Source organism: Peromyscus californicus, unplaced genomic scaffold, assembly GCF_007827085.1.
Source record: "Peromyscus californicus insignis strain IS unplaced genomic scaffold, ASM782708v3 Scaffold_5__1_contigs__length_169319896, whole genome shotgun sequence".
Lineage (NCBI taxonomy): Eukaryota > Metazoa > Chordata > Mammalia > Rodentia > Cricetidae > Peromyscus > Peromyscus californicus.
In genome coordinates this window covers 128874041-129014787 of record NW_026294573.1, presented here as the reverse complement: position 1 = coordinate 129014787, position 140747 = coordinate 128874041, and the positions used below count along the sequence as shown (strand labels likewise).

The 140747-nt window shown below is 45.0% G+C and overlaps 3 protein-coding genes across 9 annotated transcripts; all 3 read right to left on the bottom strand.

Moving 5' to 3' along the window:
- Nucleotides 1-43555: 43555 nt before the first annotated feature.
- On the bottom strand, nucleotides 43556-71249 carry Vxn (vexin). The gene is made up of 6 exons (XM_052718509.1): nucleotides 70882-71249; nucleotides 65706-65761; nucleotides 58401-58566; nucleotides 52601-52662; nucleotides 49484-49575; nucleotides 43556-46002 (listed from the first exon to the last, which is right to left on the bottom strand). Exons 1-6 carry the CDS (start codon nucleotides 70946-70948, stop codon nucleotides 45819-45821), a joined length of 627 nt encoding a protein of 208 aa, XP_052574469.1. The 5' UTR covers nucleotides 70949-71249; the 3' UTR covers nucleotides 43556-45818.
- Nucleotides 71109-123247, bottom strand: Adhfe1 (alcohol dehydrogenase iron containing 1). 7 transcript variants are annotated; one of them, XM_052718502.1, is made up of 15 exons: nucleotides 122131-123247; nucleotides 118482-118519; nucleotides 116719-116765; nucleotides 115551-115604; nucleotides 115242-115396; nucleotides 114893-115089; nucleotides 113128-113205; nucleotides 111113-111218; nucleotides 107838-107990; nucleotides 106170-106268; nucleotides 103025-103103; nucleotides 102693-102789; nucleotides 99410-99567; nucleotides 80138-80229; nucleotides 71109-78083 (listed from the first exon to the last, which is right to left on the bottom strand). In XM_052718502.1, the coding sequence occupies exons 1-14, from the start codon at nucleotides 122187-122189 to the stop codon at nucleotides 80149-80151; spliced, it is 1401 nt and encodes a 466-aa protein (XP_052574462.1). In that variant the 5' UTR covers nucleotides 122190-123247; the 3' UTR covers nucleotides 71109-78083; nucleotides 80138-80148. The 7 variants fall into 7 exon arrangements, with proteins under 7 accessions (XP_052574462.1, XP_052574461.1, XP_052574464.1 ...); XM_052718501.1 differs by having other exon boundaries at nucleotides 71109-77688; XM_052718504.1 differs by lacking the exons at nucleotides 71109-78083; nucleotides 80138-80229 and adding exons at nucleotides 90326-90897; nucleotides 119594-119693 and having other exon boundaries at nucleotides 122131-122564.
- Nucleotides 123248-123356: 109 nt separating this feature from the next.
- On the bottom strand, nucleotides 123357-125024 carry Rrs1 (ribosome biogenesis regulator 1 homolog). The gene has a single exon (XM_052718508.1). The coding sequence runs from the start codon at nucleotides 124905-124907 to the stop codon at nucleotides 123819-123821; it is 1089 nt and encodes a 362-aa protein (XP_052574468.1). The 5' UTR covers nucleotides 124908-125024; the 3' UTR covers nucleotides 123357-123818.
- Between the last annotated feature and the right edge of the window lie 15723 nt (nucleotides 125025-140747).

The following is a 140747-nucleotide window of genomic DNA, read 5'->3' as shown; positions in this document are numbered from 1 at the left end:
CTCTATCAAGATATCTCTTTCATTGCTCTCCCTCCCTGTCCCTCCCCCAACTTGACCATGCTGATCCCTCATGTTCCCCACCCCCACCCCCTCCCTTCTACTCCCCCCTCCCAGTTTACCCAGGAGATCTTAACTATGTCCCTTTCTTGGGACCCTCCATTGTATCCCTCTTAGGTTCCTCCTTTTTACCTAGCTTCTCTGGGATTGGAGATCAGTTGAACAGAGGGAGGAGGGATCATGTGAGCAAGGGGGGATCAAGATCATGATGGGGAAAACCACAGAGACAGCTGACCCGAGCTAGTGGAAGCTCACAGACTCTGGACTGACAGCTGGGGAGCCGCATGGGACCAAACTAGGCTTTCTGAGTGTGGGTGACAGCTGGGAGGCTTGATCTGTTTGTGGGGCCACTGGCAGTGGGACCAGGACTTATATGAGGTGCACGAACTGGCTTTTTAGAGCTCAGCCTCTAAGGTGGGATACTTTGCTCAGCCTTGATGCAGCGGGGAGGGGTTAGGCCCTGCCTCAACTTGGTATGCCAGACTTTGTTGACTTACCCCCTCTGAGAGTGGATGGGCTTGTGGGAAGGCAGGAAAAGGGGAGAAAGGGGGAACTGAAAAAAAATAAATAATAAATAAGTCCATGTAACTTTATTGATGTTGGAAATAGAATGTTCAAAGCAGATTTCTTGTCCCCAGCTGGACCTGCCCTTCCTTTGTCACGTTTCTAAATGGAGTTGATTTTCCTTTGTTCATCAGCTGAATAATTTCTTAGCTTCTTTCAACCCCCATATTGAAGTCTGTCATGAAGACTCTGTGCATAAGGCCACTTTTATCTCAAATGAATTTGAATTATTGCACATTGTTCTGAGCTTCATTCTATAGAAATGAAGAAACTGCCCTGCCATTAGAGTGTCTGGGAATGGCCAAGTGGCCACCAGACAGGTATTGGCAATATTGCAGTATCTTAGTGAGTTAGTTCATCACCATGATTTAGTTTTCTAGGCCTAGCAATCTGTGGGAATTAACTCACTGAAGATGAGTTTACCTCTCAGTAAAAGGCTTACATAATTTTTTAAGACTTGATATATGAAACCAGAATTCTATTCATTTGTATGGAAAATAAAGTTTCAGGGGACTAGGTATATTTTCACCTTAGATGTTAATAGAAGGAAATGATAACCACATGTAGATGTGATCAAATCTCTGGGGTTGCCTAAATAATGGTGATTCTAATTTATTTCCTAGTTGAGACTGGTTTCCACACTTCATTTTCATTCCTACTGGTGACTTAGCTCTCCCAAGAACATCTATATATATGATTTTTTTTATGTCTGTGTTTGTGATGTTACCGTCTTTTTTTCTGCTCTCTTTAGAATGCTAAAATGTCAGCCATATAGCACAGGCCTGTGAAGCGTTTCCTGAGTCCTTCGTAAAATGTTCACACTATTCTTCATATTTCTAAAGAGTAGGAGTTGCTATTTATGATTATTTCATTTCTGAGTCTATCAATGGGGCTTAGAAAATCTTGGTAAATGTTGAGTTTTAGTAATTAGATTTTATCAGGAAGTACTAGCTATACTTACATAACAGGTTTATAAATAGCTTTGATTTCTTGGTTATTTACATAAGACAAGTTTTGCCTTATAGCTAAGAAAACTTTTGAGAATCTTTTAGCTCATTTTTTTCAATACCATGTAATTTACTGCTTGATTTATTACTTAAGGAGTGATAAGCCAGCCAGGTAATCAGACCTTTAATTTCTAATATAAAACAGATGATAGTATTTGAAGAGATACTTATTCTCTGAGAATGAAAATGTATTAGGTAGTAGAGGGTAAGTTTGGGATATTCACTTTCCACTGTTTTGTTTTTGAAATGAATACAAATATGCTCAACAAGAATACTTGACATAGAAAGACAAGAAAAAGTATACTTAGAAATTTTGTGGCCAGTGTGATAGAAGACTTTGAAAACTTAGTATCTTGGTGCAAGTACTTTTAAAGCGATTGGATTTGAGGGAAACTTAGTTTCATAGTGTATATACTACGTTCTTTCTGAAATTCTTAGAACTGGTGTGCTTATTCAAGTGCCCTGTACAGAATGTGTTTGAATCACGTGGGTTCCAGGGATGGAGTTCAGGCAACTTTTATCTACTGAGCCATCTTGTCAGCTCTATTCAGTTCTAACTACTATAATTTTGTCAACCATAGCTCAAAGGTTTAAGTAGTCTGACAGTTTCTTAAGTCCTAAAACAGTTAGCACTTATGCAGCTTAACTGAGTACTCCCCATGCTTCCATGCTAGGTTCCGGGTGTACTCTGAGAAGGCAAGTGTGGCCGTCATAATGGTGTTTCATTAAGGTCATCAGTATCAGAGAAGCTGATATTCTAGAGAAGCTGATATTCTAGATGAAGGGGAAAATATGTAACAGAAATGCTTCTCTGTTGGCCAAAAAAGTTAGCTACATCCAGCAGCCAAGTTTGCTATTACATGTGAGTGGAATGTTTGGACTCAGCCCAGAGAGTGACCACCACCCCACCCCCACCCACCAAACAGAGCTAGGGTTTATGCAGACTAAAATTTGAGTTCAGTATAGCAGCTGCAGCCACATGCCGGTTACTATGCTAAACTCTTTTGTACTTAAGCTCATTTGAATCCTTACAGCACTCCTTTGAGATAAACACTCTTGTAATTCACTTCTGTGGCTGTGGAGTAGGCTTATGTTAAGAGACTTATCCAAACACAATGTTGAAGCTGAGCTTCAGTTGTCCTTAATTTAGACTGATGCTTTGTAATTCAGCATGGGGTGCAAAAGATTACATGGTATATTATTTCATTTATATAGAAGTATTAACCCAGGCAAAGCTAATGTATGCTGTTAGAAGTCGGGGTGGTGGTCACTCTGTGTGAGTGGGTGTGTGGGGTGCTACAGTGCTCTTCCTTGCTGTAGATGCTGATTTCATGGATATGCTCATAGCTGTAAAAATACAAGCTGCAGTATTAACAATAGGAAAACTATTCTCTTTGAACATTATGTTTCAGTAAGTTGTAAAAATTAATCCTGAGTTGGATAACAAGAAAATAAAAATGCTCACCACCAGAGCAAAATGTAATGAAGTATTCCCAGTACTATTCTACCTACATGCAGCAAAGCCAGCACTCGGAACTTAATGCCATTACTCGCCAGCATACGGCAGGCTCATTTCTCCTGCTAAACTAATCTTAAGCTTCTGCATGGCATAAACGACTTCTTCCTATGTAATTTCATATCATATTTTTGTGAGTAAGAGCTTATTCTGTTCCACTACTTAAACCTTTGATAGACCCCATCCCTTATAAATTCTCTGCGGTTTCTGCAGTTGCCCATCTGTTAACTTTCCCCAGCCTTTCCCCTCAACTTCAGGTTTATGCTTTCCTTGCCACCCCCACAGAAATGTCCATGCTCACCAAATCTCTGGTCACCAAATAGTCATCCACCTAGCATGTAATCCTACACGTCCACTAATCCCTTGTATGTTGTCGGCTGCATTTCTTTATAACACCACGTGTTAATATCTTGTTTCTTTGGAGCTGACATCCTCTAAGTATCACTTAACTCACTCATCTGATGAACTCTTAGTCCTTGTTCCTAAGGTCTCTGTTCACTCAGGGCTGAGCAGAAAGTAGAGTTCTCACCGCTTGATTGCAGACTTTTGCTCTTACCTAACTGATAAGAGAGAAGATATCTAATTTTCACAGTTTAACAACCTAGTTTATTTAAATCAATATGTTCAAAAGACTATAAGTTTAGCTGGGCGGTGGTGGCACACACCTTTAATCCCAGCACTCAGGAGGTAGAACCAGGCAGATCTCTGTGAGTTCGAGGCCAGCCTGGGCTACAGAGTGAGTTCCAGGACAGGCACCAAAGCTACACAGAGAAACCTTGTCTTGAAAAAAAACAAAACAAAACAAAAACCCAAAAAAGATTGTAAGTTTAATGTGGGACTACTTCACAAAATTATAAATTGAATATTTTTCTTTGCCTTTTTTTTCTTTCTTTCTAAGTGTTTGAAATCCAATATTCATTACACTTCAAACAAGGGCCAATATCCAGAATTTACAAAGAATTGCAGATATTAAATACCAAGGAACTAAAACAGCCAATCAACAAATGGGCAAGTGAACTGAGTAGACAGTTAAAAAACACACACACACAAATGGCCAATAATTATTTTAAAGAGTGTTCAGTATCCCTAACCACCAGGGAAATGCAAAGTAAAATCAGAACGGCTGCTCTGGAGAAGTCTGACAGAACTGTAGAGGATGTGGTGAGAAAGGAACCCCGACTCACTGGTGATGAGGCTTCAAATGATACAGTCTTTGTGCAAATCAGTTTGGAGGTTTATCAAAAATGTAAATACAACTACCATATGACCCATTTCACTGTTGGCCACAGACCAGAGAACACCACAGCCTGCTGTAGAGATATCTGTGCTCCGGGTTTGTTTGTTGCTGCTTTATTTACAGACGTGGAATGAAGCTAGTTGTCTATCAAAAGATGAATAATTAAAATTTTGTATACATAAAATATGGAATACTACTTAGCTCCAAATGGAAAAAAATTACAGGAAACTGCATGAACTTAGAATGTATAATATTAAGTGAGGTCACACAATTTCATAAAGAAACCTACATGTTCTAATGTGCAGAATCTAACTGTGTGTGTGTGTGTGTGTGTGTGTGTGTGTGTGTGTGTGTGTGTGTGTGTGTGTAAACAAATAGACATGCGGGTACAGTCTAACATGAAGAAAAGGCTAAATATAAGGGAACAGGGAAGGACTTAATGCAGGTAATAGACACGAGTTATAGAAGAGAGTAGAAAGTTTGTTTTTCTAGTTCTAATCCTGTTATAGATTTTGTTTTGGGTGATGGATAAGTGCATGAAATACTGAAAATGAGATTTAATCTATAGATCCACCACTTCTGTTCCAAATGCCTTTTCTAATTGTATAGAAATTCATAGAGTTGTATAGACTTTGGTTCTGGTTGCTTTTAATGTGTGATGTCCTTATTTATGTGTAAGTTTTTTTATAATGAAGTTTATAAAAATTTTTTTAAATGTCTATTTTGTTCATAAGAAATTCAGATCAGCCATATTTCATGGACTTAAAGTCCACATGTGGTGAGTGACTATTTGTATACTGGTCAATACATTCACAGTTCTGGGCAATTCTAGATTCCTATGCATTCACAGAAGAGACGACTGTAATTCAGAAGAAATACTGCCTACTTCAGGTCAAAATAGATAATTTAGTAAGTTACAATCAGTGCCTTCTCTCCCTTCCTGAATCTTTTGAGTTTAATCTAAATTCTTCTCTTTCTTGTCTGTGACCTTGTGCAAGTCACTGACTTAGGGAAATAGAGAAATATCCCATTTTCAACCCCGTCTTCTCCCAGTAGATTGTAAGGTCCCTGAGGCCAGCAGTTTGTCTTGCTCCCCAGGACTTAGCTAGCATTTAGCAGACAGCCAAGGATGGCAGCCATGAGCAGATCTGAACAGCACTGTTCGGGGAGCAGACAGACGTAAACCTGAATGCTTTGCAGGAAATAATCGGTGTTTCATAGGAGGATCTGGTTTTCCTGGGAGAAAATTATGTCTGAAGTGATTGATCTCAGACTGATTGGTCTGAGGCAAATGGGTAAATAGATTGGGGAACACCAGGTAAAGACTTGGGGGAAAAAAGTCAATTCCATATTTAAAGACCCTGAGGCAAGCCGGATATAGTGGTGCATGTCTTTAATCCCAGCACTTGGGAGACAGAGGCAGGCGGATCAACCTAGTGAGTTCCAGGACAGCCTGGACTACACAGAAAAACTGTCTCCAAAAACCAAAAAATAAAATAAAGACCCCAAGGTTAGGGGTGTGAGTGGGGGGGATTGATGGAGGAGGGGATGGTATAGAAGAGGTTCCTGAGGTAGGCCTACCCTGGTAGGCCATTCATTCCAAGGGAAGCATACTGGAGACCAAAATTAGCATACAGGTAACGCATAGGGGGTGCTTAAGCCATCCAGAAGAAACAGAATTGACAGGGAAAAGCTGGGCTGCAGTGGGTCTCTGTAAAGGCCCTGCTAACAACTCCATGGGGATCTCTGAAACTCAATGGCTCTTTTAGTTGCCCAAGTTGAGGTGAAGAGACCAGATCTTCATTGCATGTAAGCTGTCCAGGAATGAGATTTGCTCTTGGGCAAGGACATGTGTCAGAAGATGCAGTTCTTTAAAATGTCCGTGCGTTCACTAAAAAGAAGGCAGAATTGCCAGGCGGTGGTGGCGCACACCTTTAATCCCAGCACTCGGGAGGCAGAGGCAGGTGGATCTCTGTGAGTTCGAGGCCAGCCTGGACTACCAAGTGAGTTCCAGGAAAGGCGCCAAAGCTACACAGAGAAACCCTGTCTCGAAAAACCAAAACAACAACAACAACAAACCCCCAAAACCCCAAAAAACATTGGCAATGGTCTCAGAATCAAGACTGCTGAGTGCTTAGCCCTAAATGGGACGTTCATGTCACCCTCTCCAAGGTGCAGAGAACACCGTAAGGGTGAACTGACCATGAGGCTGGAGGACAGAAAGGAGTGCTATGAAGCACTGTTGGATGTGACATACTATCACTCATGAGCTCACAAGCAGCTGTGGACACCTGGACAACAGCTCAGGGACATTCTATCATGGCTGGGGAGGGATCTCGGGGACCCCCGCCTCTCTCGGAGTGCTATGGCCAGTGGCTGCTGGGGAGAGGTAGTCATATTCGTCAGTAGTGTAGCCCCTGATAAGTTGCCCTTGCTTAAATAAAGCCCACCCATGCTCATGAAAGTAACCCTGATTAAACTCGGTGGGCCACATATCAAAGAAAAGAACAAAAGGAAGGAAGACTTGAGAAGAAGGGGCCTGATTGGGGGGAGGGGAAGGGAATAAGGACAGTGTGCAGAACTGTGTTTAAAGAACATACGTGAATGAAATTGTGAATGAATGGAGAAAGTAAGTCCTCTAAGAGAACAAGGAAGAGATATGATTAAGGAAATGCAGTAACTGCCAAGAACACTAAGGCTTGTTTTTGGTTGGTGAGCATGCGTCCAGGCCCTCTACCAGGTCCCTGGGACGCCCTTGTGCTGATATAGCTCGCCTCTCCCCTTTGGCACAACCACAGGCAGAAGCAGCCCTGCCTGACCACACAGTGACACATGCCTGCCCTGCCCTTGGCATCACAGGACCAGGATGATCCGGAGCAGCAGCAGAGGAAGCAGGCAGAATGCCCGTTTGCTAAAAGGACAATACAAAGGACGGAGAAGCAAATGGTGTGGAATATTACCAAGAGGCATGGTTCATGAATGAAGCAGGGTAGTTCTCTACTGTAAACCACTCCGCTTTTTCTGAATTCTCATCACCCCTTAACTACTCGCCGATTTGTACCATCATTGCTTCCACTGTGTGTGTGCATGTGCCTCTGTGTGTGTGTGTGTGTGTGTGTGTGTGTGTGTGTGTGTGTGTGTGTGTGTGTGAAAGCTATTTTGTATGTATGTGGGGAGAGTATCTGCTCCCCTACTAGGACTCCTGTTGGAAGAACGTGATCAGGCCAGAGGCCACAGATTCAGCAGGCACAGATGTATACCTGGGTATAATCTGCCAGTGTCTACCATATCTCATTTTGATTCCTTTGGGTGTGGTCCTAGGAGTAGTAGAGCTGGGTCATAAGATAGTTCAAGTTTTAGTGATTTTTTTTAATAGATTCTTTATCTGGTTTCTGAAGTGGTTACATTAATTCACATTCCCTTCCAGCAATGTGTAAACATTCCTTCTCCCAAAATTTCACTCAGGGTATGTGATACATATTTTTGTTTCCTTGATGCTGACCGTTCAAATGGGGATAGGGAGAAATTATAATGTCACTGGAAATTGCATTTCCTTGATGACTAGAGATTTTGAACCTTTTTCCATACACTTATTAGCCACTTGTAGTTCTTCTTTTCAAAAGTGTCTGCTTGGTCTATTTGTTAATCTATTGGTTGAATTACTAGTTCTTTGGGTGTTAAATTTTTTAGGATTTTTAACAGAATCTGGGTACTAATCCTTTATTGGATGAGTAGCTGGACAGAATTTTCTCCCACTTTATAGGCTGTCTCTCCACTCTGTTCATTGCCACCTTTGTTGAACAGAAGTATTTATGTATTTGCTTTCATGTAGGTTGAACTCAAGGTTCCGTGCAGGTAAAGCGAGTGTCCTGTCACTGACTAAATACTTCAGAAACTTTAGTTTGGTACAATCTAGTGTGTCAGTTTGGGTTAAGTATCTCAAAAGTAAAATCCAAGGTTGACCATAGCATCAAAGGTAATACTAAATCAAACGGGTGTCTTTCCTACTTTCACAAATTTTAAATTTAAACTAAAAAATTTAAGATAAGGTCTCTGTCTTACGGAGTGAGTAACTGATAGACATCTATTATAAATATTATCTGTGTATATATATTCAACTATCTCATCTCCAAGAATTTAAAACATATATTATTTACTTCCCTCCTGTTTTTTTGTTTGTTTGTTTGTTTGTTTTTTGAGGCAAAGTCTCATGGAGTCTAGGCTGGATTCAAAAGACCTTGAATTTCTAATCTATCTCCCTCCACCTTCCAAGTAGTAAAATTATAGGCATGTGCCACTGAAACAAGTGCATGATGTGTTGGGGCTCAAACCCAGAGCTTTGGGCATGCTGAGTAAGCACTCTACCAGCTGAGCTGCATTTAATACTGCTGTGTTTAATACGAGAAAGAGAAAAGCACAGCGACATCATGGGAGCCACAAAGAAAGCCTCCTCCTCCTCCCTGACTCGCTTCACACCATGGAGGTGAGAAGAAAAGCCACCTCCCTCTCTCTGACTTGCTTCCTCTGTTACCCCAAGCTGTACATGGCTATTTTCCTGCCCTGTCACCCCAGAACTGTTGGGGTTAATATTTCCTATCCACCTTATAGTTCCTCCCTTCCACTCCTTCTGTGGTTGCTAAGAAAGGAAGCTAACTCTGGGCTGTGGTTGAGGTTTTATAATTGCAGAGGCATTTAGTGGACTGTGGAGCAGTGCCTGAGTGACAACTTTCATTGGTCACTGCCAAGGTTTTGTTTTCCTGTTATTTACCTTAAAAAACAAACAACAAACAAACAAACAAACAAAAACCAACTTGCAGAGTTTTCATACTTTTTTTAGAACAGTCATCAAAGGGAAGTATATTTCTGGTGAGGAACAGGAAATAGCTTATGAAGCCTTTGTGGGTTAAGCTCAGATAATGGTATCCCAGCAGGAAGAAGGAGAAAGTCTGCACAGCCCAAACTGGATTTCCCTGTAGTGACTGTAAAAAGCAGCTCAGAGTCCTGAGTCCCTCTGATGACTTCAGGCCACCAGAGAGGCCAGCCCTGGGCAGTGTGTCCCTCCAATGGGGCGTGAAACACTGTGTCTCCAGGCTTTTGTTCAATATGCAGACCAGCTTGGGCAGGAAATTCACTGGAGATGGTTCTGAATTGGAGACTACACAGTTATGAATGGCCCGTCTGCTCACAGGCCAGAGCCGTTGAATCTCGAGTCCTCTAACCTCATTTCTAGATGCTTCAATGCTCTGGGGGCCGGGGCTGGGGGGAGGCGTGTTTCAGATCTTATTAGATATTGTTTTCAGAAAGAATAATCAAGGGCAAGACCTAGATAAAGCATTGCTTTATTGAATTCCAGTTTGGGCCATTCATTACTAGTGAAGCATTGGTAAAAATGCATAATATCTTCTAGTCTAAAAAAGCCATTAAAAGGAATGAAGGTAGAGATTGTTTGCCGAAAGCTGGCAATAATATATCGGAAAGGAACTGGTCTCTCCAAGGAGCAGAACATACTACCGGCTGTTTCACCACCTGGCCTCTGGTATTGGTGAATGCTAACTGGCCTCAGCTTTCCAACACTACTTTCTGATTTGCATATGCATAACTAACTTCTGAGTCCTTTTGATGAGCAAACTGAAGACTGGAAGTTATTCCACCTGCCCAAGATCGTACTGGTCGAGGTGAATTTATTATTAACTGATGCTTAAATGTCAAGGCCATCAAGGCCATCCCTTGCATTGGTCCCTGTGAGTGCTGAGTCTCAGGGTGTGGAACGGGAACCAGTTTGCAGTCTTTGAGAGGGTCTAGCTAAGCATTTCTGGTGAGTTGCCTAAAGAAATCTCAGAAAAGGAGATTGTAAATCTTGGAGTCTCCAGATGTGTGTTTTGGTTTTCTTTGTCACTGAAAAGCAATAGTCAATCCTATTTTTGGATTCTGGAAGGGGGGCTTCCACACTGTAATGATGTCGGGCCCCACAAAACCTTCCCATGTATGAAGGAAGCTACAGAGATGGGTTTGAATTTGGGTCTTCTGATTCAGAAACCTACCTTTATAGACTTTGTCAAAGAAAAAAAGCATAAATAGGACATTTTGTTGAAAGTATGAAGGTGGAGTGTGGGAATTACAATAAAACCCCCACAAAACTCTGTATCCAGTCAGAGATAGAAAGGGAACATTTTCAAGCTGAGAGCAGTATGTTAGGATTTCTGGATCAGGGATTGCTCTGCCTTTCCTCTACTGGAATGCTAAATTACTTTGACAGTCTAGACAAGCTGAGAGATACCAATTACTTACATTTAAAGTTTTTACCATCATAAATTATAATGTTAATTTTTAAAGCTTTAAGTGATTATAAAACAAATTCCAATAAGCCTCGTGAACTTCAGATGTCTTTTAGATGTATATTATCTTGGTCAAAACAACAAGATAGACTTTATTTCCAAAGACCACTGCCTCCAGCTGTTTTCACCATGTCTCCGACGGCTATCCGCAGTGTGTTTTTTCTTTTCTTCCATAGAGTAGAGCTAACATTATCTGTCCTCCTTCCATCAAGCTCTCTTTGGGTATGAAGGAGATGTGAAATTGGAGGAGGAGTAGAAAAAGCCAGGAAACTCGTCCTTAGCCTGACACCAGCCCAAGTTGGCCAACTTGACTCCTGAGATGCCAGGCTCTCCTTTTATAAAAAGGAAACAAACAAGTTTTGGAACTAGGATGAAATGAAATAATGATACCTATAAACTATGGACTTGTGCACAGACATGAAGCATTCTTATTGGCCAAATGTATTAATTCATTAAGAAAACAAGTTATTGTAAATAGATATCCAACTCAAATTCTTTGAACAGGTGGTCTAATTAGTATTGACAAGGATGATGAAGAGGACAGAAAAACATATGTGTTTTGTTTATAACTGTTATTCAAGCACATATACTGTGCCTCAGATGTGGCAGGTGTTCATCGGATAATTGTAGAATAATGTATACATGAATCTATGCAAGATCTATCAAGATTTGGCTCTACTCCAATACTGGGTTCTGATAGTAAGGTAATTTTGATCAGTAGAGATGGTGGAATTGCATCTTAGCCAGCAAGAATGGGTAAAAACTAGAGAATGAAAAATTGAAGACACACTTAGAATGACAAGTGGCCAACTCTGCCTTGAAGAAGCAATACTATAAACATGTCCATGGGAGACAGATCTTAAAGGGTCTTTAAAATTCTGCTAAGAGGTTGAACTTTTATCCTAAAAGCACACAGGAACCTATATGGCTTTCATCATGATACAAAAATTATTTTTAAGAATAAGAGCATATGTATCAATGCAAAGAATGTGAGTGATTTGTAGCTGAAAGTTTTCCTGTGTCCCACCCAATCTGCAGACTCAAATAAACATACACAGGCTTATATTATTTTTAAACTATGGCCATGGCAGACTTCTTGCTAGCTTGCTCTTATATCTTAAATTAACCCATTTCTATAAATCTATACTTTGCCACGTGGTTTGTGGCTTACCAGTATCTTTACATCTTGCTTCTCCTGGTGTGCCTAGCAGTGTCTCCTCTGCTCTCTGTTTCTTTCTTTTTCTCCCTCTCTTTAGAATGTCCCACATAACTGTATTCTGCTTCACCATTTGCCAAACAGCTTTATTTGTCAACCAATCAGAGCAACACATATTCACAGCATACAGAACGACACCCCACAATATGATAGGATAAAAGGGTAGATTATTGAATCTACTTTTAAACAACAGCAACAACTTGTTTGAAATGTTTTACAATGCTATGGATTTCAGTTTATTGATACAATTTTTTTTTTCTGAGACAGGGTTTCTCTGTGTAGTTTTGGTGCCTGTACTGCTCTTGCTCTGTAGCCCAGGCTGGCCTCGAACTCACAGAGATCTGCCTGGCTCTGCCTCCCAAGTGCTGGGATTAAAGGTGTCTTGTATAATATTAGAGGGACCAGTCTTAATATTATACATCCCAGGGGCTCAGGAGAGAGAACTACTAACGGCGAGGACTATTTTCAGGAAATAGAATCTCAGCACACCGAGCGCTATAGTCCACTTGCTTTAATTCCTCTGGCATAACATCCTATTTACACAGCTTCAGTTCTGTTCTCATGCCTAGCTCCTTTCCTGCCTGATTTCTCTCTATATTTATCTACTGCTCCCTCTAAGTTCTATCTTAATTCTCTCGTCTTAATTCTGCCTCATCTAGGTCCTTCTCATCTCGTTCTTACCCAGCTAGTACTTCCTCATCTGACTCTTCCTCGTCTTCCATCTCGTCCACACGTTCTCTCTGGTCAAAATCCTCCTTATCCCTCTCTGCTCTCCATCTCTAAGTTCTCTACTTTCCTCCTAAGTCTTCCAGGAATCTAGCTATAAACCTAAGCAATAGCAATCCCCTGGTCGAGCAAGGTCCCCAGGCTTGAATTCTATAGGGTCATAAAGGCAGGTAAGAATTTTCCTCAGGCAGTGACCACCAGGCTTTCTTTTACAATCCAAAATGGGAGTGGCAAAAGAGGAGGTCAACTGAGTGCTAATGACCGGTTAGTATATCAAAAACGGGGTCTATGTGCTCAGTCTACATACAAAAAACGGGGTCTATGTGCTCAGTCTACATGCCGAGAAGTGGTTAGGTAAGAAGTTAGGGGTCTATTAGTAAGGTTGTATAAGAAAGGAGGGTCTTAACCCTAAATTGCACAAGAAATAAAGCTATCCACCTGACCTAGGAGACAGGTATTGTTTCGTTTGGCCTTGGATGCTTGATAGGCATTTTAGATAAATACACTGTTAGGAGTTCTTGGAAGCACACAAGAAATCATTTTTGGAACCAGCTAATATATATGTATATATACAAAAGCTAAAATATCACCAAGACTTCTAAGCCATGGCTTGACCTTTGGAGAAGTCCTGGACTTTTCCAAGTAGTAGCTTTTGTGATAGTAGCTGAATTCCATTACGTTTTCCTGCGGCTTTCAGCAAAGGTGTGTGCCACCACCGGCCAGCCTATTGATACAAACTTAAAGTTAATTTTGTTATACTGTATGTATATTTCTACTCTTGTTTAAAGTATTTTGTTTGTGTAACTCATTTGAAATTGTAGTGTATAGTTGAGAAATATAGATTAATAATTTGTCATCTATGATAATCAAACTTACAGTCATGTTAGTTAAGTTTTCTAGGTATACATAGATATATTTCAATTAGGTAATCTTCAAACACTTCAAAGACCTACAGAATATGGCATTTAAAATGTTTTAAAACTTAGACTTTCTGCATAGTGAGACACATCTGCTCCTGGCAGCACCGATTTACTTCAAAGAGAAAGATGGGCATCCAAGACATTCCATATGGAGTTTATCTTCTTCTTGGCAAAAATAGCCATTTGTACAAGAAACTGTTCTTACCTGGACTGCTTGATGAAATGTTGTATTAGCTGGACATGCAGGACCCATAGAAAGGTGACCACTGAACTTTGCAAGGTGAGATGGTCCTTCAAGTTCCTGCTTCTCAGAGGAGACTGCCAGACATTCTACAGGACACAGAGAAAAAAATGACTGAGAGACTAGGCCTATGGGCTAAAGATGGATGCCCCCAATGTTACAGAGGAACTTTGGGTGACTGTCCATGCAGGCAGCTATCTCTGTCATTTCTAGAATTTTGGAAGTTGCATACAATGCATTTCCTGTTTACTTAAGTAATATTATATCCTTCTGGGGTCTTTGATGTAGTTGAAGACTAGATAGTTATAATTATAATTTTTCTTGGTAAGGATAAAGATAAATTAGATATGAAACTTTAGACTCACAAATATAGAATAAATAGAATATTTTCTTTAATTTTGCCAATTACAAATAGACTAGATATTATAACTGTAATTCTTGCTTGATAACTGTTCTATTATATGTAATTTTACTATGTTAAAGCTAAAACCTTCCTTTTTGATTAGACAGAAAAGGGAAGGTGCTGTGGGATGTCATTTCGTATGCTGTGAATATGTGTTGCTCTGATTGGTTGATAAATAAAATGCTGATTGGCCAATATCCAGGCAGGAAGTATAGGTGGGGCAAGCAGATGAGGAAAATTCTGGGAAGAGGAAGACTGATCAGGAGTCACCAGCCAGACACAGAGGAAGCAAAATGACAAGGCAGAACTGAAAAAAGGTACTAAGGCATGTGGCTAAACATAAATGAGAATGATGGGTTAATTTAAGCATAAGAGCTAGTCAGTAATAAGCCTGAGCTTATGGCAAAGCACTTATAATTAATATAAGCCTCTGTGTGTTTACTTAGGGGAAGCAAATGGGAGAGATTTGTTCTAACCACTGGCTGGCTGGGACACAGGAAAACTTCCAACTACAGTGATTACTTCAACTGAAAAGCAGGCAAGTTGGTCCTGGCCACAGAGAGACAAGTCATAGAGGAATGCCATGCTTCAGGACCCTTGGCTCCAAAGTAACATGACTAACAGTTAAAGTTGTTTTCCATTCAATTAAGCATGAAGAGTCACTGAGTATCTCCAGTGTGTAGACCATGGATAGCTATCACAGAAGCTAATGAGAAAGCTGGAATTCAGTGTTTAAAGCTTCCCCTAAAAGAGAGACATACACATGAACATTTAATTAAAAACTCTTGGCAAAGGGATGCAGTCAAGAGTATGTAGGAGGCTGGGTGAGATGGCTGGAAAAAAAAAAAAGAAAAAGTTGGACAGATAGGAAAGGGGGGCACTGGGAGGAGTTGGGGAAATGTTGGATACGGTTTAAAAAAAAAACCCACTCCTTGCATGAAATTCTCAAAGAACTAAATTTTTAAAAGGGGAAAAGGGAGCCGGGCGGTGGTGGCGCACGCCTTTAATCCCAGCACTCGGGAGGCAGAGCCAGGCGGATCTCTGTGAGTTCGAGGCCAGCCTGGTCTCCAAAGCGAGTTCCAGGAAAGGCGCAAACCTACACAGAGAAACCCTGTCTCGAAAAACCAAAAAAAAAAAAGGGAAAAGGGGGTTTGGGTGAGGATATAATCTAATTCAAGGAAAGTTGATGGTTGATGGGTATAATTTGAAAAAATAGATCTTTTGTTTTAGTTATAAAGATATTAAAATTCATGACGAAGGCACTCAGGTCATACCCAAAGTCACACAGATAAAAAGTGACATATCAAAATATACAGTGCAAAACTTGTATCTCTTGGTATAAAGTCTGTTGTAGTTTTTTCTTTCTAAAATTTTATTAGCGTATATTGATTATGCATAATGGAGGAGATCACAGAGGAAGGGAGAGGGAAGAGCAAGGGAGGGGTATGGGGAGGGATAGCCAAAGCTAAGGGCCATTTGAGGGGTTGTATAAAAACCTAATACTGTACAGGCCTCTTGAAATACATACATATATGAAAGAAACCTAAACAGAATCAGCAAATAACAGGGGAGACAAAGTCCCAGCTGGACATCTCTTGCCACCCAATGAAGCCTCCAGTGCTGGGAACGGGTTACATCCCATCACGCTGTTGGCCAAAGGGCCCCATGGAACTCCCAAACAACCCAGGCTATTGCAAAAACTATTAATTGCTCTCCACAGACATGGTAAGGCCTGATTGCTAAAGACAACATCTGCATATCTCATTGAACGTGGAGAAGTTGAGCTTGTGCCTAACTAGAGCCTTTACCCCATTGACTATTGTTCACTGTACTGGAAGGTACCCTGCATGCTACCAGAGCAGGAAAGTAAACACCAACCCAGCTCCAAACCCTGCGATCTACTATGGTGTCCTACCTACAGGATACACGAGTATAATAGTGGCTCAAAAGCTGTGGAAGTAACCAACTATTATCTGATTGAATTTAAGGCCCACTTCATGAGATGCAATGCATGCCCAACACTGCTTGGGTGGCCAAGAATCTGAGACTAGATGAGCCACAGACTTAGGGGAAAATGAATTATTACTGTTCCGCTAAAGGACCATAGTAATAAAAAGACTCCTAATGGCATTCTGCTATACTCAGAGATCAGTCTCTTGCTCAGACATCATCCGAGAAGTTTTCTCCTGAAGTAGATTGGAACAAATAGACTCACAACTGAATAGTGTGTAGAGAGTGAGAGACCACAAAGGAAAAATTACTTTTCTCCAATGGACTCTGCCTTAGTTATGGTTACTACTGCTATGATGAAACACCATAACCAAAAGAAGTTGGGGAGGAAAATGTTTATTTGGCTTACACTTCAACATCATTTTTCATTATCCAAGGAAGTCAGGACAGGAACTCAAACTGAGCCCAAACCTGGATACAGGACCTTGTGCAGAAGCATTCAGAGGTGCTGCTAACTGGATAGCTCCCCATGCCTTGCTCAGCCTGCTTTCTTACAGAACCCAGGAACACCTGCTGGGGTAGCCCCACCCACAATAGGCTGGGCCTTCCCCCATCAATCATTAACTGAGAAAATGCCCTGCAGGCCTGCCTCTAGTCTAATCTTATGGAGGCATTTTCTCAGTTGTGGCTCCCTCCTCTCTAGTGACTGTGGCTTGTGTCAAGTTGACATAAAACTAGCCAGTACAGACTAAACCACGCTCAAGGGTAGGCCCCGTGCCCAACAGGAGATAGCTAACACAAAATGAACTCAATGGTATTTTTGGAGTTTTTTTGTTTTTGTTTTTTGTTTTTTTGTCTTATAATGATATGCTTTGTCTAGGCTTATTTATTTATTTATTTACCTTACAGATCTTTTGCTTATATATTATGGGTTCCAATTTTGTTTTTATGGATTTTTTTTCAGAGTGTGCAAATTGGGTGTGTCTCAGAGTCATTTTTGTACTTTTTCTTTGTCTCTTTTGTTTGTTTATTTTGTCCTGTTCTGGCTTGTTTGCTTTTGTATCATCATCATCATCATCATCATCACCATCATCACCATCATCACCATCATCACCATCATCATCATCATCACCATCATCACCATCATCATCATCATCGTTATTGGATTCCTGTTTTCTTTTTTGGTTTTTCAGGACAGGGTTTCTTTGTGTAGCTTTGGAGCCTGTCCAAGAACTCACCCTGTAGACCAGGCTGGCCTTGAACTCACAGAGATCCACCTGGCTCTGCCTCCCAAGTGCTGGGATTAAAGGCGTGCGCCACCACCGCCCGGCCTAGATGCCTGTTTTCTAATGAGAGAAAGAAAGAGTATGGATTTGGGTGGGTGGGGAAGTGGGAAGGGTCTGGGAGGAGTTGGAGGAGGGGAAACTGTAATCAGAATATATCGTATTAAAATCTGTTTTCAATAAAAAATAAAATAAAAATTTTATTCACATATATCAACTATGCATATTGGGATTTATTATGGCATTTTCATGCATACATATAATGCATTTTTTTTTTTTGGTTTTTGGAGACAGGGTTTCTCTGTGTAGCTTTGCGCCTGTCCTGGAACTCACTTGGTAGCCCAGGCTGGCCTCGAACTCACAGAGATCCGCCTGGCTCTGCCTCCCGAGTGCTGGGATTAAAGGCGTGCGCCACCACTGCCCGGCATATAATGCATTTTTATTGCCATTACCCTGCTATCCTCTCTTGTTCTTTTTAATTGATCCCCTTCCTCTTCCCAACTAGTCTCTCTTTCACTCCCCTCCCCCCACCTTCTGTCTTTCTGATGACCCAGTGAGTTTCATTAGGGTTCCTTACAGGGTTCTGGGTGAGGGGTTTTTCATCAGAGCATTAGCACCTTACTAGTGGCTACATTACTGGAGAAATACATCCCCTTCCCAGTGACAATTAGCTACCCATGGACACTCAGGAGGGGGATGGGCCTCCTGAACCCTCCCTTCTATCTACCATTACCTATCTATAGGTCTTAGGGAGGGCCGTAAGGGTCCTTCTTTCCCTCATAAGGGAATGCTGGTAATTCCAATCTTGTGCGGGTCTTGAGCGTTAGTTACAACTGTATAAGACCAAGAATGCAATAATCATGCCATGTCCTACTGACCATGTTTGACCTCCCTCTACTTCCTCCAGCTTTTACACTCTTTCTGCCCCACCTTCTGTGATGTTCCCGAACCTTGGAGGTGGTGATGTAGAAGCCCTGCATATGGCCGAGTCCCTCATTACGGCTGTACAGATGGCTCAGTGGCTAAAAGCACTTGCCATGCAAACCTGGTAGCCTGAGCTCAGACTTCTACAACCATGTAAAAGCCAGACATGGTGGGCTGTGTCTGTAATCCCAGCACTCCTGCAGTGAGGTGGGAACTCAACGGCCAGCTAGACTGCAACACACAGTGTGGTGTTGCAAATTGAGAGACCCTGTCTCAAACAAGATGGCAGGCAAGAACTGACACCCAAGGTTGTTTTCTGACACACATCCACTGTGCCATGTATATGTCCTTACACATGAACTTCTTATATACATATTGTATGCACAAATATATATGCAAGTAAACAAATGAGCAAATAAATATTTTTAAAAATCAATCCCTTATTCTGAGCACTTTGACCAGTTATAAGTCACTGTAGTTATTGCTACCCATCACAAAAATGAGATTCTTTGATAAAAGATGATGGTACCCATAATCTATGAGTATAAACACAAATTGTTTAGAAGGAATCTGATGGGCACATCAAGTCCATTTAGTGAAACAATAACAGCAGCTTCTGCCCTAGGGTAGGGCCTGTGACGTCCCCAGCCACAGGCTTTTGACCAGGTTTATAGCACCAGCTGTGGAGTGGGCTCCACTCTAATCAGAGAGCAGTTGTTTACCCCATTATTGGCTTGCCACTATTGTACCAGTGGACACAGTTTTCCTGGCTAGTTGGCAGAGTTGTCCTCAGGGTTTACAGCCAAGGAAGACTCTCGGTGATAATTCTCCCCTAGAAGTCCTAGGCCTCTTACACCTCTAAGATTTTCTTTACACCTCTTATCCCTAGATTTTTTATCTTTATATTTTGCGCGCGCGCGTGCGTGCGTGCGCGCGCACGCACGCACACACACACACACACACACACACACACACACACACACAAGCAGAGAGAGAGACAGACAGACAGACAGACAGAGAGCATTTGCGTGTGCTTGCCATGGGAAAAGTATGGAGGTTGAAGACAGCCTGTAGTGTCAGGGTTTCCTTCCACTTTAACTCCTGTTTTTCAGCTGGGTACCAGGCTAGCTAGCCTGTGAACTTCCAGGGGTTCTCTTGCCTCTGCCTCCCGCTTCCCCACGGGAACACTGTGAGGATAGACACTCATGTTGTGCTCCTGGCTTTTCTGTAAGTTCTGGGGATTTGGACTTAGGCTTTCATACTGCCCAGCAAGTGCTTTTACCCTCAGATCCATCTTCCCAACCTGCTTTTGAAATCATAAAATGAAATCCAAAATTTCAGGTACCACTCTTGAGCTTCTTAGATCAGAGACTTTATCCATGTAGCTTTTTGCTAGAGGGTCTTAGATAGATCTCTTATTTCTTTTTGGCTATGTTCTTGTATTGTTATATTGTTCTTGAATGGCACATCATGAGACTTGCAGAGATTAGCCTTTGTTTCCATTCTTTCCCTGGCACATTGATATGAGAAAATACACTCACTTTCTTGTCTTAGTCAGTTTCACAATATTAAATATATAGGAACACGGTAATACTATATTTCAGTTAAAATGACTGGGACTGCAGCCAGGATGGTGTTTCATTAAGGTCGCTGGTGAAAGAGAAGGAGGCTGGTGTTTTAAGGCCTGGGATTTTCCTATGGAACACAGACAGGGCCATGGTGAAGGCCAAGGGAACACAGGGCCCATTGCGTTCCCAGCAGCTGCACAATTTTCTTCTTATAATCCAGAGAAAATGGCTTTAAATGACAAGGCGGGATGTCTAAGTGAAAACCACAGGGCTATCGGAGGGGCTGTAATGTTGGTGTTAGGACAGGAGGAGCCTTGGGGCAGCAGGGCTCTGGGCCGTCAATTAAATCATCAGATGTCAGCTATCAACTTTCTCCTGCAGTGTAAGGAGAGAACCATCTCCCTGTTTATGATTACGTTCCCTCCTTTCATAAAAAATATAAGGTGGAGCATGTCCTGGAAAGAGCTATCAAAGTCGCATCACTCTCAAAAACACGGCTATTGTGTAATTCCCATTTATTTATTCCAGAAAATGATATAAGTTATTCAACAATAAAGTGCTGAGAAAAAGAGTTAGGGCATACATGTTTGGGGATGGAGTTATGGGTACTAAGCAATTCATTTCATAAAAAAACAAACCTAACAATATGTCTTACTTTAATGACATGAATAAAATTAATACAAACCCTGAGGTGTTGTGATACAACTGTAAATTTACTGAAAATTGTTGAACACTTAAAACTAATGAACTTTATGGAACATAAATTATATTTCAATCGAGTTATTAAAATAATTGTTTGGGGAGCCAGCTCAGTAGCCCAGTAGCAGAGCTTTTGCCTAACACAGAAAAGAACCTGAGTTTACGTCCGGGTTCAGATCCTCAGCAGCCCCATTCTCCTCCTCCTCCTCCTCCTCCTCCTCCTCCTCCTCCTCCTCCTCCTCCTCCTCTTGCTCTTCCTCTTAGTGTTGTTTGGTATGTCTAGCTAATGAAATTGTAACAGAGGAAAATCAAAGCAAAGATCCACAATTCACAGTCAGCCATAGTGGCTCACATCTCCAATTCCAACTCTTATTTGAGAGTTGAAGAGTCATAGAACTAAAATCAAGAGCAGCAGCAACGGTTCCGAACGTTGGCACCAATGTAACTACCCCAACCCCATTCAGCACTCAGCCCACTGACAATTCCATCTGGATGCTGAGGAGGTACCTGTTTTCATGGAAGAATGACTCAGAAGGTCCTGGTTAACGTGAGAATAATTATAACCGAAGTGAACACATAATTTATCATCTAAAATGGGTACAGATTGGAGCCCAAAATGTGGTTCTATTAATAACGATGTTGGAACAACAAACATCAACAGATAGTACACAAGTCTAATTCCAAATTGTGTCTAATAATAAAGCAGTTAGTTTGCAGCTCTTGGCTAATACGCAGGATTTGTAACCAGAAATGTAGCTTCATGGCAGGGCACTTGCTTGGCACTCATGAAGCCTCAAATTCTGGTCTTGGCACTACCAAACCCCAGACCTGTTTAACTTCCTCAGTTCCAAAACCAGAGAGCTGCCAATCCCCCCTTTCAAGCCCTCTTCATGTTACACAGGTTTATTGAACTCCACACTAAGAAACCAAGGAATAGCAATAAACACAGTGCATGGTGGGCACCTCAAGGAACTCTGGGTCTCCTTTTAGAAACAGATGCCCTTATATGGCTACAATTCCTGTGGCAGTCCTCCCCCAGATTTCTGTGGGATGTGGCCCCCAAATTAAGTCTTGAAGTCAGAAACAGTTTCAGGCAGGGGTGGGGAAGCTATTCCCAGTAAGGAGGTGATGGGCATCAGGACCCAGAACTCTGCTTTGAGAATCATGCTGGGGTGCAGCCTTGCCTCCACCAGCACATGCAAGTTTGGTTGAGTTCCCGTAGGGTACCAAGAGGAAAACTTGCAGAGGTGCCCACTGACTTGTGCAGTGTGTGATGCCCACAGTCCCTTGAGTCCACCTGGAATCCCCTCTCCTGGTCCAGGGGATGGTTCTCATACTTTCTCTTCCAATCCATATTGTAAACAAGTGCCAGTCAGAAGAACCTCCTCACTCTCCCCTACTCACCCCAAACTCCTGGGCCATGCCCACTTTTGCTCTGCTTTCTCTCCCTGACAAGGGTGGGCTTCCTGGTTCAAGCTACCTGTGAGCCATGCCACCCCTCCTGCTGATTGTAGTGTCTCTGCTCTCCAGCATCATGTCCCCTGCTCTCTCCACCTGGTCATTTCATTATACCCCAACTCTGCCCACTTCTCTGTTGCTCTTCAGAGCCAATGTCCTCTCTCCAAACTGTGTGGAGTTCCCTTCATCGTTGCCTGGTCCCAGCTCTGCCCACTTCTTCCTTTACCCGCCTGGCCTCTGGGATCCCTGTCTTCTGCTTGTTCTCCTCCTGGTCACTGTTACTTGGTTCCATCTTGTCTCTTTCTCCTATGTCTAACTTGTAAACTCCGGAGTCTCCAGGCCTTTTCCTGGGCTCTCCTCTTGTTTCTACACAAAAAAGAGAATCAGTGACGTGTGTGTTCACAAGTGAGTTATCAGTTTCCACAGGTGATATCATCTGGTCCATGGCTTTATGTGACATCTACACAAAAACTCAATAGTCTCTAGAGTTCATTCCTTAAATTTTTCCTTTTTGTTATACAGACAACACAGATTTAATTATAGAAATATATAAAAGTCATAAATTCAGATAACCAAAGCCAGAGAGATCAAACCAGAACCAAGTTCACATAATCACTGTGAGCATCTTGATGTTATACTTTTTGTAAACCACACACATATACAGGGATGTGTATAGCAATGCAGCACATATTATAACAAGTACTTTTATTTTGTAGCAATGTGCCCTTGTGCATATCGTTTGATACCAACACTCCTCTGGCATCATCTTTGATCAAGTAGACTCTTTTACAGCAATAATTGCTCCGTGATTTATGTGACCGGAACTACTTCTCCCTCACTCCCGTGTCTCACACTCATTCTTCCCACCCCTTTCTGTTTTAGGGATGGAATGCAGGACTTTCTGTTTTAGGGATGGAACGCAGGGCGTGGCAAATAAAGTAGGTGGGAACTCTATCACTAAGATGGGTCCCTAATCCAACCCAGCCCTTATCTATCTATCTATCTATCTATCTATCTATCTATCTATCTATCTATCTATCATCCATCCATCTATCTACTACCTATCTATCTATCTATCTATCTATCTATCTATCTATCTATCTATCTATCTATCTATCTATCTATGCATGCTTTTGGTTTTTGAAGCAAGTTCTCCTCTGCAGTCCACACTGGCCTGGAATTCACTATGCGGCCCAATATGGTCTCAAACTACTGGTAATCCTCTTCCCTCAGCTTCCAAATGCTTGGGTTTCAGGCAAGAACTACCACACCGAGCTCCCTCATTCTTAGTTTTTATTGTGTTTCCAAAGTTTTGCTACTACACACAAAAAGGTAGTGTTGCGTACACTTGGCAGCGCTCTGTAGACCATTGTGTGCGTTCTATGCTAGGAGATTCCTAGATTGAACCGCTGAGCCAGAGGCGCGCGCATGAGAGTGCCAATGCTAGAGAAGATCTTAGGGCCCCTAAATCGCCAGTCCCTCGCTGAAGGTCAGTGGAACAAACGACATCCCTGCTCAGGCCTGAGGCCGACCAGCTGTCTTCAGTGAGGCCAAGGAGCGGGGCGGGGCCCAAGGTCTTTGTCTGCTTGGCCGGGTGCTCCCAGGCGGCGCACGCCTGCCAGAAGGGTGTCGCGTCCGCCCAGCGCGAGGCGGCTGTGGCCCGTGTTGCACAAATGCGCAGCCCGCCCATCGCAGCGGCCGCCAGCCTTTGTGATTGCCAGACACCAGATGGGGCGGAATTAGGGATGGCACCCGCGGGTCAGATGGCAGGTGTCCCCGAGGACCCGCTGCTGCTGCTGCTACAGGCATTTTGGCGGGAAAAGAAAATTAAAAATGAATAAAGAAGTAAAAGAACTGTTTTCTCTGTGACAGGCCCTTTGGACTAACGTCTTTTTGACTTTGTGTATGCCTGCGGGGAGGAGTTGTGGCTCAGGACCGGCCTCTTCCCTTCTGAGATAAAAGCCATTTGCCTGTGCGATCTGGGCCAACGAATGCGGGGGTGGGGGTAAGGGGGATGGGTGGGTGTTTCCATCTGGCCTTTGAGGGCAGAGACCAGGGCGATGTTTGCACTCCAGCGAGCACGGCTGGTCCCACCGGCCATTGTTAAGACGCTGAATGCAAGGGTGTCAGGGATGATGGATTATGGACTCACGCTGAGTCCAGAGCTGCCCCACAAGCTTCGAGGGTGTGTACTCATGCAGACAGGCAGGACTCTGGCGAGAAGGGAGAGACACTGAGATCTGCAAATTTTTCCCAAGTACATCTGGACCAGAGTTTTGGGCCAGAACAAGACTTGGCAGGAAGGGCAGACGGGCATCTCCAATGCAGGCTTGTGGTACAGCTGGAGAGGTGGGTAGGGGCCAAGAGAACGCTGCTGTCTGTAACCATGCACTTTGATTCTAGTGAATTGGACTTACCCGGGCCTGGAGCTGACCACGGTTGAGACAGAGTGAGCAATGACCATTGGATTTGAACAGAACTGTCAGCTCTAGATCACGCCTGCCCTGGGGCAGAAGAAGCTCCTTTTCTTTCATGAACCACATCTCACTGACTTGCTCTCATCAGCTGGGTGTTCCCTCTAGAAGGTCCATTATATATGCAAAGATGATCTGGTCACGATAGCATGCCTCATCTTCCCCCTCTGCTCCCCTCCTCTTCCTCCATGCTGGTGATATGTTTGTTATTATTGGAGAGTAACAGCCAGTTCAGGTGATAGAGGTTTTGGTACTCAGTGCTAAATTGCTCCTGATGCATGAGACCTGGGAAAGAGCAGCAGTTACTATGAGAGAGGACTAGGAAACCAAGGTGGGTGCCCGGCAGTGGGTCCCTATTCTGAAGCTAGCTAAGAGACACTGCCCACCAGGGGACTTGAAAAGCCTGGTTCTGGCATATTTATCCACAGTTAGCCTGCTTGGCTCCTGCCTGCCCTACGAACTGTGATGCTGAGACACTATCCCAAATAACAAGCTCAGGTGTCTAGGTGTGTTTGGGTGGCATCACTGTTCTTCTAAAATGGTAAAATCTGGGCATGCTGGCTCCCAGCACTTGGAAGGCTCAGGTAGGAGGGTGGCTGTGAACTTGAGGCTACCCTGGGTCTCAGCATGAGACAGCCTCAAAAACAAACCCCCAAGCCCCCAAACAAAATTTACTAAAGAGTAAAATCTGTGCAGGATGAGACACAGCAATATCACAGAGGTGTGTTGGGAGTTTGGAGAACTGTTTTCTGCACACACGATCCCACATTCACTGCTACATGATATGGGCGTGAATAAGTCCTTAGTTTACTGACACTCTGTTTCTCCTCCTCCTTCTCCCTCCCCTCATCTTCATTCCCACCCTCCATTTGAGGTACTTCTGTCTCTTTGTCGGCAATCAGAAAGGGGTCGGTCATACCCAATACTGAGGGTCGGGCTAAAGATGGAGCAAGGTCGGTGAAGAGCATGGCAGCATGGATAAAGAGGTGACCGTGACGATGATGACCATGGCCTTCCCAGAAGATTGGCCACTCTCCTCTGTCTTCCCCTCCTGAAATAGGCAGCCATTTGTTTTTAATGCCTCAGAATACTGATATCCTTAGGTTATCTTTCCCACTCATGTTTACTTCTCCAACTCTTAGAGACTCAGTAGGAGCCACTCACCACAGGTAGTCAGTCATCATTCGAAAGGAGGCTGCTTTGAATGGAATGTTCTCTATGTGCAGAAAGCACACTATATCAGATTTCCAAGATTTAGTTTAAAAAAAAGTAAAACATCTTACATATATATTATATTGAAATGATCATGTTTTATATATGTTAGGGCAAATTAAAGAAATTTCCTTTTTTTTTAAAAGAATGTGGCTTCTAAATAATTAAGCTTATGTTTAATGTCCAGCACTCATCCCCTCCCCCACCCCAGAAAGCTGGCTGGGGACAGTGGCAGGGTCAGGTGAGAGGACAGTGACGGAACGCTCTTATCTGCCTTTGCCTTGCCCCTGAGAAGCCCAGTCCTTCTGGCTTCAGTGTTTTCTGGGGAGCCACAGCAAGGATCTGAGCGCAGGCGAGCTGAAACTGTTCTGAAATGGAAGTTCTGGCTCTGCCCCTTTTCTTTTTAGCACAGGCTAGCCGGGAAAGCCCAGATCAAAAGGCGGATCTGATCAAAAGGCAGATCTGATCAAAAGGCGGATCTGACGTGCGTTGTTCTTGTTCTGAGCAACAAAAACAATTAGGCTCTTACTGCAGAGTCTAAGGTGGCCTCAGCTTCACCATCCTCCTATCTCAGTGTCCTGGGTTCTGTGGTTGCAGGGTACACCACCATTCCTGGCTCCATCAATGACTTCTAATTTGAATGATTAGGTAATTGAATCGACCTGTCACCTTACTTAACTGGCATCTTGTCTCTCCCTTGTTAATTGACATCAAAGCCCAATGAGCTAAAGCCTTGAAGGGCATTTGGCAGGGGGAGATCTGAGGCCATGTGGAGAAGGAGGTGTCTTTTTTTCTCTTTCTGAGCAGACCTATATCCCTCACCAGGAAGGACCTACCTCCCACATACAGTGATTCTCCGTAGGAATTAGGGAAAAGGAAAGTTATCTCCTCACCTCCACTGGGAACAACTGAACATGTCTCACCTCATTCCCATCCAGGAAGTGATTTCACACCGATCTCTTTGTACTTTGGTCTAGGCCAAGTGGAATAAGTAGCATTTTCTTTATTTAAATCTCTCTTCTAAATAGTTGGTGATCTCATTGCGTTTCTGTTTCTAGGGGTGAAATAGGCACCCTGAACACTACTTGAGGTTTAGGAAGGGGCCAGGGCACCCAGATTGCATCCCAGGTGGTCCTAAGTGCTACCTGCTCTGGCACTGTGTAAGCCCATATGCAGCTGGCCTGCCATCCGCAATGAGGCCAGAGCTGGCCACTCTTAGAAATGGCCACAGCGTTGCAGGTATGGGTGATGAAGAAACTCCCACTTTCAAGGGTGGGAGACTGTCAGACGTTCTCTTCCAGTTTCATATTTGAGATATATTTTCACAAGGCAATACTCTAAGCTTGGCCTTCTGTAATCAATAGGTCATTTGTGTTCTATGTTAAGCAAGCTAGCAGAACAGCTCCTTGTACATACAGTTCTATCCGGATGCCAAGTTCTGTGACTGACGTTGGAGAGCAAGCACATTCCCTGCTGAGCCATCTTCCCAGATCCACAAGCAGATTCCCTCAGCTCCTCAGAGAAATTATTCATCTTCCTATTCCTCAATGTTTTGGTGTAAATGCCCTTTTGAGTTTAATTATTTTGAGTTCTGCACATAGAACCCAGGGTTTCACACATGCTAGGCAGGTGTTCTACTGAGTTACATCCCCAGCTCCACACACCATAAAAAAAATGCTCTAGGGGGCTGGAGAGACAGTCAGAGGCCAAGAGTGCCTTTAGCTCTTGCAGAGGACCCAAGTTCAGTTCCCAATACCCATATCAGGCAGCTCTAGGCAACCCAGCACCTTCTTCTGGGTTCCGTGTGTACCTGTATACACATATCACACACACACTCACAAACATACATACTTAAAAGTGAAAATAAAAATAAATTGTTAAAAAAAAAAAACAAACATGCCCTAGACTAGTGGTTCTCAACCTGTGGGTTGTGACCCCTTTCACAGGGGTCACATATCAGATATTCACATTATGATTCATGAAAGTATCAAAATTACAGTTATGAAGTAGCAACAAGAATAATTTTATGGTTGGGGGGGGTCACCGCAACATGAAGGACTGAATTAAAGGGTCGCAGTGTAAGGGAGGTTGAGAACCAATGCTCTATACTCTGCCACTTCCAATTTTCACCATCTGGTCAAGGGTCAAGGCTTAGCCGCTTTGCTTCCTTCATGAAGCCTGCCAGGATCTCCCGAGGCAGGACCCTGGTATCTGAACATCTTTCCCCTCGACTTTGTATCTGCCGTTTGCTATTCCTCCCTTTCTCTCTGTTCTTGCGATGATCTCTGCATGCACTCGATGGTGTCTTTGGGTGCCTTGCAGTCCGAGCTCGTGCCGTGGATTTAGCTGCCATCTAGTTATTGCCTGGTGGACACGTGCACTGGAGCTGGCACCCGACTTTGTATTCCAGTGCTGACGTGGCTGGGCAGCAGGGCAGCTGCCAGACAGGTGAAACAGAGATCTAAGCTCCCGTGCCTCCTGCCCACCTCAAAGCACCAGGAGTCATTTTTCTAGCATGAATCTGCTGGTGGGTTGCCAACCCGATCTGCTTCCCGGTGAGGGCCAATTTTTCTCTTCTCTTTTCAACTTTGCCCACCACACACCTGCATCCTTCTCAGGGGGAGTAATATAAGAATTAGAAATACAAGATGCACCGGAGGGAGAGAACTACTAATTTTGAAAGACTCTATGGTGGTCAGACTAATCTTACCACATGAGCGGTTTGGTTTGGACCACTTGCTGCTTACTTATTTTTTTAAGGATTATGTTTAAAGTGAACTTTAATATCTCACTAGCTTAATATCAGCACACCTCCAGCTTGAATGGGAACACATGCCACCAGAGGGGTCTTAGGAAAATGCAGATCCCAGTTCAGTAGCTCTGGGCAGACACTAATTCTGCATTTCTAACAGGCTCTGTTTCCCTGGATTATAACTCAAAAAAAAAAAAAAAAAAAAGCCAAGACTTGAGGCAGTTTTAAATTGTGTGCAGTTACTATGTTTTCCAAATCATTTTTCTCACTTTAAATTTCTATATAGCATCTTGTCTGTGCTGTTGTGAAGGCCCATGTTGCCGATTTCATCTTCTTGGGGCTATGCCACACCCTACAAACACCCTTGAGATGGAAGCCATTTCTTCTTGTTTTCTCTGTATTCTTATAACCTTTAGGTTGCTAGAATGCAGGAGGTCTTGACAAATGTCTGTCTTCTGAGTACTGCAGGATTCTCCTCCAGAGAAGCCCTGTCTAGCAAAGGAGACCACCCCACCCTCCCTGGCCTCCTCAGGAATTGACCTCCTGTCAATTTTTATTAGTAATTTGATTGGACCAAATGTCATTTTGGATGCTGTGAGTTTCTAGTCACACTTTGGAATGTGTCACCAGATGTAATATGCCTTTCAGCATATGGCAGCAAACTCTACAAAGGGTATTATTATATACTTCTTCAAATTTCTCACTGTAATCTTTATAATTACTCAAGGATAATTGGAGGGCCCATGAAACACCCAGATCCAGTTTTGCTTGCCAATAGGTGATTCTTGGTCCTTTTTGGTTGTTTTTCAACATCTTGAAAACATCTTGTTGCTCTTGACAGACATGACCTGCTGACAGTCATTCCAAGTACTCTCGCTAGAGGATGTGCTCAGAGCACTCTGCTCTTCATGTGACTCCCCACCGCCAATCACAGTAAAATGCAAGGCTCAGCAGAGCACTCTCAGCCTTACCTTCTGTGTTTCCACTAAGTACTGTTCTTGTTTTTTCAGAGGAAGTGGATTTATTTTAGCCATCCAATGCTCTTCTTCTATTAAATGTTCTCGGGCCGCGGTGGTTTTGTCTAACGCTCTTTCCACTTTGTTACCAAGCAACCTCTTCCTCCTGGTACTTCACCATCCCAGCTCCTGGGTGAGTGAGCAAGTCGGTCCTCCTCTGTGGCCCTGCTCAGCTCCTCTGTGTCCCTGCATGCTCTCACTGTACTGTCAGCAAAGCCTTATCTCTGTCCCGTCTACCTTTTCCCTGTGTCCCCAGCACCCAGTGGGTGCTCAGCTCACAAAGAATGAAGCCAACAGGGGTGCACTTTAGCTGAATGCTCTATTCATGTCAATATTTTCCCCCTTCTTGGGACAACCCAGAAAGAATTCAGATCAATTTGACACCCTTTATTGTCAATTTCATGGCTTCCCTGACTTTTTTGTGATATTCTAGTTTCTTTTCTGTGGCTGTGATAAAATACCCTAACAAAAGCAATGCCATGGAGAAATGGCTTGTTCTGGCTCATAGTTCAAGGTACAGTCCATCCTGGTGGGGCAGTCAATGCAGCAGATGCTTGAAGTGGCTGGTCACACTGCATCCACAGTCAAGAAACTGAACAGTTAATGCTTGCCGGTGTTCGGCTGGATTTCTCCATTTTACACAGTCCAGGATCCTCTGCCCAGGAAACAGTCACATCCATAGATAATCCCTCACAGACGTGGAAAGAGGTGATTCCAGGTTCAGTCAAGTTGATTGCTAACACTAATCACCAAAGTACTTTACAATTTCTCTGTGGACAAGTATTATATGTACTCTGGACCCACACAGGAGCCATCGACTAAAAGCTGAAATTCTGGAGGCCCAAGGCCTGCCGTTGTGTTCTGTGTGTGTGTCTGCTTAGTAGGATGGCAGGTTGCCAACAGTGCATGAGTCACTCATTCTTGAACTAAGATTTAGACTCAATGGAATTCCCCTTTCTCCTGTTCCCGCCACACTGACATGACTCAAGCCGAGGGCACAGTGAGTTGGGAGGTCACTTACTCCAAAGGTATGACATTGAGGGTGGGGACGAATTTCTAAACCACAAGTAGCCAAATTATTTCCTTCCTCAAAGGGGTTATTACCAGTCATGCTCATGTAGCCAACAAGTGAAAGCATTTTCAAAAGGTTTCTATTTTCTCTCTTCCCATTAGACATAAACTCAAATGATGTCACCCTTGCTTGCTTGGTGCTTCAGAGACACTGCAGCTGTTTGGTAACTGGCCATCCAGGATCAGAGCAGATGCAAACACACTCAATGTCTCTGTGACCTTGAGCAAGTGCTTGGGCCTCTCTGAGCCTCCAGTTTCTGAAATATACCTGCTGGGAGGATCCCACGAGAGTATCTGCAAGAGAAAAGACACTCTGCAGTCTGAGGTGCTGCATCTGTTTTTTTTTTTTCTGAAGTCACCTCTCACTGCAGACTGCTCGGGCAGTGACCAGCTTAAACAGTTTGGGGACAGATCAGGTGGAAGCCACAAGGGAATAATCAGTGACGTATGGACTGTTTAAGTAAGAGTCCCCTTTAGGATTCCGTTTTCTCTGCAGGAAAGCCTGGGCTATGGGAACATGCAGGGAGAGGAAGTGGAGAAACTCACTAAGGAGTTAGGGCCCATTGGCCCCCTAACATCTGGATCCCCCGAGGTTTCATTGTAGCTGAGACCTTTTAAGATGTTGTTCCCAAATCTACCATAATCTCTGGGTGAGAGGCCTAAGAACGAGCCTCCGAATAAACTCAGTGTATGAGTCTAGGTGACGATTAAGAGTTTAAGGTGACTTTTCTTATGTCAGCATCAAAAATTGCTTTACTGGATGGCCAGCCTCCTTGCCGTACCTCCCTTCCTGAGACCCCAGGCCCACTTCTCATGCCCCCTGTTGATTTCTGCCAACTCAGGCCACAAGGTGGTGATGTGACAAGAAAGACTGGAGATAACTGAGTTAAGCCACCGTTCTTGCTTCAGTACCACGGTCAAGCAATCACTGCTTACGGTCAGAGCAAGCCGGAAGTCGATTTGGATAATTCAGACATTCTGATAGTTTCTAGTGCAAGTAAAATGAAGGAATCGGATCTATTGTGGTGGAAAGCATTTAATTCTGGGGAACTGGTCCGTGAAACGCATCAACATGGGGGTGGGGCACATCCCATCTGAGTGAGCATCTCTCTCTGCACGCTTGGCCTTGACCACATCATTTTTCCTGCTTGTGTCTCCTTTCCACATGAGGTAGCCGGGCACCTCGTTCAGGACACACCGATTTTTGTCATCACTGCTTTGCACATGGACTTTTGATACAGATGTTTAAAAGAGGCCTAAAAAAGTTGAGGGGAAAAAACCCCAACATTTTCATTTCTAAAGCGTGCTTGACCACCAAACGAAACAAGAGGCCCATCCATCTCAGGTCCTGCTCAGGTCCCAACCTCACCTCTGTGCTGACGCTTCTGAGTGCCCCGGAGGTGGGGTGGGGCTAAGGAAGGGATCAGAGGTGAAGATGAAAATGACTTGGGTTCTCAGTTTAGGAGTGCTTTGGTCACTGAACTATCTCCCTGGCCCCTGTCTGGTGGCATGATTGTATATCAGCTGAGCTAATTTTTAGACACTAGACACAACCAATGACTCTCCAGAAAGTGCTCAACCATATTGCAACAGTTTTCTGAACATGTATTTATTAGCATTAATCAACACTGAAATCCATTTACGGCAATGGTTTAGAGGCAGTCCCTGAGAGGCTAATTAAGTTAAATTATTTAAGTTTTTAGATGTATTTATTTCATGTATATGAGTGTTTGGCTGGCATGCATGTATGTGCACCACGTGCATGCCCGGTGCTCACGGAGAGCAGAGAAAGGGCATTGGATCTCCTGAAGCTGGAAGTTACAGATGAGTTACTGTGTGGGTTCTGGGAACTGAACCTGGGTCCTCTGCAAGGACAGCAAGTGTTCTTAACCACTGAGCCATCCCTCCAACTCCTTAAAAATGTTTTTTACAGTTAAAAACCTTTTATAAAATAAGATGCAGTTGATATGGGGGGAAAAAACCAAAACAAATACAAAGGCAAAGGTATAGAATGCAACAACAGCAACACCTAACCCAGTCCCTAAACCAACGGGAACACACAAAGAAAGAAAAAGACCTAGCTGTTGCCAGGGTCTTTGGAGGAAGGAGGGAGGGATGTTTGGGCATGTGAGGCTATTCTGAAATGCCAATCATTGGTGGTTGTATGTCTTCACATACCTACCATACTAATGGGAGGTGCATTACTAGAAGAAAGTGCTAAGGTAAGTCATGGCCTTGGTTACTAGGATGCCAATCAGTTATAACAGAGGCAAACTGAGACTGGATGGGGAGGGATGATATGGGAGCTCACTGTATTCCCATATTTTAATTTTAATTTTCTTAGAAGTTTAAAAGTGTTCAAAAATAAATCTTAAAAACAATTTAAAAATTAAGATACACTTTTTTTTAAAAAAAACAAGTAAGAGTTCAAAGGCTGGGGGCTGGAGAGATGGCTCAGAAGTTAAGAGCAATGACTATTCCTCCAAAGGTCCTGAGTTCAATTCCCAGCACCCACATGGTGGCTCACAACCATCTGTAATGAGGTCTGGCACCCTCTTCTGTGTACATAATAAATAAATAAATCTTTAAAAAATAATAATTAAAAAAAAAAAGAGTTCAAAGGCATGAGGCATGAACTGCCCCTCATTTCTTCCTCTCACGTCCCAAGGTCCCACCTCAGAGGCAATTTCAGTTTCTAAACTATCCTCTCGGATATCCCATCCAAGTTCGAGCCCACATGCACATGATAGCCTATCTTCCCCTGCATTTAAAGTTACAAGACTAATACAGTCCTTTTGCTTGGGTCTGTGGCACTGGCAGGATGGACTAGTGTCATAGTCTTTGTATTATCAGGAAGCTCCGTGGTCCCTGACAGGACCAGACATGGCATGCTAACGCACGCACGCACGCAGGTGTATCTGGGCACAGCCCCGAGGCTGGCCCTTCTGAAGGAGCTTTTCATTCAGAGAGACCGGTCAAAGCAGGGTGGAAGCTCAGCCAGATTCCGCCATCAGAAGGTGTGTCAGGGCCCAGCTGATCAGAAACGACAAAAAGGTCATAGCTCTGTACCGGGTGATGATTGCTTGAGCTTCAATGAGACACAGACTAAGTTCTGGTTCCTGGAAATGCTTGAGAAGTTGACACGATATTCCTGGCATCCCCTTGAAGGTTGTTAAAGCAGCCAGGGAGTCTCTTTTTGGTGGAAAGACCAGGATCATAAATTTTGATGGATAGAAACAAATAATAATAAATTGTTGTGGCCCCCACAGAAGACACACACAAAGAAGGACGGATATGGAGCTACAGCAATGGAGAGGCAGCCCCTCCCCCGGTGGTGGGGGCTGAGAGCGGAACAAACACCAGGGTGGACGCGGGCTTGGTGTCACCAGTGGCCAGCAACCAGTGTGCTCCCAAACATCTGTGGAACGTCTCCTTTCCTAATTACTCTTTGGTCTGCAGACAGTTTGTTTCTTGCCCTTTTTAATAGCAAGCCCTCTGAGCTCCTGGGAACCGTTTGTACACAGCATTTACCAGTGTAGCCCACAACCCTGTGTCCTCCATCTACATTGTGATTCAACTGCTTTCTGCACATCTAAGAAAATAACTGCTAACACGGCACCTTGATTTGTTTCTGACATTTTGTTTTTCAGAGTAAATTAAGTGAAATCCAGGAACCGAAGACACCAGACTTATTCTGTCTAGGATGATAGCTCTAGTCATATGATGTAGGATGCTTATCATTTTGTGACAGACTACGTACAATGTGCTTATTGTTAGCTTGTGGTTCTTTGTATAGCTTTCTTTTTCTTGTCCTTCTCTTCCACTCCACTAAACAGATAATCTCCACAAAGTCAGGTATCTTTGCTTTGTGAAAGCATCTGCACATAGTAGGTATTCAGTCAATATTGGCTGAAGGAAGGAAGGAAGGAATTTTTTACTTGAAGAACACATTGGCCATGGTGAGGAAGGGGTCAAGGGCACACCCGTCATATGTAGGTGAGAACTCGAGGATAAATAAGGTTGAATTTTAGATTGTGGGCTATAGTTTATAAACTCTGTTGGAGTTCACAGGAAGAAAATATGGGTGAGGTCTGGGGACAGACTTGGGCCGAAGCTTGAAGCAAGCGTGATTCAGGGCTATAGTTTGGGTAGGTGCCGAGAAAGGAGCTGTCGCTTAGTCAGTGGGTGGATGTAGTGTTCATGCTATTGGATTTCTTTCCAAATGGGAACTTCAGTGTTTGCATTTCCAGCATCATGTCACTTCATCTTTTCTTCAGTATTTCTCTTTATTGAATCCCACTTTCACATCTTGCGTTGACTTCCTTATTTCTGTCAACAGCTTGTCTGTGTTCCCTTGGAATTCAGTGTTTGGTTTTTCCTCTTTCATTTCTTTGAGCAGTCTAGTCACCATTGTTTTGAGTTCTTTGGAACTTTTCATTCCCATGGAGACCATCACTATGGGATGGGCAGTTTTTGGAGGAGACCTGTTAGCTTTTTTTTTTTAAATTGCTACTTGTGCTTGGACTTATATATCAGGAGTTAGCTCATTGGTTTACTATTCTGTGTTTGCAGTGTTTGAGATGGACAGGTTGCAGTAGGGTTGAGGTGTTATTTCCTGTGAAACTGGTATTCCAGGTCCTACACTCTATCCCTGGCAAAATAACAGTTACTGTTCATGGTAGACCTACTACGACAATAGAGTAATAGTCAACTATACAACAACCACCCCTCAAACATTATCATACCAGGGAGTAAAGGGGTGTTGACTGCACTGTGCATGCTAACAATATATTAGCTATTGCAGGGATGAATGGAAAAGAAAAGACAAAGAAGGAAAAACACAGTAAAGACTGTTGGTTAGCAATGGAATGGTAGAAAGTAGAAGAGGGACGCATAAATAGGAGGGGGAAACAGTGGTAAAAAGTTGGGAAGGGGTGAGGGATTTGGGCTGAAAGACTGAAGAGAGAAGGGCAAAGATGTGCAACCAGATAATGCAGAATAGTCATCTCAGGACTGAGACACAGAACCCTGCAAACCAAGGCAGACTGTGGTCTTCAGGACAGGGAAAGTAAACAGAAAGGATAAAGAGAGAAGGGAAGTAAAGAAAAAGAAAACCAGAGCAATATAAGGCAAGAATAGAGCAGGCCTGACATGGATGGGCATTAAACACAGATGAGGCAAGATGTAGGGGAGAGAGAGCCAGGCAGAGGCAGAGGATGTGAAAACTGATGGCCTTAACTTTGGCTCTCATCTGGATTCTCATATTCCTTCCTTACCACTGGAAAGTTCTCTCTTTCTCTCTCTCTCTCTCTCTCTCTCTCTCTCTCTCTCTCTCTCTCTCTCTCTCTGTGTATGTGTGTGTGTGTGTGTGTGTGTGTGTGTGTGTGTGTGTGTGTGTGTGTGTGTGTGTGTGTGTGCTGGGGTTACAGGTATATGCCACCCTGCCTGGTTTCATGCAGTGCTGTGGATTGAACCCAGGGCTTTGAGCATGCCAGGAAAGGACTCTGTTAACTAAGTTATGTCCCCAGCCCAGTCAAGTGGATACTTGTAAAGCAAGGGCTGAATTCCCACTTTTGAGTGACTGTTACCATTTGGGACCAGGAAGGGAATTGGGAGCTAGGAAAGGGAAGACCAAGCAGATAAAGGGAACTCAGGATTGCTAGGGACCAGAAGCTTAGGGAGAAGAGAGGGGAGAAAGGGAGGTAACCATTCATTACTACTTAGCAGTTTTTGAATTGCCTAGATGTTTCCCAGGATAGTTGTTGAGACTGCGTAGTTACCAGTGGAGGTGTTGCCTTGCTGTGGCTTAACTGACTTGTAGCAGATTACAAACCACCAGTCTTCTTTGAACATTTTCTCCCTCCAACACATCTTCTTTGTGAGATAAGTTATTATTAATTTCTGTTTATAAAAGAAGGGATGTGTAAGTTTGAATCAGTGAATGTGGGTTATGTTCTATTGTTGTCAAACTCAATTGTTATTAGTCACTGCTTTCCTAGATTGTAGCTTTCCTTGTAATGTAATGGAGATGCTAAAATTGCTTCCATTTACTAGAGTGGAAGTATAGGATTGCTCTGAGCCGTCCCTGCCGGTGCTGATTACACTGTCTGGCATCTTGTCTGGATTAACATTTGCCCTAGATTTTTGCAAAGAAGGCATTGCTGCTTGGGTGGGAATCATGGATGTACTTGGTGGGCTCCACTGTCAGCTGCGTGTTCTGGTGAGCAGGATGCGACCCCAGTGTGGTGGCTGGAGTTCTCTCTTCAGTCCTTGGTTCCATCGGAAGGGCAGCTGGGAGGGACTGTCGTGCCCCTTGTCAGGGACACCATGGGGGCATTTGCTTTTAGACAGGAGCAGTGGGACAGCTGACTTCTGGCCATGGGTAGTCAGTGGCTGCTGCTGTTCTTGTTGTCATTGATGCTGGTGACTTGGTGCACTACCTAGTTGACTGTGACCAATGTTTTGGGCTGTGTGATGTCAACTGCTCAAAGTGCCAGACTGTCAGTCAATGGGTCAATGCAAACTATGGGAAAGTTAGAAATACTTGGTGGTTCTTAGCACCTTTTACTGGAATCCCTTCTAATCAGCTTATCTTACCTGGCAGACATGGAAGGACTGGGAAATGAGGGGACTGGGGTGCAAGATGTGAAATTCCCAAAGAATCAATAGAAGAATTAGGTTGTTTAAAAAAAAATTCTTGTGAAGTTTAAGGAATCAACTTGGACCCACTTCTCATAGGTCAAACAGACTCCAAATAAGTACTCCTGTTGACCAACAGTCTGTTTCCCCACCTCCTGCCTATTCCTGAGGTGAGATCTCTCCACCTTCCTCTGGTCTTGGGACTCCCCTCTTGAAATTGCCAGGACCTGAAAGTTTTGAATGTGCACCTAAGAAAAATTTCCCCTAAACTCCTTAACCGCTTTCTTCCCTAGTCTGTCTGTCCCAGCAGATTTCAAGTCACTACAGACTGCTCCAGCAACTAGCCAGCTGCAGCTGTTCCCTCAAAACCTGCATCCTGGACAGCTTCAAAGTGGACAGCCCCAGGTGGCCCGGGCTCAGGAACTGCTCCAACGGTTGCCTGCATGCCCCTAGCCCCAGAAGGTCCTGCAGAGCCTGGTCAGCAAGCGAGTGTTCTTCCCGGACATGGCCAGCATGCCAGCTTCCTTGGCCAACCTAACAATGATGCCCCCATGTCAACAGGAAGTAGTCATAGAAGATTACACATCACCCCTCATCATTTATTTATTATCAACAAGAAGGTTGGGATGTTAGATTTCAAACCTGGGACCAATAGCCTATTTAACATATCAAAGTGGCCTTGGCTTCCAGGTTCTCCCAGCATCCCTCAGTCCCCACCTGTCACAGGGCCCTTCTGGTTGGCATGCCCCTCCCCCTCCCCTAAACTTCCCCAGCCCAGGGGCTGGGCTGCCCTGCCCTATATGATCCAGCCATTGTGGTTACCTGCCCTCTTTGTACCCTTGGGCCTCCTGGCCCCAGCACCTGGTTCCTGCTCCCCCCTCCCCGCCTTCACAAGGCTCAGGGTCATGACCACGCTGGACTCCCCCAGAAGTCCCTGGCTCTGGCTATGCTCTCATTTTATCTGCAGTAAACCTTCTCTTCCACCACACCTAGGAGGGTCACGTCCTTCCTTTTTTCTTTCTTTCTTCACTCGATCTCCTCTTCTCACACCGCTAAATCCTATTGCTTTAAGGTGACTTTTAACTTTTGTCCTCTTCAGGGGACAAAAAGAAGGCAGGACCTGCACTGCAAAGCATAGCATTTAATTGTGGAGGGGGACATGTTTCTGAAATCTTTGTCACAAATTCAGGTTTCATGGTGGAGGAGGCCTCTCCTTCTGGAGGTCACCCCTGCCCCCTGCCCCCTGCCCCCTACACACACACACACACACACACACACACACACACACACACACACACACACACACGCAATCACCCAGGTGGGAACTGGGTCAGTGGTTTTATTTACCCAAGGCAGAGTACAGAGGTTAGAAATGTCCCTAGGTGGAGGAATGTTCTCACATCATCGAGAGGCCTACCTGCTTTCCCTGCCCCCTGCCCCCTCTCACCACACAGGCCACAGGGGACTTTTTATGTCAGGGAGGCCAGGGCATTGACCTGTGTTATGCACACTGTTTGTGCTGTTGCCCTGGACATTGGGATGACAACTGAGCCTCTGTCTTTCGCAACTAGCTTACCTGCTGAGTAATGGGTTGGCTCGGGGCCCTTGTTGGCCTCCTTCCTGGGCCTCCTGCCTCCTGGAGCCACAGGCAACGTTTTCTTTCTGAAAAGAAGCAGTGGCTCCAGTCGGGAACATGGAGTTTCTGTCCTTCTAATCATGTGCCGGGACAACAGAAGCCTATCCCACTGTCTTGGTTGGAAGATTGCAAGTTGAGGTACTTCAAGCATTTAGCTCAGAGCCTGGTACATATAAACTATGCACATTAACATTATCCTGTTAATGGGGCTGTATCTGTTTTCATATGCAAGAGTCCACTGAACCCAGAGTGGAGGGCACAGAAAGATGTGTGGCTTCCCCCTGAGGATTCGGGGCCATCCTGACACGCGGCCTCAGGTTGTCTGTATCAGGGTCCTTTCACCCGGTTCAGGGACTAAGGATAGCTTTTTACACTCCTGCTTGGGCTGGGAGAACAGAGACTGAGTAGCCAGAACAGGCAGCATCCTTCCTCTTCCCAGCTCCCTACGTCCCCTGAGCTCTAGCCACATCCGAGGGAAGAGCAAGTCGCAGATGGGGACGGGTAGTTTCACAACAGCTTCCAGCTCCCCACAGCTGCAGAGCAGCCTGCCGCAGGAGCTAGCCAGGCCCTAGAGAACCAAGATGGACAACAAGCAGCTTTGACTTCCTGCCCGGTGGCAAGAGGGCAGGACCTTGGGGGTGAAAGCATCCTTTTACCCCTGAGGCATATGGGGAGGTCTCTTTAGATGAGAGAGCTCCCCCTCTCTGCCTCCACACTATACCCACTATTCTGCAAGCAAGGGCTCTTGGGGGCAGTTTTCATGGTTACAGAAGTCTCCTGGATTTGTGGGACCTGTGTGTGAGACTCCATAGCCTGCTTTCCTGGCGAGGTCACTGTTTCTTGAGCTTTTGTCTTTCTTTCCGTGGCCTGAGTGAATAGCAGGAATGCGGTACAGGAGGGCTTGTCTGTGAAGCAACAACCCCTGCCTGCTTATACTCAACTGGACAAGCTTGCCACCAGACCTGGTCCCTCAGTAGTACTTCCATCCTGAGGGTCCTGGACTCTACCTTGAAGCCTAGTGGGACTGAATGAGCAGGGCTTGGCCTCCTTCCTCTGGGTTGGAGCACACAGGCAGGGCCAGTGGTCTCCTGAGCCAACGCACTTTGTAGGTTTCAGCTGACGCTAATTTTGCTGGTAGGGAATTCAGGCAAGAGGCCAAGGGCAGCAGTTGGCAGCATGCAGAATCTTTTGAATTCAAAAGAGTAGTCACCACCCACGCCTTGCTTGTGAGCCAGGGGTCACTGGCCTGTACTGACCTGGCGCAGTGTGTGGCCACCTGGGGCTGCAGGATCAGCCCAGATGCTACAGTGGGAAATGGGGAGCCTTGGGTTCAGCCAGCCTGGAGCCCCTCCCCTGCCCACCATCTTCTGAGAACCCTGGGCCCTGGGCTCAGGAGATGATTCTATTTCAGTCCCTGCCTAGTGTTCAGTCCTCACGCCTGCCTTGCTGCCTGAATCACCTCTCCCCACCCAGCTCTGCTTCTTCTGAATGGGGCGGATTATCACAACACCATATGTTAATGCAATTCACAATTTCCCAAGCCCGGTTAGGCCTGGGCTTTATTGAGTTTTCATCGGCCTGTGAGGTAGATCGGGTAGGTAATTTAATTCACATGCATAGATGAGGCAAAATAGAGGCCCAAGGAAACACGAGCATCAGGAAAACTGTCTCAGTTCAACAAAAGTGAGGTGGGGTCTCAGCACCAGGCTTCTTGCCCCAAGTTGGACCAACTTATCCGAAGTTTCTACCCTGTCAGGGGTCCATAGCTATTGGGCTGAATGGTGGGATCCTGCCAACTGTTTCCTGTATTCTTTGTAGAGGACATTTGCTTCTGAAGAGTGTTACACTGTAAATGCAAAGAATCTAAAATATTACTTTCTAGTCCCGAAGACAGTCTCAGCTCCACCCTGCAATCACCTTCTATAAGGTCTACATGGCCTGTAACAGTGGAAAGGGCAAGCCCTTCATACCCTGGTCCACTTCACACTTGTGTGGTCCAGACTTCAGTCTGTAAGACAGGCACATTCTAATGCATTGCTCCAGAAGGAGAGTCTGGCAGAGCCTGCAAAAATGACGAATGAGGATGAATACTGGTCAAAACACTAAGTGGGTTCTGAGCCTCCAGTCCCTCTGACATGTGGGGCTTTGCCCATGACTACTATCCAAAGAAAAGTTGGTGAGAACCCCAAGGGAGGGGCCCAGTGACCAGAGACAACATGAGACGAAGGCTCAGGTTAGCCCTAGGCATTTTCAGGTAGTGTGGAAGTTCTCCAATAGTCTCACTTGAGCAGCCATTCCAATACAAATCAGCTACATATTGGCACAGGTGATTTTGTTTAGTCATTTCTCGGACACGGAGGAAGGCAGGACATTTTCTTTTCAACCAATGAAGAAAGTGAAGTCAGAAGTCTTCATGAGGTTCCACAGTGACCCAAGTTCTCATTGTCAGGGTTTCTGCCAGTTGGAAGTGCAGAGCATGGGGTACTCAAGACCAGAGGCTTTGGGTGGAGGAGATGAGAATCCTGGGTGGCCAGGGGGCACTGGGGTCTTAGGCCCTTCTAGAGGTCAAGGTGTAGTGTGTGAGGAAAGCAAGGAAGGGAACAGAGAGGGTGTGTGTGTGTGTGTGTGTGTGTGTGTGTGTGTGTGTGATGTATGGTGTATGTGTGTGTGTCTTTATGTGTGTATATGTGTGTGTGTGTGTTTATGGAAAGTTGGTGAACAGAGGGGACAACAGCGACACTGATAACAAGCTTGCCCTCACTGATTAGGTTGGTCTGAACTAGTCCTGGGTGGCACCAAGAACAATTTGCATAGTTTATGCTGCCTCTTGTCTTTATCTACAGGCTGGCATCTGGGGAACATGCTTGTTCTTGGAGCATTATCTGCAGAATCTAGTATATTACAAATAGCTGTGTCTTGTTTAGTGAGAGCTGCCACTGAACTCCTGATGCTCCCCCAACCCTCAGCCCAGCCCCTCCATTTCCTGACTGGGTAGCATGCTTAGCTCAGTGGAGTGTGACCTGAGCAAAATAGCACGACATTGAGATGGGCCCTTGTCTGGAACTCAGGTGGTTGAATAGGACACTCAATTTATTTCTCTGTAGTTAGATCCTAGATATGGGTCTGCATTCCCTCAGCCCTCCAGGGAAACCTGCCTATCTGGGGTCAGGCAGGATTCAGACCACCTGCCCTACTGGAAAATGTAGGCTTCTTCAGGTTGACACAAAGCCTCAGCCACCTGGGGACAAGGGAATTTGCCTTATGGCAAATGTGCTCCAGGGACTGGCCCAGAGCTCGACACGGTGATCCCTGCCATAATCCCAGCTGTCTGGGAGCCCAGTGGAAGAGGACTGCAAGTTTGGGGTCAGTCTATACAACTTAGTGAGAACTTGATTCCAACAAACTTTAAAAATGAGACAGGAGAGGGTTGGGTCTGTGGCCCAGCAATAGAGTACCTGCCCAGTGCTGGAGGACCCTGGATTAAATCCTAATACTGAAGAAAACTGGAGGGGTGAGGTATGGTATGTGGTGTCCCAGAAAGAGCACTTGCCTTGGGCCTAGAAGTCTGAGGACGTGGGGAGAGACTTGGACACGGTTATAAGGGCCTCTCAGCTTGGATCTTCTGCACACCCCAACAAGGACCAGGAGTGCAGCCGGGACAGGCTTAGCCACCCCGTCCATGACTGAGCCGGGGTCAAGTTCCCTCTGCTGCTGTTTCTCTACTTTCCTGCTCCTTCCCAACGAAGGGTATTGGTAGATATGAACCTTGTCCCGGGTCCCATTGACAAATCAAATGGCCAGGTGTATGGCTGGTCTTCAGAGCAGTCTTCTTGTTCTTTGAGAGAGACAGGGATACACTTGTGGGGGACTTCCTGGACTTCTTGGTCGAGGATGGCAGTCTGGTGAACAATTTGAGATGCAGTGCAAATTCTAACCCTCCAGAGGCTCATCTTTGCCTGTGTTCTTCCTCCTCATTTATCCCTCTGACTCTGCCAACTTTGTGTCAGAGACACAAGATTCCTTTTCAAAATCAGGGTGGGCTGGCTTGCTTTTCCTACCCACTGCCCATCTGCCAGCTCCAGGCAACCTTAGCGCTGGCTGGGGTGGGGTATCTCCAGAGTAAGAACCGAAATATGTGACTGGCCACTGTCCCAACGGAGGCAATTTTATTACCCTACATGTCCTGGAAATCCTGCCTCTGGTTCAGGCAGACACTGGTCTTGGTTATTGCCAGACGGCAGTCTGCCTTGGCACCTTTCTGTGAGTGGCTGTGCTGTGAGTCATGGGGTAGTCTCTGGCAAGGAGCACGAGGTGGGTACAGAGGAGGAAGTCTGCATCTTTGCAGGCCAAGGGAGAAGCCAGCAGGCTGGGGACTGTCACCGGGACCCTGGAATTTGTGGTGGGTACCGAGAGGTCACAGCAATGGAGGAAGATAAAACCCTGGAAAATAGGTCGTGTAGCCAGTCCCTCCAGCTGAGGCCTGGTGCTGACTGGTGGGGAGGACCTGTAATATCAGACCCAGACATTGCCTCAGGATGGAAAGAACATGCTGGCTTCACATTTCCCTCTTATTTCAAGGAACGGTGAGGCCCAAATGCATAATTCTTTCCCATTGTGCAAATCTTCCCTCATTGAATAAGGGAGCCTCAGACACGTTCTTCAAGTGGTTTATTAATGTCACAAACAAGGCAGACTTTATTTTGATTTGAATTGAAATGCTCTACACAAGGCAAACACTTCACCGTGAAATAGTTAAAGATAAATAAAGGAGTCCCAGTCTGTACATAAATCTGCAGGTGCCACACACACATTTAAGATATCCATTGTAAGTTAAATAAATCCAGTCATCGGAGACGATGACCTGTTTGTCCCCTAGCTTTGTTCTGGATTCCAACTTAATATTGTGTACAACACTGGACCGGCCGCAGGGACTGGCCCCTTGGTGACAAAGCACTTGAAGCCCGGATTTCCAAACTGTGTTTGGATATGAGGGTCAGATGCTCAGAGTCCAAAGCAGAGCTGAAGGGCAGGAGTCAGCAGGGTGAGAGCCTGGAAGCCCGGGTTTTGACCTACCCCTGCCCTTTTACGGTTCACTTAGAGGGTCAGAAACAGGAGAGCAGAGGCCACAGAGCACCAGGCAGGAGGAAGTCCGAGACCCAAACTGTTCAAACTCTTCCTTGTGCCAAGACATAGCGATTCTCAACACTTCGGAGGGTCAGTTTTACCACAGTGTTTCTGCTTTCGTTAAGAGGATTGGATTAATTTAAACCTCTTAATTAGGAAATAAGACTTCTGGGGCAGAATTTAAACCACAAATGAGAAGTATATAGTCTATGTTATTGATCACTCCACAAGCAGATACCACTCATCAATTTCTGCACTCTGATACCTCAGATCCCATCTCCACACTGACTCCAGGCAGCCTCTCCCAGTCCACTGAGGTGGAGATTCTTTGCTTATTTCAGTACTTCCTTGTTCCCTACTTTGTGTGAAGGAGCAGATGTAACATGGGCATTGAAAGCTAGGTGACTTTGAACTAATCATTTAATCTTTTTGAATTGGTATCTTCCTATGCAGTGGGCAAATTCACCTAACTCAGTTGTTGGAAAGAACAGGCCTTCGTGGGAAGGGCTCAGCACTGGGCCTGGCACAGGGTGGGCAGGCGTCGAACAAATGAGAGGTATGGTTACCATTATTTCTTATGTGATCATTTTAAAGGAGAGTAAATATTAGTTTGAGCCACAGGAAATGTTTTTCAGCTGTTTTCAACCTACAAAAATGGTAATTTCCTCTGGTTTCATCTAGTGCATAAATCTCTCTCTCTCTCTCTCTCTCTCTCTCTCTCTCTCTCTCTCTCTCTCTGTCTGTCTCTCTCTCTCCCTCTCTCTCTCTCTGAGTGTGTGTGGTTTTTGAGACAGGATCTTGCTAAACTGCCCAGTCTCAAACATGTGGCCCTCCTGCCTAACCCTCTTGGGAAGCTGGGATTTCCATCCTCTGCTCTCACCCATCTTACTAATCTAATACATAATGATGTATGTCATTCAAATCACCTTTTAGTTCCACCTTTATTGGATTCTTCTCTCCATTTAAAAACGTCCTTAATTCAGTTATTGGAGGGAAGCTAAGACCCGGTGACAGTCCTACAACCTGCTGTCTAGTCATGTAACTTCCAGGGACCCCAGTCTCCCCACCTGAAAGTTGGGAACAACAGTGTTTTCTTAACAGTGGTTTTTCGATGGTAGGAAGAGGCAACAAATGGAAAAACACTCTCGAGGTTGACCAAGCTGGCCGACTGCACCACTTCACAAAATATAAGACACTAAAGTTAACGCTGCAATTTTAAGTGCTTTTCTATAGAAAAACCGCACGTCAGAGAATTCATGCCACCATGCCCATGGTTAGCAAAGCAGAGAGATGATGCTGTTAAGTAGATATTAGGACAAAGGAAAGATGAAGCGCTTCGTATCTCATCAAGGCGAAAAAGACATGAAATGGGAAAGTAAGAACTATTGTGTTAGGAGTACCTCGGAACCAAGCTTTTACATTTACACCGGAAATCATACATTTTGGGAAAACTCACAAAGGAGACAGGGCAACTGCCTTCTGTTTTCCTTGGAGGGCTTTCAAACGGGCCAGGAAGGTTTGCTTTTGGCATAGTTTTCCTAAAGAGAGGGGTAAAAACCTTTATGATCTCCCAACAAGACTTTAGACCAATGGCTTTAGCAGTTCTGGGAAATGGCTTTCCCGCCTTCTGGGACGTTGCTTCGTTACTTCCCATGCCCTATGCCAGAGTGTGAGGGAGGGTGATGTGTTTGGACTAGCAACCAGCAGAGGGGAGGGTGGCTCAGTCCCAATCCTCAACTCTTCTCTCCTGTGACCCTTGGCCAGTGCAAGGCTCCCAAGAAAGGTCACCTTTAGTCAGCTTCAAAGGCGCTGTTGGTGGCTCCCACGTATTCAGACTTCTTCTTGTGCCTGGTCCACATTTTTCTTAGGATGCCAGGGACACCACAGGAAGCACTGCCTGTTAATGGCAGGGAGGCTTCGGCTCCCTGGGGGAGGGTTGGGTACTCTTCTGCTATCTTCTTGAGGTGTCTGGATCTAAACGATAAACCAAAGGGGGGCAGGGGATGGAGGGGGCTGGTGAATACTGCACTGAGCCAGACTTAATCTGTAACTTTGAGAAGCATGTCTAGCTAGAGTTCTCCTCTCCTTCTCCATTCTATGACCATGATCCGCATAGCTGGAGGGTCACTGTAGAACACCCACAGGAATGTCCCCTGGGGTGGATCTCTAATGGAGTGAGAAGAGGTGACCATGAGCACAGTGGTTCATGGGATATGGGGTCCTGTCCTCTTGTTTTGAGAATTGCTTCCCTAACCAAGGAGAATACCCGAGGACTGGGGTGGTAGCTCAGTGGTACAGTGCTTGCCAAGCTGGCATAAAGTCTGGATTTGGTCTCCAGCACAGGGATGGGCAGCATGGCAGGGGATGGGGGTGACTGGGTTTAGAGAAGCGGCTTGCAGTGCCGTGGACTGGAAAGCTCCACTTCTGTCAAGGCGTGGTGCAGTCCTCCTGGTCTGCCTGAGCAGTCTGCAACAGCTACTGTCCCTCAGAAAAAATTGCTAGCCAGAATGAAACCCAAGCCCAGTGAGTTAAAACACACAACTTCCCCCCGGTTAAATCCCAATGCACCAAATGGCACATAACTTGGTTTTCACAATTCTTTCCAGGGGAATTCTGACATGCAGAAGTGCTCCATCCTGTGGGTCCCCCCCCCCCCACTCCTATGGCTTTACTTCCCTTGATTAATATTTGCCATGGTTCGATTGTGGCTGCTTTTCTACAACTTATCTTGAAATCTCATCTCCATTTTGAGATATTAAGAGAAAGGACCAGGGATCACACTTGTATTCTCAGCACTTGGGAGGCAGAAGCAGGAGATCTCAAGTTCTAGGCTAGCCTGGATGATACAGTAAGACCCTGCCTCAAAAATCAAACCAGGGCCACAGCTACAGCTCAGTGGTAGAGTATTTGCCACACGTATGTGAGCCTGGGTTCTAGTGCTGGCACCCAAAATAAAAAGAAGTAAGATCAGGGTATGGTCTTTTAGATTAGGGTTTTGCCTCATGAATGGATTAACTGATTCTTGGGCTAACAGAGTATTACCCAAGAGTGGGTCTGCCATAAAATCCAGTTTGAATATATCTCTCATACGTTTTCCTATCTCTGGTTATGTAAATGTCCTGTACAACCTCTGGACTCTGTCCACAGAGAGCTCATCTTTGGGCACAGTCCATTGGCACTGGATGACACCCAAAGTAACCTCTATTCTTTATAATGTCCCAGTCTGTAAGTATCTTGTAATTAATGAAAGAAAATGGGTTAATATGTTGTTTCAGCCTGTGTCCCTTCATATGCGTCCTGAGCATCTCACCAAACGTGCTGTTTCCCAATCTCTTAAAAGTTTAAAATTAGAAGTTTCTCAAAAAGTGTTGGCAGTTTTTTTTTTTTTTTTTTTTTTTTCGAGACAGGGTTTCTCTGTGTAGCTTTGCGCTTTTCCTGGAACTCGCTTTGGAGACCAGGCTGGCCTCGAACTCACAGAGATCCGCCTGGCTCTGCCTCCCGAGTGCTGGGATTAAAGGCGTGGGCCACCACCGCCCGGCGTGTTGGCAGTTTGAGTTAAGCTCTCTATGCTGGCTACTTTTATGTCAACTTGACACAAGCTAGAGTCATCAGAAAGGAAGGAGCCTTAATTGAGAACATGACTCCATAAGGTCTGGCTGTGGTGCATTTTTCTTAGTGATCGATGGGAGAGGGGGCAGCTTATTGTGGTTGGTGCCATCCCTGGGCTGGTGGTCCTGGGTTCTACAAGAAAGCAGGCTGAGCAAGCTGTGACGAGCAAGCCAGTAAGCAGCACCCTTCCATGGCCTCTGCATCAGCTCCTGCCTCCAGATTTCAGCCCTGCTTGAGTTCCTGTCTTGACTTCCTTCAGTGGTGGACGACAATGTGGAAGTGTAAACCAAATAAATCTTTTCCTCTCCAAGTTGCTTTTGATCATGGTGTTTCATCACAGCAATAGAAACTCCAACTAAGACACTCTCCATACATGATCTATACCTGCTTCTCACCCTATTTCTTTGGAGACAAGGTATCATTATTCCAGGCTGGACTTAAACTCATCGTGGTTGCCAAGGTGACCTTGAAGTTCTGGTCCTCTTTCCTCTATGTCCCTAGTTCTGAAATAATAGGTGTGCACCACCATGTAGGGTGTAGGATTTATTCGCTCCCTTCCTTCCTTCCTTCCTTCCTTCCTTCCTTTCTTTTTTTTGTGTGTGTTTTGAAACATGACCTTGATATGTAGCCCAGGCATGGCCTTGAACTCTTGCCGCTGCCTCCTGAGTGCTGGGATTATAGGCATGCATCATCATCTCTGGCTCTGCATATGATTTCACCTAATCTCCATGATAGCCACTTTTATCTTGCTTGTGTATGTGCATTTTTGTTTGTAGACAAGGTCTCACTAGTACCTTAAGTTGGCCTCAAACTCTTGGCCCTTTATCTCTACCTCTCAAGTATCAGGGTTACAGGCATGCAGCATCATGTACAACTATGTTTTAAAAAAATATTTATTTTATTATTTTAACTGTATGTATGCATGTTTGTATGTGTCTCTGTGTACACATGAGTGGAGATGTTTTGGGAGGCCAGAGGCATCGGACACCCTTGGAACTGAATTTCCAAGTGGTTATGAGCAGCCTGGCCTGGGTGCTAACAATCAAACTTGGGTTCTCTACAAGAGCAGTGCCTACCTTTAATCACTGAGCCATTTACCTAGCCTCTCTGTTTTTAAATAGATGAGAATAATTTTCCCGAAGTCATAGTGAGTACAAGTGCCAGGCTAGAGAGCAGATTTGAGTCCAAAGCATTCATTTTGTCATCATCACCTTTACCCCCTTGTCATGACCTACAGTGTGGAAGGCAGTTATTGAGACATAAAAGTCCATGCTCAGTTGCACACTCTGGCTGTCTTCCTACACTGAAGGTCTTTGGGGTGCTGCGGGAATAACCTTCCTGCTACCCTAGGCTGGCTCTAGATGGAATTAACAGGGGCCATGGTTACGGTTTGTTTTCAAACCTGGCCTTTATTGTTTTTGTTGGGTTTGTTTTTGCAGTAGTGGAGGTGGACCAGAGAGCTGCATTCTCAGCCTGAAAACTATCTGAGTCATTTCTGTACCTGTGGGTGAGAGTTCCTAAAAGAATTCACAAGGCATTTCTGACACCATCCACGGAGGTTCTGGATATGGCTCCTCATTACATTCGTCTAATTAAACAAAGCCCCGAAAGCAGTGCTAATGAAGTGGAAGCCATGAAAAGTACTCCAGCTTAATCCTAGACAAGCGATTGGTGTTTCTATAGCTGGACACATGTTTGCAGGCCTCATTACAAGGTCATTTACAGCTGGCATGGGTTTTTTGGGGTATATTAAGTGTGAGAAATGTTGGCCACCTGTTGCTCTCCTGCATGACTGGCATGGGTGGAGAGCCACACAGGCAGTGTAGCTGGAAGGCACAATACTTACCCTCTCCCCAGAACAGCTCCTTTTTCTGAGCCCTTGGCTGTCACCTCCACCACAGCTGGAGCTTTCACTGAGATGCGGGCCACTGGAGAAATCTGTGTTTTGAGGGAGTGGGGAAAGAGTTGAGGATGGTGCCACACTCCCACTCTGGCACTTACCGGAGCCATTTGTAAGAGAGCTGTCCGGAGGTACCACCCCTAACCTGGACAACCGCCCACCCTCAGTCAGCATCAGACATGCTGGAGGCCTTCTGGGGGTAGTGCCAGGACCACACAGTACCTGATGAGCAGGCTGGACATTGCCTGAGCCGCTGAATTGAACAAAGTCTGTGAAACTGTTGGTTCTGGGACTCTACTTAAGAACTACTGGCCTAGAGACATGTGTGAGAGACAGTCATTCCATCTTCCCAAGGAGCTGTCGCCCTTCCACCGCCTCTGCTGGTGTCTGATCGTCAGTCTGTAGGGGTCTTCTTCAACCATGCTGCCCACACCAGCACCAGCCTTTCCGTTTGCTTTCTTGCACCTTTCCAAGGACGGTCTACTCAGACCTTGTTTGTGCTCAGGCCCACTGCACTCTCCAGGTCCTACTCGTCAGGAGTCCCCATCCCAATCCCTCAGCGTGGAAGACTCAGGCCAACCCTGCATCCTTCTCCTCGAGGTCTTGCAGGGCTGACTTGCAGCTCGGCCTTTTAGGACTGTACGAGTCAGCAGATCCAGCTCCACGTTGAGCCGGCTTCCTGCCTTGTCTACTGCTGGCCCACAGCTCTGCATGTCTTTATCCTTCTCTGGATCAGGGCCTCATTTCTATCAGCCTTTCAAGCTCTCTTTCACGCTGAGGCTGCTGGCCATGTTCATCTTTCTCTGTCCCAGTGTCCCCAGAGCCCTAAATAGACGATGTGACAAATTGTGCCTTCTCACTTTTCTTTTTCCTCTAGTTCTCTAGCTACTGTCCTGGTCCCCAGAGAGACAAGTAGAAGAGTCTGGGACTGAGCTCCCACTAGCCCTCCCAACGGCCCTGTCCTGAACTGACAATTAGCTGATAACCTAATCAGGGCTAAGTCCAGGGGTTGCTTCATCAGTGGGCATACCCCATGCTTGGTTCTTCTCTGTTCCAAGCCACATCAAAGTGTCACCACATTTCCAGTCTCTGGAACAATTCCAGGTCAAAGACATCATTATTTACCACCTCTCTCCTGGGGCGGGGAAGGCCGAGGGCAGAGTCACTGTACCACCGTGTGGCCTCTCCCTAGCTGTTCCTCCCATCACAGGCCTATAGCTCCTGAGCTCAGGCAGGAAAGCCTGATCCCCACCCCTTCCCCATCTTCCTCAGTCCCATCTCATCCACGTCAGCACTGATTCAGGGTTAGATGGGTGCAGGCTCTGAGTCTCTCTCCTGCCCAGGACAATGAGCATCCGATGAGGCATAGCTCGTCTCTTTTCAGGCCCATGGACATGCCACTCTGCCTCTTCCTCTTCATCACCACCTTTCACTCTCCCAGCTTTCTCTGGTCTCTTGCTACAGCTGCATATCTGCCAAGGGCACCCTCTAAGCCTACCTTGAGGCCTGGGCACAGGAATCCTAGACACCCTTTTCTCCTTAACCTTGACCGTTTCTCAGCTCAGCAGCTCTCAAGACTGTCTTCCTTCCCTCTGCCAGCTGCCTAGCCACCCTATTTGCTGAGTGTGAGGTTGGAAAGGGGACTTCCTTGACAACAGTTTCTCCCATCCCCATCCTTTGTATAGTTTTTCCAATACAATGACCTAACTTGTCCAATTTGGTCCATAAGGATGAAGGGCTGGCCCAGTTAGCTTCTGGCATCTCTCCTAGTTTTCATGATGAATAGTAGCTGCTGCAAGGGCCTAGGATGTCCGAGATGCTCTCACCTCCATGCAACCTTGACTCGGTTAAGTGAAAGGGAACCCCACACTCATCCCTAGAAGACTACAAAGGAGAAGAGGAGATAAATCTGGAGACATGTCCCCAATCCCTCTTTAAGAAAGGACAAACTGTTCACCTTCAGGGTGGGCAGAGGGTAGGCAAGTATCTCTCTGCTGCAGAGGACCACCTTGCCCGGAGTCACATGCTTGTTGGGACAGCCCACGCACCCTGATGGAGCTAGGAAGGAAGACAAAAGGTTGAGCCATTTGGGCCCAGTTGAGACTCATCTGTGTAGGCAACTCACCCTAGATCCTACACTTGAAGGTGCTAATCCTGGATCATGGTTCAGTTGCTCCCTCCACACAAGCTTCCTCTCTACTCTCAAGACTGGTATCGATGCCTAAATTCATCTTATGCCTCAGTCCTCAAATCCCAGTGAACCTGGCCTGTAAGAGATGCTCTGAGAAGCACCCTGCCCACAAATGACTGGTTGTTATGGACTGAAGGTTTGTACCTGACTCAAACTCATCTATTAAGGCCCTACCCACCCCCTAGCCGGATGGTGTTTGGAGGTGGAGCTCTGGGCAGTAACTAGGTTAAGATATGGAGGATATTGAGAGTGGAACATCTATGATAAGATTAGTGCCCTCAGAAGAAGAAAGAGATTTCAGCAATGCCCCCATTTGTATGCACAGAAAACACTTAGCATGAATCATCCAACTGCAAGGCAAGAGGAAGACCCTCTCCAGACGGCGAATCTGCTGTCACCTGGATTTGGACTCCCCAGTCTCTAAAAGTGAGCACATGTTTCAGTGCCCTAGACTATGGTATGTGATAGCAGCCAGGCTGACTGAGACACTGCTGTTCTGTGCTTGGGTGGTGCTGGAGCCCCCCTCAGTGCTGGGGAACTTTACCCCAGAGCCGCACCTGGGAATTAGTCAGGCACTGCTGTCTGGCCAGACCTACCAGTACTTCCCCCATGCTTGAGATGCTAGCAAGTCACAGCTTCTGTTTGCATGTGAACTGAGTTCCTGTTGAGAAAGAGAAGCAGCCAGTGGTGTGTCCTAAGCACACAGAGTGGTGTCAATGGCTAGTTCCAAGAGCAAAGAACCACAGGGCCAGGGCTGCTTTCCCATGATTCTCAGCCCAGGGCAAAGGACTCCTTCCCTTTCTGGCACCAGAGAGACATTTCTAGGCGGTTCAAGCACTGCCGATACAACGAATCTGGCTTATTTTACTTACCAATGATTTCCCATATGCTCGACTCCCACACAGATTCGAAGCTTTGGGTTCAGAAATCCCCGCTGTGAAATTGAACAGAAGAGGCATTACTCAGTTGGACTCTGAGTTCTGCCTCCCTCTGCTTCTGAATCAGTTATCTCGCTAGGCATCCAGTCACAGAGGGACTTCCTCAGGGCCTTCATAGCAAGCAGCAAAGCAGGGCAGTGCTGGCCACACAATGCTGACTGCTGAGTGGGGTCACCCGCACCCCTACCACTCTTCCAGGAAGCCAGAACTCAGGTCAATGTAGTTCAACAACTAGGACGAGCATGCCATTCGGTGGGGATGCTCAGAGTGGAGGAGTCTGCACGTGTGCAGGCAGAAGGCGGATCCAGGAAATCTGTGTACTTTCAGCTCAGTTTTTGCTGTGACCCTCAAACTGCTGGGGAAAAAATCAAGTCAATTAAAAAAGAGCATTTGGCTCTGTGTCTGCAGGCAGTAGGTGCTCAGAGAATGTGGCCTCAGCACTTCCTCTTTTCCTAAGACCTCAACTCATAAGAAATCAGTTCAAGGAATGAGTTCCGTTATTATCCCCTTTCGTGCATACTTTGTTCTCACGGGTCCTACCGTGTTTTAGGCATGCTTTGTTCTCACGGTCCTCTCTCTCTCCCTGCTGGCCTCCTTCCCTCTCTCATCCCAGTCTTGTCTGCTTCCATCTCACATTTATTTTCTTACTCCCCCACCTCCCCGCAGATCTCTTCTCTCCCTCTGATGCTCTCTTTCCTAATTTCATCACGCACATGCCTATATAAAAAACATCTTAGGATCTGAGAGATGGCTCAGTTGGCAAAAGCACCTGCCATGCAGACCTCATGGCCTGAGTTTGGAAGCTAGGAACCCATGTGATACTGCAGATCAGTAAATTTTGTAGGCAGCTTTAGATCGGATGCCCAAAGACCAAGCAAACAGCATTTAATCACAGTAACTGAGTTTAAATGCTTGCCTATGGCTTGCTGACTAGTTGGGTTGGAAACTAGGTAAATGGGAACTAACTAGTCAAGTGGGAGCCAACTGACTGGCTGATTGACTGAGGTGTGGCTAAGTCCGCTGTTTTCTGAGCTTGGCGCCAGAGGCCACCATGTTCCCTGAAGACGCTGCCTGCCAGTGGTGCTGGTTACAGCGAGGAAGCTGCTCCGGGAGTTGCCTGTGAATTCAAGAATCCCTTTTCCTATGACTTTACACAAAAGCGCACGCTGCTAACTTCAGCTGGTCTAGGAAAATTCCCTTTAACACTGCCAAGGTCAGACCACAGCGAGTGGTGCCCTTGAGGAAACAGTAACAGCGGCTCCCTTTCGAAGTGTGCCAGGCACTGTGCTAAGCATAAACTCCACAAAGGTGGTTCGCCTCACTACCTGGAGGCCCCACATTCACAGCTAAAAGGTGCTTCAAAGTATTGCGTTTGTGGAGCTGGGGACGTAGTCCAGTCGTAAAGACGGCTTGCCCAGCATAGGAAAGAGGGTGCCTTCCATCCCCAGCATAGTGACAACAACAGCAATAATGGTGAGATTGCATTTGTGTGGCAAAGCATGTTAACACATGCATGTAATCCCAACACTGGGAAACCGAGACGGGAGAAGCTAGAGTCCAAAGCAAAGTGAGTCTGAGGCTCCTTGGATCATGAGACCCTGTTTGTTTTTTTTTTTTTTTTTTTTGGTTTTTCGAGACAGGGTTTCTCTGTGTAGCTTTGCGCCTTTCCTGGGACTCACTTGGTAGCCCAGGCTGGCCTCGAACTCACAGAGATCCGCCTGCCTCTGCCTCCCGAGTGCTGGTATTAAAGGCGTGCGCCACCACCGCCCGGTGAGACCCTGTTTTAAAAATCAAAACCAAACAAGAAAAAGTGACCTTGTACTGAACAAGTATGTACTTATTTTCCTTGTTGCCCTGGCCTAATCAATAACTACTACTTTTGTAATATTTGTGTCATATGAGGTGTTTAAGTAACCATCTGCAGATGATTGGAAGTAGACATAAAGACAGATGTGTATAGGTTATATGCAATTACTGCGCCATTTTACATAAGGGAGTTGAGTATTGTGGAGTCTGACATGTTAATTGGGTCCTGGAACCAGTTTTGCCTGATCTGGACACAGCTACATCTCATCTAGTCCTTACTGTCACCTTAAGCGGGGAGGACTCTGATAGTTGGTATTTTCTAGTTGGGGAAACCAAGGCTTTAGTGATATATAACCATTAACCTGAAGGAGACAGGATGGTTTGAATGAGATGTCCCCTATATGCTCAGGCATCTCAACACTCAGTGCCCAGTGGGTACGCCCATCTGTGCAGGCTTAGAAGATGTGACCTTGCTGGAAGAAGTATATCACTGGGGGCAGGCCTCGAGAGTTTACAGACCTGTGCCATTTCAAGTTCACTCTCTCTGCTTCTTTGCAGCTTGAGAAGTGAGCTCTCAGCTGCTGTTCCAGCCGCCATGTCTGCTGTCTGCTCCATGCCATCCCTGTCTTACGGTCACTCACCCTCTGGACTTGTAAACCCCAAGTGAACCCTTCCTTGTTAAGTTGCTGTGGCCATGGTGTTCTGTCACAGCAACAGAAAACACTAAAGCAGGGGATGGAGATGGTTTCAGGAAGTGTTAGACCTCTTGTAGGCCCGGGGAAGCTTGATCAGGGGACAGCATAAAATCCCAACTCAGGAGGAGGTGGAGTTTTGCACACAGGGAGAACCTGCAGAAAGAACATCAGTGAAGGTTCAGGGAAACATAATGGAATGGGCCATGATGGAATTACCCTGCAGCTCAGGGTTGTTCTATCTTACAGAACGGTAAGGACAGGAGGTGGCCGTGAGATGTCATCATGGCATGGAGGACAGGTGGGAGGGAAGAGACAGCAATGTTAAAAAAGATAACAGAGGAAGCTTTCTGTCTTAGGAGGGCATTCCTGGAGCTTTGTGGAGAGGACGTGGGGGCGGAGGCCCTTCAGTGACATTGTCTACATATGTGAGATGTTAGGGTCTGAGCCTGGGGAGCTTGAGGTAGGTTACAAAAGTGTCAAGCCAAGAGCTCTCTGGGGGTGACCCTGTCAGGTTAGTGTATACAGTGGGTGGGGAGGACACAGAAGTATTAGGGAAGAAATCAGAGACTTTCTGGAAAGCTGGACAGTCATTCCTGATAAAAGGTCACACCTTGCAGCTTGTTCAGATAAGCTGGTCATGTCCAGGAAAAAGTCCTACAAACAGTTTCCCAGGCCCAGGATAGGGGGCATTCTCTCTTTCCAGCATCTAAGACCTTATGGTGAGCGTCTTAGTTGGGTCTACCCACAGCATCCCTGTGATCTCCAAGTTTCCTCACCTGTCCGCTGCCTGAGAAATCTGTAGCATCCAAGACCTTATCCTACAGTTCAGAGAAAGAGCAAGGCGCCTAGACCTGAGGTCCCTGGAGACATGCAGCATATTGACAGGAGGAAGTAAGAACTGATACCCATGGGCTGGTGCCTAGCCTTTCCTTGGAGAGCACCAGGGTTTGGCTTCGGCTCAGCAACACTCCCTCCTACCCATTCTGGAATCTATCAGATTGGAGGCACTGAGGGAATTGAATCAATGCCCAGCTGAATCTATTTTTTTCCCATCCAAACCTGACTAGCACACTCCTGCATGAGCTGACTGTCACGTGTCGGGCAGACGCCCCATTTCATAACTTACTGCTCTTGTCTTTCAGAATACAAGACTGACTTGGGCAGTACAAGATGACACCAGCTACCTACAAAGTTGTGAAAGCAGCCAAGCATGGTAGTGCATTCATAATTCTGGCTCTTGGGATGCTGAGGCAGGAGGATCATGAGTTTGAGGTCAGCTTGGGCTACACTACGAAATACTGTCTCTTAAAGACTGTAAAAGTGACCTCTAAAACTAGGCAGTTGGGGGAAGAGGCACTGACCATAACATCAGGAGTCTGGAAGCGTGACAGCAGAGGTCAAATGTGTGTGTGTGTGTGTGTGTGTGTGTGTGTGTGTGTGTGTGTGTGTGTGTAAAACACAGATTGTGATATGCCTTAACCCTGGAATTTCTAGTCAAATAAAATGTACCTTTCCAGCATATTTCCAGGTGCTGCTCCTGGGACCCCACTTTGAAAATCACTGCAGTAACTTCTCTCTAAAACCTCAGTCTGTTGACCCTGTAGCTGTAAGAACAGCACCATCTGGGAGCAAGTCATAAAGGAAACCTTGGGATTCATAGGTGGTCTAGCATCCTTCTGAATTAAATTCTTCATCAGGAAAAGGCCCTGAGCTGATTCTTGTGTACACAGTAATTCAAGCAGTATGGCTTCTAAATTCATTTTATGATTTTTGGAGCAAAGAGGAATATTCTGCCTATTTTTCCTCTTTCCACACACACGCACCCACCCACTCACCTATACATAGACACAGAGAAAAATCTATCTCCTCTTAATTTGCAAGGCAAATTGTGGCCTTCCTAATGCTTCAATTCTATTTACATGTATGTAATCGATCTTAACTGAGAATGCAGCTTGGTTTATGTGTTCTTGTAACGTTGATCATGAATGCCAGATGAGACCAAAGAAACCTAGTATGACACCTGAGAAAAGCAGCAATTAAAACAACAACCACAACAAAACACCCACAAAGGAGGGGCATGGGATGGGAAAAGGTGAGTGAAAGCGCATAATCAATAGAGACTTAGTTCCTGTAAAACACAAAACTGTTCACGCCAGAAGCTTTGACAACACTTTGGATTTGTGTGTGTGTGTGTGTGTGTGTGTGTGTGTGTGTGTGTGTGTGTGTGTGTATGTGTATACATACAGGTGTGTGTTCATATTAGTATGTGTGGATGCATGAAATGAAGGGGGACATGTAGAAGCCAGAAGTTAATCATAGATGTCATCCATCTTGTTTTTGAGACAGTCTTTCACTGAGATCTGAAGCTTGCCTATTAGACTGGCCAGGGAGCCTTGGGGTTCTCCTGCCTCCCCAGCATGGGGTTACACTCACACTGCACACCCCACTGTGTGTGTGGGTTCAGGAGATTAGACTCAGGCCCTAATATTTGTGTCACAAATACTTTGTCAGCTGAGCTGTCTTCCCAGCTCCCAGTTTTTGTGGTAGGATCTCCTCCTCAAGTCCAGGCTGACCTTGAACTCATGACAATCCTCCTGCCTCAGCCTCTCAAATGCTGAGGTTACAAGTGTTAGCCATCATTCTTAACTATGTATTATTGGAATTAAAACATGAGTAACTTTAGGTTCTTGACACAACAGAAAAAATCCTAAACTATCAGTTCAAGAGAAAATACTATTAGCAACTTCAGAGGACTAGAAGCTGAATCCTATGTTACGGCTTAGGGTGGAAACCATTTCAGAAATATGATATCCAAGGTAGCATTACTGCTTCCAGATTTCAAATAGGTTTGCCCCTAAATTCTTTTTATAGATTATTAAGTCATTCAAATGAAAAAAAAATGATACAATTTGGTTGTTACGGCTGTGGTTATGGTCCTAGGGATGATTGCAGGGCCTTTAACTGAGCATCTCACTCACACTGAGCCCAGGGAGGCAGCGTTGTATATAGGTGAAAGTGTTGGTGGGTCTGCCTCTGTAGATGAGACCCAACAGCGGATGCTTTCTCAATGCAAACAGGTTTTTTTGTTTGTTTGTTTGTTTGTTTTTGTTTTGTGTGTTTGTTTTGAAAGCTGGATGCTCAATCAGCCTGCCAGGGAGGACCACAGGACAGGACACATACAAGCCACCGCGCTTTTGGTGGAACTTCACTGGCCCTCAGGTCCCCTCACGTACCAGGTCTGATGGGGGTTTTGGTGGGATGCGTCCCGGGCGGCCGGGCGGTTTGCAGCCTGCCAAACCTGCGGTCACCGGTTTGCGGTCGCTCGCAGCGTTGAGGCAGCAGCTCCAGCGGTCTTGGTGCTCTTGGTGCTGGTGCGTACAGGTCCGACTCGATCACCACCTGCAGGGCGCAAGGAACACAGTCATCTTCCCCTGAGTCGCACAGTGCCCTGGCGCACCGCACCCACCTCATGTCCACAAGGGAACTGTAATGGGCCTGAATCAGGGTGGCGGGAAGTGAGTTTTCACTGAGTGGAGATTGCGAAACTCAGAAAAGCTAAGGTGGTTTCATTCCAATCGCCTGCTAGTGCTCAACCACAAATGGAACATTAATAACGTGACCCCAGGACTCAGGGACCATTGAGGAACTCACAGCAACTGTGGTCACTCACACAAGATCGAGCCAGTCCACATCCCAGCACAAAGGAAGGGTATGACATCCCACCCCCTCGCCCAGAAGCTATTCACAATTGACAACCACGCGGAGTGGAAAACTCAGTTTTCTTCAATGGAGTGACCCTGGGTAGATCAGCCACACTCCAGAGCAGGCGCCATGCTCAGGAGTAGTCAGCAAACACAGATCTGATCCCGTGATTGGTTGATGTTTTTGTTTGTTTTCAAGAGAGAGAGGGACCTTGAAGTTGGGTGGGTTTGGGGGGGATTGGGAAAGGGAACTTGGGGGAAGGGAAAAATAAGATCAAACTATTGTATGAAATTCTTAAAAACATTGTTTAAAAAAACCACCTGCCTCTGCCCTGAGCACACACAGAAGTTGTTCTTTATCTCCTAGCTGATGGCATACAATAATAGTTTACATAGCATTTCATTCTCTTTAGGTAATTTATGATCTGGAGATAATTTAAAGTAGGGAGTGTGACTGAGAACTGTATGCACAGGGTATGCCATTTACACGGGGAACTTGAGCAGGTGAATGTTGGTATCTGTGGATGTCTTGGAACCGATCCCTGAGGGTACTGAGGGATAGCTGTACTTAAATCACTGAAATAGTTTAAATGTAAAAACAGGAGACAAATAATAACAGCCATTTTATCTTAATACGGGGAGTCATGAAGGGAATCTTGGCAGCCAGGGAGCAGGTTCTGCATATTTTATCCATTTCCAGGACACAGGGTCATTCATTCTGATTGTCCTACTCCATGAGGCCCATTCATTAGAGGCTCCAGTATTCCTTAACACTGCAGCCTCCCCGGGGCTTGCCTTACCCCCAGTCACTTCCTTCTGTGCACAGCTGGCCTGCGAGGGCCCATTCTGTGTCAGCTCCCAGCTCCCGTGCATCTGCCAGTGAGGCAGATGGGCTCGGCCCTGATAGTCTAGCTTTTGGCAGTCCCCCTCCAGCTGACCACACAGAACTGTAGTGTTGGTTTTGGGAGATGCCAGAGCAAAATAAATGGGTTTTTAACAACATGATAACAGGGTGGTGTTTCAAGTCAGTGGAGGAAACTGCATCTTTGATGATATTGTTGGAGTAAATATCAGGCCACTGGGGAAAAGCATCTCTATTTGGTCTGGGTGATGAGTCGGGTCAAAGCTGTGTGTTGAACAACAAACAGTAAAGTAGGCTATAGCTTAATATGATGTATTATTACATACGCATTACATATGATGAGGATTATCCCTGTGCTCAGAAAACTCTTTCCCAAGCAACAAAATTGAAAAAGCAATAGAAAGATGGAGGGAAAATATGAGCAAAACCCATAAATTGCCAGGCGGTGGTGGCGGCGGCGGCGGCACGCACGCCTTTAATCCCAGCACTCGGGAGGCAGAGGCTGGCGGATCTCTGTGAGTTCGAGGCCAGCCTGGTCTCCAAAGCGAGTTCCAGGAAAGGCACAAAGCTACACAGAGAAACCCTGTCTCGAAAAACCAAAAAAAAACCCATAAATTTGCTGAACACTAGTGACTAAATTTATATTAAAACAATAAAATCTCCCTCTCCTATCAGATTACCAATGAAGAACAAGATAACTCCACTTGGGGTCAAGGCAATATGAATTCAAGCTTCAGATGTCTCATTTTTAGATAGGGTCTCGTGTAGTCTAGGCCAGCCTCCAATTTGCTATGGAGCTGAGGATGGCTTTGAACTTCTGACCATCCTGCCTCCACCCATAGAATGCTGAGATTACAGATGTGTACCCCCAACCCAGGGATCAAACCCAGGGCTGCATGCATGCTAGCCAAACATTCTACCAACTGAGCCAATTCTAAGACCTTAGGCCCCTGTTTGGATGGTTAGTAGTGGAGCAGAGTAGGGCTATTCATGCCCACCCTTGCTGGACTGGCAGAATCAATGCCTGTTACCAGCAAAGACTCCTGATGTCTTCAGGGCACACATTCACCTGTCACATTTTAAGTGTTTTAACGTGTTCCGAAGACTGAATCTTCATGTCTCCCATAGAGGAACACAGGGAAGCCATCTTTTTTTCAGTCCACCCCAAATAGCCCTTCACTTAGAATTTGAATATCACAAGTTTGGTGATAATGGGGAAGGACATTTACTCTTCTCATATCCATTAGGACCCACTCACATCTTTGGGGATAAGCTGGGGGCTATTCTGAGCATTTAGGGATTCATCACTGGCCTGACAGTCCTTGCCTTTGCCTGCTTTTGGCATTTTAGAAATGGTAATTTGCTGGGTTCCCTGCAAGGCTTTTAGATAGGCTGAGCAAAGTTCCTGTCCACATGTATTCTCTCTCTCTCTCTCTCTCTCTCTCTCTCTCTCTCTCTCTCTCTCTCTCTGTGTGTGTGTGTGTGTGTGTGTGTGTGTGTGTGTGTGTGTCTACTTTCCAGGCCATCACTTAAGGTCACCTACTTCCTTACTGTGTATTCCGCAGTACTCCAAGGCATGACAATCGCTGGCTACTGAGACCCTGGCTTATTTTCCTGTCTGTAGAGCACACTGCTGATAGCTGGAGAACAAAGCAGTCTGTGAGCATGTCCTTAGCACCCGAGTATAGAGCTAAGATTGGAGAAGTGGGGAGATCGAGATGTTAGTAGGGTAGAGGAGAGAAAGCGAGAATTTAATGATGGTTTTTCCTGTTCTAGGCCATCACACTGTCTACTGTGGTGTTACCTTACCACACCGCTGGGGAGTCCATCCCCTGACACCTCAAATCCATGCTCTGTTGGCTTGCCAGCTTGGAGGTCACATGAGGAATTAGTCAGCTGAGACCTAGATGGTGGGGCACAGTCATGGCTTGGGGCAGAAGGAATCTATAGAAATGTTCAAGCTGACTCTAACAACTTACACAGAGGGAAACTGAGGTCAAAAGGAGCTTTGTGTCTTTCTTAAGGTCACAGAGCTGCCCTTACAGAACCAATGTGTACCATAGTTTCATGCCTCCTGAATAAATGTTCTTTGTAAAAGCTCAGAAACACCTTCACCCAGCTGAGATTTTCAAGTGCAATTGAATGCTTAGTGCATAAGCCAGGAGATTCCACACAGATGTCCCCGCACAAGCATCAGATCTGGGGACAAAAGTGATATTTACAATCCCGTTTCTGTCTTTCCTCTTGTCAGCTCCCCTGCTCATTATCAAAGGGCTCCTTTATCCTGGGATGCTTAACAGCTCCACTCCTTGTGTGGGCGCATTCTCTTGAGATATTTCTATGACATCCACAGACATCGGAATGATTAGGACGTCAATAAAACAGACCGGGAATCAAAAAAGGAGAGGGAGGGAGGGAGGGAGGCAGGGAGAGAGAGAGAGCACGCCGTGGAAGTGGATGTGCCTTAGGATTTGGAAGAAAATGCCGCTCAAGTGGCGTCCAAGAGGAAGTGACTTGGGCACTGAGGATGACTCAGAAAGGAGTGGTGTTCGCAGAGGAAGGACATGCATTTCCATCCACATGGCAGCCCAGGGAGTGACAGGAGATGCAGATGAGCCACTGGAGCCAAAGAACTCTGTAAATGCTAGTGTCTGTGCATGGTACGATGGGTTTTCCTGTGGTACTTTCAGGCTACCAACCTGGAGAAGAGGACAGAAACCCCTGTCTCACCAAGACAAGGATTTCAGGTTTGAGTCGCCCTGCCCAGCCTGGCATGTGTTCTGTGGTTAGGCCTGAGCTTTCTAAACAGAGGAGGAGCAGGGCAGCTATTGGCCAAGGCTTAAACACTCGCAATGAAGTTTCCTGACTCTGAATTATCTGTGAACACCCCTTTTCTTTCCATCTCCTTTATGAACTAGCTTGTTAATTCTCAGGGATTATGAGTGAGGTCAGGATCTCGTGACTCACAACCCTTCTAATATAGCAAATGTTCCCAAAAGTCCTCAAAAAAACATATACAACTGACATAAAAGCAGACAAAGGAGAGGAATAAAAAACCCACAGGGGCCGGGCGGTGGTGGCGCACGCCTTTGATCCCAGCACTCGGGAGGCAGAGCCAGGCGGATCTCTGTGAGTTCGAGGCCAGCCTGGGCTACCAAGTGAGTCCCAGGAAAGGCACAAAGCTACACAGAGAAACCCTGTCTCGAAAAACCAAAAAAAAAAAAAAAAAAAAAAAAAAAAAAAAAAAAAAAAACCCACAGGGAAAAATGTTGAATGTTGATAAATCTATGAAAGAAATGAAGAATTACATTCAAATGGAAGAAATAATAAAATGGTAAGGCATTTCCACCTATCAGCCCGTGAAAACGTAACAACAGGAATATCCTACGGTATTGGCACGGTGTTCTGGAAAAGGGGCAGTTGCAGGACTTTGGCAATGACTACAACAGCCTTTTCACATCTACAAATATACCCTCAAAGATGAGTAAGAATAAATGTATAAGAACATAACAATATTCTCAGGAACCTTCCTTGGGGTATTGTCCTAACAGAAAAAGTGATGAAACTCTGTTTATTGATGACTTTGGATAATGAATTTAAAAACTCCAGATTTGACTTGGGTACGTAAATATTAGAAATTCATACATTGGAATATTATGCAGACATTAAGAGAGGGATATGTATACACACACATATATCCTACACACATATATCACAGGCATAGATATTCACATACTTTTTTGGCATGGAAAGATATTCAAGATCTATTGTTAATTGAATAAAAGCAATTCACAAAAATAGTCCATTGTCAGACAATAATTATCCTGTAGTATATGGAAATTTTTCACTTAAAAACACACCAATGGCTGGTGTGGTAGTTTGAATAGGAATGTGTTTGAATGCTTGGCCCATAGGGAGTGGCACTATTAGGAGGTGTGGCCTTGTTGGAGGAAGCATGTCACTGTTGGGACGGTCTTCGGGGTCTGATATGCTCAAGTTAGGCCTAGTGTGGTAGTCTCCTTCTGCTGCCTGCAGATCAAGTTGTAGAACTCTCAGTTTCTTCTCCTGCACCATGCCTGCCTGTGTGCTGCCATGCTTCCTTCCACAGTGATAATGGACTAAACCTCTGAACTGTAAGCAAGCTCCAATTAAATGTTTTCCTTTATAAGAACTGCCTTGGTCACGGTGTCTCTTCACAGCAATGAAACTCTAAGACAGCTGGGTATGGTGACACACACCTTTAATTCGGCACTTGGAAGGCAGAGGTAGGTGGATTTTCCTCATGCCAGCTTTCCTACTTGTTACCAAAGACTCCATTATCCTGGAATGCTTAACAGACCCACTCCTTGTATGGGCGACTTCTCTTGAGCTGCTTCTATAATACCCATGTGCATCAGCTAAAGGTTGCAACTTCAAGGCCATCCTGGTCTACATAGAGAGTTCCATGCCAGCCAGAACTACAGACTGGACCCTGTCTCAGTAAAGTGGAATAAACCCAAATCAAAAACCACACCAGCATTTACTGAATGCTTGGTATGTGACACTCTCTGAAGCAGACACTTACTGTGTGTTTAGTCATTTGTGCCTTCTCCTTGAGACACATGTTTGTATTAACCTCGTCTTAAAGCTAAGGAAGTAGAGTCCCCGGGCAGCTAGGCAACTGACTCAAATATACAGAAGTTGACGGGGTTGGGATTTACACACAGGCAATTTGACTATAAAATCTCTACAACTTCTACTCTCTTGTACAGCATCTCAGAATCTTGTGACACTAAATTGAGTGTCCTTGTGGTGTTTGAGATTTTGTAATGTGTACATGCTGACTTGGAATTGGAGTTTAACAAAGCTGTAGGAAATGCTGTTGTTACTGCCTGGACACTCTGTTCAGGGTGATCAGTGTACCTGTGTTCTTTAAAAAAAAAAAAAAAGTATAAAGAATGTTTATAGGAACAACAAATAAACTCCCTTTAACTTAAAAAAAACATATTTTTAAAACAGAGAAAGGATTTTTTTTAATTACAATGCTTAAAAATCCATAATAGTGTTGTCTAAAATTTTTTATAGCAATTCCACATCATCAAGAGGTGCCAATCAGTCTTCCTTTTGAAATACAGTGCAGATATATTGATTGTTTAGACATGAAAAATATGTATGTAAAGTGAGAAATGCATAGCATCATTAGCCTCTAAGAGTGTGTAAACAACTTTAATGCAGTAAAGTACTGCATTAAAAAAACCACAACACAATTTAAAATTCAAAACGAGGCTGCAGGAAAAGGACAGTGCAAGGCTGGAAACCTCTGAATTGTTCAGAATTTCTGGCATTACCAGATAAACCATTGAGCAAAAACAACTTTTTTAAAGTGTCATGCCTATGGTCCCAGCGTTTTGGAGGTTGAGGCAAGAGTATTTCGTGTTTCAGGCTAGCTTGGGCTGCGTGGTGGACTTGAGGACAGCCCGAGCTACACAAGGACTATCTCAAACAAGCAAGCAAACAGCAACAATACTCTGTACATCCACTTCTCTAACATACCAGAAAAGCAAATACCTGAGGGATGAATAGGTGGGCGGATGGATGCTCTGTTCTTATTCTGTAACCTGTTTGTTCTGCTTAGGAGGCCTATGTGATAAGGAATTGCATGAGTGGTTCACTGCTGTCTATAATGGTGAGAATAGATAACACTATAAAGGCATAGAGCAGGATGCTACATCCACATCATGAACTCTGTGTGCATGCAGAGTGAGATCTCCCCTGTGCCTGCGGAAAATGGCCACACGAGGGAATCTCCCGGGGGACTATTTGGTGTATGGTTGGTGTTTGCCAGTTATTTTGGCTAAGTGAACAATCAGCCACATGAGACATCCTTGCCTCATCCTCGAGAGCAGCGGGGAGGGCGGGAGTCAAGAGGCCATCGTTGTTTTTGTACTGAAAGTTCAGTTAAAGAGAATGAAAACTAATGAAACACATTTCCTTACGTTCTTGGTCAAGAGGTGTTGAGAGCTTTTGACTCTTCTCCTGGATGGACTGGACACTGAAAGAGATAAAGAAATGGTTTTAGAAAATGCCTCGAAGGCTACGGTACAGACCGGAGAATGTTTGGCCCTGGTTGGGGGGTTCTTGGGAAGGGGATGGGAAGAAACAGCAGCATTCCACTGCAATTTAAGATGTCCCTCGGCTTGACTGCATCAAAACTTCTGCAGCATCACTTACAATAGCTAAAGGTTGCTAAGAACCCAGTGCCCACCAACAGATGAATGGATAAAAATGGTATACCCACACACTGGAACACTGCTCAGCCTTAAAAAGTAAAGAGAACATGCACAAACCCTGAACGACTGTGCTAGGTTAAATAAGACACAAAAGAGGAGCTGTTCCATGTACAAGTCTACATATCCGAGGTGTCTAGAGCAGTCGGTGTCATAGAGATGAAAACAGAGTGGTCATTCCCAGGGCCTGGGGGGCTGGAGGAGCGGGAGTTATTGGTAGTTGGCCTGGAGTTTCAGTTTGGATTAGTGAAGAAGTCAGGAGATCGATGGGGGCAGCGGTGTGCAACACTATGAGTGTGCATGTCCGTGATCTGCACACCTGGTATGGTTAAATGGTAACTTTTACCATGTGTGTGCACGTGTGTGTGTGTGTGTGTGTGTCTGTGTGTGTGTGTGTGTGTGTGTGTGTCTGTGTGTGTGTGTGTGTGTCTGTGTGTATGTATACCATAACTTAAAATCAGCTTAGTAGGGAAAGATAGCTTAGCTGCTAGCCTGTTTGCCTTCAGTTCTGGGTTTGGCCCTCAGCACCACATAAAACCTGGTGTGTTGGTTCACACCTGTAATCTCAGAATTTGGGAAGTGGAGACAGGAGCAGGATTAGGAGTTCAAAGTCATCCTTGGCCACATAGTGAATTCTAGCTAGCCTGGGCTAACAGAGGAGACCCTATCTGAAAAAAAAAATACTTGAAAAAACCAATTAGCTATTAAAAAGTTACAGTGCTTTGCTGGGCCGAGGCGTAGATCTCACTATAATAGCCACTGTCCCCAGCCCTGGTAATTAGCATTCCCCCTTCTCATTTCTATAAAGTTGACTGCTCGAGGTTCCTCACATCAGGGAAACACATACATCATGCCTGGCCTTATATGTTTCAGGTCACCCTCTACCCCCTCATCTACCTTCCATATGGCTATGATCTACTGGAACCCAAATCTGTCTTCATTCTGTTCAGAACTCAACTGACTTCTTAACACACATCAAATGAGTGACATAGAGTGCTGTCCCTGTCATCCTCTGCAAAGTCCTTATAGCTGTGAAGCCTGGAGTTCAACTTGCTGACTGATAGCCAGGGACTCCAGCTTCCTCCAGGGCGTGAACATGACCATGACGGGCCAGGCAATTTTCTCACTCTCTCAGAGCTTCACTTTCTCCATGTGACAGACAAGTATGACTGTCACTTACAGTAGAGGACTGTGTCAAGGAGTACATGAGCCAGCCTCCACAAAGCCCTTGCCCAGAACCAGGCAAAGAACAAGCACCCAGGAAATAGTGTGGTCTGTAGAACTTTTCTGCCGGACGAAGGCAGGAGGAAGATACAGTAGTGATGGCTGCCTGTCTCCGCGCCTCCTGCTGTTCCCTGGCTCCCCAACCCTCCTCTGGGGCACTTGCGGGAAGTAAGTTCTGGTGTAACGTCTGAGTGAAACACAGCTTTTATCTTCAGGAGTCGCCGTGAGCTGTGTCTATGACACATATTTCCTGAAAGGGCTCTTTCTCTCTAGAGTTGAAGAGGACATACATAGACTCAGCTACAGACTTGACCTATCGTCTGTTTTTAAGATACATTAGAAACGAGGCTGGGGCGATGGCTCAGTGGTTTAGAGTGCTGACTGCTCTTCCAGAGGACCCGAGTTCAACTCCCAGCACCCACATGGCTGTAACTCCAGTTTCAAGGGACTGGAAACTTCCCATGCAAAACACTAATGCCCATTAAAACAAAGATACATTAGAAACACCATAATATATTCTGTTGCCAAATGTTACAAGGTATTAAGACAGCTCAATTGAACAGTGTGGCTATCAGGTTGATCCTAGCACACATACACTGGAAAGAGGAACAGTAAACAGATGTGATCACGGCTCAAGTGGAGCCTGGTGGTGATGGCTGGTCACCCTCATCTCCACTCTGAGAGGCCATGCTTCATGGGTCCCACCACATTGTGAGTTTCGAGGGACACAACATTCACTCAGTTCATGGAAAAATGGAGGCCACACTTTGTGTGTGTATGTGTGCATGTGGTGTGATATATGTTCTTGTTAGTGTGTGTGTGTGTGTGTGTGTGTGTGTGTGTGTGTGTGTGATTATGTATGTGTTTATGTGTTGTGGTGCATCTACCCATTAGTGTGTTATGTATGTGTGTATATTGTGGAATATGTACTTTTAGTATGTGTGTGTTGTAGTGTGTGTACATGTATGTTATGGAGTGTGCACTTGTTAGTGTGTTGGTACATGTGTGTCATAGTGTATGTACCTGTGTGTTGTGTGTGTACTTGTGTATGTGGGGAGGGCAGAGGATGACACTGAACAGCTTTCCCTCATTGGTTTCTATCTTTATTTTATTGTTTATTTTGAGGTGGGTCTCTCATTGAACTCATCAATTGATAGCTCATCAATTTGGCTAATCTGGCTGCCAATGAGCTTCAAGGATCTGTCAGTCTCTGCCCTCCTAATGCTGGAGTTACGGCCAGGTGCCACTTTCCCAGCTTTTTACCAGGTTCTGAAGATCTGAACTCAGCTCCTTGTGTTTGGGAGGGAGGCACTTAGCTTACTGAGCCCTGCCTCCACACTCTTGGAGATGGGGTTTTCTTATTTAACGCAGGCTTGCCTGGAGCTCATGATTATCCCACCTCAACCTCTCAAGTGCTGAGACCACAGATTGTACCACCACATCAGATTTAGTGAAAATTCCCACTCAGGGGAAAGTCCGGCAAACTTGTCTTTCTGCAGTTCTGTAGGTGACCTGGGATAAGGGTCATTTGTTTCTTTCATATGCGGTGGCTCAGAATTGAGAGCATTAGCTCCTCTCATAGAAGCCTTCTGTTCATAGGCTCTCAGGAGGCCCCAGGGTGAAGCAAGGCATGGAAAGCGATGTGCTCCACCCATTGAGGTCTTTACAAAAGCTGCAAATAATCCTTTCTAGAAAATTAGTCCCTAGCAGTCAAGTGTCTGTGAATACTTAGTTCAAGGCCCAACGACCGATGAAGACGGAAGGAATATAGGACCAGACATTTATCTCTAATGCACACATTCACAGTCACACATGCAGGCTGAAAGCATGAATCACTTTGTATGTGATATGTTTGATGCTGTGTGATCATACCAGCTCCATTGTAACTGTTCCGTGTATCAATCCATTTATTCTCCATGATAACCTTGGAAGCTAAATTTTGTTTCTCTTTTACAGAAGTGGGAATTCATGTCTGGAGAAGCTAAGTAGCTGGTCCAAGGTCACACGGTACAGAAACGGCAGAAATCTTATAACCACTTTGTCAAGGACGCCTTCTCCCTTACCTTTTAAATTACAAGAAATAGATATACTTTTTCTCTTCCTTTTGGAACAGTGTGCTGCACTATACCCAACTGGCCTTGGCCCTGAGATGCTCAGGCCTCAGCTTTCTTGGATTATAGACATGAGCTGTATGTTTCAGTGAAAACAGACATCCTAATAGTTTTGCTTCCCAAAGATTAGCAATGAGGTTTAAGGCCCCTTTTCGCCTTGTCTAATTCTCCTTCCTCCCTTCTCCAGGGCCACTGAGCTCACTGGCTTTATCACATAGGGGCCTTTCTTGTCTTGTTTTCATACTTTGCTCAAAAATATGTCCATAAACACTATGTGGAATTATCCATGGTTCCAAGCATGCTCCTGAGCATATATAAATTTTCAACTTGCTTTTTCTTTCTCACTCAACATCCATCTGCAGCTCTTGCAGGGTAGCTCAGTGGTCCAGCACTTGCTTCCCATGCATGGGCTCCTGGCTCACCATTAGCAATGCAACCCCTCCCCCCAAAAAACCCCCACAAAAACAAAAGGCAGCGATGAAATAAATGGAAAGGTCGTCTTTATTCACACAGATCTAGCTCATTCCCCTTCAGACGGGCTGACTTTCAGAATCTCCTGAGAAAATTTCAACTCCTACACATGGGCATACTCCCAACTCCTCTTCTCTCCCCTCCCCCTCGGTAGTAGATACCAAGCGCTCAGTTTATGTTCAGCTGTCTGTCTATGTCCAGGCTGAGTCTCATCCTCCCCGCCTCCCCCAGCAAGGCCCCTGTCTGTGGCTGATGTTGGAGAAAAGGAAGAAAAGAATTGTTTGAATGTGGGCTCATAGCACCAGCAAACATCAGGACCATTTCAGCCAAGTATCACAGTGACAGGGGGTAAGCCTGTGCCACAGCAAGACAAGGGGCTGCAGGGTGAGAACAATGGCGAGGCAGAGGGCTCCATACTGGGCCACCAGCGCTCCCCCTGAAGGCGCTCCCCCTGAAGGCGGTCTCACAAAGCCCTTCCCAGGGCCTAGCACCAATTGCCAGGAACCAGAGCTTATAAAGTCAAGGTTCTCAGGTGGAGCCTTTTGGTGGTACCTGGTGCGGTGACCCTGGGGTTGTGTGGAGAAGTCAATCTGGGGTCAGGGCCCAGTTTCATTGCCTTTCTGGGTGTCTGGCCAGCCGGGAGCCTTTCCCCTCCCAAGTCAGACAGAGTTGGCTTTGGGACAGCTGATTTCTCCTTTCAGAACCTGCTTTCTCACGGCAGACAATAAAAAAGCCTATCGGCTACCCTGGAAATTTTGTTTCCATCTCTGTCTGCTTAACAGTCTCTCACTGTCCTGTCTCTGAGCCTGCTGGGTTGCCCGTACTGAATGAAGTGAAGCAGGAAGCGCTATGCTGCCCTCGTCCCCGCCTTGATAGACTGTTTTCCTATGATTGATGTTTGTCCTTGTGCCCCCTCTTCAGAAAGGAGGAGGGGATCAAAAGACATCAAAACGGGGAAGCCGGCAGACCTCGGGACCGGTGGGTACCACGCACCAGTGTACCTTAGTGCAGCAGCCATCCATCGGTCACCTCGGCATGAGATGCCACAGTAGGGGACTCCAAGGACGATTGTTACTCACCCTTGGACGGAATCACGGTGGTGAAAACTTCAATATTCTCGTCGCTACAGCTGTAGATTTGATGCATGGTCTCAGCCTCCTGCCCTGCAGGGTGTCCGGGAGCCGGTGGCCTCTCTCTGGAGCCCTAGTCGCAGAGTTTCCTAAGCCAGTCTGGTTCTGGGATCATTGTGCAGGTCCACAAAAGGCAGGCTGCCTCTCACGCCAGTCTCCACCGCAACATTTCCTAATCCCATCTGTCTTTTTTTTTTCTTTTAAATGAATCCTATTATTGCAAACCTTTGATTGAACACGAAGGCTTCCGTCTCCCCCCAGCTAGGATGTACTTAACATTTTTATTTTGCAGTGTCTGCTGCAGTGAATTTGGAAGTCTTTTGTGAAGTGACGAAGTGAAATCGCCTACTCGGTTAGCGCCCAGCTTGGCTGGAGGATTTCACCCAAGAGGAAACGTCAATTTTGCTATCAGTCATGCCCGGGTCTCATTCCAGAAAGGAAGGACTGTTTTTTTTTTTTTTTTTCTTCCCCTCCAGGGGAACTGGATCTTCGTTTGTCATGTGTTAATTTGGCTCCCTTCAAAGTTTCTATTTTAAACAAAAGGACTGTTTTTCCACCACATATTTGCTTCAATCCATTATGACAAGGAGGTGAGCGGTTAGTGTTTCTTTGTACAACCCCACAGGTGTGCACAGCCAGGCAACAGGCAGTACACACACTCAAGAACCCATTGATAGGATAGCCATATTTTTATGATCTGTATTCGGATGTACTTATTACCTCATCTTCTATGTTATATATCCTAAGACTATACTATATTTCCCCCATATATATATACAAACAAATGTCATGGTTGATATACATTTCATAAGCATATGGGAGCATATACATTTTTATCCAGTCCCACTACCTGTTATTATGCTGTAACTTCACAATCCTTTTTTTGTTAAGAATATGCTATATTCCCCCATATATATATATAATGTATATGTATATGTGTGTATATATATATATATACACACACACATATACAATCAAATGTCATGGTTGATATACATTTCATAAACATATGGGAGCATATACATTTTTATCCAATCCCACTACCTGCTATTATGCGGTAACTTCACAATCCTTTTTTTGTGTTTACTTCACAGTACTGATGGGATATAATGGTATTAACGATGACAGCTGCCCTATTAGATATTTGTTACAAGCCAGGCAGTTTGCCGTATGATCTCTCTGCACATGCATCACTAACCAATAGCACTAGCTATTTATTATTTACCATGGTATTCTTGAGAAACTGAAGTAAATAGACTTTAGCTTTTCTGGTGATTAAAATAGCTAATTTGTGTCAAAAATAGGATTTAATCCTAAATTGATTGAAAAGTTAATGTACTAACTCCTCAAATTCTCATTCTCTCTCTCTCTCTCTCTCTCTCTCTCTCTCTCTCTCTGTGTGTGTGAGTATGTGTGTGTGTGTGTGTGTGTGTGTGTGTGTGTGTGTGTGTGTATCTCATGCTATAGCCCAGGTTGGTCCTGAACCCATAGTCAGCCCAGTGTAGGGATTACAGGTATGCACAACCATGTTCTATTTTTAAAATTTTATTTATTTAATGTGCATGAGTGTTTTGACTGCATTGGACATCAGATCCCCTGAACTGGAGTTACAGAAGGTTGTGAATCACCACGTGGGTACTGGGAATCAAACCCAGGTCCTCTAGAAGAGCAGTCGGTGCTCTTAACCACTGAACCATCTCTCCAGCCCCTTTGTGTTCTATTCTTTGGTCTTAAGACTCGTCCTTCTTTGACCTTGGGTGGACCTAGTTCATCACATTTAGACATGGAGTTATGTCCGCTGATATTTCCATTCTGCACACATTGGAAGCATCTGTTCCCTAGGTGGTTTTCAGCACCCCAGCTCTTTCTCTGAGAATTGCAGCTCTCATCGAGGGTGCCTCTGGGTAGCCATGTTTGCTCAGCCTGCTCTTGCCTCTGTGGCCACATTTGATTGAGCCAAGGTGGATGGCTAATCCTACCTGCTGCCTCCTGAGTAACTGTAATGGGGCCTTGGTCTGGGATCAGAAGAAAGGTATGATCTGGGCCTGTAAATCCCAATCCCAACAGTAGAGGCTGGGGCAAGAGGATTAGAGCGTGGGTAAGATAAAGAGTTCAAGGCCAGAATGAGCAGCATAGCCAGACCTTGTCTCAAAGACACAGCAAAATGCAAGAAACTGAGATGGGGCCGTCATGATGATGCAGTGGGAACAATGCTTGTTGTGCAAGTCTGAGGACCTGAGGTCAAGCCCCGGATCTCACAGGGAAAGGAGACCTCCACATGGACACATGCATCTACACAATCTCTCTCACACAACAACAACAACAACAATAAAATAATAGTAAAGGCAGACTGGAAGGGGCCTGGGCTCTAAATATAAATATCGAGTCAAGAGTTTTAGTTTACATCAAGGCCCATGTGTGTGTGGTCATGCCCGCACTCACTTCAGGGCCAGTGTAGGAGGCAGCTAGGAGTGAGGCAATGTGTGTTGGGGGTGGGGGAATCTGAGGTGGAGCATAAAGAAGCAGAGGTAAGACGGAAACCACCGCCTGTTTCTTGCTGCCTCTGGACCCAGTGTCTTTCTCTTGGGCTTGGTAAGATACTCAGTCTTCATATGCCAGCTTTCCTTTGATGTAAGAATAAGCAGGTTTCAGTCATTTTCAACCGAAAAGTTGACTGTTCAAAAGACTTGTTGGTATGTATTGTGTGTGCATTTTATGACCTTTACAGTGATTAAATTTCAGATGCTGTCAAACTTAGAGGGGCATCCACTGGGATAGAGTAAAAGGTGCAGAATTACATTAACAAACTTGAATGGTTGACTAGAATGCACTAGATGGAATTTAGCAAAAAGAAACATAAACATCTGGCCTTGGATTTCTAAAAATAGCCAATCCTGATTTAGTAGAAATTTATTAATAAGAAATCTGAGGTTTTAATAAACCATAAGCTTAATAAGTAGCAATATTAAAATGCAGGCACTAAAATGCACAGATGAAGACCTGCGGACCCATCATTAATTAAAATTGAGAGCTTGAGGTTGGAGACATCGCTCAATGGCTGGTGATTAATGGTGTGTGCTGCTCTTACAGAGGACTAGAGTTCAGGTGCCAGCGTACATCAGGTGTCTCCAGCTAGCTCCAGGGGATCTGATGCCTTCTTTTCACCTCTGAGGGCACCTGCATGCACATATGCACTTACACACACACACACACACACTGAATCTTTAAACATTAAGAACTTGGTGTGGGGGGATTATACTAGATCTAATTCCAGGGGATGGAAATTGGATTCAATTTTTATCCAAGAAAGGCCAAGCTTAATCAATTAGAGTATATTGTGTTATATTTAATTAATGAGCCTGAAATATGTAACTAAATGGGCTGATGTAGGAAACACACTCAGAAAACAGTTCTGAAGAAATAATTTTTATTTGTTTGAGGTATTTTTAACTAATAAGAGTAACATGTGATTGCTATATCAAATACAAACACTGTAGATGGGTCTACGGAAAAATCAAAACCTGCTTCCTGTGACATAGTTTCACTTCCTAAGAGTGTTCTCTGTATATATTGGTGGGTATATTAGCAGATTTTTATGCGTATTTGTAAGTCTATATTGTGACTTTTTAAAAACAGAAATGGAGTCATTCTATATGCACAGCCGTCAACATAGATAATCCCCGTCCTTTATGAGGAGACCTCTGAATTCGAAGAATTCATGCATCCCTTTCCATAGCTTATTTCCACTTTTAAAAGTTTGGAACAAGCCACAGGGGAGATGGCTCCTCCTTAAGGTGCCTGCTGTGCTGCCCTGGAGACCCACGTTTGATCCCAGGGTGCTTACAAAAAGCCAGCTGTGGTAAAGACTCAAAATGCCAGCCCTGTGGCGGTACAAACAGGAAGATTCCTGAACTGCCTAATCTGTTAGCTCTGGGCAAGAGGGAGATCCTGTCTCACAGGAAGCCAATGGCGTTGCAGAGGGTGATGCGAGGTCATCCTCTGGCTGCACATGTGTGTATCCATACACACACACACACTTCTATTAAAAAGGAAACCACTACACAGTGTATCTTGTAGAAGCATCTTTTTAGATGGCCCTGTTTGGCCTCTGTGCTTAGAGCCCAGAATCTAGGATCTTCCTGGGCTTGGTATTTTACAATCCTTGGAGTGATGAAAGGCTGAGCCATTTTAGAAAGAGCAAGCATACACCACACCTATGAATATTAGTGTCAACCCCTGCCCAGTATGAAGCTACACAGTTAGACCTGCTCCGGCCTGAGTACAACCTCTCCCCCTAAGACCTGGGAGTCACCACTGAGCTTTCCTCCATGATTACACAGGGTGCTCCCTCAGTGACTTTTTTTTTTAAATAAATGCATTTGATCTCTGTAGTTACTCCAAGGCAGTCATATTAGGGGAAGGTTTTCTTTCTTTCACGCTCTGAGAAATGCTTGCTATCCATTGGGAAATGGGAGACACTTCATGGTGTAGTCCCCCTCTTTCTCTCTTTAATCTAAGAGCTCCAGAGATCTAGCTCTGAGAAACCCTCTCTGATGAAACAGCATTTAGGGTGAAACCGAGGCTGGGTTGAGACTCTAGCAGGTGTCTGAACCACCTGGAGCACATCCTAAAATGCAGATTCTGGTTCCAATGGTCTAATGTGGGGTAGTGCTGGTCCCAGGGAAAAAAGGAGAGATCGATTCATCTGTCTATCTATCTATCTATCTATCTATCTATCTATCTATCTATCTATCTATCTATTCATCTATCTATCTATCTATCAATCTATCTACCTACTTATCTATCTATCTATCTATCTATCTATCTATCTATCTATCTATCTATCTATCCATCTATCTATCTATCTATCTAGGGTCTACTTGGCCTGGAACTCACTGTGTAGACCAGGCTGGCCTCAAGCTCACAGGAACCTACCTGCCTCTGCTTCCTGAGTGCTGGTTAAAGGTGTGCTCCAGCACATGAAGCATTAAAAGAGTTCATAACCCAAGTGCACTAAAATTGAGAGGAGGCCAGGTGCTCCTCCTAACTATTTAAAACCAATTATAAAAAAGATGCATATGCAAAAATCAATCCAGTTATCTATAATCAAGAGATATATTTGAAAATGTTCTGACCACTAAAATGTGCTAGGGTTGAGAGTTCTGGATGTGCCACAGTGGCTTTCAAATCGTCCCCACACAGAAGCAGCAACATCTCTGGGGAGCTTGTTAGACATGCAAATTTCTCAGATCCCTCCTGCCTGCCAACCAGAAACTCTGGTTTGGTGGAGGCCAGTGGTTTGCCTGAATAAGCTCTCCAGGGGACACTCTTCCTCACAAAGTCAGAAAGCCTCTGGTACTCAGAGTGAAGTGCGGTAGTGCTGACAGAGCCCTCCTCCAAGATTGAACCTGTGGTTCAACAGTCCCTGGCTGCAGATACCTCTTGGTACATTTCCAGATGCCTGGACACATCCTTCTGATTCCAAAGTTCTGTAGTTGTTCCCGTGGATATGTGGCTTTAGAAGTAGAGGGCACCGATTCTGTGACTGAGCAGAGATGGCAGCTTCCAGGCTGAATGGTGACCTGTGTGTCACTTTCTGGCTTGTGCTGAATAGTACCCATCTACTTATCCCACATGCATCAAATCCCATCGCATCCAGACATGGTGATATGCTGGTGACCAGACACTTTAGATATGAGCCCAACAACCTGGCAAGGTGTACTCACCATTAGAGAGAGAGAGAGAGACTGACTGACTGACTGACTGACTGACTGACTAACTTGGGTGAGTTACAGCCATGCTGCGGGCCCTCAGCTTCTTTATTGGCTAACTTTGTGAAATGCATTTATAATGTGAGCAGGTGTGATAGTCTCCTTTCGGTTCCTCTGAGAGAAAGAGAGGCTTCAGTCTTTCATAGGCAAAGTGATGCTCTTTTGGGCATGAAGAAGACACACGATCACACAGCAGGTGCTTGGAGAGTCTGGTCAGCCAGGGGTACTCAGGTCAATCTCACTTTACAAAAATAACCAATAGGGTTTTAAAAACCGTAAGTATGCCTCTAAATATTGCATAGGTCATTTACACTAAAAATTTGTTATTGTTTACTGAGATTTAAAGCTTACTGGCTATTTTAAAATTTATTCTTGAACAATTTCATAAAAGTATACAATGTATTTTGAGTATATCCAACCCAGTCCTCTCTCTGACTCTCCCCACTTTCATGTCCTGTTTCATTCTTTTATTTTATATATTTTGTGAGCCTCTGAGTCCAGTCATTGCTGCCTGTATGTGCATAGGTGTGTGGCTGGTCACGGGGCATGTGCAACCTACCAGCAGCCACATATCACATCCTCCTCTTCCCCCACAAGAGCTCCCCTTCCCTCAACAGCCATCTATTGCGATTGCTCCTTAGATAGGGACGGGTCCTCTTAAGTCCCTCCCCCACCCACGCTAGAATGTTGACTGGCTTGATCTTGCACTGGTCACCAGGGCTGCTGTGAGTTCATGAGGGTGATGGCGCCTCACAGCACCCCTCCCCAACTCCGGCTCTTACACTCTTTCTGCCCCCTTTTCTTCAATGTTTCCTGAGTCTTGAGGGAGTGTGGGCAGAACAGTTGACGCAGATGTCCAGTTCAGGGCTGAGCACTCAATAGCCGTTTATTCTCCACACTTGGACCATTTGTGAGTCTCTTTATTGATGACTGCTGCCCACTGCAAAAAGAAGCTTCTCTGATCATGATTGAGCCCAGCACTAATCTATAAGAATAAAGACAAATATTTAGAATGCAGCTTGGTCACTTGCATTTAGCAAAACAAATGGTAGCAGCGTCTCTTCCGGGGCCTATCGTTCCTCCAGCCATCGGCTTCTGACTAGGTTTATGGTACCAGGCATGGATTTCTTCTTGTGGAGAAGCTGGTTGATTTTCAAAACTGTTACATTAGGCAAGCCAATTGAAGTGGGTATTCTGACTTGTCACGGGGCTGTATTCTCCCTGACTTTTAAGACAAATGGATTATTGTTGTTTTTATTAATATTATTTTGAGATGGTCCTTCAATATGTTGCCTAGGCTGTTCTTGAACTCCTGAACTCAAGTGATCCTTCTGCTTCAGCCTCCTCAGTAGCTGGGACAATCACTGTGCATTACCATGCCTAGCAAAAAGAGAAGGAATTTTAACATAGTGCCCAGGCTGCCCTGTGATAGATATTACACAGCCATGCCTCACCACCATGTAAAAATGGTTTCTTTCATTTTTTTTTTTGCTTTATTTCTTTTCATTGAAATAAGACTCATGTAACACAAATCAACCATTTTGATGTATGAATTTGGTGAAATTTAGTACATCACAATATTGTGCTACTCCCCATTACCTAATTCCAAAGCATTGCCTCATATGTGATGGTTAATTTTCATTGTCAATTTGATTAGGCTTGGAATCACCTAGGAGACACACTTCTGGGGTGTGCGTGAGAATGATTACAGAGAAGTGTAACTCAGGAGAGAAGACTTGCCTGTGGGTAGCACCATCCCATGGAAAGGATCCCAGACTAAATAAAAAAGAAAAGGAGGACACCAACCAAGTATCAGCTTTGGCCTCTCCCTACTTTTATTGATGCAGGGCGACCAGCACCTCGTGGTCCTGCTGCATGCCTTCCTCACTAGGAAGGGCGAGATCCTCTCAAGCTGTGAGCTAAAATAAACTCGTCCTCCCATAAGTTGCTTTTGTTAAGCATTTTTGTTAGAACAATGAAACTGTGACTAATACATCATCTGAAAAGGAAACTCCATTGTGGACACCCATAGAGGTTTCCTAGTGAGATCTGAGCTTGCTTTACCCAGCAGGGCTGCAGAGGGGAATGACTTGACCACATGCGTGGTTACCAAGTGTTTGGAAGGGTCTTCACTTGGCTTTGCAGTGTGCTTTGATCTAGCAAGGTGGAAGTCTTTTGCCCTGCCTCTTGGCATTGTTATACAAAGCTCTTTTGAAGAGACAGAAGGGGCCGGTGGATTTTGATCCAGATCCTCCCGAAGCTATCCTGCATTTCTGTCTGTCTCCTCTCTGCTGTCTTTCTAAAAGTTTCTTATTCTTCTCTCCTCCTCATTGGAACCCTTTAAAAAGTGGGGGCTTGCCTCCCACAGATGATGCTCCCACACCCCAAACCCATAGAACTGTCACTACCCCTTCTTCACTTCGGCCTCTAGCAAGCATGAGTCTGTACTCTGTCGCTAAGGGTTTACAGGTAACTAGAATCACATGAATGGGACTGTCTGTGTCTGGCTTCTTTTAGCTAGCATAATATTTTGAAATTCATTCATTCATAATTTTCAGCAAATATTTAGTGAACATGTGCTATACATCAGGCCTTGGGGATGACAGGGTGTAAATTTGTGGACTTTATGTGCTATCGAGTGAGGTAAATGGTAAGATGAGCAGTATGTGAGGCATAGTAGATAGTGACCCATAGGGAAAAAAAAAAAAAAACAGGGAAGAGAGGATATGAAAGGTTGGAGTGAAAAATAAAACAGAGGCTAGGAGAAAACTGTATCTTAGGTTGGGGAGATAGCTCTGTGGGTAAAAGTGCATGCCGTACAAGCATGAGAAACTTGCCGCGACCCACGCAGCTGGAGAACGAAATCTGGCAAGGGACGCCGAGGTTAAACAGCATTCTAGACACCCAGTTTCAGTTCGTCAGGGAAGCAGCTCTCTTTATTCGTACCAACATGGGCTTATATACCCCTCTAACAGCAGGGGTCAAGGAATGGTTACTCTGTATCCGGAGGCAAGCCAGACACTGTTTTCCAAACAGGAAAAACCACAGGGGAACTGATTTCCAGCACCCTCTGGAACCCAACTGCACATTTTTCACACAAACAACTTAACTGGGACAGGACAAAAAAGGGCATTTAAAATTAAGGCAGCAAACTTATTGTTGCCGACAAAACTGAGTTTGAATTCCAAGCACCCATATAAAAGCTGAGCATTACAGCATGTGCCTCTAACCTCAGCAATGGGGGCAGACAAGTGGATTCACTGATTTCCATAAGCCCATGCATGCACATGGGCACACACACCTGCACACAGACATACACACACGAATCTCTCTCTCTCTCTCTCTCTCTCTCTCTCTCTCTCTCTCTCTCTCTCTCTCTCTCTCTCTCTCACACACACACACACACACACACACACACACACACACACACTTACTTCCAGGAGCACTAAAATAAGTGATCTTGAGACAGAATGATTGCTGAATCATCCAGTTCAAGACTCTCTGGGCTATGTAGCATGGCCTCCATCTGAAAATCAAAGCCAAAAATACAATAAGCAAAAAATGATCTTGACGAACAGCTCAAGTGAGCGAGGGAACCTGCAGACATCTGGGGAAGAGCATCTGCTTGGACAGGGGGAAATGCAATGCTAAGCGCCCACCCAACTTAAAGTGTGGTCGTACACACACACTTAAATAATTAAAAGAAACCGGAAGAATGAACTTTAATATTTGTATGTTGTATATTACGTGGGTGTATGCATGTGGGTACGTGTTCATAACATTAATAATATTTTATCTTATTCAATATATATTTCCTGTATATTTAAACTAGTTTGGGTTGGACTAGACTTTCTATTACTTGCAACTTGAGGACTCTTAAATTGATGCAGTACAAGTAAATCTATCTTGTTTTGATCTTTTTTTTTTTTTTAAATACAAGGTCTTACTATTTCACCAGGTCGGTCTTCAACTCACAGTCTCAAATGACCCAAGCAGTGGGGATGGGTGGTAGCTGAGCAGTCAAGCCTGGCTTCTCTCTCAGTCTCTCCAGTGGCTTTGGTCTGAATGCATCACAACATGCTTAGTGAAAGTTAAGCCATAACTCTAGTCGTTTCTAGTACTGACTTACACATTCAGGACTATCACTACGACAAATTCTTAGAAGCTGAATTGGAGATCCTTGGATGATATCTAGGGATGCATTTCTAACTATGAAGTTAAAAGTGGTTGTCTCTAGGACAGGAAGTTTGGTGAATGAAGAATGAATGTTCTCCATATATTAAAAGTATATAAATTTTAATCAAAGAGAGAAAGGATGAAAATAGAAATACATGTGGAACATAGACTCCAAAGCTAAAAATATTATGTGTAATGTTTTTTAAAAATATACCAAGAGGGCTGGGAAATGGTTCCGTGGTAGAATTCTTCCTAGATGCATAGGCATTAGGTTGATGTTTAGCACTGTCCAATGCTATACAAACTATATAATAGGCGAAGTCAATAGTAAGACAAGCTAGTTGAGTATAAATTAAAAAAGCTGCAAGTTCATACAGTGAGGGTGTAGTTTAGTGATAGAAGGTTTGTTTACTCTGTGCAAGATACTAAGTTAGCTGCCCAACACTGAAAAAAACCTACAAAAGAAGGAAGAAAGAAAAAAAAGCCACAAGTTCAGAGGAAGAAAGGTTAAAAAAATTTTATTTAATTAAAAATTTAAAATATCCTCATTTAACCATGTAACCAATATAAAAAAATCATTAATGAGGTAGTTGAATTACTTCATTTTAACAAAGAAGTTAATTTTGATTCACTGTGTTTTTTTCACACTGTCTTTGGAATATGGTGTGTATTTCCTATGGACAGCACATTTCAATGGCTCATATGTCTGTTGGCCACCATATTGAACAATGTGGATCCTCACTAGCTCCTGGACTTTGTGCTTGATCAACTTCTTGTTTTCGTTTATACTGCTTTCTCCATCACCAAAATTTGATTTTGAAGCCAGCTTTAAGTCAACTATTCCTTTGTTAATTGCAGTCCTGCAGGTTACAGCCAGGTGCATGCCAGCAACTGCTCCATCAGAATGTTCAACTTCTACAAATATTCTCTTTCCTAGAGTTTTATGGTGAGAGCAGAAATAAAAGAAGTCAGGTCACCAGGCCCAATGTCAAGGTAAATGCTTAGGCATTTAATCAGATGGCTTGTTCACGACATGAGCAACCAGTATTGCCATTAGCTCTTGATTTATGAAGCCACATGTCAGTTGCATGACGGATGTCATTAACATCAGCGTGGCAGGTTCATTCATCTGTCCCTGCGCAGCACTCCAGACATGAATGCACTCAACAGATGGGGACTTGCATGGTCACAAATGGAATTGTTTATCCTCCCATTGTTCCCATGTCAGCAATCAGACCAAATCCATTACCCACCCATAAAAAGATCAGCCTGCTGCCAGTTCAGCTGCGGAAGGAACGAAGCTATGTTGAAGGGATTTAGAGTTTTAAGAGATAAAAGATGTAATAAGAAGCCACATAAAAATTAAGACCCCAGAGAAAAATTTGAGTCTCTCATTCTAAACCCGGAGGATTAAGGGATTTGAAAGGGAAGGCTCAGCCAGTCTCCAGTTTCTTTAACATAAATACGCTAGAGCCCCCTTTAATTATAAACATGGCATGGCGTTCACTGTGTGCTGACGGCTTTATTATGTCATTTTAAAATTCACTCATATTGGGCTCTGAAGAAGGAGGAAATGTCTGCTTCCTAACAGGAAGGCTGCTGAGATGGACATTCGTCAGGGCTGTTGTGAGCCTTGCATGCCAACCAGTCACCTGCTCTTCAGAAAGTTCTTCTGGCTCAGCTTGCAGGTTCTCTGTACATCGATCTGGTAGTTCCGTGGCTCCTCCAGGCTGACCTCCTAGCATCTGAAGAGGACTATGAACCTTGTTTCTGAATGTGAATTCTAGAACTCTACTTGCCTTTGGTTCTAATAGGATATTACAGGAAGGAAGTGTTGGTTCCAACACTCATCCATAGCAGCTGAGGATCTGGACATGAAGTCTTTCTCACTCAGAATGGGAAACTTTGGTCAACAAAAAATAGTCTGAGAAAAAGTCAGACCAGCTGTTTCATTCTTCTACTAGTTCTATTCTTCAAATACACAGACTGCCACCTCACTGCTGAGGATGCTGGCTGTGACAGGAGAGGGTGAAGATCTTTGGTGATAGGACAAGGTCCTTCACCCCTGGTTAACATATTAGACAGAGAAATGGAGCAGATAATAAACGACAGGCACACAGAGTAGGTTCTGGAGTTCAGAGGACACCTAAACCAGAGTTCCTTGATTTCTCTGGGGAGAAAGACAGCCACTGAGATATTTTGGTTTTTCTCCTTCCTTCTTCCCTCCCTCCCTTCCTTCCTTCCTTCTTCCTTCTTTCCTTCTTTCTTTCCTCCCTCCCTCCCCCTCCCTCCCTCCTCCCTCCATTCCTTCTTTCTTTCTTCCCTCCCTCCCCCTCCCTCCCTCCTCCCTCCATTCCTTCTTTCTTTCTTCCCTCCTCTTCCTCCTCCTTTTTGCTGTTGGCAGCGTGGATGATCAAACCCAGGGACTCACAATGCTACTCAGAGGCTCTGCCATTGAGCTCTGCTTCCATCCTCTACTGAAAGACTTTGACGAAGGTGTATCTTATGAAGGTCATTCTGGAACAGGGAAGGGAATGGCTTGTAAGATGTCAAGAGATAGAAGGAGGAAAAACATTAGGAAGGTGACTGCTGCAACCAGGGCACGAGGTGGGGTTCTGAACCAAGAGTGGCGTGGGCGTGTGTGTGTGTGTGTGTGTGTGTGTGTGTGTGTGTGTGTGTGTGTGTTGATGAGAAAATGAGAAAGATAATAAATCATAATATTGTTGAAAAGATCACAATGCAAATGTATAAAGTGCTTAGAATAGTATGTGTGTAATTACCCCAATGTAATTCATATTTTCTCTTTGAGACTGTCTTTTCCAGCATGGACTATTGTAGCAAATCTCTATAGCCTGGACCTAACATCTGTTTCTTATGGTTCTGGAGGCTGGCAAAGGCAACATGCATATTCTATCTAGAGTCATTTCTGGTGAGAGGTGTCTTCTTGAGTGGAAGGCGTCCAACTTGGTACTGTGTGTTCATGTGTGGAGAGCAAGAGCTCTGGCCTCTTTCTCTTATTTTAAGGAGACCATACCCTCTTGATTTCATTTAAATCTAACTATTGCCCAAAGATCTCACCCCCAAACACAAAACCTCCTGGAGTCCTAGCTTCAGCGTTGGGAGCTGGGAAGATCCAAATATGCAGCCCACAGTAAATCCTGGTGGACACAGCAGAGCAGAATGGAGAACCAGGAAGAGTGAAAAGAGAGAGATGGTTATGGGCAGGGCAGAGGGACAGCATCCTTCAAAGGTCCCTAGGGGTCTCTGCCCTGCAGAGAACCTTCCATGGTGTTGGAGGCCAAATGAGAGGGTGGGAGTTTGGAGACAGAGAGATCACAAATATGAACATAAGGCCTGTCTGCTTAGTGCCTGTCACTAAGCCTATGCATTCTGTGGAACTAAAAAGTTGCTCTCCTTTATGGGTGACAGGGTTCTAGCCCCTCTTTTGTCTTGATAGCCCGTGATCTAGCAGGCTCCCCCTTTCTATTTCACAGTTTTTAGTCATGGTCACAGTCACAGTTGTGAATACTGATGGGCATGACTGAAGCAGGAGGGTCACTGGGTTTAAGGAACTCCACTTCTAGAAAGTAGAGAACACTGCCTTCTATGTAAAGTATTAAAAACATCAGACCGCCGGGCGGTGGTGGCGCACGCCTTTAATCCCAGCACTCGGGAGGCAGAGCCAGGCGGATCTCTGTGAGTTCGAGGCCAGCCTGGGCTACCAAGTGAGTCCCAGGAAAGGCGCAAAGCTACACAGAGAAACCCTGTCTCGAAAAACCAAAAAAAAAAAAAAAAAAAAAAAAAAAGAAAAAAAGAAAAAACATCAGACCTGTCCAAGAGCCAGGATCACGGTCTTCTTACACTTAACTGTTCAATTCATACATTCCTGAGGGTCTCAAAGGCAGCTTAGCAATTAATTTTACGATTCAAATGATGCTGATTTGTTTCCTCTGATGGATGGTGAGCTCTTTAAGGGGAAGGACTGTGTTTTATTAATCTCCGGAGTCCCCGAAGCTGGCATAGTATGTTATACTAGGTGGTTACCCAAAGCAACATCTGTGTGGGGGCCAAATCATTTGCCAACAGTGTGACTTTGGTCAAACAGTAGGAGTTCTCGGAGGCCTGATTTTATCATCCATAAGCAGGAGATCATTGCCAATGCTGCTTTATTAAGCTGTTTTAATTAGCGGATGATATAATGCATGTAATGTACTTCTAAGGCCCAACAGCTAAGGATGCAAACACATGATCAATATTAGGCTTACAGTTAACATTCCTGGGTCTGGTCTGACAAGGTTGATTTGGGGGTAAAATTTGGTGAGGCATTTTACTTTTGGGAGCCTCTATTTTTTTTAAAAAAATTACCATCTTAATTTATCAAGCCAGCTAGAGGTATTGGCTTCTAAGAGTTTTATAACTAATTCAAAAGGCTGTCTTTTATCACTGGCCCTGCATGTGTAGCTTGTCAGGAATTCACAAGGTGAATGTTTCAGGAGACCCTTCACCACAAAGGACACCGAGATGGTAAGTCAACACATGACAAGATGTCCATCATTATAACATGAATCAAATCTGTGACGAGAGCTCCCTATAAATTTGCTAGACAGACTGGGGAGAAAAAAAAAAAAAACGAAGTGTAGGTCTAGAGATGTAGATGCTTGCCTACCATGTCTATTCATGTCTAGAATGCATGAAGCCCTGAGTTCAGTCCCCAGCACCACATAATCCCAGGTGGGATGGTGCGTACCACGCGTGGTAGCGCGGCAGAGTTGAGGCCAGCTTGGGATATATGAGTTTCTGTTTCTAAACAAGTAAATAGAATTGTGCTTTGTTTTACAAATACTTTCCCTCGTAGTCAGTGCATGGTATAAAGCTCCCGCTGGTTGCCCTGTAATTGTTAAAGCCATCAAGGGAGCATGGGCACATACAGCTTCCAGGAGTTTCTGATTAGAGAAGCAACTTAGGCCCTTTGGGAGGGGTCTTGGGGATGGTTCCTTGTCTCGCTCAGCTTTCACAGGGTAGCAATCTTTGCATTAACAAGCCTGGATGATTTATAGAAAAGAACATTTGGATATTGTTCTCAAACATACAAACCATAGACCATGATTGTGATAATGCAGGCCTGTTGGCTAGGGGTCCACTCCCAGAGGGTCCAAGAAGGCAAAAATAATAATAATAATATAATAATAATAATAATAATAATAATAATAATAATAATAATAAAGTACAAAGCAAAGAGAAAAAAGATTTGGTGATTTAGAGTTTCACTTTCACCTCACTACAGCAAGTTTTATAAGTTTATTTGAGTTTATCTGCACACAGACACTTTCGGGCTATGTACTCTTCTCTCCATCTCTATGCGTTCTGTGGATTCAAGCAAGCACAGATCAAAAATGTTCAGGGGAAAATCGCACCTGACACCTACACACACTACCGTTCATTCTATGTGGTGTCTTGTGCCCCAACGGGTCTCTGCCAGCACGAAGACCATCTCCAGATGTAGCCCTAGACCTTGCTTCTCCAGAACCCCGTGGCTGCCACCTCCAGCTCACCAAACGCCAGCTGAAGACAACAGGGGGCAAGGGAGGATTTTCCTATGCTGTGGCTTGTTGTAAGATGGCTTCCTGTAAATCAGCCAACTGGTGAGGATGCCTTAGTATGACACCACTAGAGAAAAAGATGTGGTCGGAAGTCCACAGAACCCCTACTGTGCAGAGGCCTCTTCAAATGCTCAGTGTGAGAAAATAGGTAGAATTTTAACACTAATCTATGAGCTTCTAGAGTACAGTTATTGGTGTTCTACAGCAGAAAGTCAAATTAAATTGGCCTGGGAGGGCCTCAGCACACATCTCTTCTCTCTCTCTCTCTCTCTCTCTCTCTCTCTCTCTCTCTCTCTCTCTCCACATACACACACTCCTGTGTTGGACATATACAGACTTTCCTTATTCTTGACATTCCTTAAATAACACAAAATAACTTTTTATACTGTATCAGACAATGCAAGTCATCTCCAGGTGATTTAAATTATATGAGGTTATGAGTAAAGTCTATATCATTTTATAAAAAGAACTTGAGCGTCTTAGAATTTTTGGTATCCAAGGAGTGTTCTGGAAACTCCATGGATACCAAGGGTATACTCTGCTGACATAAAAGAAAAATCGCAGTTTGTTTTTGTGGGTCCATCCATGTGGATGAAACTCCACTGCATTTATCATTGTGCTAGAGTTTATTCTGAAGAGAAATGAGAGAAAAGAAATGAAGAAGCAATGCCTAAGGGGAAGTACTGGATATATTTAGAAAATATGTATCAAAATTCACACTTAAAATGTAAAAATTCAATGTGAGGAAATTGAACTTAAAGTGACTTCAGTCACTTTCAAACGTGAAAACTCCACATACATGACAATCATCAACTCCCCACCACGGTAGTGGTGGGAATAAAAAATAGGAAGTCATCTCAATTGCCTGTATTATGGATGAATTATTAAAATTCTATCCTGTGAATGATTGTGTGCCTTTTAAAGCAGTGTTCATGAAGTGGGATTATACGACATTTTTCTTTTTCTCTTGAGTGTTTTAATTAGTTTCCAAGGTATAAAAAATTCTACAGATTGGAAAGTGATTAAAACCACCCAATGAAAAATCCAATACTTAAAGCCTTAAAGAATGGAGATTTGAAGTTAGCTGTCCTAGCCTTGTGAGGGATGCCACATGGGACATTTCAAGCAGTCGCTGCAGTTTGAAGGGAGATTGCATTGAATCTGAGAGTGATTTGGAGTTGAAAAATCAGAGGAATAATAGCAGAAGTCACCAGGCCCTCCCAAACCCAGCTGCCAGCAATTCATCTGAGGCCTTGGAGAACTAATTTCCGTCCATTCACTATGGTCGTGCTCAGGAGATTGCTCCCCAGGTCATTGTGATGGGGATGGTCACGTCTGCCGATGGCTCCCGGAGGACCAGGCACTTCATGGCAGCTGTCTGGGTTGGGGTTGCTGGGCATCAGAGAATCAGCCTGCGCAGTGTTGCCCTGGAGGTGAACAGCTACCCTGCGCACACCTCCTCCCCAGGGGTAGCACGCCTCATTAGGGTACAGTTTCTCATCCAAACAACCATTCATCTTTTTTCAGGGTTAGAGGGCCAGCCAAGCAATTTTTGTGCACACGCTTTCTGCTTTGATACTGTGCTTGTCTGTGTTTTACGAGAGCAGACTTCCTTCACTGAACACTTAAAAACACCTTACAGCTGTGTTCAGAGCTATAAACACAATGCCAAACTCAACACAGCCCTTCCTGTTCACGGAGAAGGGACAAGAGAACCAAACTAGTCATCTGTTTATTGTGGCACTTGATGATAAATCATAGTGACGAGGCTTAACTTAGAACTGGGGTTTACCTCCTCAGTAAACCAGAGATGTATGGTTTCAGTGAAAATGCTGTCATAGGTGGTAAGTCTATGAATGAAGCCTGATATAAACTCTCGGGTGTCACCCTTTTAATCTTCCTTCCTTTGCCAAGAAAAGCAAGTAAGTGAACCTAGAACTCCAGAAATATTTTTCAAGGGAGATCAATAGAAAACTAGGATTTGAAATGAGAAAAATGTGCTTGTTACTTTGGTGACAGTGTTTGATGTGCTGACATGGTCCATGTCTTCTCTCTCACATCCTTAAAATAGCAGGCAAGTTACAAAACACTTCTTTCCCCATGTTTTCACATTCTAAAGAGCAAAATGATGAGTTTCAAGATGGAAAGACCATGAAGATTTCCTGAATCTGTTTCTTAATGCATGGCCTTGAAGTTTTTCCCGTGTGGCGTCACTGTTGACATGAGCACCAGACATTCCTGGTGAGTCATATTTAGGCATCTGGTTACTGTTAGGCAAGGCATCAATAAATAGTTGAGGGATGAAGAATTCATTTTTATATCTCAAATTGTTTTTCATTACATTTCTCGCATTCAGAATCTCACATTCAAGAGTAGATAATACATAAAATATAACATTTTCAAGCTAAAGAGGCCTTGGTTAAATAAAGATGTGTCAGGGGGACAAAAATTTAGCATCTCAAAGCCTCTAAATAATACCATAGAGCATTACAGAAAAGACATTCCCTGTGGGCATGTCATCTGTGAGTCAAATCGAAAATACTGAAGAAAAAGGCCTCACAAGTTCCCAAGGACCAAACCTCAATCAGCTGTGCCCTGAACACTGTGTGTGTGTATATGTGTGTGTGAGTGAAGTGTGTAGATATGCCCTGCTGGAGCATCCTCTCCCTGTGTGGCTCGCCTGTCTCCAACACGAGCTAGCATTGCTTGGTTTGACTCTTGTGAAGTGAGACCCACAATAACATGTACAGATGTCTTCTCATTGCCATTCCCTGACAATACAGCAGAGCAAGCAATTACAGTGTTACTTTGTGTTGACAGAAGGACTCTAGCAACGATTTAAGGCACTAGAAAGGATGTGCATAGGTTACATGGAGACATGACTCATAGATGTGTGTGTGTGTGTGTGTGTGTGTGTGTGTGTGCGCATGCATGCACTTTGTGCATATGTGTGTCATATGCCAAGCATGCACTCTACCACTGAGTTATATCCTTAGCCCTTCCTTCTCTTTGTGTGTATGGTGCATGTGTGTACACATGTGTGCGTAGCTGCACATTGTATGTTTGTATATGTGTATATGGAAGGCACTGGTGCCTTCATTTTGCTCTCCACCTTATTTTTTGAGACAGGGTCTCTTAGTGAATCTAGACTGGCTGGCCAGTGTGCCCTGGGCATCTGCTTGTCTCCACCGGCCACCCCAGAGTCAAGTTTACAGATAAACGAAGCTGTGACTGGCATATACACGGATGTGTGGCGGGGATCGAACTCAAGTCTTTGTGTATGGATGACAAACACTTTACCTTGCTGAGCCATCTTCCCAACCCCGCCTTCCCTTTTTTAGATTGGAAAATTGCTTTCTTTAACAAACCCAGACGATATAGGCATTTATAACATATAAAATCAGAGAACAGGCCAGGTGTGGTGCACATTTATAATCTCAGTGCTGGGAAGACAGAGGCAGAAAGACCCCAGATTCAAGACCAGCTGTGGCTATACAGAGTTCAGGCCAGCCTTAAACTGCAGTTACACACTGAGGCTGTACCTGAAGACCCAAGGGCTGAGGACGTTGCTCAACAGTAGGTCGCTTGTCCAGTGTGTGCAAGGCTCTCGGTTCTAATTTCAACACCTCAGTATATTGAAAGCATACAACACTAAGTACACATTTTTCCTCAATTTTCTACACACCCAGCTTCATTTCCCCAAAGATATATTTTAATATCTTGATGTGTATCTTTTTTCTCCAGTAGACATATTTGTATATGGTTGAAAAGGTGAGTCGAATTATGCCAACATGTAATTTTGCTGCTTGTTTTCTGCCAACACCTTTTATGAAACAGACATGTATATCCAAGAGATTTACTTCATCTTTATTAATAACATCATAGTATCCTACCATTTACTATATTAGGATGTATAAGTGAATATTTAGATTGTTTTAATTTTTATTAAAAAGTACTGTCAGAGACATCCTTGTCATTTTTTTTTTTTTTTGCACACTAATGCTAGTATTTCTTCAGGATAAATTTCTAGACATGCAGTGTCTGGACATAGCATATTTGTATATTTGATAGATAGTTTTGTCCATTTGGCACACGGACTGAGAGGCAGCATGTTCAGCAGGGTTTGGTGCAGGAACCTCTGGGGTGTGGCCAACAGGTTTTCCGTAATGAGCATCAAGGAATCTCCCAAAGGATAAAACCACATCACATAGCACATTCAAACCAGTAGCAGGTGAATCAAGTGTGGAGATAAAAGGCAAGGGCGGAGCCGGACCCACTTCCGCTATCTGTAATTTCTGTTACAAAGATGACGGTGATCGTTTCCGCTGACATAATTAGTACAGTTTCATTGATGCTTCGAACAAGGCAGACAAGTCCTCTTCTGACTGGGCACGGGGTGCAAGCTTGGTGACCCTTTCCTGAGACAGTAAATAAAAGGGGTTATCCGGGGCTTGAGGGTGACAGTGTCAATGCTGTGTGCTTATATAAATTAGTTTGGTCATTAGAAACAATGACTAGATATTTTAAATATCGTATAGAAATAGCTTGGAGTAATCCAGCACTTGAGAGGCAGGGTCAGGGGATCATGAATTCAAGCCAGCCTGAGCTATATAGAAAGCTTCTGGAGGGGGGAAAAAAAAAAGCAAAGAAACTCCACCCTTAGGTCCCAAGCCACATTCCTTGAATGGTTTGGGCTAATTCCCAACTCAGGTTTCTCAAGAACTACCTTCTTATGAGGCTTTGGAAAGCCGTCAGCCTTTGCCTTCTGCTCAAATATACAGAAACAAACCGTCCTGTCCACTGATCAATCTGGACCCGTCAATGGCCTCTGCCAGCTGTCCCTGTACAGACCATCTTGTCCCTGGTAATGGTCGTGCTGCTAAGAAAAATGTAACTGTTGTCCTCAAGACCACTTACTTCACAGCTTGGTCTTCAGATGCACCCAAAAGGACTTTCTGTAGGACAGGACCCTTTAGGCTATGTGCAACAAGCAATCTGTTTTTTCCCTTATTAACCAAAGTTTCATACTGACTTTTCCCAGTTTAGTGATTTCCTTCATTTCTCCAGTGGTCATGATGGGTGGAGTTGGTGATGTCAACAGTCTATGGCTCTATGTTCTCTCAGTGGCTGCGTGAGCCCTCTGGGGCAAGGGACTAAAATGATGGTTACCTGCCACTCAGATGAAGTGAACAAACACGGCATCATACAGCCTCCATTTTCCTGGGTCCTCGGGTCTATTTTCTGGTGATAAGCAGGTGTTTGGGTATATACCCCATTAACAGGCAAGCACAGGAGGACAGAGGCCTGGCTGTGTTTAGTGCTCTGATGTGGTGCCCGTCATAGTGCTCACAAACAGTAGATGTATTATCAGCATTTGGTGAGTTAATGAAGATGGTGGTGGCAGGGGAGCATACTGGCATCTGACAGGTCCCATATACAAGAAGACAGCTGACTGCCCAGCCCTCCCATCTTCCTCCGTTCAGAAATGACACCCAGTCAGTCGTTCAGACAACAACGAAAAGTCTCAAGGATATATTTGTGTGCAGGATCCCTTGATCTGCAAGTCTCTTAGAACCACCTTCAAGATGAATCACATCCCCTTGCAACACAATCCATCTCTGAGGCACCACCACGCCCCTGGTCTGCAAGCTGCTGTTTCCATTTTTGCTCCACTATCGCCCCCTAGAGGTTATTTTCTTGGCAGTAGCCAGATCGCCGTTTGCCCCAGCAGAGACAAGCTCTGGATCAGAACAAAATCATGGGGCTACCATGTAGCTCAACTGGTAGAATACTTGCCTAGCATGCGAGAAGCCTTGGATTCTGTCTCCAGCACAACAAAAACTAGATATGGTGTCTCCCACCACTGATTTAGTATTCACAGAGGCAGGTGGGTCAGAAATCCAAGGCCATCCTTAGCTACATATCAAATTTGAGACCATCTTGGGATACATGAGATGCAGTCTCAGAAAAAAGCAAAGCATGACGTCTGACGGCTCCTCAATCTGGCTCTGTTTCTCAACCCTCCTTTTCCCAGCGGCTCACTCCCCTCCCCCCACTGGCTCACTCCCCTCCCCCCAGCGGCTCACTCCCCTCCCCCCACTGACTCACTCCCCTCCCCCCAGCGGCTCACTCCCCTCCCCCCCCACTGGCTCACTCCCCTCCCCCCACTGACTCACTCCCCTCCCCCCACTGGCTCTCCCCCCCCCCACTGGCTCACTCCCCCCCACTGGCTCTCCCCCCCCACTGGTTCACTCCCCTCCCCCCACTGGTTCACTCCCCTCCCCCCACTGGCTCACTCCCCTCCCCCCACTGGCTCACTCCCCTCCCCCCACTGGCTCACTCCCCTCCCCCCACTGGCTCTCCCCCCCACTGGCTCACTTCCCTCCTCCCCACTGGCTCCCCCCCCCCACTGGCTCACTCCCCCCCACCCAGCTCACTCCCCCTCAGTTTGCTTGAGACAGGGTGCTATGCAGCCCATACTGGCTTCAAATTCACTCTTTAGCAGAGGCTTGCACTACTGATCCTTCTGCTCCTTCTTCCTAAGTCCTGGGAATTCAGGTGTGCGCCACCATACCCAGATCCACCACATCACTTAAATTTTAGTCTTTCTCTTCATCCATTCTTTCCCTGGCCGTCATGTCTGGGTTGAGGATGTCACAAAAGACACTTGACGACTCTCCCTGGAGTTCCCTCCACATTGTCCCCATGGGATTTCTCTTTATCACGTTACTTCGGCTTTCCATCCCACCAGTGATCATCCTCTGAACGTTCTTATATCTCACTTGTAGATGTGCATCACCTGTTCCTCCTCAGGAGAAGGAAGGTGAGCTCCAGGAATAAACCCTAAAAACCCTGAAAGAACACATCGTGGAAAATCCTGATGACGTCAGGCTTGGCAATGATTCCTTGGACGTGACAACAAAACCACAGAAAACAAAGGAGAAAACCGAAACCTGGAATATACTAGATCAAAATATACAACTTCTGTATACCAAAGACACCAGCAGGGCAATGAAATGACAGGTCCCCGGATGGGTAAATGTAAACAGTATATGTCATATATTAATGTCCAGAATGTAAAAAGTATTCTTATAGAGCAACACCAAAATACCAAAGGGATCAATCCAAAAATCAGCAAAAGACTTGGATAGATATTTCTCCAAAGAAAAATGCATAAATAGCCAATAAGCACAGGCTGAGAGGTCAGTGTTCTTAGCCTTTAGGGGAGTGCAAATCTAATTCTCACCTGGGCACCTCTCCACACCCCTGGGTGGCTATCATAAAAATAATGGAAACTAACAAGTGCTGGAGAAGATGAGGAGAGTTGGACCCTTTGTGTTGTTAATAGAAATGTAAATGATGAGGCCCTATGGGAAAGCTTCCCAGTGCATCAGGAGGTTAAAAACTGGGCTGAGATTGGTAGTACATGCTAGAAATCCCAGCACTTGGGAGGTGAAAGTGGGATGATCAAGGCCAGCCTGGGTTACATAGTGAGATCCTGTCACAAACAAACACACATACACCAATAAAACTACCATAGGAATCACTGTTCTACTCCCAGATACTTACTCCAAAAAAACTGAAAGCAGGGATGAATAAAAATGGCCCCCATAAGGCTCATAGGGAGTGGCACTATTAGGAGGTGTGACCTTGTTGGAGTAGGTGTGGCCTTGTTGGAGTAGGTGTGACCTTGTTGGAGTAGGTGTGACCTTGTTGGAGTAGGTGTGGCCTTGTTGGAGTAGGTGTGACCTTGTTGGAGTAGGTGTGGCCTTGTTGGAGTAGGTGTGGCCTTGTTGGAGTAGGTGTGACCTTGTTGGAGTAGGTGTGGCCTTGTTGGAGGAGGTATGTTACTAGGCTTTGAGGTCTCAGATGCTCAAGCCAGGTCCTTCAGATCCAGATGTAGGACTCTCAGCTCCCTCTCCAGCACCATATCTGCCTGCATGCCACCATGCTCCCAACCATGATAATAATGGACTAAATCTCTGAAACTGTAAGCCAGCCCCAATTAAATGTTTTCCTTTATAAGAGTTGCCATGATCATGGTGTCTCTTCACAGCAATAAAACCCTAACTAAGATAAGACATTTGTACACCAGTGTTCAAAACAGCCAGAAGGCGCAAAAAACCTAAGTGTCTTTTAACCCATGTATGGAATGGATAAACAAAATGTGGTATATCCATCCACACAAGGAAATATTACTCAGCCATAAATAGGAACAGAATTCTGACACATGCTACAACATTGGTCAACACATTATTAGGGTAAGATAAACCAGTCACAGGAGGACTGGCAGTGCATGATTCCACATACATGAGGCTCCTGGCACTTTCAGAGACAGGAAAAAGAGCTTAAGATCTAGGGGCTGTGAGAAAGGCAATAGGGTAGTTGTTCAGTGGATGTAGATCTATTTGGGATGCTAAAAAAAGGTCTGCAGGGGATAGTGGTGATTGTATTGCACCGTGGATGTATTAAATACCATTGAGCTATGCACTTAAAAGTTATTAAAATGATAAATTAGTTTTAATTTACAATTAAAAAATAAAAATGAGAAAGAAGAATAGATAACATCTTAGAGAAAGTGGGAGGAAATGCTGTTGAATATGGGTGAGACAAAGGCAAAATTTTTATATTCTAGCAGCTCTTGTTATTTATCAATCAATCTATCATCTATCTATGTATCTATTGTTTATCCTATCTATCTATCTATCTATCTATCTATCTACCTACCTATATGAATATTTATCATCTACCTATTTGCAGTCAATCATCTAATTATTTATAATCAATCTACCGATCATCTACATATATCTACTATCTATCTATCTACCTACCTATCTTCTGTCTACCTACCTATCTTCTATCTATCTATCTATCTATCTATCTATCTATCTATCTATCTATCTATCTATCCATCCATCTCTCCATCGAGTTTGTGGCAGGACGGAGAGCTGGCTTTCAGTATGTGTTCTGGCCAGAGATGATGGTGAGGATGGTAACCGTTTCCACAACATTTTGTTATAACAAAGCAGGGAGTCCTCTGATAAGCCCAGAGTCTTTTGCAGGATCTGTTCCTCTTTGGGGAGGCAGATCTGGACTTTCAGGAGCAGCTATTCAAGTCACTGCCAGCTTTCTCTTTCACATTCCAACCCCAGTGATTGGGCAAATACACACAGAGACAAAGTGTCTGATCCTGTGCCATATAAAAGCCAAATGATTTCAGAATGAAGATGTGTTGAGCAATGTGCTATTATTTACAGGCATGAAGACCAAAGAACAGCTGATTAGCATGGGCACTGAAATAAATACTTCTACTTTTAGCACATTCATAAAATAACACCATTTCAGCTGGTCTGTCTGCCGAGAGTGGGAGTGTTCACTTGGGCAGACAGCTCTCCCCAGTCAGTAATGAAATGTTTTGATTTGAAATGTAAATGTTTCTTTCCAGAGGTTTCGGAAATGTAGCTCTGAAGGTTAATTTGCTCTTGCCCACTCCCTCTGCAGCTGGGTCATGCGGTTGGAAGCCTCTGCACACGGCTGCCATTCACTGCCACTAGCACAGGCTGTGTGTTTGGTTAAGGAAACTGGCCTGCTCATTCTTTCTAGAGAAAACTGACCCCTGGCTGCTGAACATAAAAGAGGCTTTATCAGACGCGGACTCTATAAAACAAACTTTCTGGTAAGGCTCTTTGCAGGGAGCAGTATATCCGACTACCTCAAATCTGGTAGATATTAATGAGTGAAGACTGGCCCACTGTATGTGTGAAATTCTGAGGTTGCTATGGCATTCCTGTAAAACGTTCACTGCTGCCAACTAAACAAAACAGAAACCCCCACACCAGTTCTTCATCTGCCGGTTATTTCTGTTCTAGTGAGGACTCTCTGTTACTGTGATAAAACATTGACCAAAACCACCTCAGGGGAGGAAAGGGCTGATTTCATCTTAACAGCTCCCTAGGTCACAGTCTAACACTGAGGGAAGCGTGGGCAGGAACTCGAGGCAGGAACCTGGAGGCAGGATCTGAAGCAGTGACCATGGAGGAACACTGTTTCCTGGCTTTCTTTCATGCTGCCAAAACCAGTATCACGTGGGAGGCTCTTACGCATTACCAAGTTTGGCTACCAGCTTGAGATGCAGCCTTGGTCCCTCTGGACCATGGCTTCTGTGTGCTGACCCTGAGGAAACACTCCCCAGGAGGGGTCTCAGAGATGTTGGTCTCTGATGTTAATCACAGTTGATTTTTCAGTCCCAGCTAACCAGGATCAATTATCTCAGGAAAGCAAAGGTTTGTTTCAGTGGTGCTGGTCTACTCATAACCACAGTTGATTATTCAGTCCCAGCTAACCAGAAACCACGTTCAAATATTCAAAATGTCAACCAAATGGTCCAATAGTCCTTGAGGGACTCTCAATCTTCCCGGTGAACTTCACAAGCCAGGCCCCATCATCTGCACACCTCTCCTTAACGTTGCTGTCTTCCAGGCTCCCATAAGAGCCTCATGAGCTCTGAGCACCCAGTGGCCTTCTCTAGCCCAAACCTCCCAAATTCTTCCATAATTCTCCCAAAACAATATGGTCATGTCCATCACCACCATATCACACTCTCTGGAACCAATTTCTGTCCTGGTTTGGTTTCTGTGGCTGTGATAAGCACCATGACCAAAAGCACCTTGGGGAGGACAGGGTTTATTTGGTTTATAGGTTATAGTCTATCATCCAGAGAAGTCAAGGCAGGAACTGAAGCAGAGAACAGTGGAACGCTGCCTACTGGCTTGTTCTCCAGGGCTTGCTCAGATTACTTTCATATGCACAACGGAGGACCACCTGCCCAGAGGTATCACCACTCCCAGTGGGATGGGCCCTCCCACATCACTAATCAAAACCAACAACAACAAAAAGCCCTACAGACAAGATCACAGGCCGCTCGACGGAGGCGATTCCTCAGTTGGGGTTTTCCCTTCCATGGGGAGTCCAGTTATTTCAAGTTACAAACCCTAGCTAGCCTAATAATTCTTGGAAGTAAGCGAATTCATATGTTTTTATTTCTAAGTTACATTATTATTTACTATGTGTATATGTGTATACCATGGCACAGGTGTGGCAGTCAGAGGACAGCCTGTGGCAGTCAGTTCTCTCTGTCATGTGGGTCCTAGGAACCGAGTCAAGTTGTTCAGGTTTAGCAGGGAGCACCTTTACCTGCTGAACCACCTCACCGGTCTTAAACATTCGTATTCTTGTGCGTAGTCCTGGGGTAAACTTCAGAAAAGACAGTGTCCCTGAGACAATGCTAGGAAGCCAGAAGCCACTGTGCAACCCGGTGGCCCCTAGGTCTGTGGAATTCCTGGACAAGTCTTCATGGCTGTCTCTGTTTTACTCAGCCTTAGGAAACCACTCACTCACCTGGACAGAGGTTTTAGCAGGAGAAGCTGCTGCAGGGACTCAGCATGCCTGCCAGCCTGTTCTGGGTGCAGCAGAGGACGGAGGAGCAGAGCAGAGCCCTGCCTTCATCAGTTCTAGGCTGGGCTAAAATAACTACAGCGGCCTTACTGACATTTTGGCTCAACAGGTTAGAACTACAGATTTGTGGGATAGCTCAACACCTATGCTATATCCCAAGACACTTGAGTTTCTCACTCCTTTACACTGTTAGATGTAATTGGAACCACTGGGCTTGAATCTGAGTCAGGGAAACCAGTGGTCCATGGGCCATATTTCACTAGTATACCGAGAAGCCAGGAGACTGGGAGCAAGAAGCACCCAGTTGATAATTTTTCTAAAAAGTAGGGAAGTTTACCCACGCGGGAATCTAAATGTATACTTAATGATAATTGTAGCTAAAGGTTGCTCATCCAGGCGGAGGGGACATGTTTCCAGTTTACTTAGGTTCCCTACGTTCTGTTGCCTCGGATTATTTTGCTCATTACTGCTCTCTTCATTGCTTCTGTGGACATAGGAACCTGGGAGCTCAAACTGCACAAACGTCTTCTGTGAATGGTGAGGTCATCGACAGTGACGGGTGGGGAAGACCGGGCCAGGCTGAGCCCTTGCTCTCCTGGAGTGGGGTGAGGAAAAGGCACCACTGCTTGTGGTAAGTAAGGCCCTGCAGGGGTGGATATTCTAGCTGTCTGATGTCCCAGAGCCAGAGGGGGATCTGTGAATGCTTACCATTGGACAAAGCAGCCCCACGGCCATCCCTGCTTTCCTGCTTTCCCATATTGACTAGGGGGACGCAGGGAGTACACTGGGTGTGTAAGCATGGCGTTGTCCACCGACTCAGTAATGTGGATCTGAGCGCCCCACTTTCCAGTACACTGCAGTGAATCAGGATCTTGGCCCATTTGGTCTGGTGTACTAGCTCCAGAGAAGTCCAGAGATCACATCTTCACGTGGTTCTTGGGAGGGGGAGCTTTATATCCATAATGATTCTACTTTATAAATGTGAGTCATTTAGTTTACATTCTTTAGCAAAATCTAAATAAATGAAATAAAGTACAGAGGGACACAGATGTGTACGAAATGTGCAATTTCCCCAAACGACCCAAATACAAACTTGCAATAGTTTCAACTGAAGAGCTATGCTTGTATTCCACAAAACAGTAGGAATCTGTGATGATCTAGGATGGAAAATTACGTCGGTGGTCCTTTTGGAACGACTTTGCACCGTCTTTTAGGGAACTCCCGAAACAGCAGAAATATGGGGAAGGGAGGGTTCCCAAGATCAAGTCAGTTTGGCGGTTTGCATCTTGGATTTTTCATAAAGGATCCTTTTAGTTTTGCCACATGGACAATCATAAAGGCACGGGGGCCAGGCTACTTTTGTACTGAGGGTCCTCTAGTGGCCGAAAGGGGTGTTGCAAGGTCACTAGCAGCCCCGGTATCGGTCCCCTCTGGCTCTGTGCTTCGCAGGCATGAAGGCCGTGCTGCGCATCTTACCTGGGGCAGCGTCCCTTTCACCAGGGAAGGGATGTCATTCTTGGAGTAACCGAGGGCAGAGAGACCGTCATCCACATTTAGATCGAACAGGAATTGTCGGAGGGTGTCTGCCAACACAGGCCCGGCATCTTGGGTCCTGGCAGTGCGGATATCCGCTCCTAGAATAAAAGTGCAGGCCATAAGAAGACAGGGAAGCACCTTCCAGGTGTGTCTCAGTCACAGCATCACTGAATATGTGAATTGTACCTAACGCCACCTTCTAATACCGAGGTCCGGGGCACTGCTAGGATTCCCTGGGATGTCTCTGTGGTCAGTGGTCAAGCCCACAGAGGACACATTGGCAAGACCAGGCTGAGGAGCCAACAGTTCTTTAAGACGAGCTGCCTGGGGCACCCAGCTCTCACAGTTTGAGGGGACTTGTGATTTGTCCTGGTCCACCCTCTGTGTGGTAGGGGAGCAGAGTGACAGAGGGCAGGGAAGACGCCTGGCGTGTTTGTAGGGGCACAGCTTATGAGGCTTTCAAGACTTGGTATTTACTGACATCTAGAGGTGTGCGCGGTCAATGTCTTCTAACAGCAACACAGAAAAACGCGAGGCTTTTGCAAACAGCTTGAGGCAAGGATGTAGAGTTCAAACGCCACATATTGACCACCAAAAGGAAGAAAATACGACGATAAAACTCTGTTACGTGTGACTGGGAAAGGAAAGGTTTCCTCTTTATACCTAAAAATTTAATTTTTTTTTTTATGTCTATGTTGCCAAAGGATAGGGGATGTTCCTCTTAGAAAATGTCTCTGCGTGAGCTGAGTAGAACAAAGCCGTGAAGACTCAGGAAACAGTGCTCCTGTGAAGATATCTATGTGAAGAAGGTAGCCAAGGCTTGGAGATTTTTTTTTTTTTTTGGTTTTTCGAGACAGGGTTTCTCTGTGTAGCTTTGCGCCTTTCCTGGAACTCGCTTTGGAGACCAGACTGGCCTCGAACTCACAGAGATCCGCCTGGCTCTGCCTCCCGAGTGCTGGGATTAAAGGCGTGCGCCACCACCGCCCGGCGAGGCTTGGAGATTTTTAAGGACAGAAGTTTAAAGACTCACAGCACAAACAATAACAGAGATATCAGTGTAGAAGGGCATGTTCTTAGGCAGGGAGTGTGAAACTTCCCAGGGGAAAGGAACAGCTTTCCCACCCCTTAGCACCTGCCCTGCCTCCCAGGTAGCTAAGGGGAACACCTGTGTAGCCCACGAGGCTAGCACTCTGCAAACGGGTCGCGCTGGATAACGCATAAACAAATGCCTGCAAAGGAGAGGAGCCGGCTCCTCGCTCCTGGCTCCTCGCTGCAGCACAGTGCAAGTCAGACTAAGCCTCTTCCTTCTGTGAGGGTCGGGGCAGCTTTAGATCCAGGAAAGGTAAACAGAACCAGATACAGGGCCAGACTGAGAACAACAGGATGAAAGGTAAACCAGGCAAGAGCCGCCTGCAATACCCAGCGGCAGCTGAGAGCGGATTAGGTGAGAGGCGTGACACAGGATATGGGGTTACGGTTTTATGATCCTGGGATAGCTGCCACTGAACACACTGTACAAACTTCTATGCTTTCCTACGAAGCATTTTTTAGGGGGGGAAAAAAGATATGAAAGAAACTGAACCGGTCTAGCTAAGAAAAAAAAAAAACCCAAGCTTTCATAGAGATTTAACATCATTAACTGGCAATATGGGATAATATTGAAATTCCTAAACAATTAGGAAGAACTGCAGTGTTCTTCACTCAGTTTTGTTTAACCGAGGATCTGCCTTCTCATAATGTCTGTGCTACCTGGAACACGCCCTGTAAATTCACTAAGGTTTCCCCATTTACCGTAGATCTAGCCTACAGTTTGGGGACCCCCCCCCTTTAAATTTTACCATCCTCATATTTACAAAGGCCACAGCTATATCCCTCATGACTGAACATTCCCGTCCCTAAGGGGATAAGGGTTACAGGCCCCCGGTAAATCTGCCAATGTGCTCACACAGTACACACTGTAAACTGAAGCCTGGGTTTGGCTCCAAGTCCTGGACATTAACATTCTCAGCACAGCACCTGGAGCTGCAGGGCACACAAAAGGGCTGGTGTGAGAGGGAGGGCCAGGGCAGCAGCCTGTGGGAGGATGTCTGCGGTCGTTCCTGCCTCCTTGGGAATAATCTTTCCAACGGCTCAAGCTACAAGGGCATAATGAAGAATCAAGTTTTCATTGCGACCTTTCTCTTCCCACCCACCCTAAACACAAGGAGGGAAATAAGACGTTCTACAAGTTAATCAAGTTCTCCAAGTCACCTAAAAATAGAGCTCTTTTTCAGAAAAATACGAAGATTTTTTTTCTTCACCTCGTACTATGGCTACCCAGAATGTAATTTTATTTCTGTAAGAGTCAAAAGGCACAGTGGGCATCTCATTAGAGCGATTACTTATTCGGCAGTATGGCAAATAGATTGCTCATTTGGAATTGCTTTTGTTCCCTGTTTAGCTTCTCTGTGGTTGGGGGTTACTGCTGCTTTCTTGATTCATTTTATCAGTGACTCAGCATAGCAAAAGTCAGTGAAGACATAACTTGCGTGCCAAGCAATACTTCCTATGGCAGTGAGAGCAGAGCAAATAGCGTCAGGACACGATAGTGTCAGTATTAGGTTCCATTTCATTACAGATCCTTAGAAGCCTAAAATTATGGTATTTAAATGCTGTCCAGGGCTTTAAGCCAGTTGTTAGCGTTTTATCACTGGGCTGCTCCAAGCGACAGCTTTTGTTATTGTTCCTGGGAAACACTCTGTTGTGGAATATTTGTTTAACTATGTGAAGATGTGTTGTATTTGTTTAACTATGTAAAGATGTGTTGCTGTTTTACCTTGCCTGCCCAAGGCACCTGATTGGTCTAATAAAAAGCTGAATGGACCAATAGTGAGGGAGGAGGTATAGGTGGAACTTCTGGGCAGGGAGAGTAAGTGGGAGGAGGAATTTAGGCTTGAGGAAGAAAGAAAAGGAGACGACAGGAAGACGCCAGGGACCAGCAAGACACGGAAGAAGCAGGAAAGTAGGACATAACAGAATGAAAGAAAGGTAAAAAGCCCCAAGGCAAAATGTAGATGAATAGAAACAGATTAAATTAAATTAAAAGAGCTAGTGGGACAAGCCTAAGCTAAGGCTGAGCATTCATAATTACTAATAAGTCTCCATGTCTTTGGCGGCCCAAAGAAAATGCCAACTACAACACTCCATCTTGGAAGGCCACAGATTGGTGAGTAATGGTTCATACCTAATATCTCTGCTGTCTCCAGGTGCCGCTCTGGAAACATCTGAGCTGTGAAGGTGAACACTGCTGGAGATGTGAGCACCACAGAGAGGCCGTGGGGCTGGGGAGAGATGGACAGAAAAGCTTTCTTCCGTAATACTCTAGATATGACCAGAATACTCAGAACAGTCGAGAACTTGCAGTATGGGCTGGGGATGCAGCTTAGTGGCACAGTTCTTGCCAGTATGCATAAGGTCCTGAGTTCCATCCCAGCCCCGCCCCCACTAAAAAATACAATTATAGAAATTGTGACAATTATAAGATTTAGCTGAATGATTTATTATTAGATTTTTTACCACCAGAGGGTGATCCACGTTGTATTCCTTGGCTTTATATGTCTTCACTAAACCTGAAATCGGGTAAGACATGCCATGGCTGGAAGAGAAAAAAAAATCTGTTGACACACAGATGCCAGAAATAATAACATGGAAATTATTATGGGAGTGCCCCTCTTGTCTCTGGACTGCATTGTATTGTTACCTCACGGAGTTCTACATGATGCATTTTTTGGATGCAGGGATGTACTGTGATGTACTCCAAGTTTAGTGTATTCATTAACAAAAACCTCTGAAATGATCAGACTCCAGTGATCAGAGAGGTATATGCACTGGATAATGTGCAAGCTGGATCCACTTGCGATCCATTCTGCAAATAATTGACAGACTGTTCCAAATGTTGCATATTAATGGTGCTGAATTATAAAGGACTAGTCTAGCCTATGAAGCTGGGTTAACCAGTTCTATTTAACTGACTTTTCTTTGCCTGCATTTTACCTTTGCAGATCGGTGTGTGAGCACAGAGCAGGAGAGGATGTTGGGCGTTCTGCTCTGTGGTTCTTTTCTTCATTCCCTTGAGACAGGGTTTTGAACCTAGAGAGGTAGGCTGGAAGCATCAAGCCTCAGAGACTCCGCATCCCATAGTACTGGGGTATAGGTAGCTGTGGCATGCCCAGCTTTAGGTTTTTTTTGTGAGTGCTGGGATCCAAACTCATTTTCCAGCCCACAGTGGGTTTTGCTTTTGCCAGAAAATAGAAACTTTATATTCTCTTGAACTTCTAGTGAACAAATAGGAAAACACTATATTTTAATAGATAGTTCAGAATATAAATATTGTAACAAGTTCATATGTAATATTCACAATTAATATTGTAAAAGTGAAATGTTTAACATGAGCAAAAGGGTCTCATTCTTTTAGTATGGACTATGAACATTGGAGGATTGCATGCTTATTCAGCAAAAGATTTCATAAGAAGAAATATTTTGATGAATTACATGATTATTTTTCTAAAAGTTCTCAGACATCTTACATGAGACAAATTGGAAGCTCCTGCTTCTCTGAGTGATTGAATACATACTTTACTTTCTTGGAATCAGAAAATTACTGCTTAGTATGCTTTCAAGAAGTGTTAGGGTTCATGTAGCTTTCAAAGGCAACTTTATAGCAATACTTAACATTTTAATTGTTTTTAATAGTTGTCTACGTACAAAATAAAAATTATTCACATTATCTTTCCTTCTAGTCACTTTATGCATATATTTAATTTATAATCATATTGGATGTACAGTTTCTAGATTTTTTTCTTCCTTTATTTTTTACTTTGTGTGTTTTGCCTGCATGTATGTTTACGTACCCCCTGCCTGTAGTGCCCATAGAGGCCAGAAGAGAGCATTTGATCATCTGGAACTGGAGTTATAGAGAGCAGTAAACTGCCACGTGGGTGCTGAGAATTGAACCTGTGACATTTGGAAGAGCAGCTGCTGATCTCTAAACCGCTGAGCCTCTCTCCAGCCCCTGTGCACCTGTGCACCTGTGCATATCATTTTGTGCAATGCTTCTGTTGCTAATATTCTGTTTGTTTGTTTTAAGACAGTCTCGTGTAGCCCAGGCTGATCCTGACCTGTCTATGTACGGATGACTATATACATGTCTATGTAGGATGACTTTAAAATCCTCCTGCCTTTACTCATAGGTGCTAGGAGCACAAGCATGAACCCCTGTGCCTGGTGTTATATAATAATCTTTGCAAACATTTTCTTATATAAACCTACTTTAAATACTATTCTTAATGACATTATTTTATTATGTACTATATGTTAGTTAAGTATTAACTATTGAAAATCAAACATGCATCCAAAATTTTCAATTATACATTACACTTAGGTGAACATCTTTATAAAGAAATCCATTGCCCATATCATGGATATTTATTTAGGCTTGATTCCTAAGAGTGAAACAGTGGACCAAGGCAGATAAACATTTTCGGGCTCTCGTACATTTCATATACTTGCTTTGGGTATAACAGATTCATGCTTCTATACCACAGAGCTTGATGATCACCACTGCCTTGCACCCTAGCAAAACCCTATTCAATTCTCAATGTTCTGTTTTTCTATTTTAAAGCATTAAATCACTAAAGTTTCAGTCAAAGATTAATGAAGGGCTATTAACAAAGATTCTGATTGCTCCCTCTCTCCTTTGTATATGAGAGATCAAGGAAAAATCCTGCATTTGAAATTTTACAAATTACAATATATAGCAAGACACAGAAAAATGAGAACCCGCATCCACTGCTGGTGTGAATGGAAAATGGTATAGGCACTAAAAAAATTTAATACAAAATTGCCATAGATCCAGAAATCCCATTCATTTGTACCAAGTAAGAGAAATAAAAATGTGCACACAAAAACTTGTACAGAATATTACTTATAGCAACAAATGCCCACAAACTGATAACAAGTCAAATAAAATGTAGTATCTCAGTCAGGCAGTAGTGGTGCACGCCTTTAATCCCAGAAGTCAGGAGGCAGAGGCAGGGGGATCTCTGTGAGTTCGAGGACAGCCTAGTTTACAGAGTGAGTTCTAGGACAGCCAGAACTATACAGAGAAACTCTGTCTTGAAAAAGAAAAGAAAACGTGGCATCTCCATACAGTAGAATATTATTTGGTGGTAAAAAGAAGTGATGTAAGGTCCTAACAGTATCTAAATGGAGCATGGTAGATAGAGAGGACCATATGCTTTCATGTCTGTGATATGCCCCAAGTGGGGAATTCCACAGAGGTGGAAAGGTGCTCAGTGGTCTCGAAGCTTTGAGGGAGGTGTGGGCTTTGGTGAGCAGTAGCTAAGGATGTGGGGATTTTTTTTTTATGGAGGTAATAAAATATTCTAAATCTAAAGGTTGCAGGACTTTGTGCAGAGATTAGAAGTCACTGAATTATATATGTTTAAATGAGCAGACTGTATAGGATATGAATTGCATTTTTAAAGCTGTTATAAGAAATCCATGACCTAATAAACTGAATTCAAATTAAGAAAATATTTGGGAAACCTTAGATTTCTCCGGTGTATGGCATATTGAAAACTTGCCACTTGTCCTGAATTATATATATTAAAATTTAGAAGCAGTACCTCAAGTTAAGAAAATAAATTGTATGGTCACTTACCACAGATGAACACCAGCATTTCCAAAGCCGATGCCAGCGAAAGCGCTTGCCAAGTGCATACTAGACCTTGCTTCCAGATCATCAGGATTCCTGACAGCCCTGTGAATTAATTATATAAATACAGAGAGCAACACACCGCCATTGGCATTTTCTTCTGAATAAAGCGCTGCCTTAGGGAAAGGCGAGAAGGGGCCGTCACTCAGTAGGAAGACAGATTAGGCAGGTTACTCAAACAACTTCTTGTCTTCTCGATGAAAACTGAAGGCAAACATATTTTTCTTTTTTTTTTTTTTTTTTTTTTGGTTTTTCGAGACAGGGTTTCTCTGTGTAGCTTTGCGCCTTTCCTGGAACTCGCTTTGGAGACCAGGCTGGCCTCGAACTCACAGAGATCCGCCTGGCTCTGCCTCCCAAGTGCTGGGATTAAAGGCGTGAGCCACCACTGCCCGGCTGAGCCACCACTGCCCGGCTATTTTTCTTATCAACAGTTTTACCAAGGGCATAATAAATACGCTGTCAGCCCCTCGGCTGGTAGGAAGGTGCCAGGGACGCAAAGCCCTGACCTGGCGCTGTGACTGTTGCTCTAGGGAGGTGACCTGGGACTCCCTCTTCCTCATCTGTCAGCGATCCTGATGGTTGTGAACAAACTCAGAGTGAACACATTCTCAGAGTGTACCCAGAGCTGTCGCCCTAGGCTACCTGCGGGCCAAGCCAGCCTAGACATCTTTCTCTCCGTGACATTGATCCAAACTGAACTGTATGTTTTTTATTTTTGCCGTTTTGGGAGTCTGTTCCTATTTGTTCTTTCATAAATAATGGCTGTAAATATGTATACTTGTATATTTGTATTCTTTAAAAAATGTGAAGATTAGTCAGTTGTTAAAATATTTAATTTAAATTTTTGCTTCTAGATGTGAGGTCTTGTTGCATTGCCCAGGCTAGTCTCAAATTCCTACTCGAGTGACCCTGTGCCTCGTTTCCTCTGTAGTCAGGACTCCAGGTGTTGCTACTACACCCAGTTTCTACTGTGTTCTTCAATCTTTTAAAACCTCCCAGGAATCCTTTTACATTTTCTGTCTTTTCTGTCTCCTGAGTGGCTACATTTTTCTCTTGACTTTAATTCATGCGAGTTTTCCCAATGGGTGACTTCCGTGTGCCTTTGGGGTGTAGATGACGCAGCCAACACATGCCTGTGAGGCTCTCATTCCTGCTCAGTCTCAAAGACATTTTCCTCATCCCAGCTCCACTGTGGTGGCTGTTGTCCGAGTCTGACTTTGTAGCCCTGCCTGGTTTAGTACTGTGTAGCACAGACTGGCCTCGAACTCATGGCAATCCTCCTGTGTCAGACTCCTCTAAGTTCTGGAGTTACAGGTGTGTACCACCATGTCTGGCTAATTTGGGGGCTTTGGTGAGCAAACCTCTTTTTATTTTATCTGTCTCCTTTACATATCAGGAGCTTCAGCTGTCTTCCGAAACTGTTGCCTTTTTGAACTGGAGGGACCAGTTTTCACCTGGCTGTCCTCGGATCCCTGCAGAGGTCACTAGTGACTGCCCTGGTGAACAGACCATGTCACCATGTCCCCTCAGTGTGTCAGCATCAGACATGTCAGGTTTTACCAGAGAGCAGCTCATGACCTTCTGTTCCATCTCTTTCTCCTCAGGGTGACGTACCTCTTCAGATACTTGGCAACAATCCGCAGTGCGTGGACTGCCCAGATGTCACTGATTGGGTTGCTGCCCTGGTAGGCTGGTCGTTGGATGGGGTTGGCAGGGCAGGGGCTCCGCATGTTATAGGGAATGGCGGTGTACGACTCCAGAGCATGGCTGGAGGGAAAGGTTCAAAGTACACGGAATGAGCATTGCCTTTCTCGCGCTTCACCCCTTGCAAAGCTTATTATTATAACTACATTTAATTGGTTTTTGTTTGTTTGTTTTGGCTTTTCAAAACAGGATTTCTCTGTGTAGTCCTGGCTGTCCTGGAGCTCACTCTGTAGACTTGGCCTCAGACTCAGAGATTCGCCTGGCTCTGCCTCCCAAGTGCTGGGATTAAAGGTGTGCACCACCACCACCCGGCCATTTTAAATTCTTGACCTTAAAAAGTTGGAGTCTATTTTTAATGTGCCTTAAACTCAAGGTCGGCTCTTTGAATATTTCAGAGCTGCCCCCACCTGCTGGCCTGTGGCTCAGCTGCAGATACAACTAAAGCCATCTAGTTAATGATGCACGGCGGCCCCAGCAGAACACAAATGGTTTTTGCATGGTATAGTTCCCAGTGTTAGACAGAGGGTTCACTCTCTTCTCCTCCAGAAGCAGGAAAGGCACCTTTTGGACGAATCATTAGAAACTAAGGAAAAAATGCACTTGGTAGACGGACGCGGTGGTTTTGTAGTTCTCCACCGGGACTGCAGGAGATGAGCAAGAATCAACGGTGCATAGTGCAGGGACAGAGCAGCATTAGTGGTCGGATCTGAAATGTCCCCAAAGGGCCACGTGTTAAAGAAAAGAGGTTCCTAGCCAAAGGCCCTGTTGAGAAGTGGTAAAACTTTCATAGTAGGTGAGGCCCAGTAGAGGGAAATCAGGCCACCGGGGGTACGTTGAAAGGGGTAACAGGACCCCAGACTCTCTTTGGATTCTGACTGCCATGTGTTCTCGCCGTGATATAGTGTGCTACCACAGACTCAAAACAATAAGTGACTGTGGACATATCTAACCACGAGCCCAAACCACGCTTTCCTCCTTTTTTCAATTTTTAAAATGAGTTATTTATTTTTATTTTTTCCTGTGCATTGTTGTGTTGGTGTGAATGTGTCACACCCCTGGGAGCTGGAATTCTAGACAGTTGTGAGCTGCCATGTGGGTGCTGGAAATGGAACCTGGGTCCCCCGGAAAAGCAGCTAGTGCTCTTGACCACGGAGCCATCTCTCCAGCCCCTGCTTTTCTTCCTTTTTAAGGAGATTATTCTAGGTATTTTGTCAGAGTGATGGAAAGCTGGCTACCACAAGGAGGTCTGATTTCTTCCTCTACCCCACTCCCTCTTTAGATAGTGAGGTCTGGGTCTGAGGCATCCCCTTAGAGGTCATTGGTGGGCCATGGTAGATTTATGTACTTTCTGTCTGGGGAGGGTAACTTGATTTCCATTATCTCTAAGCAGCTGGGAGACATCTCATCAACTTTCTAATGTTGAACAGGGTAGACTTAGACAGTTTTCTAGGCGGTAGAACACAGTCAGGAACAGACCAGGCATTAGACAGATGAATGCCACTTCCGGCTCATTTGACAGCAGTCAGTACCTGTGACATGACAGTCACATGCCCTGGGGGTAGTGCCAGGGCCCAGAGTAAGGTGGCCCTGTCCTCACCAAGCTCATAGGACGGTGGGGGAGACAGGCAAAGGAAGGGCATGGTGGGAAAGCCAGGCTCACAAAGCAGGGCTCAGGGCAGTGTCTAGTGTGTTGACCAGATAGATCAGCAAGCACAGGATAGGACGAGAAGTAGAGCCAGGCTGTAACCCCCAAAGGTCTGCAGGCTCCACCTCCTCAAACTTGCATGACCTCTCAAGCCAGCATCCCCAGCTGAGGACCCAGTGTTCAAACACATGAGCCCGTGAGGGGCATTCCAGACTCACCCCACACCACAGACAGAGCTGTGGGTGCATGTTTTGGCATGTGTGCTGGTCATATTGCAGTCTGGGAGCGTGTGAGAGAGATGGAAAGACGATGGAATGGAGTTAGGGAAGCCCACAAGGAGGCTACGGCGATGGTCTGAGTAAGGGCCGACACTGACTTGAACCAAGGAAGAACAATGAAGCTCGAGAAGATAGACAGGTGTGAGAGTCAAGGGCACAAGCACCGGATCTGCCGAGGGTGGGCGTGACGAGAGAAGAGGAGCGTTTACACCAAGTCCTGCTCCTGAGGAGATGGTGGACGCCGGAGAAACGGTGATGATTAAGAGAACTGCCCCAGTTCACTGACTTTCATATGCCGCCAATTTGAAAAAGGTCCCGCTGAGTACATTATAACAAGCCGATGTTAAGACGCAGTATTTTGAAACACACTACTGGTATAAAAAATACACACCATGTACAGATGTTAAGGTATGCTCTGACAGCTGGATGTGGTGAGGCACACCTTTAATCTCAGCACTCAGGAGGCAGAAGCAGATAGGTCTCCATGAGTTCGAGGTCAGCCTGGTCTATATAGTGAGTTCTAGGACAGCCAGGGCTAAATAGAGAGACCTTATCTCAAAATTAAAAAAGAAAAAAAAAAAAGCATTCTGATTTCAAGGACACAAAAATGTGGCAAAATGTTCTTGTACCAGTGGATGAACCATGGTGGTTTGAGACTGGCTGAAAGTGAAGAACCTGGGTGCTCCTCCGGGAGACCGGCAATGATGGCCTAGCTCAGGACAGGATCTGTCCTAATATACAGATGTGATCTTGGTACATCACAGCCCAAATTGCAGGAGCCTGGGCAAGGCCCTAAACACTGGACACCCAATCTCCTTTTCTATTAGTGAGAGTCTCGCACTGCACCGTGTTCCAGAGGGGATGTGTGAGGTACTGAGAGCACACACGACGGTCCTACACCCTGGAGACACTAGCCCCCTTTACCGACCCCCTTTGGGTGAAGCCCTAATCCTTCCCCAGTTTGCGTGGCCAGAGAGACAGTCTGGAGGTGCTTCATGTCATCTTAAACTGACCCTTTATCTGTGCCCCATAGCCACAGATGTTGTCTAGGGTGGGGTGGCCTGTCCAAGGTAGGCTTTTGTCTAATTTGACACATCGTCAACGTTTCCATCTAGGAGAGGGACAGTGACAGCCAGTATGACGGGTGCTGTATAGTGTTAGTCACTGAAGGCTTATCACCGACTGCACACAGGCCCTCGGGTGCCAAAATACTGTTTGCAGACCAGTCCTGAAAAGCCTCTCCAGGTGGCACCGGTACCTACCAAAGGACATCAAAGCCACTGTTGGCAACCACTTGGCAAGGCATGTGGAGAGTGTGCAGGGGATCCACTAGTCCCAGGGTGGGTTTGATGGCGCGTGAAGCAATACCTAAAACATAAGGAATTTTCATATATTAAAGATGTGGCCCAGCTAGACACTGCTGGACCCTGCTGGCCCTCCTGGACATGGACTACATAGAAACTGACAGGAACTACAACCCGGGGCTTATTTCCTATTCAGTCTAAAATGTTGTTTACTAGCATACCACTGGCCTTTGTTCTACACCTGGCTATGTGACACTGGACAAGTCACTTAACCACTCAGAGTTATCCCAAGATTAGGCCTTACACAGGTGTACAGGAACACATGAACAGACACACACACACACACACACACACACAAACACACACACACACACACACACACACACATCATAACAATACTTGAAGCTATAAGAATATGATTAGATAATATGTACATAAGTCTTTTAAAAACCGTAAGGCTGAATTTAAACATTGCTTGTTTTTGTTTTTGTTAATGTCAAGGGTCATGTAATTTAATGAAGATGAAGTTACTCTAAATGTGTAGTTGAATGTCAGCTTAGTTTGCTACAAACTAAAAAGGCTGGAAGAAGTATATTGAGTCAAATTCAAAGAGAGGGTCATTGCTACCACAGCAGCCAAGGGTCCAGGGGTAGCCCCAATGACTAGAGGACAGAAAATAGGACAGAAGTGACCTGGGGATGGGTCTGTAGGGCCTGGCTGGGGTGGAACCTGAGCAACTTTGTGGTGTTACGGGGATGTCTAGAACCTTGATTGGCCATGTGCATTTGTTAAAACCCACCAAGTAGACTCTTGAAAAGTATGCATCTTATTGTATAAAGTCATGTTTTGATAAATTGATTTCAAATGTTAAAAAATGTCAAAGAGTAAGCCGGGCGGTGGTGGCGCACGCCTTTAATCCCAGCACTCGGGAGGCAGAGCCAGGCGGATCTCTGTGAGTTCGAGGCCAGCCTGGTCTCCAAAGTGAGTTCCAGGAAAGGCGCAAAGCTACACAGAGAAACCCTGTCTCGAAAAACCAAAAAAAAAAAATGTCAAAGAGTGGAATGAATACCCACTTCTCCTAGATCCCACCGCTGACATGGGCAGGAGAATGGCCTATTAAAATTCATGGATTCAGGGCCGGTGAGAGGACTCCATGGCTAAGAGCAATCATTGCTCTTTCAAAGGACCTAAATCAGGTTCCCAGCACCCAGTCAAGTGGCTCCCTTCTGCCTGTAACTCCAGTTCCGGGGCATCTGACACCTTCCAGCCTCCAAAGGCATTCCCACAGCAGTGGAATACATTTACACATACACATAAATAAAAAAAATATATAAAAAGAGATGCATGGCATTTTGATAGACTTTTCAGGTAATTCTCAACAAGAAGCTTACCAGCCTATTTTTATATACACTTGGGAAGAGAAAACGTGTGTTTGAGTTCCCTTAATTCCTTGATTTCTAAATAATGACACCAAAGACAAGGGGGTGAGGTAGAAAGGTAAGAGAGGGCTGGAGAGATAGCTCAGTGGTTAAGTGCACTGACTGTCCTTCCAGAGGACCTGAGTTCAATTCCCAGCACCCACATGGTGGCTCACAACCACATGTATTGAGATCTAGTGCCCTCTTCTGGCCTGCAGGCCTACATGTAGGCAGAATACTGAAATACATATTTTATACACAATAAATAAATAAATCTTAAAAAAAAGAAAGGCGGGCTGGAGAGATGGCTCAGCGGTTAAGAGCACTGGCTGTTCTTCCAGAGGTCCTGAGTTCAATTCCCAGCAACCACATGGTGGCTCACAACCATCTGTAATGAGATCTGGTGCCCTCTTCTGGCCTGCAGGCATACACGCAGGCAGAACATTGTATACATAATTAATAAATAAATCTAAAAAAAAAAAAAAAAAAAAAAAAAAAAAAAAAAAAGAAAGGCGAGAGAGAGAATTTTGAAAGAATTATGAATAAAATTCTTACCAGTTTTTACTTTCAACTGTTCATAGTCAAAAATGGCAACCCCTGTAGTCTCGCTGCCAGTTCCTGAGGTAGTTGGAACTTGAACAAAACAATATTAATATTAGATTAATATTCAATTCCACCTCAGAAATAAGAAGCAAAGACAGAAAGGAAGCATTGCTGACCTCACTGTTTGTCTGGCATCTGTATAACATATACACTAAGGAGTCATGTGATGTCCATGCTTGCTTATTAATACACATGTGTGTTCTCATCAGCATGTTATATCTGTGGCTATGTTAGCATGCATGTATGCAGTCTGTATCTGTGCTTGCATATATATATGTTTAACATACATTATGATGTTTGAGTGTACATGCATGCTTAAAATGTATATCATATCTATCTGTATTAACATGTGGTCCGTTTAACATTTACATGGCTTCTACATCTGTTAACATAATATAACATGGCTTCACTAACATGTACGTATGGTTCACATGCATGTGTGTTTAATATGCATACTATCTGTATATGTACAAATGTGTTTTGAGAATTTATATTGAACATATAATAAAGTGATATACATGTATGGTTAACATGCATGCTGTCTGTATCTGTGCAAACAGGTTTATACATATGTTGTCTATGTCTGCACTAACATGAAACTGTGTTAAATATATGATCTCTGTTGCAACATGCATGTATGATATCTATGTCAGTATTAACATGTGTATGTTAATCATACCTGTGTGGGAAATCCGTGCCACACTAACAGCGAGGAGCTCTGGGAAGCTTGGTTCTCTAGAGCCAGAGATGGAGCTGCCCAGCACCCCTGGCAGGAGCGCTCACACATCCTGTCTCTAAAAGACATCTTTATTCCCCCTTGGCAACAGGCACAGGGGCGAGTCGCTTTTGCTGGGCCCTGTGGTTTTGTAGCGCTGTCAAGTTTCTAAACTTTACTAATCACCTCTCTGTGTGACGCCGACATGGTTTCACCAGTGCCTTCCATTCGCAGACTCCAATTACGCTGCTCCCTGCTGATGCCTCATTCATGTCACAGCAGCTCATCTGCCATCGACCCCCTCAAGTCCCTGCTGTGGCTGTTTACCCTGGGGCAGAAGGGAGAGCAGAACCTAACCGTTCCCCTGTTCCCAGTTACTGTGTTTTAACAGCAGAACTTCCGTGAGCAGTGCGCTAACGGCTGTAGAAAAGAGAGGGAAGAAAAGTCTAGAACATCCCAAGGCCCCCCATGTGGAGCACTCAAGATACTTTTGATATGGATTTGTGCACGGGGCACATGCGCATGCTGGCCACATGTCCCAGGGAAGACACCAAGCTCCAGGTCAGCTGGAGAGCCATCATGTGGAAGAAAGGCTTGAGTCATTGAGAGAAAACACCAATTGTTCTCCCCAAGCTCTGCGGTGTCTGGGAGATGAGACCAAGCAGATGGGTCTGGGGACCAGGCTGCCAACAGAGGGACCTACCAAGTGTCAACCAGGATCCCTCCTCCTCCACGCAGCGACACCACAGCCAGCCTGACACTGTAAGCCTCCTCCCACTGAACCAAATCGTCGCTGTGTGCAATGACGGACGCCAGAGTTTTCAAATAAGTAAACTGCTGCCTGCTTTGTTCTCTAGTTAATGCATTGGTTTGAAATGAACAAAGCAGAGGTTCTGGAAATGTAACTTTGAAAGGAACAGCTGGCAGAGCAGCACAGTACCCAAGGCCTTCTTCTTCTTCTTTTGCCAGTTGTAGAATGAAGCAAATGAGCGGAGTGTTTACCTGCAATCAGAGGTTTCAGAGGTACAGTCACCGGCTTCCCCTTCCCAATGGGGGCGTTGACGTAATCCAGGAACTCAGAGTCGGGGCTGCACGCATACAGATTGGCAGCTTTACAGGTGTCCATGGTGGAGCCCCCACCCACAGCCACATAGGCATCAAAGGCTCCCTTTTTGGCAAATTCAATCGCATCCATGAAGCTTAGAGAACAGAAAACAAAAGAGCATTACACTATATTTAAAAAAAAAAAAATACACCATCATGCTGTTAAGTAAGGCCTGGGACAAATTTCCAATGCAGTCATTTTTGTTGGCTTCTGCTTAAGTAACTATCAAGCACACTAAGACCTTACCTTCTATCTGTGGGCTCCACCCTCACGTCATCATAAACCTGAAAGCTGATGCCATTCTTCACTAGGGAATCCATAACTATTTGTACAGGAGGGAGCTGGGAGAGGTTCTTGTCTGTCATCAAGCAAACATTCTTAGCTCCCATATTCTGCAGATCCTATAATAAAAATGAACTCAGTGTTACTGACTACAACAACACTGGGCAAGTTTAATGCGATCTTTAAGAAGAACAAAGGATTCGATTGTTGTCCATTAACGCTGGTGTTTACAAGACATAATGCTTGGAGGCTGCAGACGCCTCAAATACTTGCCATGCCCACTTCCTTCGTAACCCCTGCTCCATATCTAATGTTTGAAACAGCCATCTGAAACGAGAAAGAGATTCAGGTGTATTAGAGTTGGCCAGTGTATCTCTGAAAACCAGAGGTGATGCCTCGTTGTTTAGAGAATCAATTATATGCTCTGCAGCACCGGCCTCTAGCTCTCCCGCCTCCTGGCTTCCCACTTCTTTGAGCAAGCTGTGGCTCCAGATGTACTGAAATTAAGCATTTGTCTTTCCCCAATACCCAACAAATTCCCATTGTTTCTTCAGCTGTCAATGTCTGTCCTCCTGAACCCTCACATCGAAATTAACTCTCAAATTTCTTACTTTCCAATTTAACTGTCTGTTCTGCAGCTTTTACCCCTTTATTTATCTAGCCCTCGTGTGCATCTGTACACGTCCATGTAGCCTCCCACCCACCAACACCACCGAGAGGTGCTCTGTTGAAGGCCTCCTGCTGGACACTAATGAAACCAGAGAAGCACGGGGTTCTGAGTTTACACACAAAAGCAGAGCCTTCACACTCACGCACACAGGCCACTTTTCAATTCAAGAATGAAACAAAACAGCCATGGTTTGCTGATTCATGTTATAAAACTCTTTAAAATGAGGATTTAAACAATCCAGGAGGGTCACCTGGATCTCTGTCACCCTCAAATGATCTAGAAACCACCACACATTTTTCAAGTCTCAGCAATCATGAGGGGCTGAGTGGAGACTGGGCCTTCAGAAGTGGCTTGGGTTGTCAGAGGGCCCCCAGTGAACTAATTTATCACTCTAAACTAGGGGGCCAGGGAATTAAACAAACAATTAAAGTAATTACGTAATTAGTATGACACTTTACTCTTCTTCCAAAAGATGACTTCTTTTGTTAAGTAAGGCCCGGGGCAAATTTTCAGAGACTCATGTACAGCACATAGAATTCGGAGTCTGTAGAACTGGGAGTTTGTCATATTTAACAGCTACGTAAAGGACAGCGTTTTGAACATTCTTCCTGTTTCCAGACTACATCCTACCATTGTACACATTGCTGCCCAGCGCCTGATCGGAATGAGACTGCACAACACCAGTTAACAACAGAGTTCAAACGAAACACTAACGCATCAGCAAATTCTGTGTGCCACCCATAAAAGAAAGAATGAGTCGATGAAATCTACCTCAAATGCATATTCTGTCGTTTTTCCAGAAGGTGAGAGTCCGGGGGCTGGAAGTGCAGAGAGTAACATCAGAGCATGCACCAAAAAATAAGCCCAAATAATAGTTTTTTTGATAATAAAATCCAGCAGTGAACATAAACATCTTCCTAAAACCTTACCTCAAAGCACACCTTTTTGGCATTTCATGGTTGTACATAAAATATAGATCAATATTTACAAAAAAGTGCTGAAAACCGATTTCTAAAATTTCTGTATAAAGCTAGTTGTTATTTGGGGGCAATAAGGGGCCATCAATACATTTAATATTTAAAAAAGTTATTGTTGTGTGTGCATGATGCCTGTGTGTATGGCAGCAGTGCGTACCACAGCAAGCATGTGGAGGTCAGAGGGCAATTTTGTGGAGTTGATCCCTGTGCGTGCCAATTCTGGGGCCCCAGCTCAGGTCACTGGGTTTACATGGTTAAATGTCCTCATCACTGAACCACCTTCCTGGATGCTTATCTTTCCTTTTAATCTACTCATCTATAATCAGTTCTGGTCAGCCTCAAGATCAAGGGAAGCCAACAGCATCACGTGCACTGCCCAGTTTTTGCTGTTTATGAGACCAGAACTAGACGACACCACCGCCATGTTGTTCCCTGAGGGCAAAGGCATCATCCTATCCAAAGCCAACTTTCTCTGACTCCTCTAAGCCTCCGCAGACATTCTTGCTGTAGTGTTTCTGCTTCTGCTGCTGAAGTTCAGGCCAAACAGTACGTTGGAGTTCTCTCTTTCTAAGCCATTCCCCAAGCAGAAAAAAGCCAAAAAAGTTTAGCACAAAAGAAAATTCTGCCTGTTTTCCCAAGGGCCTTAAAGGCTGGTTCCACTTCATGGCTGGTGGTTAGAGGCCCCATCTGCCCCAGGGGGTTGGGGGGGCACCTCTTCTGGAGCAGGAAAAGGCCTTGGCCACTGACCTCTCTCTTTTGCTCCTCATCAGGCCTGCTGTGCCCTCCCTCTGCTCAGGAGCATGCATGGCTGACCTCTCTTTCCTTGCCTCTCTGTTCATAGCTTACCTCCTTCCAAGAAGAAAATTTATAATTCATGTGTCAATAATTCATGTGACGTCCTGGGGACAGGCTAAAGCTACCGTGAACTATTAGAGTCCACCGGGTCTGACAAGGATTAAGGTGGTGGGAGCTGAAAACTTTTGTTATTATTATTATTATTATTATTTTTTTTTTGGTTTTTCGAGACAGGGTTTCTCTGTGTAGCTTTGCGCCTTTTCCTGGAACTCACTTGGTAGCCCAGGCTGGCCTCGAACTCACAGAGATCCGCCTGGCTCTGCCTCCCGAGTGCTAGGATTAAAGGCGTGCGCCACCACCACCCGGCCTTTTGTTATTATTTTTAATTGTTGAGAAATGAATTATTTTTAAAATGTATATAGGCCAGATTTTTTCTTCTAGCAATCACCTTACTTTAGCTTTTAGAGTTGTCTTTTAACCCAAAAGCCTTGTTCCTGAAGAATCTAAACATTCTTAAGTGTGTTTTCAGTTTTGAAAAATACTGTATTTTAAATTGGAAGCATGAATAGCATGAAATATCATGCACATAGTGAACGTGGCACACTCAGAACTTGTATTACCAGTTTCACAGTGAGAGACGCTATTTTCACCAGCCTACCTCCACGTGCCTTGATTTCCCTTTTCCACACTTGACTCTAATGTACCGCCCACGCTAGTGATAGGAAGCAAAACAGGCTGATGAAGTAACTCAGGATGCGTTACCTTGGGAGTAAGTATGAGAATGTGTTGGGCACTGGCATCTAGGGAAAAGAAAAAAGGAAAGCATAAATAGAAACCGGAACTTAAAAGTGAAAGCCTTAAAGTACTCTTACACCGCATTCTAGTCCTGAGACTGAACGGGGTCACAGCTGGCAGAGTGGCAAACAGAGGCAGCAGAAACTCCAAACTCAAGGTAACACCGGAGACAAAAGCCAGCCCACTACCGTCTTGTCAGCCCAGACAATCCTGTCGTGAGGGTATTTGTTCAAGCGATGTCTAGCAAGGCCTGCAGGCAGCCCTGGGAAGCATGTGGCGGGCACGCACTGATGGGGTCAGGGGCTTTGACTGAACCACGAGCCTCTTCCCACTCAGCTCTCAACCCTGGGAACTTTCTACGTGATCCTCCACATCTTCAAGGTATCCAGTTTATCTTCAAACTGACTCTGCACTTGAGCTCCCGGAAGCTCTCAGACCACTGGCCTCCCCGGTCAGCTCCTCACGTCCCACACTCCATCCTCTGTCGCAGCCCCAGGCTCTGTGAGCTGGTCCTGTCTCTATAGCACGCACACCAGCACATCCTCCTTCCTGAAGCCCTGCGTCCCTGCACTTTCCACATGTTCTTTCCTGGAGATTTCTCTTCCGTCCCTGCCACATCCGCTACTTCTTGGACAGTCCCTCCTGGCTTCAATTTCTCCTGTTCATTTGTTTCTCTTTATGGCTCACAGGACCTTGCCACAGCGGGGTGTCGGCAAATACTTGACTGCATAGCCTCCTCCCCACCGCGCCAAAATTCAAATCTGGAGTTAAATCACCCAAGGAGGGGAAAGGTGAAGGAGGGAAAGGGGGGTTACTACTCCCATGGCTCTCAGGATCGCAGAACTTCCCGGGGTCCAGACAAATTATAAAGCAAGGCTGCCATCTAGTGGCCACCTGCTTCCTGCAGGGGGCAGGAAAGTGGCCAGGCCCAGGCCAAGCCTACAGCTAGCTCTTCCCTGCATTCAACCTTCTAAGGACGAGAAGTGAAGGGAAAAAAGAAACACAAAATCAGTGCTGGGGACATGGCTGCCTCTTAGCGCTATTCGTGTTATTTTAAGTTCTAAGACTAATGAACTCACTTGTAGCCCTTAGCTGAGGTTCCTGCTTGGTCCTCTCTTCCTTCTGAGGTTGCCCACCTGTGTTGATTTCCTCAGCTCCCTCCTCACTGTCCTTCCTGTCCTATGAAGAGATTCATGCTGAAACCCCCAGGCTTGTTCATCCGTTGGTTCTCCCCCGGCATACATTTACAGGCTGTTTCCTTCCACCCAGCACACTCCTTGGTCCCTGAAATTAAGTCACAGCTTCCAGTGTGGATCCTTACTTTGTTACTGGAGCCTTTCACAGAGGAGTGTGAGCTGAGCTCTGGCAGTCTTAACCAGGCTCAGTTGCTTGTCCTCAATAGGCCAATGAGAGTCAAGAAAGTCAAAGGCAGAGAGAGATTCATTCAATGGGACAGCACTGGAAAGGGGTCTCCAGTGATCCCCCAAATTCATCATCCAGAATCCTGATATAGGGTGTAGGTTTAAATGGAGGGGCGGAGAGACGGCTCATCAGTTAAGAGCATGTACAGCTCTTCCAGAGGATCCTGGTGGGCAGGTCGCACTTTCTTTGGGTTCCAAGATTCCCTGCTGTCACTTCTGTGACCTGGGCGGTCCCTTCGGCTCCTTCCTCACTCCGCCACCCCTTACACATTCTGTTCGCTCCTGGGCTGCCTTCAGCCATCTGACCCTTCTTTCTCCCTTAAGCTTTACAGTCTCTCGTACCAAGGCCCCCGACAGTTCTCCACTCACCTCTCAGCCTTGGCCACGGTCTGCTCCACTGTCATTTCTCATTTAGATGTTCACTAGTTTCCAAAGTGGCTTCTGGGCTGCACCTTTGTAGCTCTAGACCCCAATGTGGTCGGGGGTGGCGTGTTTCCCAATGACCCCATTCCTTCAAAGCTGCTTCCGGGGCAAATAAAGTGCAGACCCAGCCCTGCCCACTTGGCTCCTCATCTCTGGCTTTCTCCTCATCTCTTGGCTTGTTCAGCTCTGGGTTTTAGCTCCTGAAAAATGAACCATCTCTCCTTTCTCCTCACTTCACTCCCTCCCACATCAGGAACTTTGCCCTAGTTATTTCCCTGCTTGGAATTCACCTTCCTTTTCTTCCCATCTCTTTTCTTCTAGATAAGTGTGTTCTCTCCTGTCCGTTCTGGGGTCGTCTTCTGAGGCCCCAGGGAGGAACCCTTTCTCTGTGGCCTGATGGGCTGCACTTCCAGAGGACTTGGCTTTGATTCCCAGCACCCACAAGCTGGCTCACAACCCTCTGTAACTTCAGGTCCAGGGAATCAAATGCCCTCTTTATCCTCTCCAGGCACACGAGATGCACAGACACACAACCAGGCAAGCAAGACACCCATATACGTAAGATCCCCTGCTTCAAAACTCATCCCCCATTTCCTTTTCCACTCCACTTCCCACTGGCATCAGAGTGTGCTGACGTAACTGCATCTCATGCGGTTGTTCCAAACATGTTCTGGGTGACATTGGTTCTAAGGGATATGTTTATTATTACTAAGTATGAATGCACAGGTTTACACAAAAGAATGCACTTATTCCTATTGCAGGACTCCTCAAAGCACTTTACATATCAACACAGATGTCAATACAGTAAGTAGCTCCCCACATTTATTTGGCCATGGAATTATTGTATCACTGGGCACCTTGATAAGCGAGGCATGTGGCTTTAGGAGCTTTCTGTTATTCATAGAACATAACTTACCATTTTACCATAGGCCGGGGGAACAAGGATCGCAAAGCCAAAGTTCAACCTATGGCTGTGCCATTGCTTAGCCATGGGGCACTGAACACATTATTTTCATGTTTTTCCTTATGCTAGAGGGTAGTATGCCGGAGTTATCAGAAAGCTTATTTCTGCTTCCAACAGTTCATGTGCAATGTATACTACCTAGTATGCACCAGCTGTTTTCCTTCCGTGTCTCAGTCCTTACTGCCTCCTAGGAAGGCCGGCTCAGACTCCACTTTTGGGCCCTGAACTGCAACAGTCCCTCTCTGGTGTGGCTCTTCCCTCTGCCAGAACTGCTCCCCAGTCCCTCTCCTTTCCCGTCTCCCAGGACCGTGGACTTTCACACTTTCTTACTCACGCGCTCAGCCTTTCTGGAGGGAATCAGGTCAGGGAGGGTAACTGTGGTCTTTTCCCTTTTGGAGCTCATCTGCTGAGATAAGCTACAGGTGTCTATGCCCTTAACTAGATCCCTAAGTTGCCGGTGCTTTCCAGCCTTCCGTTGTTGTATGCTCAGAGAAGAGCGGCCTTTGCACACAGATCCAGTACACACGCGTTGCTTTGATGTTAATTGTCTCAGCCACAGAGCCAAGTTCTACTCGCTTGTCACACTGCGTGGGACCAGGCCGGCTTCTCTGGGAATGTTTCTCTAACGCTAGCTGTGCCACACTGTTCCAACCCGTCTTACCACGGTTTCAGGCCCTGCACCGCCCACTGCGTACTGCGGTGCTGCTTTCCTGAATTCTGCAAGTATTCGGATTCCGACTGCCTGCCCGGATGGGCGCACACAGGGGTGGCCCAGCACCGTGGCATCCTTGGCGCCGCCTGTACTCACGCTGTGCTTTGCAGGTGCCTCAGCAAGTGTGTGACCCGAGCGCGTGCAGCTGCAGCCATGGCAGGTCTCCTTGGCCTCTGCCTGCTCCACCCCCACGGCCGGCCAATCCTGGCGGCTGGACACCAAGAGGCAAACTTCTGTCTCTAACTGGCTCTGCAACGTCACCTGACCCAGCTTTAGCCCATTTTCCAGGAATCAGAGCCAGGCCAAGCGACCCAGCTGCCAACTCAGAAACTGCCTCAAGACTCCACAGGGCTTTGTGTACATTTTAAAACCAGAGCTGTGTCTCAAAAAAAAGCCTACAGCCGACCAATCAAAGCAAGTCTTTGAAAGTTAAGTTCTCTGTGAACAGTCTTGGTTTTGAGAAAGTTCTCAAGATGAATACTTAGAACTGTGAACCAGCAGGGCTCCGCAGCCAGTGGAAGGGGTCTCTAAAGATGGCCAAGTCCAAGGAACTTTGTTAGACCATTATCCAAAGCCAGTAACAACTGAGTATTATGATTTGAGCTTTCCTTGCATTTTCTAAAGTAACCTTATAAATATGAAACATAAAAAAGTATGGACAGCCCAACTCCCAGTTCCAAACCTGCTGTCAACTGATAGATAAAAAGAGCAGGGTGGTGGCCACTCGATTTACAGAAAACACGCCTCCCTCAATCCTGGATTTGCTATTAATAATTTTCAGGACATATTTATGCAAAGACAAGTTTATTAAGATCAAAATAAGACTGATAATGGAAAACACCCAGGACAGCAATAACCATGAAATCTCCTGCTGGGTGTGCCCGCTCATTTATAACATCAGCACTTGGGGGACAGAGCCACAAGGCCTCAAGTTCCAGGTCAGCCCAGGCCACATAGTCAATTCCAGGCCAGCACAGGCTAAAAACTAAAACCCAAGTCAGTTAAACAAAAACCACCGGTTATAAACAAAATGACAAGTATTTTCTGGAGTAACAAGGTTAATTATCATTATTTACTACATGCTTTACAAATTACCATGTAAAGCAACATGTTCATTTGGCCAAACGCATCACCTTCACAAACATCAGTGTACTATGCTTTTAATACTATAGTTAGTGCCAAAAGAACTTCGGAGTTTTCCGAATACAAGTGGCCATCCTGTAACCATTGTAACTACTTTGTGTTTTTTCCAGCACACGCTATGTTGGCACCCAGGTCATCGGCTTCACGTACATCTACCGACAATAAAAGTTAAAAGGGACTCCAGGTACGGACATACTTTTATTAAGTAGCCTTTACAACACTTGTAAACCACAGGTAGACTTGGTTTTTCTGCCTGCTTTGATAAATACACAAGCTCTGTTACAAAAATAATGCAAAAATGTTGACACCAATCTACTATGCCCCAGAAATCTGATCAACTCTTACCGAGTATCCAAAGTCAAGATAAAAAAAAGCAGGCGGTTAACTTACTCCTGATTCTGACCACATTATTTCTCTAATTCTCATGTTCTCAAAATATGCCCTTAATTTCCAGCCAGTGTCTCTGTTGTGGGGAAGAGATTATTCGTAGTTCAGCACCGACTCTCCTGAGGGGAGGCAAACCGGTCCCTTTAATCTCCAATGGGGGCAGCGGCCACCCCTGCACCAGCCTGCAGTGCACACAACTTAACCCTTAGTTCAGACAGGCCTCGCTTTGCAGAACAGGTCCAGGGGGGAGAATACTACTTCCTCCTCTTCCCACCTTGGTGCGGCACTCCTTTCTTCTTGCCGCCGAAAGCCGGAGGCCTGGAATGCTTCTTGCCTCCCAAGCCTCCTTTCCTCTTCTCTCCCTGGCCCGGCGGTCCACCTTTCCTCCTGCTCGAAGGTCCCTGCCGGCCCCCCTTTTTCTGGCCCATTTTCCTCCTCTTTGCGGCCTCTTCTTGGTCCTCCTCCCTCATCTGCTTGTTGGTGGCCCTCGTCACGTCCAGCTGAGGTTTCTTGCTGTTCATGACTCGAAGTAGCTCCAACTGGTTCTTCTTCTCGGCTGCAAAGTCCCCAAAGAGGGGCTGAAACTTCCTCTTCTTGCCGGTGCCCCGGGGCGCCTTCTCCTTGGGGAGGCGCTCCTGGAAGCGCCCCACCGAAGCGGTGGAGACCTTGGCCACTTGCATGGCGCGACCCAGCTCCTCCTTACTCTGGTGTCCCGTGGGGTGCAGGCCGGCTGCGCTGGGCATCTGCGTCTTGTGCGCTCGGGCCAGGTTCCGCAGCCGGTTCAGCTCGTTCTTGGCCACGCGCTCCTTCTTGGCCTGAATCCGCTTGGCGAACTGGTCTTCCATGGGGTCGGCGCCCCCAGGCACCTCGATCAGCCATTCCTTGGTGTCGTCCCGGGCTCGCTTGTAGCCCCAGCGGCGCCGCCACTGGCCACTCACCTCGTCCCACACGAGGTTGGTCTTCTTCTTGGGACGGATGCCCTTCAGGCGCGCGAACTGCTGCCAGCGGGTGAGCGGCCGCGGCCGGGGCAGCGGCTTCTCGCGGGGCAGGCGGGTGACGGGCTCCGGCAGGCGCGCCACCACCGCCTCCTCCACGCGCTCGGTCGGCAGCTGCCACAGCTGGTTGATGAGCAGCTGCGTGTTGTCCCGCGCCAGGGCCCGCAGCTCGGCCTCGGGCGAGGGTCCGGCCTGGCGCAGCACCGTCGGGGGGTTGCGGTCCGAAGCCAGCAGGTTGCCCAGGTCGAACTCCAGCTCCAGCTCCTTGTGCACCGTGATGCGCCGCAGCTTCTCCGCCTCCTCCTGCTCCGCCTTGGCCAGCAGCTCCTCCACGCTCTGGCCTTCCATGGCTCCCCGCTTCCCAACTTGGGGCAGCAGCAGAAAGTAACTCCACTACAGCAGCGCCTAAGTAACCGGCAAGCACGTGCGGACGTCCGGACTCGTAATCCGGAAGACCAATGTTCACTTCCGGGTTACCCGGAACCGGCTCACGGTTGGGCGGCTAGGGAAAGGCCGGCAGGGGGCGGCATTGGAGAGCTGATGGGTTTAGAGGCGGGACCTGGGCTCGTAACCGGATGTGGACCGGACTGGCGCTGGGGGTTCGTTGCTTGAAGACTAATAGGCTCTGGGCCCGGCTGGGACTACGTTTCCCAGCATGCTGCGGGGCAGGGGCGGTCGCTGTAGGACGCGGGCTGCTCAAACTCCTGGGGTTGCAGGAATCGTAGCTTCGGGATGGAGCGTGCTTAACACTGTCTGCGGATGAAAGTATTACAAAGGTGTTTGACTAATCATCTCTTCCTGGGGCGAGACAGGTTTTCTCCCCAGAGTTATTACCCGTTCTCTGTGTTCAAGGTGTGAGCGGAGACAGATCCCACGAATATACTTAAAGGCAGGTAGGTATAGAAGATTTTTTTGTGATTTAGCAGGCTGGCAGTTAGGCTGTGTGGAGTGGTGCGAACGTCCACGGACCCCAGGTTGCCGAGGACTCGCACTCTTCTCTGGGCAGAACGCTGAACTTTGCAGGTTTCATGGCCTGGGCTCCGATTCTGGCTGTGCTACTGTTTGATCCTAGGATATTTATTTAGGCCTGAAAATCATGAAAGATGGAGTCTCTGATAGTACTTCCTATCCAGGACTACTTTAAAGGCAAATGTGTTGATAAGCTTTAAAGAAGGTTTACGAGTCAGTGAAAACCAAATGGCAGTTTTTATTCAGTAGGAAGTTGAGGCGGTGTTATATAGCCTGTCTCAGTTTACTGTTTACTGCCATTGACTTTGATAGGTTGATTTACCTCAGTCCTGTCCATACGCTGGTAAATATGAAAACTTAATTAGTCACAGGCGCACAGGAAGGGCTCAGATGAGATCTGCTGTCGTTTCCACTAAATCTGGCCAAAGCAAACTTTTGCATATGACAGAATCATGGTTATTCTTGGTCCTGTATGCTTATCATCTGGCTTCAAGTCACTCTGAAAAATTCTGTCAGAACAGTCCTCTTCAGACTTGCTTCTAACCCCACTCTTTCCATTTCAGCTATCTCCAGAGCTTCAGGAATTTTCCTCAAGAAAGCCAAAACGAGATGCAGGGCAGAAAGAGCAGCTCTTAAGAGTTTCGTGACAGCTTTGTGAAATTTCTCATGCACAGATGTGAAGAGAGGTTTTCTGTTTTTTGTTCCAACCTCACCCCAAAGAGGGACAAGAGGGCTAAAGACCTAAAATTAATACCTTTCGCTGGCTCTCAATTGGTCAGTACAACTAGCTCTTAAGGCAATTCATCAGTCTTGACTCTCCCATTAACTTAGATCTACTTCCTTTTTAAAGCATTAAACTAAGTAATTTATTTGTTGTGTATATGGGCATATGTGTGCTGTTGCACATATGTGGAGGTCAGAGGACAATTTGCTTTGGGTGCTGGGAATTGAACTCAGGTTGTCAAATTTGGCAGCAAGTGCCTTTACCCAGTAAGCCATCTTGTTAGTCCTTGCTTTTTCAATGCCGATCAGTTTTCTCGCTTTTTGATGGGGGGAATTGTTAAGGATGATCCAGCCAGTTTTCAATTCTGCAGTGAACATTGTTTTTTTTTTTTTTTTTCTCTCTGAATATTTTTGTCCAAGAAATTCAGTATACCAGTTAATTTGATAAAATATTAGCTAAGGGCTCTTAAACTATTTAAATTGTTTCCACATGGCTCACTTTTACTGATTTGTAATTTTAAGTTGGAGGTACTTCAATGAAGAATTTTTTTAATTTTTTGTGCGTCCTGTGTGTATGCATGTGGGCATGTGTGTGTCTGTAGGCTATAGGACAGTGGTTCTCAATCTTCCTAATGTTGCGACCCTTTAATACATAGGACAGTGGTTCTCAACCTTCCTAATGCTGCAACCCTTTAATACATAGGACAGTGGTTCTCAACCTTCCTAATGCTGTGACCCTTTAATAGATAGGACAATGGTTCTCAATCTTCCTAAAGTCGTGACCCTTTAATACAATTCCTCGTGTTGTGGTGACCCCCCAACCATAAAATTATTTTCATTGCTACTTCATGACTGTACTTTTGCTACTGTTATGAATCATAATGTAAATATCTGTGTTTTCTGATGGTCTTAAGTGACCCCTGTGAAAGGGTCATTGGACCCCCAGAGGGATAATGACCCACATGTTGAGAACCACTACCTTAGGAGGGCACTGTTTTGTTCTGTGAGTTTCCACTTTATTCTTCTGAGACAGTATCTCTCACTGAACCTGGATCTACGCTAGTGACCAGCAGACCCTAGGATCCTCCTGTGCACGCCCCCCACAGCTCTGAGGTTACAGACACACACACAGCCACACTGACGTTTAAGTCAGGTCTGAGTATTTGGATTCAGGTGTTTATGTTTATACAGCAAATGCTCTTACCCATAAGCCATCTCTCTAGCCCTACTTTTGAAAAATTTCTTAATCATGACAAAATTTGCTTCAGTTTTAGTCAGAAACCTTACTAAAAATCCATTATTTTAAAAAGAAAACACAAAGGCATCTCTATCAGATTTTGTGTAGTTTGTGGAGAAGCAGAGAGAATAGCTTCCAAACACTGCACCTTTGTCTACAGGGAACTTTTAACACTGAAACTGAGTCTACTTGTTCTGCTGTCTGGAAAGGCTTAATAGTCTTTGTTTTCTAAAAATTGATCAATGAAGCTTTCTGCACTTGCCATACTCATCACCACCTGTAAGATGATTTTCTTTTTCATAAAACACCATATCCCAAGAGAATGAGATTTGTGTTTGCTTTGAGATACTACTCTTAGAAGGAGGTTAATTCATAGATGAGAGATTCATGTATAAAGAAAAGCTGTAGTTCTAGAATTTTAGAGGTATTTGTACTCAATGTAGCCAATAAGATAGAAAATTTAGGTCTACTTACTAAATAATTATTTTTAACTGCATTTAAATTTATGAAAACAAGATTGCAATGAGCAAGAAATCCTAACTGGTTATGGTAGTATGTTGATTATGTGTGCATGCAGGAGGATTCTGAATTTGAGGCTGGTCTCGGCTATATAGCTGTCTAACTAAATAAACAAATAGCCTTCGTGGTGTGTGTGTGTGTGTGAGAGAGAGAGAAAGAGAGAGAGAGAGAGAGAGAGAGAGAGAGAGAGAGAGAGAGAGAGAGAGAGAGAAAGAGAGAGAGAATCTTATTATGTAGCCCTGACTAGACTGGAACTCACTGTACAGACTAGACTGGCCTTGAACTCACAGAGTTCTCTGCTTTCTGAGTGTTGGGATTAAAAGTGTGTGCTACCATACATAGCAACACTTTACTTTTTTAAAGAGTAGATTCACTTAAGACCCAGCAATTGAGTCCTCAGTACCTTTGTCTTAAGGAAAACAATGTTCAGTTTACATTATACTTGTGGGCCCCGTGTGAGTATGTATTAATCCTGGCATTGAAGTTTCCGTTTTTCTCCTAATGTTCTGTGCTGCCACATTAAAAATACGTGGAGGTTATGTTGATACCTAATAAGCATTAGCTGTTGGCTCCTGCTCACAGTGGTTTGTTTCTAAAGATTAATCCATTATTTTGTAGACTACCAGGAAAAGTGAGAACAATAGAAACGAAAGCTGTTGTAGGCTATGCTTGTCTTTCCTAGGTGTTTTCACTTGCCAAAGGGAAACAGTAAGGAAAAGAGCCTCCTTGTGGCAAGTAGGTGTCCCTGCATCCTTGGGAATCAGCATCCCCAGCCTCCCCAGCCTTGGGAGCCGCTGAAGCTGCGGAAGATCGGTGGCTTGGGATGTGTGGCTTGGGATGTGTAAACAATGACCCGGCATTTCCCAGGCCTGACTTCCTTTGTCTCATTGTCTAGGATGTGTGGATTAGGGATGGACGAGCTGAATTCAGGGGTGCTCCAGGCTTCCTTTGGGATGTCAGCGGGAGCACGGTTTAAGTCTCAGGCTCTACCTTACTCGTCTGAAGGGTTTAACTAGGTAGGTTTTACAACTCGCTTCTGTGATCTTTTCCTCTTGGTACAGTCCTGTATTCTTTAGGTGTTCCAATACTATTTTTTATAAAGCACTTTCCTCTCTGGCCGTCCTCCTCCCGGGCCATGAATAGACTTTTCTATGTGAGATGACCTCACCTGTGATTCTCACTTAGAAAGCTCATCCATTTCCCTGAGATAAGGTGTATGTCTGATATTGAAAGGAAGGGCCTGAGGAATTTCCTTGGGTGTCTCAGACCTTTTTAAAATGAGCTACTTCTTTGCCTGTGTTCTTGAAATTACTGGCCCGAGGTGCTGATGGTTCAGCTGGTTAACGTGCTGGCCATCAAACCCGCTGACCTGAGTTTGAGTCCCGGAACCTCCGCGGCGGGAAGAGAGAAGTGACTTCAGCAAGTTGTCCTCTGACCGCCACGTGTGTGCACAAACACACAAATGTTTACAAAAGAAACCATTTCTTAAGCCCAGTGCTGTGTAAAATCTTGGTTCATGGCACTCTGATTTGAAAATTGACTCCCTTATGGTAGCTCAGCATCTAAAGAGGTCTCTCCCTCAGTCACATTAACTGTTTTATCATGTTTGTAGTGTTCGTTTATTTCCTTTGCCCCCTCTCATTTATTTAAAGTTAACTTCAAGATTGGGGAGTTTGTCCTGATCTCTACAGTAGGTGTTGTGCCTAGGACATACTAGAGTAGTACCCGTAATATTTATTGACTAGTACTCAATAAATGTCTCTAAAGTGAATAAAACACAGTCCTTCTTTTCAAGGAATGTATGGTCTAATAAGGATATCTAAGTAAGTACATCCAGACAGGAAACAGTGAGGAGGCAGTCCACTGTAACAGTAGAGTGCTTATGAGCTTAGACTCCGATGTCACGGACCTCTGTTGAAGTCCTTCTTCTGGCCCTGACAGTTCTGGGCTGTACTGTGTCTCTCTTCTCTTCTTCGTCTCTGCTATCTCAGTTTTCTCTGTCTCCTGTGTGTGTGTGTGTGTGTGTGTGTGTGTGTGTGTGTGTGTGTGCTTGAGTGTGGAGGCCAGAGGACAACTTAGGGTGTTCCTCAGGAGCCGTCTAGCTTGGGTTTTTGGAGACAGGATCTTCCACTGAGACTTGGGACTCATCTGCTCAGCTTGGCTGACCAGTCAGCAAGGCCCAGGGGTAATCCTGTCTGTTTCCCCAGTGTTTAGATTACAAGCCCAAGTTACCATGTCTGCCCTCTGATGTGTTGCTGGGGACTGAACTCAGGTCTTCATGCTTAACCAGCAAACACTTTATTGACTGAGCATCTCCCCAACCTCCTTATTTTACCTTTTTCTTATACTGGTTTTACCATAATATTTTCTATGTTATTATTTTATTTCAAAGATTCTCTTTTCGTCCAGTTGATACATCTTATTGTGCCTTTGTTTTCCATCTTATTAACTAATTAATGCTCCTTAAAATTTATTTTTAAAAATAAATTTTCCTTCACCTCTTGTTTTTTATTTTAAATAAAACTTTTACATGCTCAATTTAATTTCACCAATTTTTGGACTTTGAATATGTCTATGTATATGTATGAGTGTGTGTACATGTATACAGATATTTGTATGTATTTGGACCTCTGTCTTCTCTGCTACCATGTTCATGGTTCTTGCATGTATACTTTGTTTTTTACACTGCTCTGTATTTTCCTGGTATTAATATTCTTTTAAACTAGAATTTCAATGCCTTTGTGTTTTAGGTCTGCTTATGGTAAGAAACTAGATTTTATCTCAGATTATGTTAGTTTATTATCGTAACACCAATCGTGGCTCTAAGATAGGAGCTATTCATCTGAAGACATCCTTGCTGGCACTGAGAACACTGTCCTGACATTTGCAGCTAATTTCTGACAACTTAAATCATTTTAGTGACACCACTGTCCAACAGTGACCACACCATTAACTAAAGGAATTGTTCATTAAAAGATCAAAGTTTCCCTGCCTTCAAATCGCAGTAAAGATAGTTTTCATCTGGAAAGCACACTTACTTCTTTTTGGTTTTTTGAGACAGGGTTTATCTGTTTAACAGCCTTGGCTGTCCTGGAACTCACCTTGTAGACCAGTTGGCCTCGAACTCACTGAGATCTGCCTGCCTCTGTGTCCCAAGTACTGGGATTAAAGGCCTGAGTCACACCACCCAGCTACTTCTTTTAAAAATTATTTTTTATTGATTATTTGGGAATCTTACATCATGCACCCTGATCACACTCATCTCCCGGGTGTTCCATGTCCACACCCCCCCACCCCCGTTCCCCTTCCCCCACAAAAAACAAGTCCATTTGTGTTGTCCATATATTCAGTGGAACATGATCAAATTCCTAGTGGCCAGCCCCCCACAGGAGGATGAGTCTTTCTCTGGTTGGTCGGTGCCAGAAGCCATCAGCTGAGAAGAGCCGTGAGGTGGTGAGTGTGGGGTGGGGCTGGCTCACACACCCACACCACTGCTGGCACCCCCAAGCACACTTTAATAAGCTGTAAATTAAACTCAGCATGCTCTAAAGCAGTGGTTCTCAACCTTCCTAATACGACCCTTTAATACAGTTTCTCATGTGGTGACCTCCGACCATAAAATGGTTTTTGTTGTTACTTCATAACTGTGATTATGTTAGTTATGAATCATAATGCAAATAGGCATGTTTTCTGCAGAGGGGTTGCAACCCACAGGCTGAGAACTGCTGCTCTGAAGGACAGGAAACAAGGCTTCTCAGAGTAAACACAATAAAGCCGGTGTGGTACTAGGGACTGGGGCATTGCTGTGATGGGCCTGGCTATGCTTTTGTTTGGAGGAATGTGGACTTTGAGACTTTGGATTAGGAAAGCGCTGAATGTTTTAAGCGGGGCTTCATGGGCCATACCAGTAGGAGCATGGAAGACGGTGGTGCTGAGGGTGATTTGAACTGTCGGGGGCTGGCTTAAGTGGTTTCAGAGGAGAAGAGTATTAGTATGTGGCCTGGACACCATTCTCGTGATACTTTGGCAAAGACTGTGGCTGCTTTTTGCCCTTGTCCAAAAAGTTTGCCTGAAGCTAAATTGAAGAGTTTTGGATTAATTGTGTTGGCAGAGGAGATTTTGAAACAGCCTAGTGTTGACTGTGTTGTGTGGTAATTTGTAGCCAGTCTTATACAGATCTATAAAGAAAAGGAGCAAGCTGAGCAAGGAAAAATACAAACTGTACAGTTTAAAGAGGAAAGGGATACCAGGAAGTCTAAACAGGTTAAAGAAAAGCCTGATGCTAAGTGGATTAAAGTGAGTGGTGACGTCAGAGCAAGACCCCACCCAGCTAAGCTTCCAACATATGAAAAGGAATGAAAGAAAAGCTAAGGGTGGGTGTGATGGTGCACACCTTTAATCCCTGCACAGAGGCTGGTAGATATCTGAGTATAAGGCCAGCCTGATCAACAGAGTGAGTTCCAGGACAGCCAAGCTCAGGCAGTGAAGGAAACCATCAAAAACAGAAAGCTGGTAAAAATGTGTTTGAATGAGGGGGCCCAGCAAGCAGCAGAACTTGGCAGTGTCAGCCACAGTTCTGTCTTTAAAGTCAAGGATACAAGAGAGGGGTTATGGACTCTCTCTCCATGACTAAGGAAAGCTGCTGAGGCCAGGTGTGCCCCTGCATAGACGTCTAGAGAGGCCATTGTGTGAAGCTGTGGAAGTGAAGCCTGGATTTCACTGGAGACCCCAAAATGTTGGAGATGCCAGAGTAGCTAACAGGGAGTGAAACCAGCCCAACAGAGAGAAGTGTGTTGTTGTCAACAAAGCTGAAAGGAGTTGGAGATCTGAAGGGCACTTTGACATTAGACATGGAGATAAAGAGTTTGGAGTTTGTCCAGCTGATTTTTGGTCTTGCTTTGATCTAGTGTGGTCACTATGTTCCCTTTACTCTCTTTTGGAAGGTAATGTATATTCTGTGCTGTTGTATGTTGGAAGAATGTGATCTGCTTTCTGATTTTGATTTTATAGGGGATTATAGTTGATTGCCTTGAGTCTCAGAAGAGACTTTGAACTTTGGACAGTGTTGAGTGTTATAGCAGTGTGGAGACTGTCACAGACTATGGGAACTTTTGAAGTTGTACTAAATGCATTTTGCATTTTGATATAGCTCCAAGCCTATGGTGGTCAGGGAGTGGAATGTGATGGTTTGCATAGGAATGGCCCCATAAGCTCATAGATTTGAATGCTTGGCCACCAAGGAGTAGCACTATTAGGAGGTATGGCCTTGTTGGAATAGGTTTGGTCTTGTTGGAGAAAGAGCATCACTGGGGATGGGCTTTGAGGTTTCAGAAGCTCAAGCCAGGCTCAGCTTCTCTCTTCCTGCTGTTTGCTGATCTGGATGCAGAAATCTCAGCTACCTCTCCAACATGCTGCCATGCATGCTGCATGCTGCCATGCTGCCCACCATGATGATAATGGACTAAACCTCTGAAACTGTAAGCCAACTCCAATTAAATGTTTGCCTTTTAAAGAGTTGCCATGGTCATGGTGTGTCTTCACAGCAATAGAAACCCTAAGTAAAACAACCAGCAAAAGTAAAACTCCCTATTAGAATCTTTTTATCAATTTGCAAAAAGAAAAAGTGTTATTGTCTTTCTAACTATTTCTTGCGAAGGTCTTGCTGCATCTTCCAGAACATCTACGGAGGATTTTGCAGGCTCCACAGGCAATGGGCTGCTTGGGTGGTGCTTCCCAGTCACTGAAGTAGCAGATTTTCAAACACCTATTGACAGTCTATCTTTACCTGGATAGTTTAGTCATTAGTAGTCCCTGGAGTTTAGGATGTGCGGAAATTTGCTGTCTTTAACCCTTATTTGTCTGGTCCCCATTCCTATCTCCCCCCATATTTATCTTGAATGAGAATTTATTTCCCATTATTTATTTCTTCTAATTGTTTGAAGTTAGACACCTTTTTCAAGTTTTCTTTTGATTATAATCAATTTAGTGAAGTCTAAGGTTAATGCCTTAATACACTACAGAATGGTCACCGTTCATCAAGCTGTTTACTCTTATTAGCTAGTATTTTACTTTTATCTTAAAAAATTACAAATTAAATCTGAACTTGATGGTACAATTTATAATCCTGGTGTTTGGGAGCTGAGGCAAGAGGATGTGAGTTCAAGGTCAGACTGGATCACATAGTGAGACTCTGTTTCAGAAATAAAACAATGCAAGGCGACCCAAATTCGACATACTTATCTTACGATAATGCATTTGTCAGGTTAGTTGGGTGGTAATAGTTCTTGCTGCACTTCAAAGCCAGTATTTGTTCCATCTTTTGTTTCCATTCCTGTTCTTGAGCAGTGAGCTCCTTTTCCCTTCTTTTAATTCTACAAAATAATATCACTATGAACTTACAAGGGTTTTACTAGAGTCAGAGATCGGCATCATTCCTCATATACTTCATCTTGTCCATGAATACTTAGATTACATTTTCTTCTGATTGAAGAGTTTCTGTCTCAAATTATTTCCAGTCAAGGGGTGTGTGGATGGTAAAAAATTACAATTCTTTCATATTTAAAAATACATGTTTTATGTTTATATATGTTTTATATATAAAAGATAAGATATATCTTTTATGTTTAAAAGTATTTCTTGAGGCTGGAGAGATGGCTTGGTGGTTAAGAGTGTGCACTGCTCTCACAGAGATCTCAAATTCTGTTCCAAGCATCCATGTTGGATGGTTCACAACTTCCTGTAACTCTGGTTCCAGGGGAATTCATCATCCCTCTCTGGCATCTTCTGGCCATCAGGGCACCTGCACAGATGTGTCATATACCCACACAGACACATATACAGAGAAATGAAAATTTTTAAATCTTAAAATCACCTTTGACTTCTTTTATGGTCTGAGCTGTCAGAATAAGGCATTCAGATTTGTCACTGGCTCAGCCACGGAGTGCTGGAAAATCCAGGGGAGGGGACCCTCAATGACAGGGCCCTTCCACATCCAGATAAATGATGTTTGGATCAGACGCAGAATTCTTGAATCATTGTCTCTAAATACTGATACTGGAGTTCAGTCGGTTCCTCTGGAGGGGTTCTAGGTTCTTGTGTCCTGGAGTAAGAACTTGGACAGAGCTGGGTTGGCGGTAGTGGAAGCGGAGACATGTTACTAGAAGATTCACTTCCAAGGTAAGAAGCAGGCTGGAGCATGGGAGGGGTCAGTAGCTCACAGGGTTAAGCTGTGCTAAGGATGGGAGCTTCATTTCAGACGTCCTGGGCCATTTGCATAGCACAGGCTTCCCTGCACATGTGTGGTCTTGTGCAGTACATGCTGTGTGTGTCATTAGTCTCTTACATCTTCCCTGTGTGTTTTAGTATTGGGGTCATAGTTCACCCTCGGGCCCTGCAGGGCCTCTGCACACAGTGTGCCCAATCCTCTGGCCTCAGTGCTATCCCCGTGCCTTCCTCTGGGTTCTAATACTGCCGGTGAGAACTGTGACAGCAGTACTACTTCTCTTCCCTTTTTCATTTTGCCCCGACCATTGTGTGTGTGTTCATATTGTGTGTGTATGCAGGAGAGGGAGAGTCAGATGCCTCCCGCTTGGACCTTCTTCCCTGCGGTGGTTACAGCAGGGTGGGGAGTCTCAACTCCAGGCCTCAGATGCTGTCTGGTGACATTCTCAGCCTTTGGGTTGGGGAAAACTAGTAGTCTACTAAGTTAAACCGCCAAGGTTGTTATGTACACAGTCACAGGATGTCAGGTCTGACACAGAAGCTGGCAGAGAGTGCCTCTGGACCTGCAGCACTCCAACACTCCAGGTCGCCACGGCCACGTCACTGCAGTTCCGACCAGTCAGTCTTTGCAGACGCAGCTTCTTCCAGAAATTCCCTGATGTTTTTGGTTGTGAAGCTAGCCTTTAATGGCTGAGCCATCTCTCCAGCCCCAGGAATTCTCAATTACATCTCTCACTTGGTTTGGTAGGCTGACTGGCCAGTGTGTCCCAGGAGTAGGGACCCCATGTCCCCAGCTCTGGGATAATATGTCGTCAGTGCCGCTGTGTGCTTGCTGGGGTCAGAACTCAGACCCTCGTGCTTGTGGGCAAGAACTCTACTGATGGAGCCGTCACCTCAGCTCATTCTTTCCTTTTAAGGTAACAAATCCATTTCCAACACGCACGCACACATGGTTTGGGTTTTTTTTCTCATGTTTGAAGCTCAGACATTTCAACAGAAAGTGCCTACATTTTCCATTAATCCTGCCTGTCCTGCAGCTTGAAATCTCTTGACTCTTTTTTGCTTGGAAAAGAAGAAAATTTATTTTTATTGTGGCATCTTGCCTTTTTTTCGCTCTGTAAAATGGTACTCTTGTTTGTGTGTGCTCCTCAGAGCTGCTTCCTGTGGGTACCCCTTTTTTTGGTCTCTGTTTGGTATTGATGACCCCGTTTAGTTCAATTGTTGGAACTTGGGAAACTACTCGGGTTTTCAGCAGTAGTGGTTTTGAGTTGTTCCCTTTCTTGGGTATTTAAGTCCAGAAGTAAAGTTTATTTTTTAATGCGCCAAAACATTTCTTTCCTTCAAATAAATCTACCCCAAAATGGTCATTATATATATATATATATAAAATTTATTTATAAAGATTTATTTTTATTTATACAAGTGCTTTATCTGCATGTAAGTCTGCAGACCAGAAGAGGGCATCAGATTGTGAGCTGCTGTGTGGGTGCTGGGAATTGAACTCAGGACCTCGGGAAGAGCAGCCAGTGCTCTTAACCTCAGAGCCATCTCTCCAGCCCCTTTGTTTTAGATTGTTCTCCCTAATTAAATTTGCTAGGTAGGATTCATCTGTGTAGTAATAGTCTGCACTTTCCGTGCCTGCTCTTGTCAGCGGGAGGGAGCTGCATCCCAGGAGGACAGCATCTGGAGTCTCTGAGCAGCTTGTCCTGAACGCTGAGGAGGGCAGTGTCCATCTTCTGGTCCTCTCTCGGAGAACTTCAGCACCACCTCAGGCTTGAGAAAGCAGTTTTTGCTGTTGCAGGTGGATCCTCTGAAGTTTGAAACAAGATACCAGAGGTGTCTCCATTAACTGTTAGACCCTGTTTCCTTGGGAACAAAGTGTCTTAGGTATAAGTAGCACTGCCTCTATCTTAACAGTGCAACACACACACACACACACACACACACACACACACACACACACACACCTTTTATGAGCTGTTTATTTATTAAATGACAGTGAAGCACAGTACATGAAAACTCATCATTCAACTCACACCTCTCTGCTTCTTCATACATAAATGTTTCATGTTCTGAGTTTCCCTGTTCCTAAGTACATGATGTATTTTCTCACTTCTATGTTTTAGATGAGAAAGTAGACAAAAAAGCTGTAAGCATACTAGAAATGTGCATCCAGCATCTTTTAGCCAACTATTTTATTTGTTTTTCAAGACAGGGTCTATGATGTCCTGGAGCTTGCTATGTAGACCAGGTTGGCCTTGAACTCACAGAGATCCTCCTGTCTCTCCCTACTGAGTGCTAGGATTAAAGGTGTGTTTCACAGGGGGATCTGTGATTGGTATGTAAAATCAATAAAAAAAAATTCCTTAATAAAAAAAAGGTGTGCTCCATTATGCTGAGCAGTATTAGGTTTTGATGTAACATAAGCATGAAGAAGTGAGTCTGGAATTGTGTTAATGGGGAAGTCTGGTTAAGGTTTTGTAGGAACCGAGGCAGGTGCTTAGGAAAATTGTGAGCTCGTTTTCACTCACTCATCCGTTCATCAGACACCTATGATTGAACACAAATGTCTGAGATTCAGAAGACGTCTGCAGCTGGGGAGGAGAGGGCAGAATACAAATGGGTCAAGAGTATATTTACGCTTTTATCTTATTTTTAATTATGTGAAGTGCATGCGTGCGTGCGTGCGTGCGTGTGTGTGTGCACATGCATGCACTTGTGAGTGCAGAGGCCCTCAGAGTCATCAAATCCCCTGGAGCTGGAGTTATAGGCGGTGTGAGCCACCTGATGTGGGTGCTAGGAACAAACCCAGGTCCTCTGCAAGAGCAGTAAGTGCACCTCACCACTGAGCCATCTCTCCAGCCTCCGAATAAAGAATATTTTAAATACAAAATGGCTTCATCAAAGATACAGAACAGTTCAGAGCTGTGAACTTATCTGGAGAGACTGTGGACCAGGTTACAAAGGTTCATGACACCTTTTGTTCCAAAATTTTTCATCGGTGTGGCAGCATCTGTGCTGAGTTGTAAGGATGTAAGACAGCATTCCGGCCTTCCAGATACTGTAGGCGTTGAGGGGCTGGCGGAATGAAAATATCGTGTTTCTAGTTTGTGGAGCATCGACTCTGGTAAATATCGTGTTTCTAGTTTGTGGAGCATCCACTCTGGTGACACTGAAGCAGAGGAGACTCGGGGCAGAAAGTCCAGACAGGAGATGGCTACAGTAGGTTGTGGTGGTGGGGGACTGAGCCTTGACCATGTAGAGAGAGAGCAGTTGGCAGACAAGATGCAATAGACGTGGAGGGGATGGGGAAAGGTGGAGATGGCTGGACCAGGAGAGAGATGAACCATCACATTCGCCTGCATCCTTTCCGGTGTGGCCTTAAGAGGATGGTGTGCTGTTGTGCTGGTCTCTGGAGACAGGGAGGAAGGAAAGAATGTGGGGCATGGCATCCATATTCCTGCTGTCCTGGGGTATGCCAGGCACAGGCATGCTATATTATTTTTATATCATTATTGACTTGTTGGAAATACTCGTGTGGAGGGATAATTTTCTAAGCTTTTACTAAAACAGAGTTTCTTTGAGACAGTCTAGTAAAGTGTTTCTTGTGAGTGCTGTGAGATAAGACAGCAGCACATCCTTCAATTAAAAATTATATAGTGTGAAATGTTCAGGGATTATTCATCTTTGTTGACCCTGTTGTTTTAATAGGATTGAGATGAGGGAAATGGCAGCTGCTGTTTTAACAAAGAGCATTTTATCACACTCTCTTTTCCCTTATCTCTCTACTTTCAGCATCTTGTTAAAAGCCATTTCTTACACTATGCAACAAAAAGATTTATTCCCTCGACAATATATTTAATAACAGACAGTTTAGCAGACACTATCAATATCTTCCGCATCTTGATTTCTCCAGTTTTTCTAAGCAAATAAATGTTAAGAACATTTTGTTACATTATGTTTCTCCCGGCTTATAGCTCCCAGGCTAGCCATATATGTAAACTCCACACTGCAGCTGTTTGTGTGAGCCTCTGTGACAGCATCTCCTACGTTTTGCTGCCTTGAAAACGGACATGTAATAGAGTATTTTACTTCCCCCTCTCTAGCTTGTGTCAATCATGACTTAACAAATACATGGTGACTCGCCAATGCGATGGCACACAGGTGCCACAGAGAGACGAGATGACTGTAGTGCAGAGGCTATTAGTCTAATTGGAAAGACAAAATGTCACCTCGGGAAGGCAGACGTCATGAAAGGTACGGCAGCCAGTCCAGATGTTGTAATGTAGTTTGGTTCATGTATTAACCCCTTTCCCATAAACCCCAGGATCAATCCCAGTTCCTATCATTGAACAGGTATGGCCTACACCCTTGTGTTAAAAAAAGGAAAAGTAACAACACGCCTCTATATTTTGAAAGTGAAATTGAAGACTTTTCAGAGAGAAAGTCTTATAAATTACCCTTTTAAAAATGGAGGGGAGTGGGGGCTGGAGAGATGGCATAGCTGTGAAGAACACTTGTTACTCTTCAATTCCCAGAACTCACATGGCATTTCACAACCTACTGTAACTACAGTTTTAGAAGATGCAACACCCTCTTCTGAACTTAGTGGGCACCAGGCATGCATGTGGTACACAGACATCATGCAGACAAAACACTCACACACATGAAATAGAACAAAGAAATCTAAAAAATTCCTAGAAAACTAAAACGGGGAGCAAAAATATTTATGAAATCCTTTCTGATAGACTGAGTGGTAACCAGCAGTAAATTAGAAAGCCAAACCAAACCAAAGCTACCTTGTTTTCGTACTAGTCAAACTTCGATGGCTATAACTCTGTAATATATAAAGAGTAAAGGTTTATTTAGCTCCCAGTTTCAGAGATTCAAGAACATGATGCTGGTAAATATTCCGCCCTCCAGCTGCGTCATATCATGGCAGGGCATCCATGGCAGCTCACGTTAGAGGGGATAGCATATGATGAGACGGGAAGCCACAGAGACAGAAAAGCCAGGCTTACTCTTTTATAGCAACCTTGCAAGAGAAACCACTAGGGGGAGCTGCACTAATTCCAGAGCGCACAGGCTCCACCTCTTGAGCGCCCCCTGCTGTTTCTCAGGGGGCGGTGCTAGGAACCACAATGCACCTGGCACACGGAACCATGTCCAACCACAGCAGTTTGCTGCCTTCACACTAAGTTTCTGCCAAGAAAATCTTGAGTATGAAGGTTTGAATGGCCAGTGTTAGTTCTGTCACTCATTTTGAGGAGCTGCTGTGCTCGGTTTGCAGACAGACTTCCAGCTTCACTTGGAAACCAGGGCTTCCTGTTACAGTGTCTAACCAAGGTCTGGGCTGTATGCAACCAGCACCAGACATAGACCAGTGCAGGAGCTCGGGGTGTCCTCAGAGTGTCACCTCAACTCAGCCATTTGCCTTCCCTTCTCCTGGGTCCTGTGCCCCTGGGTCCCTTCTCAGGCAAGTCTGAGGACGTTTTAGAGATGTACTAGTCTGGTGGCCT

Bases quoted from the DNA above. Each gene is read 5' to 3' on its own strand.
- Vxn (XM_052718509.1), bottom strand. From the start codon at position 70,948: ATGCATCAAATCTACAGCTGTAGCGACGAGAATATTGAAGTTTTCACC. The intron at 58,567-65,705 runs GTAAGGAAATGT...TGCGCCCTGCAG, and splicing joins AACACCTCTTGACCAAGAAC to GTGGTGATCGAGTCGGACCT. The intron at 46,003-49,483 runs GTAAGTATTGTG...TTTATCGTTTAG, and splicing joins GGAGCTGTTCTGGGGAGAGG to ATCCAGACACCTCAAGAAGA.
- Adhfe1 (XM_052718500.1), bottom strand. From the start codon at position 122,189: ATGGCTGCAGCTGCACGCGCTCGGGTCACACACTTGCTGAGGCACCTG. The intron at 115,090-115,241 runs GTAAGGTCTTAG...CTGTTCTCTAAG, and splicing joins GTGGAGCCCACAGATAGAAG to CTTCATGGATGCGATTGAAT. The intron at 111,219-113,127 runs GTAAGAATTTTA...CTTATGTTTTAG, and splicing joins ACAGTTGAAAGTAAAAACTG to GTATTGCTTCACGCGCCATC.
- Rrs1 (XM_052718508.1), bottom strand. From the start codon at position 124,907: ATGGAAGGCCAGAGCGTGGAGGAGCTGCTGGCCAAGGCGGAGCAGGAG.